This window comes from Balaenoptera ricei, chromosome 7, assembly GCF_028023285.1.
Source record: "Balaenoptera ricei isolate mBalRic1 chromosome 7, mBalRic1.hap2, whole genome shotgun sequence".
NCBI classification, from domain to species: domain Eukaryota; kingdom Metazoa; phylum Chordata; class Mammalia; order Artiodactyla; family Balaenopteridae; genus Balaenoptera; species Balaenoptera ricei.
This window is the reverse complement of record NC_082645.1, coordinates 70,404,127-70,548,305: the sequence shown is the minus strand read 5'-3', so window position 1 is coordinate 70,548,305 and position 144,179 is coordinate 70,404,127. Positions and strand designations below refer to the sequence as shown.

At 37.0% G+C, this 144,179-nt stretch overlaps 1 protein-coding gene across 3 annotated transcripts; it reads right to left on the bottom strand.

Moving 5' to 3' along the window:
• Positions 1–63,965: 63,965 nt before the first annotated feature.
• Positions 63,966–121,295, bottom strand: DNAJC10 (DnaJ heat shock protein family (Hsp40) member C10). 3 transcript variants are annotated; one of them, XM_059928277.1, is made up of 24 exons: positions 121,070–121,295; positions 120,456–120,506; positions 119,194–119,543; positions 117,422–117,584; positions 115,372–115,422; positions 109,475–109,557; positions 108,739–108,870; positions 108,071–108,164; positions 106,908–106,985; positions 91,872–91,915; positions 91,086–91,223; positions 87,919–88,008; positions 87,026–87,139; positions 85,366–85,480; positions 80,429–80,556; positions 80,012–80,128; positions 75,833–75,934; positions 74,452–74,607; positions 73,358–73,491; positions 72,657–72,710; positions 72,232–72,379; positions 69,491–69,610; positions 67,579–67,683; positions 63,966–66,441 (listed from the first exon to the last, which is right to left on the bottom strand). In XM_059928277.1, exons 3-24 carry the CDS (start codon positions 119,395–119,397, stop codon positions 66,430–66,432), a joined length of 2,382 nt encoding a protein of 793 aa, XP_059784260.1. In that variant the 5' UTR covers positions 119,398–119,543; positions 120,456–120,506; positions 121,070–121,295; the 3' UTR covers positions 63,966–66,429. The 3 variants fall into 3 exon arrangements, with proteins under 3 accessions (XP_059784260.1, XP_059784262.1, XP_059784261.1); XM_059928279.1 differs by having other exon boundaries at positions 85,366–85,420; XM_059928278.1 differs by lacking the exon at positions 120,456–120,506.
• Positions 121,296–144,179: the final 22,884 nt, after the last annotated feature.

Below are 144,179 nucleotides of genomic sequence, written 5' to 3'. Positions count from 1 at the left end.
TTATACTGGAACTACTATGAGCAACTAAAGAATTCAGTATGCTTGTGGCTACCCAAAATATCATTGTTGAATGCATTGTCCGTGAAATAACCTTATATGATACTTATCTTGTTTGCCTGCCTTTAGTTAAAAAAAAATCACTTTTTATTAAAAGAACACCCTGAATGAGTATGAGGTCTTTTATCTCATTGTTGCCAAGTATGGTGTTTGTTAAAGCTTGAAGAGTGAGAAAATGGATAACTTTCATCAGCCACTAATGGGGGGGAAAATAAGCTTAAATTTGTGACTTTCCATAAGATTAATCTAAATCTGGGAAAACTGGCTAGACTTTCCCCTGTCTGTTGTGTTCTTCAGTAAGTACAGGACATAAATACATCGCAGCCAATTTTGCCCCTCTGCTTTGCATATTAATAAAATTAGTTGTTGTGCAACTCCGTTGACCCCGCCTTCTGCAGCCCACAGCTGCTTTGGCAAGCTAATTGAATTGTCAATAATAAACACAGGAAAGGAGGCCCTTCAAGCTACCATTTCGGGGCCACAAAACCTTCACTTACAGGCTGCCTGCTGTTTCTCCCAACTGTGCATGAAAAGCAATTAAGAAAAGTCTTGTGTAACTGTAGTCTGCTAAATCAAGGATAAACTGTATGTCGGAACTAACAAAAGACACACAAAACGCTTGCAAATCTTCTCACAACCAAACTGTGTGCAATGGTGCTTGTAAGAATGTGTGGCCCAATTAATGGAAAAACACTTAACTAAAAGTTAAATTGTCCCTTTGCCTTCTGCCCTATAAACTGGTGCCTAGCCTCAAGCATGAGAACCCTAGCTCAACGCATATTTTACCAAGGGAGAAACACAGTGAACCAGATATGAAACAGTCTAATAACTTTACCAGTCCTGGGCCAGCTGCTAATGCTCAGAATTTATACTGAATGAATACTTACCTCTTTGTTATTTCTAATTGCGGTGGTGAAAAGGTTACTAAATTCCCACACGTGATGGTACAAAAGACACTGTACGAACACAACAGCTCCATTTGACACCCATGGAAGCAGGGACTGCAGGTTTATAGGCTGAGTTAAAAAATAAATTAATAAAATACAGTTTGCATTTGCTGGCAAGTAGATGTGCCATGGTAACATAAATTTAAGTTACCGGTTTTTAAAATTGTGTGAAGTCATTCTCTTGTTACTAATAGGTTACATTTTGGCATATATTTTATTACTTAAAGTTATTTATAAACTGTTCTAAACTCCTAAGACATCTCGGTTTGAAGTGTTATTGAAATAATCCCTGGAATAAAATTCCTATGAGACTTATTTTACCCCTAAAGCTGTTCCCGGGTGGTGTAGTGTGTGTAACAGCGAGGGGTACCTATTAACCTGGATAACCCAGGAGAGACCATGAAAAATGGCCTATAGGATCTGGAGGCATATTTAAAGTTGCCAGTCAAGATTTTCTTAAATGTAAGATTTTGAAAATACTGAAAGTAAAACCTTGAAAGTTGCTAAAAATAGAACAGTTTAAAAATTTTTCCTCATTAAAAGACATTTTAACCACTACATTTAAAATTGAAAGTAAGTAATTTACAATCAATCATTCTTTTTTTTTTAACATCTTTATTGGAGTATAATTGTTTTACAATGGTGTGTTAGTTTCTGCTTTATAACAAAGTGAATCAGTTATACATATACATTTATCCCCATATCCCCTCCCTCTTGCGTCTCCCTCCCACCCTCCCTATCCCACCCCTCTAGGTGGTCACAAAGCACCGAGCTGATCTCCCTGTGCTATGCGGCTGCTTCCCACTAGCTATCTATTTTAAGTTTGGTGGTGTATATATGTCCATGCCACTCTCTCACTTTGTCACAGCTTACCCTTCCCCCTCCCCATATCCTCAAGTCCATTCTCTAGTAGGTCTGTGACTTTATTCGCGTCTTGCCCCTAGGTTTTTCATGACTTTTTTTTTTTCTTTCTTAAATTCCATATATATGTGTTAGCATATGGTATTTGTTTTTCTCTTTCTGACTTACTTCACTCTGTATGACAGACTCTAGGTCCATCCACCTCACTACAAATAACTCAATTTCGTTTCTTTTGATGGCTGAGTAATACTCCATTGTATATATGTGCCACATCTTCTTTATCCATTCATCTGTTGATGGACACTTAGGTTGCTTCCATGTCCTGGCTACTGTAAATAGAGCTGCAATGAACATTGTGGTACATGACTCTTTTTGAATTATGGTTTTCTCAGGGTATATGTCCAGTAGTGGGATTCCTGGGTCGTATGGTAGTTCTATTTTTAGTTTTTTAAGGAACCTCCATACTGTTCTCCATAGTGGCTGTATCAATTTACATTCCCATCAACAGTGCAAGAGGGTTCCCTTTTCTCCACACCCTCTCCAGCATTTATTGTTTGTAGATTTTTTGATGATGGCCATTCTGACCGGTGTGAGATGATATCTCATTGTAGTTTTGATTTGCATTTCTCTAATGATTAATGATGTTGAGCATTCTTTCATGTGTTTGTTGGCAATCTGTAGGTCTTCTTTGGAGAAATGTCTATTTAGGTCTTCTGCCCATTTTTGGATTGGGTTGTTTGTTTTTTTGATATGGAGCTACATGAGCTGCTTGTAAATTTTGGAGATTAATCCTTTGTCAGTTGCTTCATTGGCAAATATTTTCTCCCATTCTGAGGGTTGTCTTTTGGTCTTGTTTATGGTTTCCTTTGCTGTGCAAAAGCTTTGAAGTTTCATTAGGTCCCATTTGTTTATTTTTGTTTTTATTTCCATTTCTCTAGGAGCTGGGTCAAAAAGGATCTTGCTGTGATTTATGTCATAGAGTGTTCTGCCTATGTTTTCCTCTAAGAGTTTGATAGTGTCTGGCCTTACATTTAGGTCTTTAATCCATTTTGAGTTTATTTTTGTGTATAGCGTTAGGGAGTGTTCTAATTTCGTACTTTTACATGTACCTGTCCAGTTTTCCCAGCACCACTTATTGAAGAGGCTGTCTTTTCTCCACTGTATATTCTTGCCTCCTTTATCAAAGATAAGGTGACCATATGTGCATGGGTTTATCTCTGGGCTTTCTATCCTGTTCTATTGATCTGTATTTCTGTTTTTGTGCCAGTACCATACTGTCTTGATTACTGTAGCTTTGTAGTAGAGTCTGAAGTAAGGGAGCCTGATTCCTCCAGCTCCGTTTTTCTTTCTCAAGATTGTTTTGGCTATTCGGGGTCTTTTGTGTTTCCAGAGAAATTGTGAAATTTTTTGTTCTAGTTCTGTGAAAAATGCCATTGGTAGTTTGAAAGGGATTGCATTGAATCTGTAGAAGATTGCTTTGGGTAGTAGAGTCATTTTCGCAATGTTGATTCTTCCAATCCAAGAACATGGTATATCTCTCCATCTATTTGTATCATCTTTAATTTCTTTCATCAGTGTCTTATAATTTTCTGCATACAGGTCTTTTGTCTCCTTAGGTAGGTTTATTCCTAGATATTTTATTCTTTTTGTTGCAATGGTAAATGGGAATGTTTTCTTAATTTCACTTTCAGATTTTTCATCATTAGTGTATAGGAATGCTAGAGATTTCTGTGCATTAATTTTGTATCCTGCTACGTTACCAAATTCATTGATTAGCTCTAGTAGTTTTCTGGTAGCCTCTTTAGGATTCTCTGTGTATAGTATCATGTCATCTGCAAACAGTGACAGCTTTACTTCTTCTTTTCCGATTTGGATTCTTTTTATTTCTTTTTCTTCTCTGATTGCTGTGGCTAAAACTTGCAAAACTATGTTGAATAATAGTGGTGAGAGTGGGCAACCTTGTCTTGTTCCTGATCTTAGTGGAAATGGTTTCAGTTTTTCACCATTGAGGACGATGTTGGCTGTGGGTTTGTCATATATGGCCTTTATTATGTTGAGGTAAGCTCTCTCTATGCCTACTTTCTGCAGGGTTTTTATCATAAATGGGTGTTGAATTTTGTCAAAAGCTTTCTCTGCATCGATTGAGATGATCATATGATTTTTCTCCTTCAATTTGTTAATATGGTGTATCACACTGATTGATTTGCATATACTGAAGAATCCTTGCATTCCTGGGATAAACCCCACTTGATCATGGTGTATGATCCTTTTAATGTGCTGTTGGATTCTGTTTGCTAGTATTTTGTTGAGGATTTTTGCATCTATGTTCATCAGTGATATTGGCCTGTAGTTTTCTTTCTTTGTGACATCTTTGTCTGGTTTTGGTATCAGGGTGATGGTGGCCTCGTAGAATGAGTTTGGGAGTATTCCTCCCTCTGCTATATTTGGGAACAGTTTGAGAAGGATAGGTGTTAGCTCTTCTCTAAATGTTTGATAGAATTCGCTTGTGAAGCCATCTGGTCCTGGGCTTTTGTTTGTTGGCAGATTTTTAATCACAGTTTCAATTTCAGTGCTTGTGATTGGTCTGTTCATATTTTCTCTTTCTTCCTGGTTCAGTCTCGGAAGTTTGTGCATTTCTAAGAATTTGTCCATTTCTTCCAGGTTGCCCATTTTATTGGCATATAGTTGCTTGTAGTAATCTCTCATGATCCTTTGTATTTTTGCAGTGTCAGTTGTTACGTCTCCTTTTCATTTCTAATTAATTCTATTGATTTGAGTCTTCTCCCTTTTTTTCTTGATGAGTCTGGCTAACAGTTTATCAATTTTGTTTATCTTCTCAAAGAACCAGCTTTTAGTTTTATTGATCTTTCCTATCGTTTCCTTCATTTCTTTTTCATTTATTTCTGATTTTATCTTTATGTTTTCTTTCCTTCTGCTAACTTTGGGTTTTTTTTTATTCTTCTTTCTCTAATTGATTTAAGTGTAAGATTATGTTGTTTATTTGAGATGTTTCTTGTTTCTTAAGGTAGGATTGTATTGCTATAACCTTCCCTCTTAGAAATGCTTTTGCTGCATCCCATAGGTTTTGGGTCGTTGTGTTTTCATTGTCATTTGTTTCTAGGTATTTTTTGATTTCCTATTTGATTTCTTCAGTGATCTCTTGGTTATTTTATTTATTTATTTTTTATAAATTTATTTTATTTTTTTATTTTTGGCTGCGTTGGGTCTTCGTTGCTGCTTGCAGGCTTTCTCCAGTTGCTTTGAGCGGGGGACTACTCTTCATTGCGGTGCGGTGGCTTCTCTTATTGTGGAGCACAGGCTCTAGGCGCGCAGGTTTCAGTAGTTGTGGCACATGGGTTCTAGAGCGTAGGCTCAGTAGTCGTGGCGCACAGGCTTAGTTGCTCTGTGGCATGTGGGATCTTCCCAGACCAGGGCTCAAACCTGTGCCCCCCGCACTGGCAGGTGGATTCCTAACCACTGCCCTACCAGGGAAGCCCCTCTTGGTTATTCAGTAGTGTATTGTTTAGCCTCCATGTGCTTGTATTTTTTACAGATTTTTTCCTGTAATTGATATCTAGTCTCATAGCGTTGTTCTCGGAAAAGATACTTGATACGATTTCAATTTTCTTAAATTTACCAAGGTTTGATTTGTGACCCAAGATATGATCTATCCTGGAGAATGTTCCATGAGTACTTGAGAAGAATGTGTATTCTGTTGTTCTTGGATGGAATGTCCTATAAATATCAATTCAGTCCATCTTGTTTCATGTATCATTTAAAGCTTGTGTTTCCTTATTTATTTTCATTTTGGATGATCTGTCCATTGGTGAAAGTGGGGTGTTAAAGTCCCCTACTATGATTGTGTTACTGTCGATTTCCCCTTTTATGGCTGTTAGTATTTGCCTTATGTATTGAGGTGCTCCTATGTTGGGTGCAAAAATAGGTACAATTGTTATATCTTCTTCTTGGGCTGATCCCTTGATCATTATGTAGTGTCCTTCTTCGTCTCTTGTAATACTCTATTTTAAAGTCTATTTTGTCTGATATGAGAATTGCTACTCCAGCTTTCTTTTGATTTCCATTTGCATGGAATATATTTTTCCATCCCCTCACTTTCAATCTGTATGTGTCCCTAGGTCTGAAGTGGGTCTCTTGTAGACAGCATATATATGGGTCTTGTTTTTGTATCCATTCAGCCAGTCTGTGTCTTTTGGTTGGAGCATTTAATCCACTTACATTTAAGGTAATTATCGATATGTATGTTCCTATTACCATTTTCTTAATTGTTTTGGGTTTGTTATTTAGGTGTTTTCCTTCTCTTGTGTTTCCTGCCTAGAGAAGTTCCTTTAGCATTTGTTGTAAATCTGGTTTGGTGGTGCTGAATTCTCTTAGCTTTTGCTTGTCTGTAAAGGTTTTAATTTCTCCATCAAATCTGAATGAGATCCTTGCTGGGTAGAGTAATCTTGGTTGTAGGTTTTTCTCCTTCATCACTTTAAATATGTCCTGCCACTCCCTTCTGGCTTGCAGAGTTTCTGCTGAAAGATCAGCTGTTTACCTTATGGGGATTCCCTTGTGTTTTATTTGTTGTTTTTCCTTTGCTGCTTTTAATATTTTTTCTTTGTATTTAATTTTTGATAGTTTGATTAATATGTGTCTTGGTGTGTTTCTCCTTAGATTTATCCTGTATGGGACTCTCTGTGCTTCCTGGACTTGATTAACTATTTCCTTTCCCATATTAAGGAAGTTTTCAACTATGAACTCTTCAAATATTTTCTCAGTCCTTTCTTTTCCTCTTTTTCTTCTGGGACCCCTATAATTCAAATGTTGGTGCATTTAATGTTGTCCCAGAGGTCTCTGAGACTGTCCTCAGTTCTTTTCATTCTTTTTTCTTTATTCTGCTCTGCAGTGGTTATTTCCACTATTTTATCTTCTAGGTCACTTATCCGTTCTTCTGCCTCAGTTATTCTGCTATTGATTCCTTCTAGAGAATTTTAAATTTCATTTATTGTGTTGTTCATCTCTGTTTGTTTGCTCTTTAGTTCTTCTAGGTCCTTGTTAAACATTTCTTGTATTTTCTCCATTCTATTTCCAAGATTTTGGATCATCTTTACTATCATTATTTTGAATTCTTTTCAGGTAGACTGCCTATTTCCTCTTCATTTGTTAGGTCTGGTGGGTTTTTGCCTTGCTCCTTCATCTGCTGTGTGTTTCTCTGTCTTCTCATTTTGCTTAACTTACTGTGTTTGGGGTCTCCTTTTCGCAGGCTGCAGGTTCGTAGTTCCTGTTGTTTTTGGTATCTGTCCCCAGTGGCTAAGGTTGGTTCAGTGTGTTGTGTAGGCTTCCTAGTGGAGGGGACTAGTGCCTGTGTTCTGGTGGATGAGGCTGGATCTTGTCTTTCTGGTGGGCAGGTCCACGTCTGGTGGTGTGTTTTGGGGTGTCTGTGACCTTATTATGATTTTAGGCAGCCTCTCTGCTAATGGATTAGGTTGTGTTCCTGTCTTGCTAGTTGTTTGTCATGGGGTGTCCAGCACTGTAGTTTGCTGGTCGTTGAGTGAAGCTGGGTCTTGGCGTTGAGATGGAGATCTCTGGGAGATTTTAGCCATTTGATATTACATGGAGCTGGGAGGTCTCTTGTGGACCAGTGTACTGAAGTTGGCTCTCCCACCTCAGAGGCACAGCCTTGATGCCTGGCTGGAGCACCAAGAGCCTTTCATCCACACGGCTCAGAATAAAAGGGAGAAAAAATAAAGAAATAAAGAAAGGAAGGAAGAAAGCAAGAAAGAAGATAAAATAAAATAAGAAGTTATTAAAATAAAAAATAATTATTAAGAAAAAAAATTTTTAAGTAAAAACAAAAAAACGGACAGACAGAACCCTAGGACAAATGGTAAAAGCAAAGCTATACAGACAAAATCACACACAGAAGCATACACATACACACTCACAAAAAGAGAAAAAGGGAAAAAATATGTATATCTTTCCTCCCAAAGTCCACCTCCTGAATTTGGGATGATTTGTTTTCTATTCAGGTATTCCACAGATGCAGGGTACATCGAGTTGATTGTGGAGATTAAATCCACTGCTCCTGAGACTGCTTGGAGAAATTTCCCTTTCTCTTCTTTGTTCATACAGCTCCTGGGGTTCAGCTTTGGATTTGGCCCCACCTCTGTGTGTAGGTCGCCTGAGGGTGTCTGTTCCCCGCCCAGACAGAACGGGGTTAAAGGAGCAGCTGCTTCGGGGGCTCTGGCTCACTCAGGCCGGGGGAGGGAGGGGTACAGAGGAGGCGGGGCGAGCCTGCGGCGTCAGAGGCGTCGTGACGTTGCAGCAGCCTGAGGCAGGCCGTGTGTTCTCCCGGGGAAGTTGTCCCCAGATCACGGGACCCTGGCCGTGGCGGGCTGCACAGGCTCCCGGGAGGGGCGGTGTGGAGAGTGACCTGTGCTCGCACACAGGCTTCTTGGTGGCGGCAGCAGCAGCCTTAGCGTCTCCTGCCCGTCTCTGGGGTCCGCACTGATAGCTGCGGCTCGCGCCCGTCTCTGGAGCTCCTTTAAGTGGCACTCTGAATCCCCTCTCCTCGCGCCCCAGGAAACAAAGAGGCAAGAAAAAGCCTCTTGACTCTTCAGCAGCTGCAGACTTTTTCCCGGACTCCGTCCCAGCTAGCTGTGGTGCGCTAACCCCTTCAGGCTGTGTTCACGCCGCCAACCCCAGTCCTCTCCCTGGGATCCGACCGAAGCCTAAGCCTCAGCTCCCAGCCCCCGCCCGCCCCAGCGGGTGAGCAGACAAGCCTCTCGGGCTGGTGAGTGCTGCTCGGCACTGATCCTCTGTGCGGGAGTCTCTCCGCTTTGCCCTCCGCACCCCTGTGGCTGCGCTCTCCTCCGTGACTCCGAAGCTTCCCCACTCCGCCACCCGCAGTCTCCGCCCACGAAGGGGCTTCCTAGTGTATGGAAACCTTTCCTCCTTCACGGCTCCCTCCCACTGGTGCAGGTCCCGTCCCTGTTCTTTGCTCTGTTTTATCTTTTTTCTTTTGCCCTACCCAGGTACGTGGGGAGTTTCTTGCCTTTTGGGAGGTCTGAGGTCTTCTGCCAGAGTTCAGTAGGTGTTCTGTAGGAGCTGTTCCACATGTAGATGTATTTCTGATGTATTTGTGGGGAGGAAGGTGATCTCCGCATCTTACTCTTCTGCCATCTTGAAGCTCCTCTCGATAAGGTACATGTTTAAATTCAAAGTCCACATATACGTATTGGGTTATTCTTCCATCAGGTGAAAATTTTAAAATATGAATCTTTTGTGGTCATACAAAAAGAGCATAAAATTTAGACTTCCAAGATATGGCTTTGAGTTCCAACTTTGCCATGTATTAATGAGTTACTCAACTTCTCTGAGTCTTAATTTTCTCCTCTATAAAATGGGGATGAAGATGTCAGTTGCAAAGGTTTTGCCTGTCTGGAATATTCTTCCATAGATTTCCTCGTGGTTGGCCTCCTCACTTCATTGAGATCTTTGTTCAAGTGACTCCTCTTCAAAGAGGCCTTCCTGACAACCTTCAGCTTCTTTCCAGAGAGTGACAGTGTTTCCCCTACAATCATTCTTATGTTGACATGCATATAGTGAAAATATATACAAGCGTTAAAATGCTGACATCAAAGTTTTTAAATTAACATAGAAGGCTAGACTTGTGAGAAGTGTATATATATGTGTGTGTGTAAATGTGTATGTATATGGCTATTTATTAGAATAAAAATATTTTCATCAGCTGATTCCAATTGATCCTCAATTATGTTTTAAAGATTCAAGTATGACATATTGTAGTAACTTAATTTTTTAAAGACTATTTTTGTTTTTTCAAGTGCCTTTACTGTAGACAGCAGCCTTCTTTGTTGTGTGAAGTAAAAAGCAGCTGTAGTAAGATTGGGTTCTTTGCATCTGTCTCTATCTTTAGTAAATCAAGGATATGTCCTAGAGAATGTTTCCTATGATCTTTTTTTTTTCGTTTTCTTACAGTGCCCAATGAAAACGAATCAACTTTAGGAAAATTACAGTCTAAATTATACAACATGTTGATTCAAATTTTGTGGATTATGTGGGTAGAATGGATTTGATATTTCTTTCTAATAACAAAACAACTGCAACTACATGTTAATATTTCTGCTGAATGAATAAACATGATATTGATAAATCTGCATCTCACTCACACATAAACCTTTCTTTGTTTAATCAATTGATTCAGGTAAAACATGGTGCATGTCAGGAAGAGTTTATAAACCAAAGTGGTAGGAAAAGTTTTTATTTCTCTTTTCCTCTTCTCATTTTTATTTCATTCTTGCTTATAAAACTCCTGCAGCAAGAATTACTGGCATTCAAAATATGTTCTCTGAAGTTACTGTCCTTACTTATTGATTTGAAACAGCTGTAAAACTTGAGGGGCTCAAATGAGTTTCTAAACACGCTGTTAAGAAGTACCTATGACGTATCCTGGATGGTCAGAGGGTTGTTTTGCATTCTTGGGGTAAAGCTTGTTGGGCTCCTGGGTTCTCCTTGGGCCTTGGTGAAGGGTATGTAACTCCTGTGTGTACTTCTGAAAATATTCAGACACCAAGTAGAAGGTTAGCAAAGAAAGAAATTCAGCCAGCACAAGATATTGCCCCTAAATGTTTGCATCAATTAAAGCCCTCTTCAAGGCTAGCCTGGCGTTCCTCCAGCTGCAGTGTTCCATGTAAAATAAAATATTGCCAGCTGTAGTCAATGATTTGCTTTCCCAGTGAAACACGAGAAACGTGTAATCACTGTTAATATGGTAAAAATTGATCAAGTGTGACAGGCTATATAATTTACTGATTGCAATAGCCTTTTAGGTACCAACTCTGACAGCAGTACCCACTGATTAGTTTCTAGATCTCTAGAGCTAAGGTAAATTTTATACTTCAAATTTAGCTTTATGTCTCTCACGTGACAGAGGATTGGTTAAAAGGCCTATGATTTAGTTAATTGAGAGAATACTATCAACTATTCAAATGTTTTTGTAAGAGTGTTTAATAATGCAACAAATTCTTATGTTATAATTTAAATGAATAAAGCAGGACTCAAAGTTACCGTATAATGATTACAGTTGCTCAAAAAAAAAAAAAAATCTGAGGTTAAAAAAATGCTTGAACATCAAAACATCTTTTTTTCTGGTTCCCATTTCTGTTAAGCCAAATGTACTGATTCAAAAAGTATAGTTGGCAGTCTGCAAATGATTTGAGAAAGATGCAGAGGAAAAAATAATGCATTAAAAGCATCAAAAATTGTAAAGTACCAGAAAAAAGTGGTGAAAAATAGAGGGATCTGAAAGCCCAAGCATTCACTTTTACAACTTGTGCCAAGAAATTAATTCTCATACTACATGTGCTTTGGTGATAAACATCTTTGGGGATCTCAATACACTGGTTATCCTTGGAGGAGTTTATAACGATGAGGCCATATAATCATGTCATGGTCAGGAGGGTGAGCTCTGTCAGATTTCAGCTTTTTCATCTCTAAAGGGGGAGTAATACCATTACCTACCCTACAGGACTACTAAACATTCAAGTGAGCTGATGCCCAGAAAACAGTGAATGTGCTGCCTGGCTACTGGTGAAGTTTGTAAGTGTTGCCTATTTTTGTGAGTTTTTAATTGTCTATATTTGTATTTTTCACTACAAATTATCAGATTATCAACTACAATCTGTAGGTTTTATTTTTATGATACGATATATAATCAGCATCTTAAGGTCTTTTTGTGGCCACAAAATATTTTTACTTTTCTCTGCTGAAGTTTCAGGGTTTTACCTTTTGCTGCCTCTCTGGGTCCAGCAATCCTGCCCTTTGATAATGTGACTAGTTTACGCACGTCTTCCAAGATTCACTTCAGCATTGCCTCCTCTGTATCCTGCTTTTGGCCCTTAAATTCTACCAAGATTTAGATAATCATCTTTGCTGTATTCAAAAATCATGTAATTTTAAGCAGAGAAAGTCCAGTTTTAACTTTGGCTCAATATAGCTGTCGAATCAGCAGACTCCTTGGAAAACAGCTAAGCGTTAAGGAAGAAGTCATGTTTCGCCTTCCGGGGCTGACGGTGTTATCTGCCTTCAGCAGAGGTTCTTTAAAAGCCCGTCATATTTTAAATTCCAATATTTACTCTTTTGTAGTTCCTTAGAATTAGAATTTTATTAGTAATAACGACTCAAAGGGGAGGAGGAGTCACTCGATCTTGGAGTTTTCTGTGTACATTTGGTCTAGTCTAAGAAACAAAAAAAAACATTATCTTAGGGTTTGCAGGCCCTTTGGCCGAACCTCAGAAACGTGGCTGGAGCGGACTTTGCTGCTTTAACTTTACAGGTCTAATGGCGATCCCTGCCTTGGGGCCGCCTCAGCCAAGAGGGCGCCTCGCCTGGGCGGGTTGAGGACTGGCATCTGCCACCACCATGGCCTAGAAGCTCTCTCTCCCTCTGGTGATCCACTAGTTGCAGCGGCCGTGCTCCCTGGCTGGTCTCTTTACTACCACAGTGTGTTTTTATTTCCTGCCGCTGGGCCTTTCTTTGGTTAAGTCCTTCTGGGTTCTCTGACAGTTGTCAATCACTTGGAAGCTCAGAAGGGGGCTGGTATCACCTCATGCAAATTTGCCCATGTCTTGCCCAGCTACTTGCATGCTCTGCACATCAATAGTTTGCAGGGGGGAGAGTTCAAGTTCCATCTCTCTACGGTGTTTCTCCCAACTTCTGTTTTCCCTGAGTTTTGCAAATAACTTCAAAGACAAGGTTCAAGATTTTATGGAATTCTCAGCAGGTAGTTTTTTGCGGTGAGTATCCATTCCCGGCACTGTTTATCGTGAGCAAAAGAACAGATGTGCTTTCTCTTGGAGGACAGACACAGTGCTCCTCTTATGTATTTCCTTCATGCTCATTTAACCTACTGCAAGCACAGAATAGATATTTAAAGCGTTTTATTGTCGTTGGGCATAGAGACAAGCTGGTGCTCAAATTCCCTATAAATACCACATGCTTTTGGTGATTTTCCCTGAACTGCAGCTTGGCCATTGTTCATGGGGTAACCAGATAACACACTGGATTTTTGGCTAATTGTGTTGCAATTGATTTTCTAATCAGGGTAATTCATGCAACCAAGATAAAAATACTAAAACTTGAATACATGGGTCAACTTTTTTTTTTTTTAACATCTTTATTGGAGTGTGTGTTAGTTTCTGGTGTGTTAGTTTCTGCTTTATAACAAAGTGAATCAGTTATATATATACGTATTTTCCCATATCTCTTCCCTCTTGCATCTCCCTCCCTCCCACCCTCCCTATCCCACCCCCATGGGTCAACTTTTAAGTTTCTTGAAACAAAAAGTTTATACTATTTCTAACTACATGCCAGGTGATTACTTAAATTGAAAGAAAAAAAAAAAAATCCCAAAATCAAATCAGCTGGCAGTAATGGAGGCAGATTAAGCCAGAAAAGGTAGAGATTTGTGTGGTTCTTTGTTATCTTATCTAAACATAAACTTCACTAGTGAACTCCCAAAGCAGTGTCTCATTTCCATTTGGAATATTGCAATTGGTATTTTTTACATTGTCTATTTTGGTCCTTATGAAAAGAAAGTGGAAAAATGGCCTGATGAGGTGGCATAATGCTTAAATCCACACCCGGTCTCTAACTTTTTTCCCCACGGGGTTCAGTCTACAAAGTCTCTAACACTTGCTGCTATTAATAAAAGCTGAATAAAATGATGCCTTTGTCTGAAGACATTAGCAGAATTGTAGTTGTGTTCCAAAGGATTGGGGGCTGAGAGGAGGGTGTGAGAAGGCCAGTTGGCCAGGGCACTGACCTGAGGGGTTGCTAAGTTTGTTAAGGGAGAGGGCACCCAGCCAGCCATCAATGAACCACAAGTGCTCTGTTGCCAATCTAGGTGTCCACGATGCTCGGAATAGTTTTGCTTACTTTAAGCAGTTCTATCACATGTGCTCAGAAATTCTAATGATCGTTTATATATTTTATTGAAGCAAGATTTTAAAAATTGGACATGCAGTCTTGCTCCATACTCATGTTAATGACAACTTTAGAATTAAGGTTATAAAGATAGCTAAATATTTTGAACTTAAACCAGGAAACCAGCACCATCCCTTTTCTCCCCCACTCCTGAAACCCTCCACAATTAAAAAAAATTGTTTCCCTAGTTAGTTCTTATTTGAGGATACTGCAATGTTTCAGCACCCTGGCCAAACAGTAAAATCAGCTAGAAACTCTGGGCCCCATCATAGTCCAATTGAAACTGGTCTCTGGGGGGTTGGTCTTAAATGCTCCATGGGGGTTCTGATCTATACTCATTGTGTTGAATGAGTACCAGGTGACCATGATGACTTATTATACCCTCAAAATTTAGCTCACATCAGAAACACCTGGAGGGCTGGTGAAAAGAGCTTGCTGGGCCCTACCCCCAGCATTTCTAAGTAGGTCTCGGTTGAGACCTGAGCATTTCTGTCTCTGTCAAGTTCCAGTGCTCGTTGATGCTGCCCCAGGGACAACACTTTGAGAACCACTGCACTAATACGGATCCTGACTCATTCTGTGTATCCTAAGGTACTTTCATTCCTAGAAAACTTCTGAAATTGTTATTGTTGTTTATGGGGGAGATTCGGAGAAGGGGCACAGAGTTAGTGCCAAAAGGGCAGGAAGTGGAGGGAAGGGACTTTAAGAAAAAGAGTTAAGATAAGAATGTTATCAAAATTGAAGAGGGGGAAGGTTTGAACTTTATAAGTCCGGCTGGGCAGAGAAGTTTTACCAAAGAAGTTTGAGGAGAGAAGACCAGGGAAAGTTCTAATGGATGTAAGAGGATTTAAACAAAATTTTAAAGAAGTGTTGTCAAAGTCTCTATTTTTCTCTCAGTGTGGTGAGAAATGTAAGTAAAGGATGGTTTTTTGTTGTGTCACATCTGGTCACTGCCCCATCTCTCTGGGATGGACCACGCGTGTCAGGCTTTTATAAGCAGTACATTCCCTGCTTTTTTTCCCTTCTTCATTCTCCTCTCTAGGAGAACCACAGCAACCTAACTTCAACTCTGTAAAGAAACAAAAATTGGAAGGAACGATGGTTTCAAAGATGCAAGAGACTATTCCTGGAGCTTAAGGAAAAAGAAATTTGCTTGAGTCTAAGAGAGACTATGTTCAGGGCTATTATGGGTGTGGAGCAAAAGGTGGAAAAGTGTATCCAGTGGCTCCCATTGGTCAAAAGAGATCCTGGAGTGTGAAAGCCCCTGCACTTCAGTTATGTGTGTGTTTGGGGGGTTGGGGGTGGGATTGAAGAGGTGCCCAGGAGGCAAAATGGGAACACGGGCTCTGGTTATCAACAAACAGGATGTTACCTTCTGAATGAGTGAAAGTAGGTGCAATTGAGAGGAATAAAAAATGGAATTCAAAATTTATTTTAGAAGAACCAGATGGGATACACTATTCCTTGGAAACACAATTTTTTAGCCACATATATTTGCAAGTACTTTAAAAGAGCACCCACAGGTAGTGGGAAATGAAGGGTGCGAGGAGTCAGAACACCTGAGATAGTCCTAATTTTGTTGATAACTAGTGGCATGTGGTCAAGTCACTGACTTCCTGAGCCTCACTATCTTCTTACAAAAGGGGGAACTCTAAGGTCAGCCCTGACAAATACCCTATGAAACAGAGATGAAGAATCTGATGTTAGGTCCTAGTTAGGCACCATGTTTTTATTTTTTATTTTATCTTTTTAAAAATTTATTTATTTATTTATTTTTGGCTGCGTTGGGTCTTTGTTGCTGCATGCAGGCTTTCTCTAGCTGCCGCAAGCGGGGGCTACTCTTTGTTGCGGTGCAAGGGCTTCTCATTGCGGTGGCTTCTCTCGTTGCGGAGCACGGGCTCTATGCACGCGGGCTTCAGTAGTTGTGGCTCGCGGGCTTCAGTAGTTGTGGCTCGCGGGCTCTAGAGTGCAGGCTCAGTAGTTGTGGTGCACGGGCTTAGTTGCTCCACGGCATGTGGGATCTTCCCAGATCAGTGCTCAAACCCATGTCCCCTGCATTGCAGGTGGATTCTTAACCACTGTGCCACCAGGGAAGCACCAGGCACCAAGTTTTTCAAGCATAAAATAAATTTGTATTTCTTGCCTGTCTTTAACTAAGATTCAAATTAGGTAAAACTCAGATTTGTTTCCTTGGGTTAGGGGTGAGGCCAAAATAAGGTTTTAGAAAGCACAAAGAAATCAGTAGGGCCTTGTCCTTTAGGTAGGAACATACAGGACAAATGTTAGGACAGTTCAATTTTGGTAAACAAGAAATTTGGCTATATTAGCACAATGCTGAAGTAGAGTTTACTAACTGTTCAGTTTCTTTTCTTTCTTTCTTTTTTTTTCTGGAGGTGGGGAGAAGTTTACATTCCTCAAAAGACATGGACGAAAATAGATGAGACTTAGACTGGAATCTTTTTTGTAACAAACAACGAACCTTATTTCTCAGTTTCTTCTGTCTCCCTCTACTGGTTCTGAAACTGGCAAATCAGAACAATTTTTTTTTTAAATTTGAGATTCAACAATTTATGTGAAAATTAAGCATATTTGTTCTTTATTCTTGGTCTTATATGTTTTATGGCTAAAGTAGGAAGTTTTTCTAAAAATTAAAATTCTGATGGAACAAGTATAAATGATAATTGGGTTATTAAGAATTTCATCAGGAATTTAAAATTGGATATAAATATTTGCTATTTCTCATAATTGCATGATTAAATCAGTAGGAAACTAGTATTACGAAATAATTAAAAATCACCCTTTACTTATCAATGGCATTCTGCCGGTCTTACTGAAGCTTAATTTTCATTGTATTATCCATATAAAATTCATCCTTCCTCTGGTTTCTGAGCCCATCTCCTACCCTCTCACTGAGGCTTCTCTTTCTATTTGTCTTTCTCATTCCTGTGTCTGAAAACTCTCCCTATTGGGTTATTTTTGCCTCCACATATAAATATGCTCAATATGTTCTAATCTTGAAAACAATTAGATTCCATCTACCCACTGCTGCATCTTTCCTTGTTTGGCTTTCTCTTTCTCTCTTTTCCCTTCCTTTCTCCATTTCTCTCTCCTTTCTTCTCCTTATCCCTGCTCCTCCCCCAGCTGCTTCCTTTCATTCATTCACTGGGTAAGTGCTTTTGAGGGTAGCGGTGTATCCTATGTGCCTCACACTGTAGTGAGTTCTGGAAAACATGGCTATACTGGAAAGATTGGGCTCTACCCTCATGGGGCTTAAAGTCTGGTGAAGGAGATATTTGATAAAAGAAGCAGGTGAGTATCATCACCTACACTCTTTCTCTCTAACCTATTGCAATTCAGCTTGAAGCTCTAGCCCAGGCCATCAATGATCAATCATTTCCAAAAGCATTGAACGCTTTTTGTTTTTATTTATACTTTCAATTTCTTATAGGAGTTTATCACTTCATTCTTCTGGAAACTTCTTTCTCCTTTGCCTTGTGTACCCATTCTTCACTGGTTTTCTTATTCCTTCTTATCCCCTAGGCCCTTTTGGAACCATTTCCTATATTCATCAATGAACGGGTATCATTTCATAGTGTTCTACCACCAGTCCTTTTATAACTTTTCTAATTTCCTGAGGCAAACCTGCCTATTCTCATGCCTTCTGCTGCCCCCTCTGCACTGGTAACTACATGTTCAATCATATCTCTTTCCCATCCATTCAAATGCCTGGTGGCATTCTATCTCAAACTCAACAGGTTCTGAATTGAACTCATTTTCTCCAAAACTGTGTCCTCCTCAGGTGTTCCCTGTTTTATTTTATAGAATCACCACACACACAATCACTTAAACGAGACTTGTTGTAAATAAGCGCAGCAAGATTTTTAAGAACTGGCTTTTATAGGTGATATTCAAATTGAGATTTAAATGGCAAGAGGGAGCCAATCACACAGATATCTGGGGGACAGTATTCTAGGTAGAGGGAACAAAGTGCAAAGGCCTAAAGGTGGAGAATGATTTTGAGGAGTTTATAGAACAGAAAGAAGACCAGTGTGGCTGGAGGGTAGGGGGCAAGAGGGAGGGTAGTGCCAGATGAGCTTGAGAAATTGTCAGGGGTTACATCACCAAGATTGTTGTAGATCATGGGAAGGGTTTCATTTTATTCTAAGTGAAATAGGGTGCGATTGAGGGATTCTTCAGCCAGAGAGTGACATTTAATTTACACTTTGTAAAGATCACTTCTACTACTCAATGAATAACAAATTGTGGAAGAGCAAGAGTATAGACATGGAGTCCAGCTAGGAGGCTGTTTGGCTATCTAGGCAGGAGATGCTAAAAGTTGGAAATAGGGTAGTACCAGGGGAGCTGAAGGAGGAGAAGTCAGGATATATTTTGGAAGTAGTATCAATAAGACTTCCTGATGAATTGGATATAGAAGGGGAGGCAAACAAAGGCATTAAAGACTATTCCTAGGTTTTTGGTATAAGCAACTGTGGGGCCATTTTACTGAGATGAAAAGATATGGAAGGAACAGAAATTTTTTGTGGGGGGGGGCGGATAGACAGAAAGCTTTGTTCTGATTATGTAAAGTTTGAAATGCCTTTAATATCTCCAAAAGAAAATGTCAAATAGGCAGTTGGATAAGTGAATCTGGAGCCTAGAAAAGAAAGAGCTGGTGACCCAAATGTGGGAGTCATTGACAGATGGTATCTGAAACCATGGGAACACATAAGATTGTCCAACAAGTGAACATAGGTGGAGAAAAACAGGGGACAAGAGGGCTGAGAATGGAGTCCTGTGTTACACTAATGTTTAGAGGTCAAGTAGGAGAGAAGCAAGCAGATTAGTTAGGCAGACCAGTGAGGAAGGGGAAGACCAGGAGAATGTAGTGTCATTGAAGCTGGACAGTGTTCAGCGCTACTGAGAGGCCAAGCAAATGGAGGGCAGAAAAGGGACCTTAGGATAGAGTCTGTCGATGACCCTGACAAGAGCAGTTTCAGGATGAGGAGGGTCCTGCCTTTGTGAGTGCTTCAGATCACCCTGACATACTTTACTTCTTGTATTATCTTCATTAAGCGTCTGTATTTTTATTCTTCATTAAGTGGGCATATTAATATTTTTATAGTCCTTTATGATAGGTAATAACAGTCACTGTTGTTGAGAGCTTATTAGAATAGTGTGTGCAAAGGCATAGAGACATAACAAATGGTACGACCTTTCAATTGCATTAGTTGCATATGGTCAGAGTGTATAGTATGTGGGTGAGAATGAAGGTGGAAAGGATCAAAAAGAGTGAAAGTAAAGTTGGACAGGTAGACAGGGCAGATAGAAAAGAGTAAAGTTTTACAGTTTTGTAGTTTTTCAGAGTTTTGTCATTTTCCTCTTATAGGTCTTATACATATTTTGTTAGATTTCTACATAAGTATTTCATTTGTAAGGGTGCTAATGTAAGTGGTGTTGTGTTTTATTATTTCAAATTCCACTTGTTCTTTACTGGTACACAGGCATATGTCAGAAATATTACAGGTTCAATTGCAGACCACTGCAATAAAGTAAATATGCAATAAAGTGAGTCACATGAGTTGTTTGGTTTCCAAGTGCATATAAAGGTTATGTTTATACTGTACTGTAGTATACTTATACTCTATTAAGTGTATAATAGCATTATATCTTAAAAAATGTACATATACCTTAGCTAAAAATATTTTTTTGCTAAAAAAATTCTAACCATCAGCCGAGCTCTTCAGTGATCTGTAATCCTTTTGCTGGTGGGGTGTCTTGCCTCAGAGTTGATGGCTGCTGATTGACTAGAGTGGTGGTTGCTGAAGGTTAGAGTGGCTGTGCAAATTTCTTAAAAGAAAACAAGAGTAAAGCTTGCTGCATCGATTGACTCTTCCTTTTTCACAAATGGTTTCTCTGTAGCACGCAGTGCTGTTTGTTAGCTTTTTACCCACAGCAGAACTTTCAAAATTGGAATCAATCCTCTCAAACCCTGTTGCTGCTTTATCAACTAAGTTTTTGCAATATTCTAAAGAAATTGCCATTTCTTTAGCAATAAAGTATTTTTAATACCACAAACTTTCAATTTAAAAATATGATATCTGCAAAGTGCAATGAAACGAGGTGTACCTGTGTAGGAAAGTGATTGACTTTTGTATATTAACTTTGTATCCTGCAACCTTATGATAATTGTTTATAGGCATTTTCTTATAAGGATTTTTTATTATTGTTGATTCCTTAGAATTTTCCACACAGATGATCATATCACCTACGAACAAAAACAGTTTTATTTCTCCCTTCCCAGTCTGTGTGCCTTTTATATCCTTTTCTTACTGCATTAGCTAGGACTTCCACTACAGGGTTGAAAAGCAGTGGTGAGAGGGAACATTCTTGCCTTGCTCCTGATCTCAATAGGAAAGCTTCAAGTTTCTCATCATTAAATGTGATGTTAGCCATACGGTTTTTTGTGTATATGTATATATTTATCAAATTGAGGAAGTTAACCTCTATTCTTAGCTTACTGAGAATTTTTATCATTATGGATGTGGATATAAAAAAAATATTTTTCAGCATCTATTGACATGATCATGTGATTTTTCTTTAGCCTATTGATGTGATGGATCACATTTTTTACTTCTAACTTTTTATTTCTAGGTAGCTTTTTACTTCTAAGGAGCTTTTACTTTTTGCTTTCACTTTTTTTTTTTTTTGATTGCACCTCCTGGCATGCAGAACTTCCCTGACCAGGGATGGAACCCACGGCAGCGGAAGGGTGGAGTCTTAACCACCAGACCACCAGGGGAGTCTGCATGTACTTTTAACATTTGCTTTCAACTTTTATTTTTCACTTTTCACTTATATTTTCTCCTTTTTCTTTTTACTTTCACTTTTCACTTTAAACGTCCACTTTCACATTTTACTTTTACTCCTACTTTTCACTTTTATTTTTAACGTTTCACTTTCTTTTCACCTGGCTTCTACTTTTGCTTTTTACTTTCACCTTTTACTTTTTATTTTTACTTTTTACTTTTACTTCTAACCTTTCACTCTTACTTTTAATTTTTACTCTGTCCACTTTTACTTTTACTTTTGCTTTCACCTTTTAATTTTCACCTTACTTTACACTTTTACTTTCACCTTTTACTTCTTACTTCTACTTTGTACTTTGTACTCTTCACTCTTACTTATACTTTTTACCTTTACTTATTTGATTTTAAATGTTGAACCAACCTACCTGGGATAAATCACACTTGGTTATAATATATAATTCTTCTTATACATTGTTGAATTTGATTTTCTAATATTTTATTGAAGACTTTTATATTTATGTTCATGAGAAATGTTGGTCTGTATTTTTCTTATAATGTCTTTGTGTGGTTTTTTGTATTATGGTAATGCTGGCTTCATAGAATGAGTTAGTTAATTTTCTCTTCTTCTATTTTCTGAGAGAGATTGTAGAGAATTGGTATAATTTCTTCCTTAAATGTTTGATAGAATTCACCAGCAAACCTCTCTGGGCCTGGTGCTTTCTGTTTTATAAGGTTATTAATTATTGAATTAATTTCTTTAATAGGTATAGGCCTATTCAGGTTGTCTATTTTCTCTTTGTAAGTTTTGTCAAATTGTGTCTTTCAAGGAATGGTTCACTTCATATAGGTTATCACATTTGTGGGCATAGAGTTGTACACAGTATTCTTTTATTAACCTTTCTATGTCTGCAGGATCTGTAGTGATGTCCCCTCTTTTATTTCTGATATTATTAATTTGTGTCTTCTCTTTTTTTCTTAGTTAGCCTTGCTAGGTGCTTAGAGATTTTACTGATTGTTTTAAAGAACCAGCTTTTTTTTTTCCCCTCTATTTCCTTTTTTCAGTGATTTCTGCTCTAATTTTTATTATTTTCTTCTTACTTTGGATTTAATTTGCTCTTCTTTTTCTAGTTTTCTAAGGCAGAATCTTAGGTGATTGATTTTAGATAATCTTTTCTAACACAGTTGACCCTTGAACAATGTGGGGATTAGAGGTGCCAACGCTCCAAGCAGTTGAAAATCTGGTATAATTTTATAGTTGGCCCTCTTTTCCTTACATGCAGTTCTGCATCTATGGATTCAATCAACTGTGGATCATTTAGTACCACAGTATGTATTTAAAAATCTGCATATATTAATACTATGTATAAAATAGACAAATGATGGGAACATACTGTATAGTACAGGGAACTCTACCTAATGCACTGGGGTAACCTAAGTGGGAGGGAAGTCCAAAAGGGAGGAGATATCTGTATGTGTATGGCTGATTCATTTTGTTGTGCAGTGGAGGCTAACACAACATTGTAAAGCAACTATATTCCAATAAAAATTAATTTTAAAACTCTGCATATAAGTGCAGTTCAAACCAGTGTTGTTCAAGGGTCAACTATGTATACATTCAATGCTATAAACTTCCTTCAAAGTACTGCTTTCACTGTATCCCACAAATTTTTATGATTTGTGTTTGCATTTTCATTTAGTTCAAAATATTAAAACTTTTTTCTTAATTTCTTTTTTGACCCATGTGTTATTTAGAAGTGTGTTGTTTAATTTCCACATATTTAAGGATCTTCCAGTTATCTTTCTGTTACTGATTTCTAGTATAATTCTACTGTGGTCTGAGAGCATACATTGTGTGATTTGTATTGTTCTAAATTTGTTAAGGTGTGTGTTATGGCCCAGAATGTGTTCTATCTTGATGAATGTTCCATGTGAGCTTGAGAAGAATGTGTATTCTGCTGTTATTGGATGAAATAGTCTATAGACATTCATTATATCTAGTTGACTGATGTGTGGTATTAAGTCCAACTATGTTCTTACTGATGTTCTGTCTGCTGGATTTGTCCATTTCTGATAGGGGGAGTGTTGAAGTCTCCAACTACAATAGCTGATTTGTTTATTTCCCTTTCCAGTTTTACCATTTTTTTTGCCATATGTGTTTTGATGCTCCGTTGTTAGGTGCATATATGTGAAAGATTGTCATATTTTATTGGAGAATTGACCCCTTTAACATTATGCAATGCCCTTCTTTATCCCTGCTAACTTTCCTTGCTCTGAAGTCTGCTTGTCCAAAATTAATATAGCTACTCCTGCATTATTTTGATTGGTATTAGAATGATATATTTTTCTTCATCCCTTTACTTTCGATCTATGTAGACTTTATATTTAAAGTGGGTTTCTTATAAGTCAAGTCATTATGCTGTACACCTTAAGATTATGCAGTATGGTATGTCAACTATATCTCAATAAAACTGAAAGAAAAAAAGTCAAAAGGTAACAGATGTTGGTGGGGATGTGGAGAAAAAGGGAGCCCTGTACTCTGTTGGTGGGAATGTAAATTGGTGCAGCCACTATGGAAAAACATTATGGAGGTTCCTCCAAAAATTAAAAATAGAACTACCATATGACCCAGAAATCCCACTTCTGGGTATATTTCCAAAGGAAATAAAATCACTATCTCAAAAAGAAAAAAAAACCCTTGATTTCTTGTAGACAACATATGGTTGGGTCTTGATTTTTGATCCACTCTGACAATCTGTATCTTTTAATTGGTGAATTTAGACCATTGACATCAAAGTGACTACAGCTAACACTGCTGTATGTTATACAGAAAAGTTAAGAGAGTAAATCCTAAGAGTTCTCACCACAAGGAGAAAAATTTTTTTTAATTTTTTCTTCTTGTTTTTCCTTGTATATATATGAGAAGATCAATGTTAACTGAAACTATTGTTGTAATAATTTCACAATATATGTATATCAAATCATCATGCTGCATGCCTTAAACTTATACAGTGATATGTCAATTATTTCTTAATAAAATTGGAAAAAAATCAGAAAAAAGGCAAAAAGTTTTATTGATATAGTTGGTTAACATCTACTATGTTACTGTTTTCTATCTGTTGCCCTTGTTCTTTGTTCTTATTTTTGTCTCCTGCTCTTTTTCTGCCTTTTGTGGTTGGAGTTGGCTATTTCCCTTCCCCCAAGTCAGTTAGGTTCTGACAAAACTTCAGCAGGTTAAGCTCTGGTTATATTGTTTCTCCTGAGGGCAGGTCTTGTTAAGAACAGGATGCTCTACTATATTTCAGAATGGTTCTTTTTTTCTCCCCCTGCTGGAAGCATGAGGAGATTTTTCTCTGATAGTCACTGTGAGAATTTGGTAGAGTTTCAGCAGGTAAAACACAGGAGTGTGAGGGCCCCTAATGACTGAATCCCCTAGGAGTTTTTCTCTCTGACTTGTCCATAGTTAGCCTCTAGCAATTCATCCATTATAGTTCAGATTCAGCTACTCCTGCATGGGTTCCCATGGAGGTTTTGTTTATAGGTTTATGCTCTGGTAAGTTGTTGATTCTCTTCATTCACCTGTTGGTCTCTCCAATTTGGAGGTGGGGAAACAGTGGTTGACCCTTTGACCTCACTTCCATTATGGATCTAAGAAGAGTTGATTTTTTTTTTTGGCCACACCGCATGGCTTGCAGGATCTTAGTTCCCCAACCAGGGATTGAACCCACACCCTTGGCAGTGAAAGCACAGAGTCCTAACCACTGGACTGTAAGGGAATTCCCTGAGTTGTTGATTTTTTTTAAAGATAATTTTTAAAGAGAAGTTTTAGGTTCATAGCAAAATTGAGAGGAGGATATAGAGATTTCCTATATACTCCCTGCCCCTACATATATATAGACTCCCCCCATTGTCAACATTCCCCACCAAAGTGATATATTTGTTATAAATGGTGACCTGCGTTGACAAATCATAACTCTCCAAAAACCATAGTTTACATTAGGGTTCACTCTTGGTGTTGTACATTTATGGATTCGGACAAATGTATAATGACATGTATCCATCCCATCATTACAATATCATACAGAGTATTTTCACTGCATAAAAATCTTCTGTGCTCCACCCATTCATTCCCAACTTCTGACCCTGAATTGTTGATTTTTCAGTTTGTTCAGCTTTTTCTTTATTGTTAGGATGAAGCAGTGACTTCTGAGCTTCTTACGTGCCAGACTGGAAACCACTTAACCTCATATAATTTTTTAGAATAAAGGTTAAAAGCAAGAATTTTCTATTTAACTAAGAGCTTTGAGTGAGTCTGGGGCTTAAGATTTTATTGTATCTTAAGCCAATTGAAATGGTTCTTCTGAAATATGTATTGCAGCTAAGAATACAAGGAAAAATCCGCTGTTCATACTAGGGAAATATTATTAAAGTTTTATTAGCAATCTCATAACTATTGTTTTAGCTTTGAATTATTCACATCTGAACATTAATTTCCTGGCTTGCTCAATTTTCAAATCTCTAGTACTGTTGAGTCTAGAACACAAAAACACTAACATGCTCAAATATGGCAGTCCCACAGCACAGTTTTCCTATGATGAAATAGGAATAATAGGCCAAATGCAATTACTTGAAATTATGCATTTTTCATTACAATAGTCATTGTTATTTAAAACTGAGAGTTTAGATTGAGGACTTTAATTTTCACTGTTTAGAAAGGAATGTTTTTGGTTTCTGGTACTTGAAGCATCAAAAAAGGCTGATTGTTCCATGATACTGTTAATGCGTTTCTGGCAATAATAGGCTTAAAGGAAATTTATTTGAAAATAGAAAAAAAAATGAAACAGCCTGGGTGTGTGTACCACTTAACATGTTTCCTATTGTCTGTAGATCTAGCCATTCATATACTGATAACCTAAAAATTGGATTCAGGGTACTTTAAGAGGAGTGCCATCAAGATTGTCAATAGAAAACTTTCTTTCCTCATATTTTATTTTTTCTTTTTTTAATTTATTTTTAATTGAAGTATAGTTGATTTACGTGTTAATTTCTGCTGTACAGCACAGTGACTCAGTTATACACATACATACATTCTTTTCAATATTCTTTTCCATTATGGTTTATCCCAGGATATGGAATATAATTCCCTGTGCTATACAGTAGGACCTTGTTGTTTATCCAGTCTACATGTAATAGTTTTCATCTGCTAACCCCAAACTCCCAGTTCATCGCCCCCACTTCTTCACATTTTAAAGTACTTTACTGCCATATCTTAGGTAATTATCCTGGATAAATCATGTTGCTGGAACTCTTGTATTTTGCCGCCTTTGAAAACTATAATTGCCATTATAAGTCAGGATCTCAGTCACATTACAAATGGACATTTACTAAGCAGACATTAAACAACTAAAAAGTTTCACTAATGTGGTTTTTATATAGCAATACAAAAGGCAGAAGTATAAAAGTGAACAGTATAGTGGCTGGTTTGCTAAGGATGTGAAGAATTAAAGTATGCTTTCCTAATAATATTATATTACTATAGTGGATGGAGCCTCATGATGGCAGGGAATCTTGCCCTAAAAAATACATTAGAAAATTAAAAAAAAAAAACCTTGATGTGATGTATTTGAAATTACTATAATATTTGAGATGGGACACTAGGTAATTGTTGTTCTATCTTTGTCTCATCCAATATTAAAGCATGCAGTAGGCACTTAACAAATGTTTGACTTAATGAGTGATATTATTTAATTGTCATGATTGAATGAGTGGCATCATTGAATGTCACTAATGAATGAAAAATATCATTTTAAAATACCCATTTTTATTGCTAATATGAAGTTAAACAATGGTATTGTGGTTATGTGAATAAAAAGAAATCTTTACATGAGATACATGTCAAAATATAATTGATCCTCATTATTTATGGATTTGTGAACTTACCTACTCACTGAAATGTATCTGTAACCCCTAAATCAACACTTGTGATGTTTGTATGGTCATTTGCAGACACGTTCAGAGCAGCACAAAATTGGAGTGGCCCAATGCACACGTTCCCAGCTGAGGTTGAACAAGGTGACTCTCAGCCTTCTTGTTTCAGTCCTCGTACTGTAAACAAGTGACTTCATAATCTACTTAATGATCACATTTTTGCGCTTCTTCTGGGTTATTTTGCTGTTTAAAATGGCCTCCAAGCGTAGTGCTGAAGTGCAGCGTAGTTTTCCTAACTATAGGAAGGCTATGATGTACATTACAGAGAAAAACCATGCATTAGGTAAACCTCTTTCCGTTACGAGTTATGGTGTTGCTGACCGTGAGTTCAATGTTAATAAATCAACATTATATATCATGTGTCTTTAAACAGACACACATAAGACGAGGCTGTGTATTGACCAGTTGTCCACAAGGTGACCAGAGGCTTGCAGGAACCTAACCCTGTTTTTCTACCATGAGCAGTGGTTCAGTGTTTGCTAATTCAGTGTTTGTGATAAATTTATAGAACATAGATATCCAGAAAAATGAGAATTGACTGTATTTACCGATGAAGTGATGGAGCGATCTGGGGTTTGCTTAAAAATAATTCACGGAGGCACAGGGAATTGGGTTGGGACATAGATGAAACACATTGATGAGTTGAAAATTGGTGAAGCTGCAATTAGCTGCTCATTAAACTATTTTCTCTATTTTTGTAAATGTTTGGGGTTTCCATAATAAAAAGTTGTTTTCAAAATCCCATTCTAAGTATTTAAAGACTTTAATTCCAAATATTTTCATGAATGTTTGCTGCTCCCAATTTTAGTACTTGACTCAAAATTTTCTTAATTTTTTTCCTCCCTCTATCATCCTGTTTCCTCCAGGTTTATCCCATTCTACTGTTGTAGGTAAAAGAAAATGGAAGGAAGTTAGAATACAATCTGAGGGCTTTGAAAAGAGTTTAATTGAATTTTACAGACCCAGAAAAGGTAAATTATATCTTGCAGGGTTCTGTCCACCTCTCTAGAACAATCAACACATTAAACAAACAAGCTGCTGCCAGGGATTTTATTTACACAGCTCTCCTTCTTACCTCAAGGACTCCGTGACATCCTTTGCTCTTTTGCTTTTCTGAGAATAAATTCTCTAAGGGAGCCTTCCTAGTAAGGGTTAACCCCTATACACTGTGTCTAGCAGTGATTGGCTGAGAGAGTTTGTTTACCTTAAAGGGAAGAAACACTTTCTTTTTCAGTTTCTTGTTGACTTTGACCCTAGAGTATACAGGATGATTTCAGGACTGCCCTTGATAGATGAAGAATTTATAAACTGACCTATGACGTTGGCTCACAGAGAGGGAGGAATAGACCACCAGCTCTTTTTATTTGTTTGTTTGCCTTAATTAAAAAAAAAACACCCAGCCAGAGTTGAAAGAAGTAGGAGAAAAATACAGGGAAAACAACATAATTGTACCTTGTACTTTCCTAATGTTTCTTGCCTGTGGGGCTCAAAATATTCTCTAAACATTAACTCAAACATCAGTAGCTCCAAGGTACAGACAGGGCAAACATTATTACCCTCATCTGAAAGATGAGGTGAGGCAGGGCAGGGAGTCAACAGAGCCAAGATTAGGACTCAGAACTTGACTGCTGTTCAGCAACCAGCAAAGTAACTCCAGGACCCTTCGCTGCCTTCTCTGGGTGGTTTTCCTTTCGCATCTTAGTCATAACCCATCCCCTCACCATAAGCCTTTTGTGAGATCTCTTCTCTCATCTGTGAGGCCTTCCCGGACCACCTGGACCACTAAATAGATCCCTCCATCTGCCCCCACCCCAACCCCCATCACATAATGCCTTTCTCCAGCTTTGATTTCTTTTTGACCTTATTACCTGGCACATTGTTTATTCCTGGTCTCCCTCCATTAAGATGCTCCATGAGGGAATACTGTGTTAGTGTGCCTCCAATGCCTGTTGAGCCCAAAGTGGGTACTGAGTAAATATTTGTTGACTAACTCCCTTCCTTTATTAAAATTTGCTTTTAGTTAAAATTCAATAGTGTTATCTCAAGGTGGTTGAGAAGGCTTAACATATCTCCTAGGGGTTACTTTCATTATAATAGGAGAAACGTTACTGTGAATTAGCCAAAGGAACAAAGCTCTAATTCATTGCAGCTAATAATTTGAAGAAAGTATTTCTGCCCAGCAAGGGGTCCTTTTTGATGATCTCTGACCCTATGTCCAAGGCCAGCCCTCCCAACAGCGGTCATCAGAGACAGTGAGAAAAGAAAAGTGGATGAGAAACAGACTTTGTATTCTGTACATCAGTAGTAGGTTTAAATTGTGAAGAAATAAAACAGGATTTTATTTTAACTGAAATATATTCAATATCAGAAGTAAAACCTTTCAGTGCTTTTAGACAACATCTTTTTCTGTCCTACATCTTTCTTTATGTCAGGTATCTGACTTTCATTTTATCTAAAAAAAAATGCTTTTCACACACACATACACACACACACACACACACACACACACACATATACATGGAAAGGAGGCCTTGCCTTGTTAGGGGAGCAATCAGAGGGATGCCTCTTTAGAGACCCAGACCCTCATTGAATCAAGGATAAGGCAGAGAAATCCCTCTCCTGCAGGCTTGTCTATTGATTAAGAGCTTCGTGTAGCTTCCTAATGGCAAACTTTGAACAGTTATGTGGTATAAAGGGTGAGCCTTTTCTCACGGAAACCCACCATCATGACAAATTGTAATTAGGAGCAAATCAGAGCATGATCAGACTTCTGGTGGCTTCTGAAAGGTGCAAGTGCCAGATTAAAGTCTATCTAGATGATAATCCATATTGTGGCTATTGTGTAAGTTTATTTTTGTAAAACTTAATCAAATTTTCACATTGGTTATTTCTAATTTATTCTCAACTGCTTTATACATTTTGATATTTTTGTGTTCATTTGCTTTTTTTTTTTTTTTTTTAACACCCAGTCTTGGTCCAGGAACCATTTAAAGTGGCTTACAAATACACACACACACACACACACACACACACACACATACACACATATATATATACACACGCACATATACAATAAGAAAAAAGATTACATTAAAAATTGGTGAAGAGGAAATCAATATAATGGAAAAGTGAGAATAGGCAAGGTGAGATAAGAATAATAATGCCTAAACATATACCATTTGCTGGGGAGAGGTAGGCACTGTTCTAAGCACTTTGCATATAGGAACTCATTTTATCTTGACAACATCCCTACAAGATTAGTGCTGTTATTCTCATCATTTTACAGATGAGGTAACAGGCGTGGAGAAGTGATTGTGACCATACAAATAGTAAGGGGTAGAGCTCTGGGGCTCAAAGCTCAGCACTCTGGCTCCATCATGCTTTACTGATTCAACAATGAAGCTGGAAATAAGATTAATACACAAAGTAGAAATTGTAAGGTCCCGCCGTCCTGCTAGAGGCAGACCACAAGTTTACCTCTAAGATTTTTGGCAGACAAAATCAAGAAGGAAAAACGATCAGTTACAGGATTCACAGTGTTTAGGAGATAAAAAACAAGCTAGTTGCTCAAGAGTAGCATAATTATTTCTAGTTGGGAGACCAGGAAGAAAATTCTCTTGTAAATTCTCACAAAGAAGTCACTCTGTGATGAAGTGAACACTATTCTCTGGTTAGGCTGTCAGGTTTTCATAGGTTTGTTTTTTTACATTCTTCACTGTGTCATAATGTATAACCGACACCAAAGCCAAGTTCAGTAAAAGGCAATTCTGCAAGGGTGGTGATTTCTGAAGATGTGGTCAGGTTTGTCGATCTCTGCTGGTCTGGCTTAATTTAGGAAAACATTTTAAGCTATTTAGAGGGAAGAATGGACTGTAGATTTCATAGGCCGCTGTCCGTAATTATTATTCCTCTCAATTGAGCTTTTGTAAAACTCTTGAGTGGTAGCGAGTTTGAGGTTATTTCCTGACCAGTACCTGGAGTGCAGCTTTTCTGTGCTATTGGTTAAGTACAGAGCTTTCGCTTTAGCAGCTGACTGAGTTGGGTGAAGGACAGATTTTCTTGTAAAAGCTGAGGAAATGCAAGGAGACTCTTTGAATAGAGGGCCACCCAGTCTGTATAGGACCACATTCAATGGGATAGAGTCTGGGGCCTTGACCACCCCCAAAATATATGGAGCCAAAATGACTCTGTGGGGATCAAAAAGTTCCCCACAGACAATTTCAGTATGGACTTCTGAAAGCAGGTATAACCAAATACATACCTCAGTGATTAAAAACAAATCTCAGTAATGGACTCCTAACATTTTTAAACTTAAAAATAAAACCAAAGTAATAAAAATATAAACATAATTTAAAAAATAAAATAGTATAAAGAATCTTAACCAAAAAAGCAATCATCCTTTACAACAGCCCTCTCCCTTCCTGTTTCACTCACCAAAGGCTACCACTTAAATTTTCTGTTGTTGTTTTTACATTTTACCCAGATTTATAATTTTTAAAAATATTCTGCCACATTTGCTTTATCATCCTCTCAGTCTATATACATATATAGAGATAGATATAGATAGATAGACATATGATTAATTTTTTTGACCATTGGAGAGTAGTTTGAATACATCATGGCCCTTTACCCTTAGAAACTTCAGTATGTATTTCCTAAGTACAAGTTGTATATTCTCTAAAAAAAAACCACAGTACAACTCTCAAATTCAGGAAGCTTAACATTGGCTCAATATTTTATCTTATCTATAGTTCATATTGCAGCTTCTTCAGTTGTCTCAATAACGTCCTTTAGAGCATTTGTTCTCTGTAAGTGCAAGATTTGGTTCAGGATTAAGTATTGATTTGTCACTCCTCTTAATCTCCTTTATTCTGAAATGATTCCTCGGCCTTTCTCTGTCTTTTACAACATTAACACTTATTATTTTTACATTTTTAATTTTTAAAAACTTTGAGATAAAATTGCCACACAGTAAACTGTATATAAATTGTGCAATTTGATAGGTTTTGAAGTATGTATACAAGTTTCCACATGTCCCTTTGTAATTTCTCTCTCCAGCCACCCCATCTCCCTCATTCCCCATACAACCACTGATTTGCTTTCTATTACTAGATTAGTTTATATTTTTAGAGTCATGTAAGTGGAATGATAAAGCGTGTACTATTTTTTTCAGCATAGTTATTTTGAGATTCATCCATGTTGATGCATCCATCAATATTCCATTCTTTTTTGTTGTTGAAGTATTCCTTTGTATGGATACGCTATGGATTGTTTACTCATTCACCTGTTGATGGGCATTTGGGTCATTTACAGTTTTTGGCAATTACGTATGAAGCTATGAACATTCATGTACAAATCTTGTATGGACATATTTACCTTCTAGATAGACCTATAAGGAAATATGTGGATTATATGGTAGGCCCATGTTTGATTTCTTAAGAAACTGCCAAACTATTCAAGTGGTTTTACTATTTTATATTCCTATAGCAGTGTAGGAGAGTTTCAGATCCTCCAATATCTAGCGAACACTTCGAATGTCAGCCTTTTTAATTTTAGTGATTCTACTAAATGTGTAGGAGTGTCTCATTGTGGTTTTAAGCATTTCCTTAATGACTAATGATGTTGAGCACGTTGGGTGTGTTTGTCATACGTATATCTTCTTTGGTGAAGTGTCTTTTCAAAATTTTTCCTTGATGTTGAGACTTTGGAATGTTTCTCAATTTGGGTTTGCCTGATGTTTCCCTGTTACTAGATTTAGGCTGTGCATACCCAACTGGAATAACATGAACATAATATTTCCTTCTCAGAGCATTTTATCTGGAGACACACTTTATCTCTCTGCTCCATGTTGGTGATATAATCCCCTGGTCAATGTGTGGCCCAGCCTTCCTTCCCCGTAGTTACTTTTTCCCCTCTTTCAACTAATAAGCAATTTGTGGAGAGAGATTTTGAGACCATGGAAATGCTCCTGCTCCTCGTCAAATTTCTTCCTGGATTTAGTATCACTTGATGATGACGTCCTGAACCAATCTTTACTAATATTGTTGCAACGTATTGATTTTATAATTTAAGCACTCCTGTATTTATCAGTTCACATGCTACTGTAAGAGAGAGCCCACTTGACCTCTCTCTCCCTCCCTCCCCCACCTTTTTTTGGCCGTGCTGCTTGGCTTGCGAGATCTTAGTTCCCTGACCAGGGAAATCTACCTAGCTAGATAGCTGGCTATCTAGGAACTGTAAAAATTTAACAACTAGCTAGTACGGGCAAGGCTGGGAGAGGTGGGAAACACTGATTTTTAGCATTTGCCAGTTTCCATGGTGTAAATACCCCCACTATAGATGGTTTCAAGCGACCATTATGAAGTCACTGAATGCATCTCTGGAAAGAAATGCACAATTAGCTCTCATGAGCCAATAGGATTAGCTAGCTAATCTAACTAACCTAGCTCATCTACCCTAGCTAATCTAGCTAGCTCATCTATCTATCTGTCCATCTCTCCACCTACCTACTTACCTATTCCTCTAATTCAATCCAACCCCTCCGGCTTCTTCCTTGACGTCACTCATTTCATATTTTATCCTCCCTTCTTCTATAGTGACAATCCCAGCTCTCAACAACACTAACATGTTAACTCATTTGTTCATTCCTATAATATACAAATAATTGTTTAAGAATTACTACACCCATATCACTACTGAAAACAAAACAGTTAAAAAGAGTTCAAGATTTATTTGCATTTCCCCTAGACTGCAAGCATGTGGTCAAATCAGGTTTAAAAATTCCTTGGGTTAGTCACCCCCATTCCCTTTCAGTTTGGTTATGTCGTTCATTTGAAGTATAGTTGGGTTCATTTATATTTGTTTGCATTCAATTTTGGGTTTTTACTCTCATCTTTGTTGGCTTAATTATATTTTTTGAATATGTAGAACATCACATGGTTCCCAAAGTACAAAAAGGTTTTTTTAAAGAAGTGTTGCTCTCTCTTCTATCCCTTCTACCCCATTTACCACACCTCTTGTAGGTCTCCAATTGCATTAATTTCTTTTTTTTTAGGAAAAGTGGCTGCATGTAAATTCAATTTCTTTTTAACATCTTTATTGGAGTATACTTGCTTTACAATGATGTGTTAGTTTCTGCTTTATAACAAAGTGAATCAGCTATACATATACATATATCCCCATATCCCCTCCCTCTTGCATCTCCCTCCCACCCTCCCTATCCCACCCCTCTAGGTGGTCACAAAACACCGAGCTGATCTCCCTGTGCTATGCGGCTGCTTCCCACTAGCTACCTGTTTTACATTTGGTAGTGTATATATGTCCATGCCACTCTCTCACTTCGTCCCAGCTTACCCTTCCCCCTCCCCATGTCTTCAAATCCATTCTCTACGTCTGCATCTTTATTCCTGTCCTGCCCGTAGGTTCTTCAGAACCATTTTTTTTTTTTTTTAGATTCCATATATATGTGTCAGCATACGGGTATTTGTTTTTCTCTTTCTGACTTACTTCACTCTGTATGATAGACTCTAGGTCCATCCACCTCACTACAAATAACTCAATTTCATTTCTTTTGATGGCTGAGTAATATTCCATTGTATAAGTGTGCCACATCTTCTTTATCCATTCATCTGTCAGTGGACACTTAGGTTGCTTCCATGTCCTGGCTATTGTAAATAGAGCTGCAATGAATATTGTGGTACATGACTCTTTTTGAATTACGGTTTTCTCAGGGTATATGCCCAGTAGTGGGATTGCTGGGTCGTATGGTAGTTCTATTTTTAGTTTTTTAAGGAACCTCCATACTGTTCTCCATAGTGGCTGTATCAATTTACATTCCCACCAACAGTGCAAGAGGGTTCCCTTTTCTCCACACTCTCTCCAACATTTATTGTTTGTAGAGTTTTTGATGATGGCCATTCTGACTGGTGTGAGGTGATACCTCATTGTAGTTTTGATTTGCATTTCTCTAATGATTAGTAATGTTGAGCATCTTTTCATGTGTTTGTTGGCAATCTCTATATCTTCTTTGGAGAAATGTCTGTTTAGGTCTTCTGCCCATTTTTGGACTGGGTTGTTTGTTTTTTTGATATTGAGCTGCATGAGCTGCTTGTAAAGTTTGGAGATTAATCCTTTGTCAGTTGCTTTGTTTGCAAATATTTTCTCCTATTCTGAGGATTGTCTTTTCGTCCTGTTTATGGTTTCCTTTGCTGTGCAAAAGCTTTGAAGTTTCATTAGGTCCCATTTGCTTATTTTTGTTTTTATTTCCACTTCTCTAGGAGGTGGGTCAAAAAGGATCTTGCTGTGATTTATGTCATAGAGTGTTCTGTCTATGTTTTCCTCTAAGAGTTTTATACTGTCTGGCCTTACATTTAGGTCTTTAATCCATTTTGAGTTTATTTTTGTGTATGGTGTTAAGGAGTGTTCTAATTTCATTCTTTTACATGTAGCTGTCCAGTTTTCCCAGCACCACTTATTGAAGAGGCTGTCTTTTCTCCATTGTATATTCTTACCTCCTTTATCAAAAATAAGGTGACCATATGTGCATGGGTTTATCTCTGGGCTTTCTATCCTGTTCCATTGATCTATATTTCTGTTTTTGTGCCAGTACCATACTGTGTTGATTGCATTAATCTCTTATTTATCCTTTCTGTGTTTCTTTTTGCAAAAATAAGCAAACACATGTATTTCATATTTCCCCTTCTTTCTTAGACAAAGATACAAAGATACCATACTACAGATATTCTTTTGAACTTTGCATTGTTCACTTAACAGTATATCTAGAACTCACTCCATACCTGTTTATATGAGCTTCCTCTCAAGAAATAAACTTAAAAAAAATTTTCACCACTACCTATTACTCTATTGAGACTGCATTCTATAGTTTATAAAACCAATCTCCTACATATGAGCATTTAAGTTGTTCATAGTATTTTGAAATTACAAATAATGCTACAGTGACAAATTTTGTGCCCATGTATTTTCATACTGTTGAGGTATATCTTCAGTGTAGACTTCCTAGAAGTAGGGTTGCTGGACAAAAGATAAATGTAGAAGTAGTTCTGTTATATGTGGCAACGACCATTTTTTAAATTTACTTCTCTTTTTAAATTCTTCCTCAAGTATTTAAGTAACATGCTTATAGTGCCTTTAAAAATATATTAATTTAGACATTGGCATTTGATTTCCTATTATGATAGGTGAGGACTTGCACACTTATTTATTTATTTATTTTGTTCTTTCTCCTTCTGTAATTTCAGATTTGATTTGTACATTCATTTTTCCTCCTAGTTCTTAAATGAAAACATTAGAAAATTTCCATAGTTTTTCTGTTAACTGTTAGATTACAAGAGACTTTAGTCTATTCCAGACTATTCATCACATGTCCCCATTCCCATACAGTATCAAAACCCCTGCTCTCATCCAATGATTGCTCCTCCCCTCATTCAGCTCAGATCTGCTAGATGCGTGCAGTGGAGGAGGAGTGTCTGGTTCATTATATTTCTTAATCCAGTTATTCTCAGCAGACATTTTGGGGCCACTCCAGGTTGAGTTCAGAGAAGGTTACCTTTCTTTCATGGGTCTCCTTTGGAGATTTCTTAGAGAAAATCTAAGGGGTGCTGGGGTCAGAAGGCTTACTGTGGATCCATCCATCTGGTATTGCCTTTACTCCTGCTGGCTGTCAACAACTTCCTCTTCAACCTCTGAGCTTCCAAAAGGTCATTATTATTTATTTTATTTACTTATTTATTTTTTTGGCTGCATTGGGTCTTCGTTGCTGGGGACTTGCACACTTATACCTTATCTCTTCCTCCTTCTTCCCAATGGTTTTATCACTGTTCTCCACGTTGACACTTAGGAACGTTAGCTCCCATAATTTCTGCTAGCCCTTTTCTGAAATAAACACAAGCAGTGTGCTTGCAATGCCAAAGTAGCTTTAATATAAGTCCCCTAGCTTGACTTTAATAGATGGCCCTCCTGTTTTTTAAATTTTTTAAATTTTTTCTTTTTAATTGAAGCATAGTTGATTTACAGTGTTATATTTAGTTTCAGGTGTACAACACAGTAATTCAATATTTTTATAAATTATACTTCATTTAAAGGTATTATAAAATAATGGCTATATTTCCCTGTATTGTACAATAAATCCTTGTAGCTCATTTAATTTAGCCATAGTAGTTTGTACCTCTTAATTCCCTACCCCTATCTTGTCCCTCCTTTCTCCCCCTCCCTGCTGGTAACCACTAGTTTGTTCTCTATATCTGTGAGTCTGTTTGTATTCTGTTACATTCTTTCATTTTGTTTTTTAGATTCTGCATATAAGTAATAACATACAGTATTTGTCTTTTTCTGTCTGAATTATTTCACTAAGCATAATACCCTCTAGTTCCATCCATGTTGTTGCAAGTGGCAGAATTTTATTGTTTTTTTTATGGCTGAGAAATATTCCATTGTGTATATATATATAAAACATCTTTTTTTATCCATTCATCTGTTGGGTGGACACTTAGGTTGTTTCTATATCTTGGCTATTTTAAATAACGCTGCCAAGAAAATAAGGGAACATATATCTTTTTGGGTTAGTGTTTTGTTTTCTTCGGATATACACCCAAGAGCAGAATTGCTGGATGATATAGTAGTTCTAGTTTTAGTTTTTTGAGGAGCTTCTGTACTTTTTTTCTGCACCAATTTACATTTCTACCAACAGTTTACTAGGTTTCCATTGGTCCATATTCTTGCCAACGTTTGTTATTTGTGGTCTTTTTATGATGGCCATTCTGACAGGTGTGAGGTGATATCTCATTGTGGTTTTCACTTGCATTTCTCTGATTATTAGCGACGTAGAGCACCTTTTCATGTACTTGTTGGCCATTTGTATGTCTTCTATAGAAAATGTATATTCAAGTTTTCTGCTCATTAAAAATTTTTTTTTATATTGAGTTGTATGAACTGTTTATGTATTTTTTTTAACATCTTTATTGGAGTATAATTGTTTTACACTGTTGTGTTAGTTTCTGCTGTATAAAAAAGTGAATCAGCTATACCTATACTTATATCCCCATACCCCTTCCCTCTTGCATCTCCCTCCCAACGTCCCTCTCCCACCCCTCTAGGTGGTCACAAAGCACCAAGCTGATCTCCCTGTGCTATGCGGCTGCTTCCCACTAGCTATCTATTTTACATTTGGTAGTGTATATATGTCCATGCTATTCTCTCACTTCGCCCCAGCTTACACTTCCCCTCCCTGTGTCCTTAAGTCCACTCTCCATGTCTGCGTCTTTATTCCTGTCCTGGCCCTAGGTTCTTCAGAACCTTTTTTTTTTTTTTTTTTTAGATTCCATATATATGTGTTAGCATAGGGTATTTGTTTTTCTCTTTCTGACTTACTTCACTCTGTATGACAGAGTCTAGGTCCATTCTCCTCAGTACAAATAACTCAATTTCGTTTCTTTTTATGGCTGAGTAATATTCCATTTTATATATGTGCCACTTCTTCTATATCCATTCAGCTGTTGATGGACACTTAGGTTGCTTCCATGTCCTGGCTATTGTAAATAGAGCTGCAAAGAACATTGTGGTACATGACTCTTTTTGTTTTGTTTTGTTTTGTTTTTGAATTTTTGAATTTTATTTTATTTTATTTTTTTATACAGCAGGTTCTTATTTGTCATCATTTTTATCCCCATCAGGGTATACATGTCAATCCCAATCGCCCAGTTCATCACACCACCCACCCCCACCCCAGCCGCTTTCCCACCTTGGTGTCCATACGTTTGTTCTCTACATCTGTGTCTCAATTTCTGCTCTGCAAACCGGTTCATCTGTACCATTTTTCTAGGTTCCACATATATGCGTTAATATACGATATTTGTTTTTCTCTTTCTGACTTACTTCACTCTGTATGACGGTCTCTAGATCCATCCACATCTCAACAAATGACCCAGTTTCGTTCCTTTTTATGGCTGAGTAATATTCCATTGTATATATGCACCACATCTTCTTCTTTATCCTTTCGTCTGTTGATGGGCATTTAGGTTGCTTCCATGACCTGGCTATTGTAAATAGTACTGCAATGAACATTGGGGTACATGTGTCCTTTTGAATTATGGTTTTCTCTGGGTATATGCCCAGTAGTGGGATTGCTGGGTGTATGGTAGTTCTATTTTTAGTTTTTTAAGGAACCTCCATACTGTTCTCCATAGTGGCTGTATCAATTTACATTCCCACCAACAGTGCAAGAGGGTTCCTTTTTCTCCACATCCTCTCCAGCATATGTTGTTTGTAGATTTTCTGATGATGCCCATTCTAACTGGTGTGAGGTGATACCTCATTGTAGTTGTGATTTGCATTTCCCTAATAATTAGTGATGTTGAGGAGCTTTTCATGTGCTTCTTGGTCATCTGTATGTCTTCTTTGGAGAAATGTCTATTTAGGTCTTCTCCCCATTTTTGGACTGGGTTGTTGGTTTTTTTAATATTGAGCTGCATGAGCTGTTTACATATTTTGGAGATTAATCCTTTGTCCGTTGATTCGTTTGCAAATATTTTCTCCCATTCTGAGGGTTGTCTTTTCGTCTTGTTTATGGTTTCCTTTGTTGTGCAAAAGCTTTGAAGGTTCAATAGGTCCCATTTGTTTTTATTTCCATTACTCTAGGAGGTGGATCAAAAATGATCTTGCTGTGATTTATGTCAAAGAGTGTTCTTCCTATGTTTTCCTCTAAGAGTTTTATAGTGTCTGATCTTACATTTATGTCTCTAAACCATTTTAAGTTTATTTTTGTGTATGGTGTTAGGGAGTGTTCTAATTTCGTTCTTTTACATGTAGTTGTCCAGTTTTCCCAGCACCACTTATTGAAGAGACTGTCTTTTCTCTACTGTATATCCTTGCCTCATTTGTCATAGATTAGTTGACCATAGGTGTGTGGGTTTTTCTCTGGGCTTTCTATCTTGTTCCATTGATCTATGTTTCTGTTTTTGTGCCAGTACCATATTGTCTTGATTACTGCAGCTTTATAGTATAGTCTGAAGTCAGGGACTCTTATTCGTCCAGCTCCATTTTTTCCCCTCAAGACGGCTTTGGCTATTCGGGGTCTTTTGTGTCTCCATACAGATTTTAAGATTTTTGTTCTAGTTCCGTAAAAAATGCCATTGGTAATTTGATAGGGATTGCATTGAATCTGTAGATTGCTTTGGGTAGTATAGTCATTTTCACAATATTGATTCTTCCAATCCAAGAGCATGGTATATCTCTCCATCTGTTGGTATCATCTTTAATTTCTTTCATCAGTGTCTTATGGTTTTCTGCATACAGGTCTTTTGTCTCCCTAGGTAGGTTTATTCCTAGGTATTGTATTCTTTTTGTTGCAATGGTAAATGGGAGTGTTTCCTTAATTTCTCTTTCAGATTTTTCATCATTAGTGTGTAGGAATGCAAGAGATTTCTGTGCATTAATTTTGTATCCTGGAATTTTACCAGATTCATTGATTAGCTCTTGTAGTTTTCTGGCAGCATGTTTAGGATTCTCTATGTATAGTATCATGTCATCTGCAAACTGTGACAGTTTTACTTCTTCTTTTCCAATTTGGATTCCTTTTATTTCTTTTTCTTCTCTGATTGCTGTGGCTAGGACTTCCAAAGCTATGTTGAATAATAGTGGTGAGAGTGGACATCCTTGTCTTGTTCCTGATCTTAGAGGAAATGCTGTCAGTTTTTCACCATTGAGAATGATGTTTGCTGTGGGTTTGTTGTATATGGCCTTTATTATGTTGAGGTAGGGTCCCTCTATGCCCACTGTCTGGAGAATTGTTATCATAAATTGGTGTTGAATTTTGTCAAAAGATTTTTCTGCATCTATTGAGATGATCATATGGTTTTTATTCTTCAATTTGTTAATATGGTATATCACATTGCTTGATTTGCGTATATTGAAGAATCCTTGCATCCCTGGGATAAATCCCACTTCATCATGGTGTATGATCCTTTAAATGTGTTGTTGGATTCTGTTTGCTAGTATTTTGTTGAGGATTTTTGCATCTATATTCATCAGTGATATTGGTCTGTAATTTTCTTTTTTTGTAGTATCTTTGTCTGGTTTTGGTATCAGGGTGTTGGTGGCCTCATAGAATTAGTTTGGGAGTGTTCCTTCCTCTGCAATTTTTTGGAAGAGTTTGAGAAGGATGGGTGTTAGCTCTTCTCTAAATGTTTGATAGAATTCACCTGTGAAACCGTCTGGTCCTGGACTTTAGTTTGTTGGAAGATTTTTTTTTTGTTTATTTTTGGCTGTGTTGGGTCTTCGTTGCTTCACGCGGGCTTTCTCTAGTTGCGGTGAGCAGGGGCTGCTCTTCATTGCGGTGCGCGGGCTTCTCATTGAGGTGGCTTCTCTTGTTGTGGAGCACAAGCTCTAGGCACATGGGCTCAGTAGTTGTGGCATGCAGGCTCAGTAATTGTGGCTCGTGGGCTCTAGAGCGCAGGCTCAGTAGTTGTGGCGCACAGGCTTAGTTGCTCCGTGGCATGTGGGATCTTCCTGGACCAGGGCTTGAACCCGTGTTCCCTGCATTGGCAGGTGGATTGTTAACCACTGCACCACCAGGGAAGCCCTGTTGGAAGATTTTTAATCAGTTTCAATTTCATTACCTGTGATTGGTCTGTTCATATTTTCTGTTTCTTCCTGGTTCAGTCTTGGAAGGTTATACCTTTCTAAGAATTTGTCCATTTCTTCCAGGTTGTCCATTTTATTGGCATAGAGTTGCTTGTAGTAGTCTCTTAGGGTGCTCTTTATTTCTGCAGTATCTGTTGTAACTTCTCCTTTTTCAATTCTAGTTTTATTGATTTGAGTCCTCTCCCTCTTTTTCTTGATGAGTCTGGCTAATGGTTTATCAATTTTGTTTATCTTCTCAAAGAACCAGCTTTTATTTTTATTCATCTTTGCTATTGCTTTCTTTGTTTCTATTTCATTCATTTCTCCTCTGATATTTATGATTTCTTTCCTTCTGCTAACTTTGGGTTTTGATTGTTTTTCTTTCTCTAGTTTTTTAGGTGTAAGGTTAGATTGTTTATTTGAGATTTTTCTTGTTTCCTTAGGTAGGCTTGTATAGCTATAAACTTCCCTCTTAGAACTGCTTTTGCTGCATCCCATAGGTTTTGGATCGTCGTGTTTTCATTGTCATTTGTCTCTAGGTATTTTTTGATTTCCTCTCTGATTTCTTCAGTGATCTCTTGGTTATTTAGTATCGTATTGTGTAGCCTCCATGTGTTTGTGTTTTTTACGTTTTTTTCCCTGTAATTCATTTCTAATCTCATAGCGTTGTGGTCAGAAAAGATGCTTGATATTATTTCAATTTTCTTAAATATACTGAGTCTTGATTTGTGACCGAAGATGTGATCTATCCTGGAGAATGTTCCGTGCCCACTTGAGAAGAAAGTGTAATCTGCTGTTTTTGGATGGAATGTCCTATAAATATCAATTAAATCTATCTGAACGATTGTGTCATTTAAAGCTTCTGTTTCCTTGTTTATTTTCATTTTGGATGATCTGTCCATTGGTGTAAGTGAGGTGTTAAAGTCCCCCACTATTATTGTGTTACTGTCGATTTCCTCTTTTATAGCTGTTAGCAGTTGCCTTATGTATTGAGGTGCTCCTATGTTGGGTGCATATATATTTATAATTGTTATATCTTCTTCTTGGATTGATCCCTTGATCATTATGTAGTGTCCTTCCTTGTCTCTTGTAAGATTCTTTATTTTAAAGTCTGTTTTATCTGATATGAGCATTGCTACTACAGCTTTCTTTTTTTTTTAAATTAATTAATTAATTAATTTTGGCTGTGTTGGGTCTTTGTTTCTGTGCGAGGGCTTTCTCTAGTTGCACCGAGCGGGGGCCACTCTTCATCGCGGTGCATGGACATCTCACTGTCATGGCCTCTGTTGCTGCGGAGCACAGGCTTCAGACGCACAGGCTCAGTAGTTGTGGCTCATGGGCCCAGTTGCTCCGCGGCATGTGGGATCTTCCCAGACCAGGGCTCGAACCCGTGTCCCCTGCATTGGCAGGCAGATTCTCAACCACTGCGCCACCAGGGAAGCCCTCCAGCTTTCTTTTGATTTCCATTTGCATGGAATATCTTTTTCCATCCCCTCACTTTCAGTCTGTATGTGTCCCTAGGTTTGAAGTGGGTCTCTTGTAGACAGCATATATATGGGTCTTGTTTTTGTATCCATTCAGCAAACCTGTGACTTTTGGTTGGAGCATTTAATCCATTCACATTTAAGGTAATTATCGATATGTATGTTCCTATGACCATTTTCTTAATTGTTTTGGGTTTGTTTTTGTAGGTCCTTTTCTTCTCTTGTGTTTCTCACTTAGAGAAGTTCCTTTAGCATTTGTTGTAGAGCTGGTCCGGTGGTGCTGAATTCTCTTAGTTTTTGCTTGTCCGTAAAGCTTTTGATTTCTCCATCGAATCTGAATGAGATCCTTGCCAGGTAGAGTAATCTTGGTTGTAGGTTCTTCCCTTTCATCACTTTAAGTATATCATGCCACTGCCTTCTGGTTTGTAGAGTTTCTGCTGAGAAATCAGCTGTTAACCTTATGGGAGTTCCCTTGTATGTTATTTGTCGTTTTTCCCTTGCTGCTTTCAGTAATTATCTTTGTCTTTAACTTTTGCCAATTTGATTACTATGTGTCTCCATGTGTTTCTCCTTGGGTTTATCCTGTATGGGACTCTGCACTTCCTGGACTTGGGTGGCTCTTTCTTTTCCCATGTTAGGGAAGTTTTCAACTATAATCTCTTCAAACATTTTCTCATGTCCTTTCTGTCTCTCTTCTCCTTCTGGGACCCCTATAATGCAAATGTTGTTGCGTTTAATGTTGTCCCAGAGGTCTCTTAGTCTGTCTTCATTTCTTTTCATTCTATTTTTCTTTATTCTGTTTCGCAGCAGTGAATTCCACCATTCTGTGTTCCAGGTCACTTATCCCTTCTTCTGCCTCAGTTATTCTGCTATTGATTCCTTCTAATGTAGTTTTCATTTCAGTTATTGTATTGTTCATCTCTGTTTGTTTGTTTGTTCTTTAATTCTTCTAGGTCTTTGTTAAACATTTCTTGCATCTTCTCCATCTTTGCCTCCATTCTTTTTCCGAGGTCCTGGATCATCTTCACTATCATTATTCTGAATTCTTTTTCTGGAAGGTTGCCTATCCCAACTTCATTTGGTTGTTTTTCTGGGGTTTTATCTTGTTCCTTCATCTGGTACTTAGCCCTCTGCCTTTTCATCTTGTCAATCTTTCTGTGAATGTGGTTTTTGTTCCACAGGCTGCAGGATTGTAGTTCTTCTTGCTTTCGCTGTCTGCCCTCTGGTGGATGAGGCTATCTAAGAGGCTTGTGCAAGTTCCCTGATGGGAGGCACTGGTGGTGGGTAGAGCTGGCTGTTGCTCTGGTGGGCAGAGCTCAGTAAAACTTTAATGTGCTTTTGTGCTGATGGGTGGGGCTGGGTTCCTTCCCTGTTGGTTGTTTGGCCTAAGGCAACCCAACACTGGAGCCTACCTGGGCTCTTTGGTGGGCTAATGGCAGACTCTGGAAGGGCTCACGTCAAGGAGTACTTCCCAGAGCCTCTGCTGCCTATTTCCTTGTCCTCACGGTGAGCCACAGCCACCCCCCACCTCTGCAGGAGATGCTTCAACACTAGCAGGTAGGTCTGGTTCAGTCTCCCCTGGGGTCACTGCTCCTTCCCCTGGGTCCCCATGCACACACTACTTTGTGTGTGCCCTCCAAGAGTGGAGTCTCTGTTTCCCCCAGTCCTGTCGAAGTCCTGCAATCAAATCCCGCTAGCCTTCAAAGTCTGATTTTCTAGGAATTCCTCCTCCCGTTGCCGGACCCCCAGGTTCGGAAGCCTGACGTGCATTTCAGAACCTTCACTCCAGTGGGTGGACTTCTGTGGTTTAAGTGTTCTCCAGTCTGTGAGTCATCCACCCAGCAGTTATGGGATTTGGTTTTACTGTGATTGCACCCCTCCTACTGTTTCATTGTGGCTTCTCCTTTGTCTTTGTATGTGGGGTATCTTTTTTGGTGAGTTCCAGTGTCTTCCTGTCGATGATTGTCCAGCAGCTAGTTATGATTCTGGTGTTCTCGCAAGAGTGGGTGAGAGCATGTCCTTCTACTCCGCCATCTTGTTTCCTGGCTCCTGTTTATGTATTTTTGATATTACCTCCTTATCAGTCATATCATTTGCAAATATTTTCTCCCATTCAGTAGGCTGTCTTTTTGTTTTGTCAGTGGTTTCCTTTGCTGTGCAAAAGCTTTTAAGTTTGATTAGGTCCCATTTGTTTATTTTTGCTTTTGTTTCCTTTGCCTAAAAAAACAGATCCAAAAAAATATTGCTACAGTTTATGTCAAAGAGTGTTCTGCCTATGTCTCCTTCTATGAGTTTTATGGTTTCTAGTCTTACATTTAGGTCTTTAATTCATTTTGAGTTTACTTTTGTATATGGTGGAGAAAATGTTCTTATTTTATTCTTTTACATGTAGCTGTCAAGTTTTCCCAGTACCACTTATTGAAAAGACTGTCTATTCTCCATTGTATCTTCTTGCCTCTGTTGTCATAGATTGACCATAAGTGCATGTGTTTATTTCTGGGCTCTCTATTTTCTTGCATTGACCTATGTGTCTGTTTTTGTGCCTGTAGTATACTCTTTTGATGATTGTAGGTTTGTAGTATAGTCTAAAGTCTTGGGGGATGATACCTCCAGCTTTGTTCTTTTTTCTCAAGATTGCTTTGGCTATTCAGGGTCTTTTGCAGTTCCATATAAAGTTTAGGATTATTTGTTCTATTTCTGTGAAAAATGTCCTGTGTATTTTGATAGAGATTGCATTAAATCTGCAAATTGCTTTGAGTAGTATACCATTTTAATAGTATTAATTCTTCCAATCCAACAGCACAGAATATCTTTCCATTTCTTTGAGTCCTCTTTGCTTTCCTTTATCAATGTTATACAGTTTTCAGCATATATGTATTTTACCTCCTTGGTTAAGTTTATTCCTAGTTATTTTATTATTTTTGATATAATTGTAAATGTGATTTTTTTCTTGAATTCTCTGATAGTTAATTTTTAGTGTATAGAAAAGCAACAGATTTCTGTATATTAATCTTGTATCCTGCAACTTTACTAAATTCATTTATTAGGTCTAATAGTTTTTTGGTGGAGACTTTAGAATTTTCTATATGTAGTATCATGGCATCTGCAAATAGTGGCAGTTTTACTTCTTCCCTTCCAATCTGGAGGCTTTTAATTTCTTTTTCTTTTTGTCTGATTACTATGGCTAGGACTTCCAATAACGTGTTATATAGAAATGGCAAGAGTGACCTCCCATGTTTTAAAGCTGCTGCTACCAGCTCAGCTTCTCCATTGGTTAACTCTGTACCTTCAAACACCTTCCTTCATTTTCTTGTCCATCTGCTATAGCAATGTCATAAGCTGGAAACCCTGGGCTGGATCTGGCATTGTTTGGCCCTATTAATATTTCAAAATGTTTTAAAGTGTAGCTGTCAACATTAAAAGATTTTTCATAAAAATCTAGACTTTTCTTGGTACATTGGAATCTCTGGGTCTCTGTTTCTTCATGTCAACAATCCTTTGGAGCTAAGGAGCTGCTGCTGCCCCATTTAGATAGGGCATGTTCTAACTGCCCTCATTTACTTTGCCTACTGGGCTATGTGAGTTTGCAATCCCTGAACTACAGAGTCTATCTTCTCTCTGGGAGATAAGGACATTAGTGCTCCTACCCTTCCCTTTATTTGGATCAGTGTATATTTATTCTTCTGTTGTTAATCTGAAAATCAATGACAGTATTTGCATTTTCATGACTAATTAATTTTATTTCTATGTTTTATTAAAAACATTAGCTCACTGGACTTCCCCAGTGGTGCAGTGGTTAAGAATCCACCTGCCAATGCAGGGGACACGGGTTCGAGCCCTGGTCCGGGATGATCCCACATGCCACAGAGCAACTAAGTCTGTGCACCACGACTACTGAGCCTGCTCTCTAGAGCCTGCAAGCCACAACTACTGAGCCTGCGTGCCGCAACTACTGAAGCCCATGCGCCTAGAGCCCATGCTCTGCAACAAGAGAAGCCACCGCAATGAGAAGCCCTCACACTGCAACGAAGAGTAGCCCCTGCTCACCGCAACTAGAGAAAGCCCGTGTGCAGCAACGAAGACCCAACACAGCCAAAAATAAATAAATAAATTTATAAAAATAAAAAATAAAAAAATAGCTCACTGAAAAGCCAAGTGGTGGGCTAGACTTATATTTCTTACTCTAGTTTTTTCTTTTTTAAAAAAGAAATTAATTAATTAATTTATTTATTTATTTTTGGCCGCGTTGGGTCTTTGTTGCTGTGTGCAGGCTTTCTCTAGTTGCAGCGAGCAGCATCTACTCTTCATTGCAGTGCATGGACTTTTCATTGCAGTGCGTGGACTTCTCATTGCAGTGGCTTCTCTTGTTGCGGAGCACGGGCTCTAGGCACCCAGGCTTCAGTAGCTGTGGCATGTGGGCTCAGTAGTCATGGCTCACAGGCTCTAGAGCACAGGCTCAGTAGTTGTGGTGCACGGGCTCAGGTGCTCCACGGTATGTGGGATCTTCTCGGACCAGGGATCGAACCGGTGTCCGCTGCACTGGCAGACGGATTCTTAACCACTGCACCACCAGGGAATTCCCCTTACTCTAGTTTTAATGCTATGATTACTCAAAGGAGAGAGTCTGAGTGCATTCTTCATTTCTACACCCCACCAATTACTTCCTATATATTCTAGTTTTTCCCAGACATGAATGTGCCCTTATACTTCCCCCTCCCTCCTCAGAGCTTTCTTTCCCAGGGCCTCACTTTCTGGCTCCAATCTGACCTGGTCATCTTTAATCTTCTTGCTCAGTTGTTGTCTTGTGATTTTGCTTCACTGCTCTCTTGTTTCTTGGATCTCACGCATTTTTTTTAATGCCTTCATTTAGTGGAGGCATACCATCAGCTAACTGCCTAAGAGAAAAAAATATTTATTTATTTTTTAAGCAAACTTTTTTTTTCTTTTTGGCCATGCCACATGATTCGTGGGATCTTAGTTCCCTGACCAGGGAGCGAACTCCCTGAAGCCTGGAGTCTTAACCAAGGAATTCCCGAGAAAACATCTTTATTACCTGCCTGCTATTTGTGTCTGGGTAGGTGTGTATAGAAGCCTAGGTTAAAAATATTTTCCTCTCAGAACTTGAAAGTCTTTCCTTCACAGTTTTCCAACATATCCAGAGTTCCAATTACAGTCTGGTGCTTGTTCTTCTGTAGGTAACTTAGTGTGTGTGTTTTTGTGTATGTGTATGTGTGTTCCTTGTCTGGAAGTTTTTAGGGCCTTCTGTTTGGTTCTGGAATTTGACAGTTTCACGCTGAGTAAAAGTTAAAGTGCTTATAATGACCTGCAAGGCCCTCTATGGTCTGGCTCCCAATTCTCAGTTTCTCCTCAAACCTTACTACTCTCCAGTAGCTTACTCCTCTCCAGCCACAGTAGCCTCCCTACTGTTCCTTGAACTTGCCTAGCATGTGTTGCAGCCTGCTCTTTAGCTATTCTCACTACTGATATGCTCCACCCAGAGATAGTCTCCTTCAAAGGCAGACTCTCCCTGCCTACCTTATTTAATACTGCAACCCTCCTGCTGCTGCCCCTGTACTCTCAATCCCTCTTACCTTGTTCTACCTTTTTCTCTATTCTATAACATACTTGTAACATACTATAACATTTACTTTTGCTAAGTGTTTATTGTCTATCTCTCACTGAGAGAATCAAATCTTCATGAGATGAAGAAATTTACTTTGTTATCTTAAATGCCTAGAACAAAGCCTTGTACCTTATAAGTGCTCAATAAATTTTTGTTGAATGATATTGGTTATGTTGAACTCATACAGCTAGCTCATAAATGATTCCTATTCAGGCAGGCCAAAGGAAGGATGACAAAGAGGATCACAGTGTTCCATGAGTGGAAGAGTTGAACCTAACATGTACTCACTTTGAGATTACAGTCTTGTAATTTATCAAGAAAGAAACTGGCTTGCATTTCAGATGGACTGGTATAAGTCAATAGCTCTGTAGTTTGTGGGGTGCAAAGAGTTGTTCTTTCAAAAAATGGGATATGTTAAACACCAAGTCCATGGATGGAACTTTTTTTGGACATTAATTTGAGGGACCAAACATGAAGCTGTAAAAGAAACCAACCAATTCTACCAGGGTTGGTAACAGCTTTAATGAAACACTTTGGGGGAAAAAAAGAATATGTCTTTTACATTATTTTTGGACTTCAAAATATTATCCTGTTCCATACCTTCAAACCCCTCTCACGAAGATCACCAACTACAGTAGTGTAAACTTAGTTAATTCAATAAAACACATACTTCAGCTGATGCAGTTAATTCTAATGAAAACTGAAAGATCACAGCATAGAGTTTAAAGAACAATTGTTCATTGATGGTTTATATACATTTGTGAGAATTGCTTATAAGTGGACTTGCATACCTATTTTTTCTTTCATTCATTTATTCTCCAAAAATGTGTTGAATGCTGATACAGTCCTAGCCTTCAAGGTTCATGCAGTCTAGATCAAGAAAACAGATAAGTGGACAGGCCTAAACTTACACAGTGAGTGTTAGAATCCAATTTTCTGATTCTCTAGAATACTGTTTAGAATTTAATTTAAAATTCACATTTTCAGTACTTAGTCAAATGCAAAATATAATTTACAAACACTTTAAACATCCATTGTTGAAATGTGAGATGCACTTTTGACTTTTAAACATCTATTTTATACCCACGTTGCAATTAATTAAAACATGATTCTATAAATTCTGACTAGAAGTCTTATTGCATCTTATAATGACTATATTCCTGTTTTTGAAGTGTCTTATCCACATTATATTTGAGTGTCTCAAAACACTGTGTATAATATGTATGCCTGGATGTTGGATTTATTAAGCAGAAAAGAAGTGAGAGGCAGAATATAGTAGTCATTAAGGGAGCCAGGTTTCACATGTCAAGGAAAATTTCACAGAAGAGGCCATTTTGAAGAGTATCTTCAAGATGAGACGTGGAATTGGAGCAGTTTGGGCCAATATTCTGTTAATAGCTATATAATCATCATGGACAAATCTATTTTCCCCTGCATAGTGTCAGGACACATAATGACCTCTAGCTGGGCTGAAATTTTTTTTTTTTTTTAGTTTTTAAGTTTATTTTTTTTATACAGCAGGTTCTTATTAGTCACCCATTTTATACACATCAGTGTATACATGTCAATCCCAATCTCCCAATTCATCACACCAGTTTTTTAAAAAAATTTTATTTATTTTTGGCTGCGTCTGGTCTTAGTTGTGGCATGTGGGATCTTCATTGAGGCATGCGGGATCTTTTGTTGTGGAGCGTGGGCTTCTCTCTAGCTGTGTTGTACAGGTTTTCTCTTCTCTAGTTGTGGCACGCAGGCTCCAGGGCATGTGGGCTCTGTAGTTTGCGGCACATGGGCTCTCTAGTTGAGGTACGTGAGCTCAGTAGTTGTGGTGTGCGGGCTTAGCTGCCCTGCGGCATGTGGGATCCTAGTTCCCCCATCAGGGATGGAACCCACGTCCCCTGCATTGTAAGGTGGATTCCTTACCACTGGACCACCAGGGAAGTCCCCGGGCTGAACTTTTAAAGTTCAAGATATTTATGTGCTTTTAAAATTTCACTTGACAGCAACTCACTTGATATTCATTTGGCCAAAATGGTATTTAAAAATACTGTGTATAAATGGCCACCTGAATACATTTCTCCCTTAAATTCTAACTCTTGAGACTGTGAGGAGTTTTTATGTTAAGGCTTATTCACACCAAGAAATGCCAACGTTTGTTGCCAACTAGTTATGATTAAGGAGGACTGAAAATGAGGCTCTAGACTTTCTTTTTTTAAATTGAGAATTACTGCTTGGATTCAGTTTTTATGGCTTGATCCCATAATGGATGAATTGGCCCACTTCTGAGGGAACACATTTCATGTAGCATAGATCTGTGTGTGGGTATTTATCCACTGAATTTATGTAGTGTACATTTTATCCCAAATGAAGAATATTTACTTGAAAATAGTAATAAAATTTAAAAGTAATAAAAAATAGTCATAAAATTTAAATAGTGAACAAGAGAGAAAGACTAAGGATAGTTGGACAGAAGGGGAGAAGGGATACAGTTATTTGGAAGAAGTAAGATAGAGAATAAAGCAAAGGCAATGTAAAAAACAACTCAGCATAGCAGGCAATATAACTGATATATTAAGCAGCTAAGGTTATTACGTAATTGATATATTGAGCAACTAAAGTCATTTGATTCTTGGTGCTAGAAGGTATGATTATACTGTTGTAATTTATTTTTTAAAAAAGGGAAACCATGCTTCATTAGATAATGGCTTTTACATTTGACATTTTATTTTATTTTATTTTTTACTGAAGTATAGTTGATTTACATGTTGTGTTAGTTTCTGGTGTAGAGCAAAGTGGTTCAGATATGTATTTGTGTTTGTGTGTGTGTGTGTGTGTGTGTATTCTTTTTCATATACTTTTCCATTATGGTTTGTTACGGGATATTGAATATAGTTCCCTGTGCTATACAATAGGACCTTGTTGTTTATACATTTGACATTTTATATAGCAGATTTAAATACATCTAAGTATTGTTCAGTTCTATAAGGCTAAAATACTTACTTTACAAACTTTTCAAATTTCACATGTAGAAAGTCATGCAAACTAAATGAATACCAAGCATTTAGCCCCCTAAAGTACGTTAGTGACTCTTGAGGGTCATAAGTAAAAAACAAATTTCTTTTGCTCCTGAAGATCTAACAATCTACTTTGGAAGACAGCATATAGAATAATTGGAGAATAGTACAGTGCTGAATAAAAGCTTATGCTTTCTTATAAACAAATGCTAAATTATGTGGTAGAGAGTGAGATATTTTTAGAAATTTAGAAATCAATGTGGAGTAAAGAAGTCAGCAAAAGCTTCATAGAGGAAGACAGAGTTTGAGTTTGAAGGATGAATCCAGGTGGGAAAATACTATGAAATGAAGTATGAAAATATAAATTAGCCAACTTCCACAAAATATTTTTGTATGGAAAATGTAATAATTAAAAAACTCAAAGCGCAAATCAAAACCAAAAGGTATCACCTCACATTCATTAGGATGGCTATTATCAAAGAGAAAATAGCAAGGGTTGGTGAGGAGTTAGAGAAATTCGAACCCTTGTGAACTGTTGATGGGAATGTAAAATGGTGCAGCCACTATGGAAAACATTATGGGATTCCTCAAAAAATTAAAAATAGAATTACCATATGATCCAGAAATTCCACTTCTAGGTAAATATCCAAAAGAACTGAAAGCAGAGTGTCAGAGATATTTGTACACCCATGTTCATAGCAGCATTAAACAATCTCTAAAAGGTGGAGAACTTAGAACTACTACCCATTGCTAACATTTTTCCTTCTGAGGTAATATTTCAACTCTCCATCCTTACTTTCTAGGTAATTTTCAACTTTTAATACTTCTTATTTATCCTTTCTTATTTTTACTCTAGTTTTCTCTCATGTTCGCTAAATAGTGGCCCTTTAAAATATTTGTTACACTTACACCTGAGATTATAGTGAAGGAGTATGTCTTAGTTTTCTACTAATCATTAGTTCAACTAAGAGGCATCTAACTCCTGAGATAATCTTTGCCTATTAAATCTCAAGTGACTACCTTCATTCCTATACCCATTTAGACTAAATTAGATTTCTTTGACTTTTCAATTGGCAAGACCAAGCATGTAGGCCTTCAGTAGTGGTCTTGCATAGAAAGACATAAATCTAGAGTCTGTTGCTTTGACAAGCACATTTTTGTTCTAACTCACGGACTGTTTGGTAGTAGTTCATAGGTTTGCCTGAACTTCTTGAACAGCAGAACTTGTAAACTATTTGGAAATCAAAACACCAGGTCAACAGTAGATAAAGCAGATATTTCCTTTCCCAATTTCTAGAGCCTTAAGAAGCAGAAGCCCCCAAAACTAGTGGGTGATGTGTCCCTTGCTGGAGCTGGACTGAATACGGAAAGTGGTAACACGGTGACTATGGATCGTCCCCTCTGGTGTTCATGTGACCAGTGGGGCTGCAACTGATTTGGATATAGGACTGCGGTTGTAGGAAACACTAAGACTGTGCTTAGGTGAATCTGTTCCTTAGCTGATCCCAGCCAATATTTTTTTCAATGCATAAGAGATTTTTGGAGATAATTTTGTTTCAAATTGAACTTTACCATGTTAGTGTTACCTATTAAGCAGCACCCCCGTTTAATCTTTTGTATTGCAAGAGGAAACAGGTGATCATTATCATATTACCACTATCACTAATTCCTTCAAACAGACTTCCAAATCACTGGTCTCTGTTGCAGAGATCCTATGCATTCTGACCCCTTTATCCCCACTACTTCCACTGGAGTTTTCACCTCCTGATGTGAGCAGCACTTTCTCTTCATAGTCTTTAAAAATAATTATTCATAGACTGTTGTGATATCTGAAAATAATATTACAGCAAAAATGTAGGTGCTTGAATCCTTCCCAATTTTCTCCTCTCAAACCAAGGGAATCTCCTTTTTAAAAGCTACTAGACTCAGTAGGACTGAATTTGTGCCTCCAACTTGGGGCATGATGGCTTACCTAAGAATGTTTCTGGGCCCAATTTGTATGTGTGCATGTGTACCTCATGGCTGGGACATGCAAAGAATCTTGAGAGTTGCTCTTAGGTTCCCTCGAGAACTAAATTCATGTAACATCAGAAGGAATGATGGACGCTACTCAAGAAGACAGGGCAAGGGTAAGAAAAACTGTGACTCCGAGGACTATGGAAGCACATCCGAAGCCAAGGGGAAGCCTGTGCTCTGCCTTAGAACACAGAAGGAAGGAGCTGAGGGGACGGGTGTTGTATTGAATATATCCCAGACTAGAATCCATGTGAGTCCATTTCATACATTAATTATACAACAGTTTACTGTATACCATGTTTCTGAAATGAATAATATTATTCAAAGGTGTTCAGAATCGTCTTTTCGAATAGATGCTGCACAATGCACAAAACTCTCTTACAGTGCTGTTTATAGGGAAAAAGTCTAGTTTCTCATACACACAAGTTTTTGTATAGAAGCAGTACTGAGAGAATAACAGCAAACTGTTGGGCTGCAGAGAGAGAAAGAGATCAATTGATCCAGGGCTGGAAAGAGACATTCAGTTCAGGAAAGAGCATCCCTGAGAGTAGCAGGCACTGACGGCTGGCAATTCAAAGCTGTGGTATCCATCAAGGGCATGGGCTAGGCACTGCCAGGCAAGGAAATGGCCCTTAGGAACAGCAGAGAAGGTCACTTTAGGGAGATGATGTACCCTGCCCCTCAGGTCACCCTTGCAGAAGATGGTGAGACTTCTGTGTACCATCAGTCTTTAGTTTTATTAGTCTGGTTCGACTAGACAATCTCTAGTCAATTCTTTCTGTGTGAGAATTCAGTCTTATGACCTGAGTGAGGAAACAGCATCATAATTTTCAAGCATTCTGACAGCTCGGGCCAATTACACAGGCTCTAAACAGTGAAATGGCTCTCAGGTTCCAAGCTGGGAGGGAGGAATGAAAGGGAAATGAATTGCACATATTCTCTTCCAAAAGAGTCCTACTTAGTGCCAACCAATTCCATCTTTATCCTGTAGTAATTCTCCTACCTTTCCTAATTCAGCGAACGGATTTATACGTGGCAAAGAGATGATTACAAATTTGTCATTTGGTGTTCTGCATAAAAGTTCGGTAATATCTTCGTTATAAAGGCAATATGTTGCTTTTTAAAAATTAAACTTAGTTATTTAAAAACTTTATTCTGGAAATTTTGAAATAGAAAAAGTTGAATACTATACCAAACCCTAATTTGTCCATTTTATTCAGCTCCAATAGTTAATAAGATATCACAGTCTTATTTCATTAACAACCACTTCCAGCCCCTAGATTATTATTTTTTCCCTTTTTTGGTTATGTTTTATTTCGTTTTCCCCCACATCCTAGTCACTGAATTACTTTCAAGCAAATCCCAGACATTTCATTTTGTTGATACCATTAACATACCTGAAAAAAATTCCCCTTCATTGAATACTTGTTTAATATCAAATATACACTTAGTGTTCTAAATATCCCCAACTGTTTCATAAATTTTTTTGCAGTCTGTTTGTTCAAATCAAAATCTTAATAAAGTCCATACATTGCCTTTAGCTAATATAACTCAAAAGCCCCTCTCTCTAATATCTCTTTTAATCTATAGATTACCCTTCTGTCTGTGTTTTTTTCTTGCTATCTTTTTTTAAAGAAACTATGTCATCTGTCCTACAAAATTTCTCACTTTCTTGATTTCTGTTGCCTGCATATGTTTCTTTTTTCTTTTTTTAAACATGTTATCTCATTTTGTCTACATAACTACCTGATGAAGTAGAAAGAAGAGATAGTTTTACCAGTGAGCAAAGGAGTTGATCAGGGTACAGAGAGATAAAGTGGTTTGTCCAAACTTGGAGTTAATAAGTAGTTGGGCCAAAACTAGAATCCAGGAAACACATTTCTTAAACCAGGGCTCAGCTCTTTTTACCCAAACACTGAACCTCTTATTTCATTAATTAAAGCAGTATTAAAACACCAAAAATCCTGAGGAGCCTTTGAATAAAAAAATTAAAATATTATTAGTACAGTTTAATGTTTTATAATTTCTTAAAAGAAATCCATGTACACTGTTATCTAGGCAGCATTTGTCATGAATGGGAATCACTGAGCCTCAATATATGTATATATGTTTACTTGTCTGCAGTAGTATATATGCCTATATGACTGTCTTAAATTTATTCTTTCGTATCATTCACACGCTTGAGTATTTCTTTGTCTTAGTTGCTATACTAGATTATAAACTTTTGGATGCAAAGTACAGTGTTAGTTTCTCTGCAGTTTCTCATAGTCAAATGTATGTGACTGATATTCAGGATTTTTGGTGAAAAACAAAGGCAAACTGGGCTGTGTGAATTCTCATTCAGTACTGAAGTAGAAACAGCATTTTCTGAGTAATGAAATACCTTTTACGTCTCTGCTTATTTTTCACTGCCATCTACTGGTGCCTGATGTTATTTCTGATTAAGATCTTTCGGGGGAAGTCTGTCATAGGGACTGAATGGAGAAAAAAGAAATTATGAAGTCATAAAAATTCTCTGAGAAAGTTCCTTTCAAAGGACTAGGTGCTTTCTTGATAAGTAAAGCTACCTTAAGTGTACAATAAAAATTACTAACTTCTAAAAATTTCCATATCTATTATAATACCCTCTAAGCATTACAAAATCTGCTAATTAAACTTATAGATCATCTGCTACAAATTTTGAGGCATAAAATGAGTATAACTTCTATAGAGTAAAATTAAAATTATATTTAAATGTAAGCAAAGAGACTGAAGGATTGCTGTAAAATAGCAGGTCAGAAATGATAAAGGGCTGAAATAATATAGTAGAGATCTGTGAAGAGCACAGAATCTAGATATAAAGATGAGGTAGAATATGTAGATGAAATGACTGATTGATGGCTTAGGGACAATGAAGAGGGAATTATGATGACTCCAAAGTTTTAGTTGAACCCTTAGAATAACTCCCTTAACAAAGTGTAAATTCTAAGGAAGAACACATTTGAAAGAGAAATATAAGTTCAGTTTTGGACATGCTAAGTTTGATATTTGTTGATTCAGTGCCCTTGGTTGCACTGTCAATTAAACGTGTTCAATGGTAACTAAATTTACCGTGATCACTTCACAATGTATACAAATGTCGAATCATTACGTTGTATACCTCAAAATAATAACAATAAAAGAATATAAAAAAGAAAAAAATATGAGTATAACTTCTAGCCAACAATTCTTATCACAGTTGAATTACTGGCAAATTAATTTTAACAAATATAACAATGTAGAATGATACTGCTGGTTGTTAATTAGAGTATATATTATACATACATGCGCTGGGTTCTGAAAACAGAGCAGAATATAAGAAAGCCATGGCTTTGATCCTAAGAGAAGATAATTGTAAATATCGGAGGGAGGAGGTAGAAAAATTTCTCATTTAGGCTTTTTCTAAGTTTATGCGAAACACATCAACAAAATGAATTCTAAAAGTAATTTAATCTCTGTAGTAAAATAGGTATGTTTTTTGCATTTTGAATTTATCATTATAGTTAAAACAGATTAAATTAGCTTTCCTAACCCCTTATATAGTGATTTAGATTAAGGCCTTTTGATATGTCATATTATTGAGTCTTGTGTTCTTTGGTGACTGTTTTTTGGGAGAGAATGAATTGCTGAGGTAGTTTTAAAAATCACAATGCAGTTGATCTAGCAATAACCTCAGTTTTTATAGTAAACCATATGAAACATTGCTATTCCAAGCCTGAAAAATTTATTATATAAATACACATATCACTTTTATAAATCATTAAACATTTTTTTTTCACTTGTTTAGCAACATAGAAAGTAAAAGAAAAAACGCAGAACTAAGAAAAGAAAGGTTAGTGACTAGTTAGGGTAAGTCTAAATTTAAATTTACTCAAAAATAGAGTAATACTATTTCAATTACTGTAACTTTGAAATATAATCTTTCTCAAGATTGCTTTGGCTATTTGGGGGTCTTTTGTGGTTCTGTACAAATTTTAAGATCGTTTGTTGTAGTTTTGTGAAAAATGCCATTGGAATTTTTAGCTGTGTTGGGCCTTTGTTGCTGTGCACGGGCTTTCTCTAGTTGCAGTGAGCAGGGGCTACTCTTTGTTGCAGTGTGCGGGCTTCTCATTGCAGTGGCTTCTCTTGTTGCAGAGCACGGGCTCTAGGCGTGCGGGCTTCAGTAGTTGTGGCACATGGGCTCTAGAGCGCAGGCTCAGTAGTAGTGGTGCACGGGCTTCATTGCTCCGCGGCATATGGGATCTTCCCAGACCAGGGATCGAACCTGTGTCCCCTGCATTGGCAGGCGGATTCTTAACCACTGTGCCACCAGGGAAGTCCCCATTGGAATTTCGATAGATGTTGCATTGAACCTACAGATTGCTTTGTGTAGTATGGAGATCTTAACAATATTCTTCCAATCCATGAGTATGGAATGTCTTCCCATTTATGTGAGTCTTTTCAATTTCTTTCATCAATGTCTTATAGTTTTTAGTGTACAGGTCTTTGACCTCCTTGGTTAAATTTATTCCTAGATATCCTTTTTGATGCAATTGTAAATGGAATTGTTTTCTTAACTTCTCTGACAGTTTATTAGTTTATAGAAATGCAACTGATTTTTGTGTATTCATTTTGTATCCTGCAACTTTACTAATTTATTAGTTCTAACAGTTTTTTGGTAGAGTCTTCAGGGTTTTCTATATATAATATCATGTCATCTGCAAGTAGAAACTGTTTTACTTCTTCCCTGCAGATTTGTACGCCATTTTTCTTTTTCTTGCCTAATTGCTCTGGCTAGGGCTTCCAGTAGTACTATGCTAAATAAAAGTGGCAAGGGTGGACATCCTTATCATGTTCTTGATCTTAGAGAAAAAGCTTTCAACTTTGCACCGTTGAGTATGCTGTTAGCTTGTCACACATTGCCTTTATTATGTTGAGGTACGATTCCTTCAATACCTACTTTCCTGAGAGTTTTTATTATGAATAGATGTTGAATTTTGTCAAATGACGTTCCAGCATCTATTGAGATCATCATATGATTTTTATCTTTCATTTTTAAAATGTGATTAGTAGATGATTTGCAGATGTTGAACCATCTTGCACCTCTAGAATAAATCCCACTTAATCATGGGGTTTCATCCTTTCACTGTATTTTTGAATTAGGTTTGATGATAATTTGTTGAGGATTTTTGCATCATTGCTCATTAGGGATGTTGGCCTGTAATTTTCCTTTCTTATAGTTTCCTTGACTGGTCTTGGTATTGAGGTAATGCTTGCCTCCTAAAATGAGTTTGGAAATTTCCCTCTTCTGTTTTTTGGAAGAGTTTGAGAAAGGTTGCCATCTGGTCTTAGACTTTTGTTTGTTGGAAAGTTTCTGATTACTAATTCAACCTCCTTACTAGTAATGGGTCTGTTCAGATTTTCTATTTCTTTATAATTCAGTCTTGGTAGGTTGTATGTTCTAGGAATTATCCATTTCTTCTCATTTATCCAATTTAAAGTTTTGTCAATTTTATCTTTCCAAGAAACCAACTCTTAGTTTCATTGATCTTTTCTGTTTACTTTTTAGTCTCTGTTTCATTTATTTCTGCTCTGATATTTATTTCCTTCCTTCTACTACCGTTGGGCTTTGTTTGTTCTTGTTTTTCTAGTTCCTCTAGGAGTAAAGTTAGGCTATTTGACACTTTTCTTGTTTCTTGAGGTAGGCTTTTTATTGCTGTTTGCTTCTTAGAAATGCAGCATCCCATATCTTTTGGTATTTTGTATGTCCATTTTCATTTGTCTCAAGTTATTTTTTGATTTCCCTTTTGATTTCTTCTTTGACCCATTTGCTGTTCAGGAGCATATTGTTTAATCTCTGCATATCTGAAAATTTTCCAGTCTTCCTTTTATAACTGTGCTCTAGTTTCACACCATTGTGGTCAGAGGATATGCTTGATATGATTTCAAACTTCTTAAATTAAGACTTGTTTTGTGGCCTAACATATGATCTATCCTGAATAACGTTCCATGTACATTTGAAAAGAATGTGTATTTTTCTGCTTTTGGATGAAATGTTCTGTAAATATCTGTTAAGTCCATCTGGCCAAACGTGTTGTTTAAAAGTCCAATGATTCCTTATTGATTTTCTGTCTGGAAGATCTATCCATTGATAAAAGTGGGATATTGAAGTCCTTTACTATTATTGTATTGCTGTCAATTTTTCCCTTTAAATCTGTTAATAATTACTCTATATATTTAGGTACTCCTATGTTGGGTGCATAAATATTTACAAATGTTACATTTTCTTGTTGGACTGACACCATTATTATATAATGACCTTCTTTGTCACTATTACTTGCTTTGTGCTAAAGTCTATTTTCTCTGGTATGAGTATGGCTATCCCAGCTTTCTTTTGGTTTCCATCTGCATGAAATCTTTTCCTATCCCTTCACTTTGAGACTATCTGTGTCCTTAAAGCTGAAGTGAGTCTCTTGTCAGTAGCATATAGTTGGTTTTTTTTTTTTTTAATCCATCCAGCCATTCTATGTGTTTTGATTGGAGATTAAATTCATTTACATTTAGATTAATTATAGGTTGGTGAGGCCTTACTAATACCATCTCTTAATTTTTTTCTGGCTATTTTGTAGTTCCTTTGTTCTTCTTCTCTGTTGCCTTCATCTGTGAATTGATGATGATCTGTAATGATATGCTTGATTCTCTTCTCTTTATCTCTTGTGACTCTACTGTAGGTTTTTGCTTTGTGGTTACTATGAGACTTACATAGATAATCTTTTATATATAACAGTCTGTTTTATGCTATAACAATTTAACTTCAGTAACCTACAAAAACTCTACCCTTTTACTTCCCCCCTTATGTATTTGATGTTACAATTTACATCATTTTTTCTCGTGTATCCATTAAGAAATTATTGTAATTCATTATTTTTGTTACTTGTCTTTTAACCTTTGTAACTAGATTTGTAAGTGATTAACTCACCAGCATTAGAGTATTCTGAATCTAATTATATATTTACCTCTACCAGTGAGATTTATATTTTCATATGTTTTCCTGTTACTAACTAGTGTCATTTCAGTTCAGCTTAAAGAATCCCCTTTAACATTTGTTGTAAGCCATGTCTAGTGGTGATGAAGTCTTTCAGCTTTTGCTTTTCTGGAAAACTCTTCTTCAATTCTGAAGGACAACTTTGCCAGGTAGACTATTCTTAGTTGGCAGTTTTTTGTTTCTTTCAGCATGTTGAATACACCATGCTACTCCCTCCTGGTCTGCAAAGTTTCTGCTAAAAAATCTGCTTATAATCTTATGGGGGTTCCCTTGTATGAAACAAGTTTTTTTTTTTTTTTTCTTACTGCTTTTAGTATTCTGTCTTTTGCAATTTAGTTATAACTTGTCTTAGTGTGGGTCTCTTTAGATCATCACATTTAGAACTCTGAGCTTCCTGGATCTGGGTGTCTGTGTCTTTTCCCAGGTTTGGGAAGCTTATAGCCATTTTTTCTTCAAATTTTTCTGCCCTTTCTGGGACCCCTGTAATGCAAATAGTGGGTTGCTTGATGGTGTCCTACAAGCTATCTTTACTCTTTTTCATTCTTTCACTTTACGCTGCTCTGATTGGATGAATTCCACTGTTTTGTCTTTGACTTCACTGATACTTTTTCTACTTCATTTAGTGTACTGTTGGCCCCTCTACTGAATTTTTCAGTTCAGTTATTGTATTCTTCAGCTCTGTAATTTTTACTTGCTACATTCTTTCTTATATTTTCTGCATTGAAATTCTCACTTTGTTCATGCATCATTCTCCTGACCTCAGTGAACATCTTTATGACTATATTTTGAAACTTTATTAGATAAATCACTACCTCCATTTCATTAAGGTCTTTTTCTGAGGTTTTATCTAGTTCTTTGTTTGGAACATAGTCCTCTGTTTCTTCATTTTCCTTGACTCTGTGTTGGTTTCTATGCATTAGGTAAAACCACCTCTCCCAGTTTTGAAGGAGTGGTCTTGTGTAGATGAACCTTATCATTTAACCATGCCCTAGCTCTTGGCTCTCACATCTTTGTGATCTTCCAAGCAGACTTCTTTGTTCTTAGTGGCTCTCAGTAGTGGAGAGTGTACCAAGACCTGTCAGTGTCCCAAAGGGTATGGATCTCAGTCCCACACTTAGATGCAGGCTGATTGGAAACTGTATTCTCAGGCAGCAGCTTTTAAAGTATGCAAATACACCTCTTGAGGAAGACTGGGAGATGGCATTTCTGTCTGCTCTCTTTGCACTGAGGCTTGTGGGGAACTGCTAGTTTGCTACAGTCCTATGGGATCCACAAGCACTGCTGGCCACCAGAACCAGGTGTTCAAGGGATGTCCCCTGGGTGGTAGCCATAATAGCTGGGGTGCCAGATGTTTGCACAAACTCCTTCCCTGGAGGTGCTGGTGATCTGGTGTGAGGCAGAGGGAGCACACAAAGATGGTGCCTGCCAGCCTCCATGGTCTCTGTAGAGTAGTAATGCAGTGACTCCCTAGGAGTGTGTTAAAGTAGAAGACTGCCGTTCAGGCTAAAGCATTTAAGATAAGCAAATAGGCCTGTTCCATGTAAAGACTGGGCAGTTTCAGTATGTTCCCTCTGTGCTAGGCCTTGGGGGATTAGCCACGGCGAATCCATACAATCCTGTAAGGAACTGCTTCTCAGGTTGCACTAGCCTTGTGGGTCTCAGGGAGGCAAGCCCTGCTGGCTTTCAAAGCTACATGCTTTGGGGGCCCATCTCTTGGGTCCAAGTCTTAAAGTTGGAGCACCAGCTGTGGGGTCTGAACCTTTTGATCCTCAGGGAGGAACTGGTAGTCCTGAGTTCCCTCTTGGTCGTGTCATTGTGCCAGGTGGGGTTTATGGTGAAATAGTGTCTCAGCCTCTCCTACCCATTCCAGTGTGGGTTTTTTCTCATTCACCTGATGTGTAAGAGTTGCTCAGCTAGATTCTAGATTTCTTTCAGAGGGAATTGTTCTGTATGCAGCTGTATATTCAATTTGTCCATGGGAGGAGGTGAGTTTGGGAGTCATCTTGTACTGGAACCTATTGATTATTTAAAAAAAAATATTTTACCTCCTCAAGATGTTTGGAATAGCAGTAGTTCAATGAAGAATTGTCTATCACTTGTTAGACCAGAGGGCAGACTGATGAATAACACATTTCTGGGTTTTCCTCTTTCCTACTGTGTCTGGTCATGAGGACCAATCTCAGGTACTGTTAAGTGTATGGTTTGTCTCAGGAGCCCTTGATGGACCAAGTTTCTCCACATGCTGGGACCCTTCTGTTGGACTTTTTTCTACTGATCTATTTTACTTACCCACTTTTGAATCTTAAGCAAACCCTAATTTAGAGCAGCACAGACCTTTTCGCATATGATTACTAATTTTCAGGACATCAGGCTACTAAATAATTCACTCAAGTGACAAGATAATGCAATCAAGTGGTCAAGATACCACATTCCTGGATTTAATATTGATATGGGACAGTTTGGCATCAGCCTCTATCTGTTATTCTGGTTAGTTTCCGCTCATAAAATATATCCAGCCGCTAACAAGGGGATTGGGTGACAGTACAGTTGACCCTTGAACAATGTGTGGGTTAGGGTTGCCAACCCCCAGCACAGTCAAAAACTCATGTGTAACTTTAGAGTTGGCCCTATGTAATAATAGGCCCTATGTAATAATAATTCTGCATCCGTGGATTCAACCAACCATGGATCAGGTAGTACTGTAGAACCTATTCATTGAAAAAAAATCTTCATGTAAGTGAAACTGCACAGTTCAAACCTGTGGGTCATTTGTACAAGAACCTAAACGCAAATCTAGTGTTAAAAAAAAAAAAAAAAAAAAGACTCAAGCCAGTAAATCACTAACATCTTTATATATGATCAGTAATACATTTATACTTTGCTTGGTGGTTGACCTAAATTTTCTTATTACTCTTACTAAAAACAAGATTATTCACCAGAAGAATTTGGGTACATTTATTTTATTTTTGGCTGCGCAGCATGGCTTGTGGGGTCTTAGTTCCCCGACCAGGGATTGACCCTGGGCCATGGTAGTGAAAGCGCCTAGTCCTAACCACAGGACCACCAGGGAATTCCCGTTGGGTACATTTAAAGTGTTGGTTTATATAAAGTGGTATACTACCAGAAAGGTTATTTCCTTCTCATCTTCAGAATCAATTTTATCCTGCAAGTATCATTACAGAAAATTTTAAATGCATTTTGTTAATTTAAACTTTGTACTATTTCTTAAATAGTCATGATGGACTGAATATGAGACATTTGAGTTTGTTGTAGACCTAAGAAATTAGACTATTACACAAAAATTGTTTAAATGGATTAAAAACACTACCTCTTCATTAAAAACTTTCTTATATAAGTATCTTTGTAAAATGTGTCCCATAGGAAACAACATAGTAATGCTTTTCTAATAACTGTACACGTCAAAGAAAATTCCTGCTTTGAATACTATTAGAAAACAAGGACAAATTTAAAGAAAACCTTTAAAATATTAAAATAGTTATTTTGAAGTAGTTATTTTATTTTAAAATCTTAACCATATCCTTAAAATGAAAAAGATATGAAAGACATTAAATAAAATTTGGGAAACTAGAACAGGCAAGCATCATTAATGCCCCAAACACACATTCCCAACAGTTTCACATAACCACATTAAACCTCTAATTTTCAAGTCTAGCTGCCTGATAGAATGCACTCTGGTCTGTGAGAAATGGTGCTGTGTTACCCAAGGCTAGCTGCACACAAAAATGGTGTTGCTGAGAAAAATGCCGTGTTTTACCTGGTACTCTAGAGGTGCTCTACTGCACTAATGTGGCCGTTAGAACCTTTAATCCTGTCAGCAGTTTTTAAATACCCAATGATACTGACATGATTGTGAAAAATTCTGATGCATGTTACTTTTATGCTACATGTTACTTAACATGTCTCCCAGGTCACCCTGGCTTTTGAGCTGATTCTACAGGCACATACCTTGGCCCAGTTACAGGATACATAATTACTATTTCATTTACTGCCTAAGATATTTCTCAACCAGTAAGTTTGGCATTCTATTTATAGGCAATAGTGCAGGTATCTATAAGCTTGTTTATGGGTCCCATGTCAGAATTGTGAATTTACAGACACTAGGGAGACAGGGACTAAGCCTTGGGTTTAGTTTACTTTTGCACACTTCTCTGTGTCCAGCATAGCGGTACTCTCATAACTGGTACAAGTTCAGTAAATATTTACCAAAACTTCTTCAGGCATTCCATTTTGGAATTCTTGTAGAAACAAGCCAATTTTGAAAATCTTCTAGGCTTTGAAAATTTAATAAATGAAAGGCACTTGCCATTACTGATCATAAGTAAAAAAGGTGGTATAAAATTAAGGTTAGAAGTGGTGACTCTTCTGTGTGTGCCCACATGTGTAAAGTGGAATTCAAGATAAGAAGTTAAAAGATACACAAGAAACAATATGGGAGAGAATGTGAAGAATAGGGTTAGACTTGAAAATGAAAAAAAAATAGAGTACTTTTTGGATAAATTGCAGTTATAAATTAACCTTTATGAGGAAATTTTGGGGAATGGGGTAAAAACAAAACAAACAAAAAAACAAAATTCTCCCAACATAATAAAGCATGATTCAAATAGGTTTTTGGGAAAACTTAAGTTTTGAAAAAAATCTGTTGACCTCTTTTGATCAATTGGGATTTTTACCATTCCATACACTCTGAATTATAACTAAATAACTACATGTTACAATGTTTTGTTAACGTGCAAGGAAAAAAAATTTGGATTCTTTGAGCCTGAACAATTAAGAAACTAAAAGACCCCATCCTTAAATTTTTATACTTGATTTTCTTACAAAATTAACTTCAGTTGTTAGGCCAATATTTATCTGAAAATGGCAGCCTCCAACAGTAAATAATTGGAATAAACACAGCATCATTATGAGCTTTAGGGAAACAAATCTACAAAGTTAATTTTTCCTTCTTGAATAATAAAAGATTGGACAAAAGTGAAAAACCAAAACCATGAAGGAAAAAAGGCAAATGTAAATAAAGGATATGCATCAAAACAAAGTCCAGAAGTCAAAAACAAATATTAGAAAGATGCTTCAAAAATCAATAACCATCACAGGGAAAACATTATGAAAGCAATTCAGAAAATAAATGAACACATATCTTTAAAATATAGAAATATTTGGGATACTCTACAATGCCCAGTTAATTGCTATAAATATTTTTTCCCCCTCAGGTATATATGGATACTATAGAAATCAATAGGATTTGTTTACTTTGTTATAAAAATTTTTTCTCATATGTGAAAAATTAAAACCAATTCTTCAACCTTTAGAAAAGGAAAGAAAATGAATCTCTTCACTATAATACAGCATGAAAATAGGGTATCTGTTTACTTTCCCACATTTTGAGTATGTTTTTTAAATGAAATACATGGTCAGATAATTTCAGAGATTTTTTTAGGAGAACAGGTGACTGAAAACCAAGTTCTCTTTTCAGGCCAGCCACAAAACTTGAATTGATAAAGTACACTTTGTATAACTTAGCATGTACGTAGATCATAGGGCAGGCTCATGTTTGAGCCAGCCAGCCTAAACATCTTTCTGTGGGTCAGCAATCTGTGACCCACGGGCTGAATGTGGCTTGTGGCCTATTTGTGTATAGCCTTGAGACTAAGAATGGTTTTTACATGTTTTAAAGAGTTGTAAACAAAATAAAAACAGAATATGTGACAAAGAACCATCTATGGTCTACAAAGCCTAAAGTATTTACAATCTGGCCCTTTACAGAAAAAGTCTGCAGACCCTTCATTTATATTAATGTTGTACAGAATTCAAGCAGTGCAATTACAAGTCCAAGGTAATGTTCATTTATTCCCATCCAGAACATAGTAACATTCTGAAAAGGTGGCTTCTGACATCATCTGTCAATTTCTTTTCAATTTTTTTCTTCATTTTCAACATCATTAAAGTTCATCCTACAATAATAATGTAAAAGTGATTGAATTCCTTTCTCTTTCAACATCTAATGTTAAAAAGAAGTTAAAAATAATAAACTGACCTAAGTTTTACCTTTTCAAAAATAATTACTCAATATTCTTATTTAATAGATCAGATGAAGTATACCTCGCCTGTTATAACAATGGAAAAAGGGTATCTCACAATTCTCACCTGCCCATGGCAGATAATACCAATTATAACTTACCACACTTTCAAAGTCATACTTTGATGTGCTCTATAACTTAATTTCAGTTAGCATATTCTACTTTATGACTAATGTTTTCGATTTCAAATGTTTCACTTGAGATAAGTCACAATTTTAAAAATAAAGCATCTTGAGAAAAAGAACATAGCCAAAATATCAGAAAAACATTTCTGTTCACTGAAACAAAAAAAATAGTTTCATAACTAACTCTTTTCTATCTTTTAGATTTGGATAAAACATAATTCTTGAGGTAGGTTGTAAAGCTTCCTATACCAGGGTCTGTAGTTCTAATATGGATCTATAAAGCCAGACATCTCTAGCCCTCTTCAGAGGCTGTGCTGTTCTTTCGTCTTTTCACCTTATAGGGAAAGAATCGAAGAAACCTCATGTGTGACTGTATTAAATTCCATTCAGAAAGCACTCTAGCATTTGTAAACTCTTTGGCCTGTTTCTAAATATGTCCTAGAATGATACTGATTTAAAAAAGGAAAACATGAATAGCTCTCTGAAGAATAGCAGGAAAGAGGCTGCAATGCTTCTTGATAGATTAATAATTCAAGGGTGCGGGGCAAGATGAATACAGGTTTTAATACATCCTGACTATACCAAGAACAAAAGAAAACTTGCTCTCCAAAGTGTTATGAGGCTCAAATCAATGCGTTTACATTTGAGCAAATTTTAATAACTTATGACCATAGTCACTATTTTTCTGTTAAATGGTTTTACTTGTCCCAATTTCTAAGCATTTAAGTGTCCAGAGGCTAAATTTGTCATATTTTCCAAAGAAGAAATTTCTAACTACCTTATTAATTTTTAAAGCTTCATTTTACTGTTTATTGATACATATACTATATAGTAAGAATAAATTTAAATACTGTTTGCCAAAGTCAGCTCTAGATTTAGTCCTTACCTTATTTCTCTTTCCATGATTTTGGAGGTTTTCCAATTTTTCATATATTAAGGTAGTAATCTCTTTTGCATCTCTGGAATCTATTTGCTCTCCCCAAGTATTTCTCTAAAATTGAAAACATTCTTCTTATAACCTTTTAAGTATCTAATCAAAACATGACAATTCCATCTAAGAAACTTGATTAAATATTCCTTAAAGTTCCAAGTGTTTAAAACTTCAATTTCTTCAAGGAAATGCTGCTGCAAAAGCAGTTAACCAATAATTTACCTGAAATAAATACTAACAATACTTTTATGGAAACATGTAAATTAATACCTTGATTAAAATGCATTGCTAACTCCAAATGCCTCAAAACATCTAAATTGTTTAAGATGTCCCCAGAGGACTCAAAGCATTCTAATCTAAAGTCATTGGCATAGACAAAATCCTTGACCAACTACAACAGTGCAAAGCAATGTATATTTCCTGGTTCTCATCTGCCCACAGCAGGAAGGTGGCTAAAAAGCAGGGGAGAGGACAGGTCAATACATCCAGGCCCGCTTACTTTGGATCTGGAGCCACGTGTTTCCTTCTTCCTGGTGGGAACTCCAAACTGTATGCTAGGATTTTGTTTCTGTGTATAGCTGCTCACCTGGTTTGAATTTCTCACTTCAATCACCATTCTGCTTTGGCCTTGTCTGCTGGACTTCTGGATTCTACCCCTGCCTTTCCATTTGGACAGGGATATTTTGGGTCCTCATCTTATCCTCTGGACACATGGTAACATCATGTTTTCAAACAGCTCCCTGTATGGCCTGGTTAATTCTGTGACTGCTCATTATACTGATACTTCCCTAACATCATTCTACCTGAATAAGACGCCTATTTATGTCACCTAATTCTCAGGTGTTCTGAGAATTGGGAAGCTAGTGATTCCAAAGGAATTAAGATTCAGGCTCTGGTATAAAGCTCCCTTACTATCACTGAGTTCTGCTTAGCCCAGACTGTTCTTAAGACAGAGATAGCTTCCTCATAAATCAAAATCCTTCACTGAAAAATCTAGATGTCTGACAAATCTACATTTCTGAAATTCATCATCTAATTTCTTTAGCTCTATTTCAAAATGTATTATAATCAAAAGTAAATAACACAAGATCTTAAACTGATATTCTTAAAAAGTATATATTAAAACATCTGAAATTATTTCAATGTTTTACGAGAAAACATGAATGCATGGCAGATATTTATTTTTATCACAGTTCTACTGTCAAAAATGTCTTATTCTTTTACTTGGGAAGACAGCAAAGGTCATGAGTCCTTTCAGTTAGCAATTATACTGGCTGAAAGATATATGCTTTTGTATCAATGACCATAGAGACCCACTGGTAATAAATGCCAAGTTTTCTTGTTTAAAAAAAAAAAAAAGCATATTGTCAGTGGCCCAAAAAACAAATTATGAATGAACCATGGAACCCTAACTTTTATTTTATAGTCTAAGCCATTAATAAGTATTCCTCAAGATAAATGCTCAGGTACTAAGGCTATTTCAAAAGTATTGACAGTATTCTCTTAATTTTCTCTTTCTTTCCTAGAAAAACTAATTATAAAGATAATATATGTTAATTCTATAAAAGTAGGAAATACAAAACTTCACAGAAAATAATTACCTTGAATTCTACCACCCACAGAAAACTACTATTAGTATTTTGGTGTGTCTATTTAGTAGTTCCCTATTCAGGAGTATAAAAATTTTAAGGCAATGGAGATCTTATCAACTGTGAGGCAGAAAAATCTTTTAAAATCCCTTGGTGTGTATGTGAAAAGAAGCGTGTTTCAGTGACATGCAGTGAAATTAAAAATGACAAAGGGAAAGAAACTAGAAAAAAGCGTTACCTGCTAAAGGAAAGGCACACAGAAGAAGGCATGTACATACCTTTGCCCTTTCATAAGGATAAAATTTAACAGTTGGATAGGCTCTGATACCAGCTTTCTGGCAGGTTTGAGCATAAGCTTGACAGTCTACTTTTCCAGCTTTCACTTTTCCTTTAATCATCTGAAAAGAGAAAAATATGCTTTGCTATTCTCTTTGGCATATACTATTCTGGCAACCACAAAGCAATATGATACTAAAAATTTTAAATATATATAAATCTAAGGATTTGTTACTTTAAAAAAAAAAAAGTAGTTTTAATCATTTCCATTCAAACAAGATTGCTTCCAAATTCTTACTAGCTCTGAACTCTTATTTACCTAGCACAGCCCTGCCAATAGCAAATAAACTCTCCTTTGCCTTATCAAGAAAATTGAGAAGCTTTATCCTGAACTACTTCTTCGCCTTCCTCCTGTTACCCACAGTGTGTCTGTCACACCACAAATGTCTCAGATTCTGTCCTCCACCTCCCTCAGATCTCTGGTCTCATCTGCTGAGGCAGCACCCTTCCTCTTGTGGAAGGCTGACTATGTCTACATTCTCTGGTCCCTCTCTCTCAGAGCTCTTTCTCACTCTTCAGTAGATACACATATGACCAAAAAAGAATTCCTTCCTTAACTGCGCTGGTTCCTCTAGCTACCACCCTGCTTCTTTCTTTCTCTTTTTGAGCAGTTTATTCTTTGACCACTTCCTCATCATCTACTTATTATCAACACATTTTAGCTAACTTCTGTTCTTACTGCTCCCTCCACTGAAACCACGAGAAGTTCACCCATGACTTCTATTTGGCCAAACTGAATGGACAATTTCCAGTCTTCTTAATGGGTATCTGTCACTACGGACCACACCTTTCTTTCCTCTTTTCTTTCTTGGCTTATCACTATTCTTTTGGCTACTCTACTCCTCTGGCTATTCTTCCTCATTTCTAGCATGGGGACCTCCTCCTACACCCGCCCCTCAAATTAAAATGTCCAATCACAGTTCCATCTCTCATCAACAATTTTTTTCACTGTGAAAAATCTCCCAGGGAGATTTTATAGACCTATCTGCTGCTGAACTCTATTATTCCCCTTGATTTCAGTCAACTAGGTACTGGCCTGTTTCACTTAAATAAGCACCTTAAACATACCATTTCTAAAATGAATCCTTTCGCCTTAGCCCACTACTCCTTCTGTCCAACTATTCACTCAGTTCAGGCCAGAAACTAGGGCCATCCTAGACTCCTTTTTCTACTACACTTATCACAAACAAATACCAAATCCTAGTCATTCTTGTATCTCTCTTACACGTGTTCCATTCTTTCTATCACCACAGCCATAATCCTGGTTCAGGTTATCACCTCTCACTTCAGGACAATTAAAATATCTTTGCTACCTCTAATTTTGTCCCCAAGGCTGGGTTACTCAACAGGTGGACTAACTTGTGCTAGGGCACCAGCAAAGCTGCATGCAGAAGCATGTATTAGACTTATTGGAGAAAAAGGAAGCATAAGAGGAAAAGAAGATATAAGTAGAAAAAAATGAATAACCTCTTATTTCAAAGACCAGTCAATAACTAAAACAATGTTTTATGGCTCCATAGGGCTTTGAATCCTTTTGCTAAAAAATTCCCCCGGCTTGGGATGTTCAGCTTTTGTTTTAGATTTGTGGAACTGGTACTGACTTTCTCATTCTAATGAATACTTCAGAGCCAAAGGCAAAGTTCCTTGAGTAAAGAGGTGAGGAAGCTATCAGTCTGGATGGATGAGGCCACTGACAGGACTGTTATGACAGAAACACCAAAACAGACTGTATTCAGTTTAATTTTATAAGTGTTTACTGAGTTAAGACACAGGGGATATACAGATAGATAAGACATGTATCTTGCCCTCACAAAGCTCATAGTTTTATAGAGGAGAAAAATATCTAAATATATAGTTAACATGCATTGTATAAGCACACTGATGGAGTACATGGTATCCAGGTGACACTGCTTAAGTGGGAAGGTTAGAGAATACATAATGCCATTGGAGCTGGGTTTTGTACGATAGGGAGAAAAAAAATCCAGATGACCAAGGTAAGGAAAAGGCATTTTAGAGAGGAAACAGCATGTACATAAGGGTACTTGTTCAGAGAACCTGGAGTACTTTGTTGTGCCTGGAGTGTAAGGTGTGAGGTCAGGGAGAGAGATAAAGCTGAAGAGGTCAGAAGGGTCACATCAGAGATTTGTAGTCAAGGATGCAGGTCAAGTAAGGTGGTTAACAGGAAGCCAGAGAAGGCGGTATTTCAGAAAGATCATCAGGGTAGAACTGAAGAAGGTAGACTGGCAATATGAGACTTGTTAAGAGGCACATATGACTGAGTCTAGATGAGAGATGATGAAGGCTTGAACAAAAGGCTAGCAGAGGAGATGATAGGAGATGACAGATTTGAAAGGCATTTAGGAGCTAGAACTGATAGGATCTAGTGACTGCCTGGATGGCAGCAGAGTAATGGTGATGGGAAGAAAATAAGGAACAAGCAGAAGAAGTGAGGTTTCTGGCTATTTTGGTTAAGAAGACAATGTCAACCAAGATAAGGATGTTAGCTAAAAGCTTTAATAAAGAAGGAAGAAATCTACTGCAAAGATTATAATCACAGAAATGGAACAGAGTTTTTTAAATTCAAGGAAACTTTTAAGAAATAAAATTATATTTACTATGTCTTATCTAATTATTAAAACATGCCAGTGACCACAACTTATTTAAGTAGATAGACATGACTTACCCTAGCCAAGAGCTCAAACTCTGGAGCAAAGTTTTGGCAAGGTCCACACCAAGGAGCATAGAAATCAACCACCCAATGGTTTTTCCCTTGTAAAACTTTTTCATTGAAAGTCTGAGGTGTTAGATCTATAGATGCTTGAGGTAAAAATCTGTGACAAGGGATGAAAATTATTTTTCATTATACAAAACCAAGGCAAGCATCTAAAATAGAATATTGCAAATCTTTCTAAGTTAAATGACTTCAAACAATGACAATGTAATAATGTAATAAAGCACAACCTTATCTTGGTAAATTATAGTTCTTTACTAAGTACTTTAAAATGCTAGAACCTTAAACAACTCAGTAAATTTAGCTACAGACATGAGAGGAAGGTAAATAGCATTGAATATAATTTATACAATGATACATATTTTTTAATTACTCACCCTAGACCCCAGATTCTTAGGGAATAAGCATCCCTATTCCAACCATTGTAACTACTGAAAGAAGAAAAAATACATAAGTTGTAGACAGTTATTTTCTATTATTGGACATGTTCAGAAAACAATCTCTCTGTAGCAATTTAAAAGATAAGTTTAGTTGACTGACTTAATCTAGCATCTTTTTTCTCAGATATACCTAGCTGCAAATACTGCTTACATGGCTTTCCAAATATATTTTTCTCTAGTCTCGATGTCTTTTTGTACTCTGGACAGACCTGAATGTTTAGCTGCCTGCTGGACATCTCCTATATATCTGTGGTAATGGCAAAACTCAAAATCTCCAAGGCTTTACTTTCTGAACCTTTATTCCAGTTATTACTGTCTGTCAAATTCCTACCCACTTTTTAAGACTAGTGGAAATAATGTGAGCAAAAACCCTCTGGTAGAATACCTGAAACCAAACAGGGGCTTAATAAATGTTCTTCCTCTCCTCATTTTCTTTACTAGATTGTCAGCTTCATGATCAGTGGGACTATTCAATTCACTTTTCATCTTGTAAATTTCTCATTAGCACACTATCTTAAACATGGTGGGCTCCTAAAAATACTGGTGGTTTAACTTTTATTTAGTTAGGATAACTTTTATATTTTAACTGTATAAATAAATGATTATATAAACATCTTCAAATTTTAGAGAACACTTACTGATATTGATAAGCTTTATTTGATTTTGGGGGAAAAAATCTTATCTCAGGGTATCTCCGAACATTTTCTTGGGAACAAAAAGAATGATATTGTTGGCAGTCTATACTGCCCACATTGATCAGTCCAGTTAATGTCTATAAAAGAGAAAAAAAGAGATCAAAGTAATTAGAATAAAATTACCAAACTATTTTATATATGTTTACAATAGAGAAATAGTCACTGTGAAATGATTATTATATTATTTATCAGTGATTTTCACCAAATAAAAATGGGTAAGGGCTTAAAACATAATAGAACATTTATAGTAATGCATTGGAAATCTAATTTTGTAGTTAACTAATTTATTACAATTATTGCAGATTAAATAATTGATTTTGTTCATCTATGACATGGGGAAAATTGTGTAGTTATAAAATTCAAAGTGTTAGAAACCAAGAACTAATGAAGTTCTTTGCAATGGTATTTCAAAGAGTTACCTTTTTCAAATGCAGCCATGGGTCACAGATAGCATACTGAGTCATGCCCAAATTTAAAAATTTTATTGAAAAAAGCAGAAAATTATATTATTATGAATTTAAGATACCAGAAATAATCTTAACTCTTAGGTTTATTATTTATCTTAGAAGTAAATACAAAATAGTAATTTCATTTTCCATTCTGGTATTTAAATAATTTGTCTCCGATCCTTCATGATTTATACCGCTCTGTAGGAAATTTAAAAATCTGTTTCATTGATCAAGGCCATTTTTTTCTTACTTTAAAGTCTCACAATATTGTGAAGAAACTGTATCTTTAAGCTCTAAAAATGAAGAAGTAGAAAAAATGTTAATAGGAAATAAAGGAGATCTTTGTGTTGATGCTGGCAGAAATTTGGTCAAATATACACCAAGTGACATAGAAAAAAGGGTAATTATTCTATACTATGCATATACCAGACAGAAGCAGAGTTGAAATCTAACTGGTATATAAAAAGTGATCAGAACTTTTATTAAGTGATAATCTAGAGGTGGGTTCACTCATCTCAGTTTCAAAATAATTGTTAAATAAACATTCTTAGTAAATGTTAAGATTTACAGTAAACTATTTTACTACACCCGGGCCATTCTTTTCCATTCTGGCATTAAGACTTGACACGGATGACACCATGGAGAATAGAAATCAACCATCCAGACTTCGTCATGTTTTCTTTGTTTAACTAGTTCATTGAAAGTGGTGGGTGTCAAGGAGATCACTGAAGGATTCATAAGATCCTAAAGAGAATACAGCGTTCATTGTAACAGATATAAAAAGAAGTAGTTCATATATTCTTGGCAAATTGTTGGTATATGTCATTTAGAAAGGTTCCTGTTTCTGAATAATCAAAAGATACATTAGGATATATAAAGAGAATCTATAGTGAATTATTGTAAAAAGTAAGAAATGATCCTTTATTTTTTAAGTTTGGATTTTGCCCATCAGACTTATTAAATCAAGGTATATTTTCTTATTTCTATACATCACTAAAATCATCTTAGGTAGAGAGAAGAGGCAACTTTAATTAAGGTTAGAAGTAGATGAGGCAAGAGTTCCAAGAGCTGCCCAGATGTCTACACAGGCCATACAGTTCTTTTTGGAACCAATAATTGGTTTGGAAATGACCCTTTAATTATTTATGGAAAGCCTACTATTCTATTTTTCTGACATTCCGACTTGAGATACTGCACAACCTCCGATCACTTGCTCCAAATGCTGTTTTAACAGAGCTTCAGTCTATCATGATTGGGTAATACTAATGAAGATGTTTGCTTCCCTGGGGAAACAATCAAAAACAACACAAAACAAGAAACTACTACTTTGGAGGAGGAGGGAGAGATGAGCAGGACAGAAAGTAGAATGGTCACTGCACGGATAATAAGCTAGAATTGTTCATTTCTTTCTTAGGAGTTCCCCTGTAACTATTTTAGTCAATTAAGACTATCAGTGAGAAAAAAGGAGATGCTGTAGATGTAGAGCACTTCTGGGCTAATAACACAGCAGGCTCGGCATAAGCTGCCTGGGCTTGAAGAAGCCCTCCATTGGCGGTTGGGGTAAGACTGTCCTTAGCCACATATTTCTTGGAATTATCCAAGAATGGGGCTCACTGCTATCTCATCTATATGGGACCGAAAAGAAAGAATCTGTGGTAATTCTACCTGAGAAAACAGGGAAAGGGGGTGACAAGGCTTTATGTAAAAGTTACAATTTCATGTGTTAATAAATAATTGTGTCCGTAAGTACAAAGCACTATACTAGGTAACAAACAAAACATATACTTGCTATAAACTCTGGGAATAAGTCTATAATATTTAAAAGAGTAGAAAATTTAACAAATTAATGTTGTCAGGAAATGTTTTGGCATAAAAAGAACAAATCCTATTATTAAACATTATCAAATATTCATACAAAGTGTAAACATACATGGAAGGATTTATAGCCACAGGCTATAACTTAAAATACCTCTACGAACTCCAAGATCTGTTCAGCAGAGTGATGTCCTTCATATTCATGAATGTTGGACTGGTTGAATACCACTGTTGTTGGATAAGCCTGAATGTTATACTGTTAGGAATGAGAACACAAATTAAACAAAGATTTTATACACTTTACCCAACTGTTTCAAATTCATAACCAGCTCTCCTTTATTTAAGTAACAACAACAAGATTTTAAAAACTTATTGCTAAACTGCTGGTGACTGAAAAATTTTAGCCTGGCCAGATTTAGCAAAGGAAATAGATTTATTGTTGTACTCCTGAGTATCTGATCCTTATTTATAGTTACTCCATTAGCCATAAAATCCACAGGCACTGAAACACTGAGAAGTGAGGATGGGTAATTACTAGCTTGGTCCTCCTTCTGCTCTCCTGAACCAAGGTGGATGCGGATGTAAAGAGCAGACTAATCTCTAGCTTGAGTGTTTTTTTCTTAAATACCATAATAAACACTCCAATTTGTTTAGAAGTAGAAGAAAAATCAAGGAAATAAAAATAGCAAGAATATGGGCTTCCCTGGTGGTGCAGTGATCGAGAATCTGCCTGCTAAGGCAGGGGACACGGGTTCCAGCCCTGGTCTGGGAAGATCCCACATGCCGCGGAGCAACTAGGACCGTGAGCCACAACTACTGAGCCTGCACGTCTGGAGCCTGTGCTCCGCAACAAGAGAGGCCACGATAGTGAGAGGCCCGCGCACAGTGATGAAGAGTGGCCCCCACTTGCTGCAACTAGAGAAAGCCCTCGCACAGAAATGAAGACCCAACACAGCCAAAAAAAAAAAAAAAAAAAAAGCAAGAATAAGGAAATAAATTAATAATTCATGTGTATAGAACCATATTTTAGGCTAAAGAATTATGAATCCTGCCCTAAAAATGAGGTCACTTTTTTATTCTTTGCTCAAGTCAGCTTTTATGGTAAAAAATACTATAATTTCCTCCTCAGAATTAGTATGAACACTAATCCAGAAAGCACTTCTCTAAAGTTTTTCTTCTTATTTTTTAAAAAGTTATAAAGAGATCCCTATCTGTGGATTTGCTGTAGCTGAACTTTGCATCCTCAAAGTTGAAAAGCACTCATTAGCAAACTGGAATCTTTGACTAGGATTCAAAAATAATTTTAGAAAAAACAATGGAAACATTTATCAAACTTTCGTAAATGAGCACAAATAGCCCATTAGATGAACAAAACAATAATTTTATCTAACATTTGACAAGTCCTTATTATGTGCTGAGCACCTTTTTAGCACTGACACATGGAGTTTCTCATCTGTTCCTCACATCAATTCTATTCAGAAGCTAAAATTACTAAGTCAACTTTATAGATGAGGAAACTGAGGTACTGAGAGGCTAAGTGACTTGGTCAAGTTAACCAATTAGTGAGTAGTGAATCCTGACCTCTATTCCAGGTGAATTTGATGCAATAGTTTTAAATCTTTAAACTTTGCTTAATTATCTATAGGATATTTAAAAGTTGAGATTAAAAGTAGAAAAACTACAGGAATTCAAATTAATTAGTTTATCACAATTTTTTATCTTTGCTTAGCACCTTTTTAAAGTCTCATACAAGGCATTCAAAACCAAAGAAAGGCCTTATTTATTTCATTTTTTAAACTTATTTTAATGAAATTTCAAACATAATGAAAAGAGAGAATAATCTAACAAACACTCACGTATATCTCTGCTACATTTAAGGATGATTAACTTTTCTGCCATTCTGGCAGACTGTTGAAAGTTCTTTCTTCATCCCATTTCCTTTCCTCCCTGACACTAGGAAAGAGCATGTATCCAATCCATTGATGTTTTACACTTTGGCTACATGCATATGTATCCCTAAGCAGTATATTGTAATGTTTCAGCACTTATAAATAAACTTTCTATAATTTCATCATACTCTATACTATTCTGCAACCTGCTTTTTTCATTATATTCTTGAGATTTACCCATGCCGGTAAAGACAGATCTAGTTTTAAGTCCTCTATGGTTATTCCACTCTGTGACTGGATAATTTATTTATTCATGTACTTGCTATTGTCAGCTAAATTTTAAAAAAATTTGATGGATAGGGAGGGTGTATGACTATTGCTATAATTTGTACTTTCTTGATGACTAGCGAAGTCGAACATTTTCCATATTTATTGAATTTCCTCCTTTACAAAATGTCTGTACACTTTCTCATTTTTCTTCTACTTAAAAAAAATTGATTTGTAGTCTTTAAATATTCTGGACAGTAAGGTTTTGTCAGTTATATGTGCTGCAAATATTTCCTCAGTCTGTTGTTTGCTTTGACTTTATAATGTCTCTTTCTTTGGCAATGGTTTTAACATTTAACGTAGCCAAATTCATTCCCATTCATAATTTTTATCCTTAGTGTATGTGTGCCTACACAGGCATGCATGTCTGTGTGGAATGAAATTATTCCTCACACAGATGCATAAAGATTTCACCCTACATTTACTTCTATTATGTTTTTAAAACACATTCTTTTTTTAAAAAAATTGAGGTATAGTTGATTTACAATATTGTTTTAGTTTCAATTGTACAGCAAAATGATTCAGTTTTATATATATATATTTCAGATTATTTTCCACTAGAGCTTATTACAAGATATTGAATATAATTCCCTGTGCTATATAGTAAGTCTTTGTTGCTTATCTGTTTTATGTATAGTAAGTAGTGTGTATCTGTTAATCCCATACCCCTATCTGTCCCCCTCGCAAGCTTTGGTAACGGTAAGTTTCTGTGAGCCTGTTTCTGTTTTGTGTATATACATTCGTATTTTTTTAGATTCCACACGTAGGTGATTTCACATAATATTTGGCTTTCTCTGTCTGACTGACTTCACTATAGTACTCTCTAGGTCCATCCATGTTGCTGAAAATGGCAATATTTCATTCTTTTTAATGGCTGAGTAATATTTCATTATACACACACATCTTCTTAAGCCAACTGTCTGTTGATGGGCACTTGGGTTGTTTCCATGTCTTGGCTATTGTAAATAGTGCTGCTGTGAACACCAGGGTGCACATATCTCCTCAAATTAGTTTTTGCTTTTTCCGGATATATATCCAGGAGTGGGATTGCTGGATCATATGGCAGCTCTATTTTCACTTTTTTAAGGAAACTTCATACTGTTTTCCATAGTGGCTGCACCAATTTATATCCTCACCAACAGTGTACGAGGGTTTCCTTTTCTCCACACCCTCTCCAGCATTTATTATTGTTTGTAGACTTTTTGATGACAGCCATTTTGACTGGTATGAGGTGATACCTCATTATGGTTTTAATTTGCATTTCTCTAATAATTAGTGAGTTGAGCATCTTTTCATATGCCTGTTGGCCATCTGTATATCTTCATCATAATAATTACTGAAAATCATCAGATACCCAGTGTTCAAGTTTCCCCAATTATCTCTATTTTTTTTTTTCTGGAGTTAGTTTATTTGAACTGCATCCAAACAAGGCCTAGACACTGCATTTGAATGATATGTCTTGTAAGTCTTTTTCATCTCTTTTTTCCTTCTTTCAATGTATATATCCAATAAACTGGTGTTTGTCCTGTAAAGTTCTCTACATGCTGGGACTTGAAGATTGTATGTACCTGGTGTCACTTGACATGTTCCTCTGTCATTGGATTTCCTATACACTGATATCTGGAGGCTTGATTTGATTTAGGTTTTTTTTTTCCCCAAGGATATTTTATAATTTCTAGTTCTTCCTAAACTGAAGAGTATTTATTAACCTAAGATAATATTTTGTATGTAAACAAAAGTTAAGAAGCTCATTTAATTTCTATTAACTACACTTAAAAGACAAAGAATAAAAACTATATACCACCAAAAGGTAATATTAAGTTAAAAAAAATCTTAAATAATTGAAAATCGAATAATCATGTATTTTATCAAGTCAACTAAATATTTTTCTGAGTTTCATAAATAAGACCCTGTCTACATTGAACCACATATTATCTATTTACATTTAGTCCAATCATAATTTTATATCATTTTGTTGAAGTTATTTCTTTAAATAATTTGTTACTACTCTAAATGTTAGATGTACATTTGAAAGTTATTTTATTGCTTTAACATTAGGCTGCCAAAACATTTTACAAAAACATTAATTAGAATAAATTTTTTGTACTTTGCCTTACCATGTTACAGAGTCCCTCGTGAACTGTACAATCTAATGTACCAAACTTAAGCTGACCGTAAAGATGCTTTGATGCTTTTCGTAACTCTGGCAATAAAGCTCGACATGGTGGACACCACTATGAAAGAAAAAATATTCATAAGCACTGAGCCAAATGAAACAAAAAAACACACACCATTTTTACAAGCAAATGCTAAGTAAGACAAACCATACTTAGTTACAAATCTTATGCATTTATATTCTCAGTCCTTGGAGGGGAGGGGCAAGTATATCAGCCTTTCTTAGAAGTAATATGTGACAGAGGCCAAACTGAGTAACATGATTCTAATATTCATGGTTCAAGGCTACCCAGAAAATTTTTTTGGCTGTGACAAGAGAAAATGACAATATCGAAATCTGACAGATAAACATAACTTACAGGGGCAAAAAAATCAACTAGCCATGGTTCTTTGTCATTGGCAGGAAAATTCTGAGGTCCCAGTGTGGTAACATGAGAATTAACACTTTCTTTGGCAAAGGCAAGTATATCATAAAGAATCTTCTTTCCTTTGAAACAGAGAAAGAGAAAAATTAAAATCTACATTGTCTTTTTATCCATAGAAACATTTCAAAGCTTTTGTACTTGAAATATTAAAGAGAAGATAAACTTACTAACAAATTGATTTTGTTGAGGTTTTAGTGTTCTGTATACTATATACACATAGGTTTGCTCTGCCAGGAGAAACCTTTCCTTTACTCTGTTTCTTAGAGGATCAGATAAAATGTCAAGATCTCTTTGAAAAGTTCCTTCATCCTCAGAGGCAGAATAATTTCCTTGCAGTGTTGAGTTCTTTTTGCTTACCTGAACTACTGTTATAGCCTCTTAAATCTGTTTCTTCAACCTAGACTTCTCTTATGAATTCAAAACCTGTATTACCAACTGCCCAGTGGAAATATTTACCTGGATGTCATATAAACATTTTAAACAAAATATATCCAAATTGAAGTTGAGCTATTTTCCCCTAAACTTGCTCCTTTTCTCACCTTCCCTACCTTGGCAATGGCATAATCATCCACTAGGTGCCTAAATAAGATTTCCCAGAGTTATTCTTGCCTTCTTTCTTTGCCCTTGTATCATAGCTCCATCTCTTACCATCTCCAACCCCAATTTAGGCTACTGCCTAAATTTAGTCTGACCTACTGAAATAACCAAGCTGGTCTTTCTGTTCTGCCTTCCTTAACTAATTCATTTTCTACATTGCTACCACAGGCAAGTTAAAAAAAAACATTCATCTGATCATGTTGTCCCCTTGCTTAAAGACCACTGCCTAAAGAATATACTCCTTGGCTTGGCAAATAATAGCTTTCTTAGGACCAGCACATAGTCCATTTTCCCATGTGCCCTCTGATTTATTCACTCGATAGTCAATATGAAGTCAAGCACATATTATGTGTCAGGTCCTGTTTTAAATGCCATAGTGCATGCAAAATTAAAAAAGATACAGACCTTCTCCTTAAGGAGTTCACAGGCCAGTAGAAGAGAGAGAGAGAGATTTTCATAAATATTTAAATAGAGTGATAAATGACACCACATTCTCCTGCTTTTTTCTCACTCTTTAGCTGCTGCTGCTTGAATTGCTTCATGAATTCTATCTTTGACAGTCCCTTAAAAGTGACCCATAGAGCCCTGATTTTGTCTCTCTATGCACTTTTGACAAGCTCATACTCACCCAAGGCTTCAATTACCATTGATATGATGATCATTTGTATCTACAGTTTTAGCCCAAACTCTTCTCCTAAGGACCAGGCCTATATTCAACTGTGAACTGGGGGTGTCTACTCCGTGGCACCTCCTCCCCCAGTGTTCTCTTCCTCACAGAATGGTGCAATCAGTCACTCACAGCTGCCAATTCACCAAGTCAGAAGCTTGGGTTTCCTTTTCTTATTCCCCTACATCTAAACACAATCACTGGGGCTTCCCTGGTGGCACAGTGGTTGAGAATCCGCCTCCCAATGCAGGGGACACAGGTTCGATCCCTGGTCCAGGAAGATCCCACATGCTGCGGAGCAACTAAGCCCGTGCGCCACAACTACTGAGCCTGCGCTCTGGAGCCCGCGAGCCACAACTACTGAAGCCTGCACGCCCTAGAGCCGGTGCTCCACAACAAGAGAAGCCACTGTAATGAGAAGCCCGCGCACTGCAATGAAGAGTAGTCCCCGCTCACTGCAACTAGAGAAAGCCCGTGCATAGCAACGAAGACCCAATGCAGCCAAAAAAGACACACACACACACACACAAAAAACAAAAAATCCCCCCAAAAACCCCCACAATCATCAAGTTATACTGATTTTGTATTCTTGGTATTTAAAAACTCTGTCCACTTCTTTTCATCCACATTACCACTATTTAGATAAGGTAGCCATCTCCTCTTACATAAATGACTGCATCAGACTTCTACCTGCTCTCCCTTCATCCAATTTTTGTTTCTATCCATTCTAGGCAGCCAGTCGCCTTTCTAAAATGTAGAACTAGTTAAATCATATCTCTGCTTAAATCCACGAATCCCTCTGCTTTGCCTCCAGGATAGAGTCCAAATTACTTTACCTGACAGAGGAAACACAGAATTTGGACCCCTGGTGCCCTCTCAAGCCTCAAGTCTCATTCCTTTCCACACTCAACATTCCAGTTATCCTGAAATTCTTGCTTTCTAAGAATGAATGAGGTACCCTTTTATTTCAGAGTCCATGAATACATTTGATGGTTCCTGGGCTTGGAATGTGTTTAACACCTCTTTATTTGTATAACCACTACTTCTACTTTAGATCTCAATGAAGAGCTTGCTTTCTCTAACCTCAGAAAATTATTCCATCTATATGTTCTGCCTAAGTGCAACCCATACTTATCTCTTATGGTAGTCAGTCTCCAAGATAGCCCCCAATGATCCCTACCTCAGGTACTCATACCATTGCTGTACCAGCGTTGGTGTATGTGACCAATAGGATATGGTGGATGTGACGGTTTATATTATCTGAGATCAGATTATCACTGCTTCTGTGTGTGAGTGTGTGTGTGTCTCTCTCTCTCTCTGATAATTCATTCTGAGAGAAGTAAGTAGCTGTACAGAGAGTCCCACCTGGTAAGGAACTGAGGCCTCCTGACTATGCCATGAGTCAGCTTAGAACCAAATCTGCCAGCCTCAGTCTAACCTTCAGATGACTGTAGTCCTTACCCACCCTGACTGCAACCTCATGAGAAAACCTGAGCCAGACCACTCAGCTAAGCTGTTCTCAGATTCCTGAACACCAGAAACTGTGTGAGTTAATAAATGTTTGTTGTTTTAAGCTGCTAAGTTTTGGGGTAATTTATTACTCAGACATAGATAATACTCCTCACTTCAGACATTTTAAAAGTTGCCCATCTACTTGTCTGTTTTCTCTACTAGTTCATAATGTTCATAATAAACACCTATTTAAATCCAATACTCAATACCTATTTAAATCCAAAGAAATAATACAAGTTATGCTATAAAGTTAGTGACAACATACGAAAGGAAGTACTTGGGTATTCACGGTATATTACAGGGAGAAAATGCTTTATGCAAAGTTTTGAAGGGTGACTTGGAGTTTGCTAAATATTTTGAGGGGCAAGAAGAAATGACTACAATGCAGGAGGAAGAAAAAAATCTTGTGTAAAGGCACAGGAGTGAAAGAACATATTTTCAGTGATCCACAAGTAGCGGAGCTAAGATTATTGGGAGGGGTAGAGGTAGGAGATGAGGCAGAGGAAGATGAGGCAGAGGCAGATAGTGAATGTACCCTATTAATTTAACAATTATTTACTGAGCTACTATGCACCAGCATCCTAGGTGCTGGAAGTACAGTGGTGAGCAAGACAGACAAAGTCATTGCTCCTATGCTAAGGAATCTGAAGTTTATTCTAAAAGAGATCAGGAGATTCAAGGCAAAAAAGTGACACGTGAATGTTCTAGGTATTCCAGGGTAATAAATCTGCAAATAAAACAAGTAATTAATTGTAAAGAGAAAATGCTATGAGACAATTATATTGGAGAATATTAAAGAAGATGAAGGAGATAATGGACCTGAAATAAGGCAGCGAGGGGGAATCTATGAGAAATATTTCAGAGGTGAAAAAGAACAGAACTCCATTATTAAAACTTGGGTCATTTCCAGCACTTTCAGGAGGTGGCATAGCTTAGCGTGGCTATAAGCCTACGCTTTGGAGTCAGACACATTTGGATACAAAATCTACCTTGACCAATTACTAGTTGTCATGGGCAAGTTACTTTATCTTTCTGAGCCTCAGTTTTCTCCCTTGCTGGGTTGTTGTGAAGATAAAAATGGATATGCACAATATGCAAATTCTTTTAGAAAAACATCTGATTTATAAAAGATACTGAATAAACAGTAGTTACTGTTAAGTTTATCTTGTCAAGTCTTTGCTCACAGAATTCCTTCAGTCTACAGGGCCTCACTTGTTTTTCTCTTATTTGCTTTGGGAAATTGAGTATTCAAATGTCATTTTAATTCAAAGATCACCTCCTGACCTATACTATGCAAAAGTCTCTTTATTTTATCTTATAATTTATACATAATGACTATTACAATGTTTTTCATATTTTCTTATAACTCTCCCTCCTCTCACCCACCACTAGATGATATTTTAAGCTTCTTGAGAGCAGAGTCCATGTCTTATAATTTTGCATTCCTAACACCTAGAAGAGTGCTTGTCATGTAACAGGCATAGTTATCAATATCTGTTATTTACTGACTGTGTTACAGTCAGTAGTTTATGTCTCTCTTTTGCTACATTTGACCTTTTTCAGGACAGGGACAATGTTGTGTTCCAAACCCTAGGAACTGGAACTGTACTTTCATGATGCAGGGCTAAAGTCCCAAACAAGGTGAAATGCAGAAATATAAATTCAAGAGAGATAACAAAGCAGTTAATGGAGATATCTGGTCATCCAGTGTTTGAAAAATCCAAAACAATGTCTAGAAATTGCCCATAATGATTGAGATGCTACATTTGGCACACTGAAATGGAAACTAGATGTTTCTTATTTTTGTCAACAAGACAAACCCTGAAATTACTTACTAGCCTGACAAGTCATCAGAGCCCTTGCTGAAACAGTGATCAAAATATTGGGGAGAAAAAATGGATTTATTTTAAAGAGTAAAGAAGATAAAACAACTATATTTAATTCAAAATATCTTTCCCCACAAGAAACAAATTTACTAATAAATGAGAGCAAAGTTATTTTTCATAATCATGTCCATATAAAACAAGGTTAAAAAGTAGAATTAAGAATTACTATTTGAAAATCTAGAAATTTTTATCACTTTTTCCCTTCTTACCGTGATGAATTTCAAATTCCTTAGTTCCTTGTCCTTTAAATACTGCTAGACATGGCTGAAAAACATAGAGATTACTACAGATGTCTGGTGCAGAGGAACAGTCAAACTTGCCAACCTAAAGTATAAAGAGAAGGTTTAATCCGTTGAAAATAAAATCTTACCCATTCAGTTAAATATTCATAAGGATACTCCAAAAATTACATTGCTATAACAACACAGCTTCTAAACAGAAGTTAATGGACCATGAAAGTAAGAGACAGAAATCATTAATTTACATTTAACACTGAAACTATATTTAGTTATAAAAAAAAAATGCCTCCTAGAGATTTCAAAAACCTGAGAGGAAATTTCCAAGAAAATATTGAGTTGTTTAGAAACCCACCCTTCTAAAAATGTAGAGAATATTTATATAATCTTGGGGTGGGAGAAAGAGAGAATGTCTTAAGAGAGACCCTACAAGCAGAAATAATAAAGAAAAAGGTTCACATTTTCATACGGTATGGAAAAAAAACCCAGTGGGCAAATGATAAACCAAAAAAAATATTTGTAGCATTTAAGACAAAGGATCTATTAAGAAATAAAAAGATGAACATCCTATCAGGAAAAAGAAAATGGGCCAGAGACATACATGGAAAATAAAGTAGAAAGCAAATAAATGAAAATGAGTATTATTAACAAATCACTTTTGGACTATCAGAACAGTGCTAATTATAAAGAATGATAATACCAGGGCTGGCACTGGTATAGAGAAATGGTCACTTACATGCTGTCAGTAAGAATATAAACTGAAATAAACTTTCTGGAAGACTCTGGTAATGAGGATAAAAAACTTTGAAGAAAATATATAACCTTGGTTCAAAAAATTCCTCATACTGCATTTTTGCAGTATATCTTTTTGATATAAAAATGGAAACAAAGTCACCAGTAAAAGAGGATTTGTCTAACAATAATGATGTAACCATACAGTGAAATACTGCTTGGTCTTTAGGATGATGACCGATACATTTACATATACATACACATATACACATATATATTACACTGGTATGTGGAAAAATTTATATCACTAAATGGAAAATTTTACAAAAGAGAATTTAGTGAATCTAATTTGATTAAAAAGCATACATATAAATTTACATGTGTGTCTATTACAATGGCCATTACAATATGCATATATGTGCACACACATACATATGCCCACACTTAAAAAGCTTGAAAGGTTATTATAACAGTAAATTCTTAGTAGGTTTATTAACAGTGGAGAAAATGTGGATAATTTTTAGGCATTCTACTGTAATTCATTTTTGTGCTTATTTATATATCTTAATTTAAAATAATGAATATGAAATTACTTACATAAAGAAATAAGAATTTAAAAAAGGGAAAGATATCCTATTCTATAGTATGCATTCCAGAAAAACTATCATACGGATTTATCACACAACAACTACCCAAGAGAAATGAAGGTTAACCTTTTTCGGATATCATTTTAACTTTTAATAGAAAAAAGAAAATGCAACAGAAGAACAAAGGCATTTAGGGGTTTCTTAACCTAGAATTTCAAATACACATTTTTATGTTATTTAAAACATTAACTTTATGTACTAAATTAAGAAGAAAGCACATAAGCAGAAGGCTAGGCAGAATACACTTTTCTTACTTGAATATGTTCATTTTTAAGTAGAGTTTTTAGTTTCTTCAACTCAGGATCATTTGAATTTTCATTTTTTCCAAAATGAAAAAATAAGAGCCACCGATGATGAGCCAAACGATCCTTAAAAGTGATTAAAGAAGAAAGTGATAAAGGAAAAGAAACATCAGAGATGGGAAATCCTAAGAGTTCTATCAATAATTTCTATTTCTTTGACTTAATTTTAACTATCCTACCCATTACTTCAAAATATTGTCTAAAATTCAGACCCAGTCATATTCTTATTTTGTAGTTTATTTGGAATAATGCTATATAAATCAATTATATAATATTACACAAAGAAAAGAGTCATTAAATCATAAAATCTTAAAGACGATGACTGTGCCAGGAAAAAGTATCATTTCAACAACACAGAGCCAAAAAGCTGAAAGGTGGGGAAGTCAGATTTCTTCAGGTTTAACAAAAAGTTTGGTAGGGATATAGACTTAGAACACTCTGGGATCAAAAAGTAGAAAAAAATAACTGATTCTACTACAAACTGAATATTTCTAAAGTTGCTTCTTAATTCTCAGTGAACAATACAGATAGTTCTGTAAGTGAGAACAAAGAGTTCCAAATTAGATCCAAAGTTGCTTTGTGATCAAAATCTTGCCTTTTCTGGTGCACCTCCTGCGGCCTACCTTCAGGACTAGTTAGGTTTCCAAAACTACAGATCCACACTGAAGCTGCAACGCCAGCAACCCTGGCATTAGAGTTCAACCTAGAACCAACTGATATATATATAAGTCCTTTGAAACTGCTACTTCTTCTCCAAAATGAATAAAACAAATGCTGATTTTAAAATGTTAAGATCTGAAATGTTACCAACATTTAATACTATTTATTATTAAAAAAAATATTACCTCTAGTGTGTTTGCCGAAAGTAGTTCAAAATCTGGAAGGTTATGCATTATTTCCAAATATATTTCTTTAGCATCCAATGAATTAAGAAACTAGAATAAGAGAATCATATTGTAATCTTTTTAATCAACGTTCACTTATTTTAGTGTCTTAGTTTTTCAGTTTTCAGAGAAAGAACTTTTAAGGGAAAAAATCATAGAAGTTACACAGTTTTTAAGCTAATTATCCTAAATGTTGTCCTTTTCCAAAAAAAAAAAAGACAGTATATCATATTGTGGCAATTATTAAACTGGGTTGTTTCTTTAAAAAATAGTGATGTAAAATATATTTCATTATTAGGTGTTTCATTACCTGGAATTTTCTATTAACTGTGCGGCATATTCTATGATAATCCTCAAAATAACCTGGAGTGACCTCTGGCTCACTGGGAAAAATCTATGGTATGTTCAATTTAATTTTAATGCTAACATGTTTTACAGAATGCCAATGCTTTACGAATTCTTTAAAAATTGTTAAAACACTAGAATATTTGGTGATCTAAGATGCTTCATACCCCAATCAATAATTAATAGGAATTAAGAAAAACTTATTATTGGAAAACTGGAATGGACTTTGTTTATTATAGAGATTTTTAGAAATAATGTGCCAAAACCAAACCACTTAGGAGTTTTACAGAGTAAAATGTATATATATAAGAGATATATTTTAAATTAAATATATTTTAGATCTAGGTCTCTTACTTAAAACAAAACAACTGAAATAGACACATCTCGATTCTAACAAACCTTCTTTATTTCTGTCCATATTTTATCCTCAGCCTATTTTTCTCATAGAACTCTCTTTGCTCTTCTAATTCTCATGGAAGCAGCTGCTATTACAAAGAGTGCAGCAATAGTTACATCAAGAAAATTTATACAGGGGTTGATGAAACAGTTTATTGTATATCTTTAATTATAATAAACTATTTGTTTGAAATTCATATATTACTTGAAAGATCTAAAACTCCATTAAAAACTTGTAGGAACTACCACTGTATTCACAGTTTACTTGTGTTCGACATGAGAATAATCAATAGAAACAATGTCTATAACATAAGAACAGAAAACTCAGATTTTCAGCTTAAAAAAAATCTATAGCATATTCTCAAAAATCTATGAAATAACTTGTTACCAAAGGGCTTAAAAGGCCAAAACAGAGGACTTTCATGTCTCAGTACTATAAGCTCATTCACTTTAGTCACATTCATGAAGATTTTACTAAAAATACTCCCATAGCAGCTTATATAAATATGTAAGTTATAAATCCAGTAGAACCTCCTTATAAACCTGTTTGTTTTAGAGTAAAATTTGGCAGTTACATCTAGAAGGGTACTGTCCAGCCTCTGAATTTCACCTGCCAGACATATTTAGCTGGCATAGTGTTTTACATTTTTTAAAACTTGAATGCTTTTAGGAGGGACAGGGACTTTTAATTTGTCACTCTGTGTTGTCACATTTCTAATATCACTCATTTATATTTCCTAAGATCATATACGAGCTTGCTGTTTTATATCAAAAAGCCCAAAGACCTCACTGAAATATGAGATTGTAGTACTGAAGGCAGGAGCCTATATTAAGTGATGGCCAGGGTACAGGCAATCCTCATGAGCTAATGGCACAGTGTAAATAAACCCAACTTTTCTGGGCATTCTGGCAATATGAATTGAATTTAAAATTGCTGCAGCCATCTCATTCTGAACAGGTAACGGAAGAAGCGCACAAAGGTGAACAAGATAGTCATTACAACACTGCTTACAATCATGAAAAAGTAGTAACAAATATCTATCAAGAGAGGACTGATTAAACTCAGTATGTTACATTTAGTCAATGGATTACTATTCAGGAATTGTTGATGTATTTTTGATTGATGTGTATATTTATAGGAATTATTGTATATACTACTATTCAGGGACACACACACACACAATATAAGGCACATAAGTAGGCACTATATATAGTACTTATGTGCCAGATATTCTTCTAGGCATTTGGGATACATCAATGGAAAATCCAAACTTAAAATTTACTGCAGAAGAAAAATAATGAAAGAGTAAATAAATAAGTAAATTACAGTGTATGTTATAAGGGGATAAGTGCAATGGAGGTGGATTATGGAAAGATTTTAAAGACAGAGCCACAGATTTCCCTGATGAATACGGTATAGGTTATATGGTATGAGAAAAAGAGGGGTCAAGAATGACTCCCAAAGTGTTTGGCCTTAATGATAAAAGATGAAGTTTTCATCAACTGAGATGGGGAAAAACTGGGTACAGCAGACGTATGGGGAAATATGAGGAGTTTAGTTACAGATCTAAGTTCAAGACATCAATTAATATCCCAGGGGAAATACTGCATGGGCTGGAGAATATCCATGTCTGGGCCAAAGACAAAACTGGTGAGTTGTCTGCATGAAGTCATAATTATATGTACATATAGGTAGAGACCTGGAAGGGTATGTACCAAGATTTGATGGTGCTTGCCTATGGGTGATTTAATTTTAATGAACTTTGTATCTTTCTTTATACATTTATATACCAAATATGAATTTCTGTAATGAATATGTGTAATCTTGTCAATACCAAAAAAGGAAAAATTAAAATACAGAAAAGAAAACTAAAGGTAGTCTGTCTTATATCAGTCTTTTTTTCTTTGTGGGTTCTCTAGGGACCTATCCGATATCCCAGTATTTGTCTCAGCTCCTTGACAACTATCTTGAACCTCAGTTTCCTCATTTATAAAATTAGGAATGTGAACCACACCAGCAGTTGCCAAACTGAGTTTACACCAGAATCAAACAGGGTGCTTTAAAAAAACAGATACCAGGTTCCATCTAAACCTACCAATTATCTATATTTTAACATTAATGGAAACCAATAAATATTCATTTAACCTAAGAATGTATTCCATACCTTTGGGTTTTTAAAACTGTAATGGTTTATGCCAGTTTAAAAATAATCCTTATAGCTTAACTTTATAAACTGAAGTATTAAACAGAATCCCAGAAATATTTGTTCTAAATAATTAAGTGTCCTATAATCAGATGATATAAACTGGTTCATTGTTTTGCTCATTGTTTACAAAATGATGTATTTGAATACGTGTGTGTGTAAAGAAATTAAAGTGATTCATACCAAAATACCACTTTTCTCTTTGTTATTTAAAGTGGCTCCAGGAGGAAAATATGCAGTAGTACTTGTTGTAATGTCCAAACTTTTACAAAGGTTGTCCTGGGTGGCACAGTCCATCCATCCTACATTAACAAGACCATCCTAAAATGGAAAAAAACAAAAAATCGTGTTGTAAGTGGAAGAAAAAGTTAAAAGGATTTACATTTAGCAAAAACACAACTTTTCTACTATTAATTAAACTTTTAAAAAGAACACTAAAAAAATGATGCAGATTTGAATAACATGATTAATAAATTTAATCTAATATATATAAAAATTACACCTTACATAGGAAACATTTTCAAGCACACACAGAACATTAACAATCTTCGTAAGTGGCAAACTCCCAACCCATAAGGCAGCTTCAATAGTGTTAAAGTATCAACAACACACAGATGGCACTCCCTGACCATAACATGATGAGAGCTAAATAAGTAAAATAACAAAACGACAAAAAATAAAGTTTAGAAATGACAAAAACACTAATATATAACTTTCTGGTTAAAGAGGAACTCTAATGGAATACTTAGGAGTGAATGATAATGAAAGCACCACATGTTAAAATGTATTGAACACAGCTAATTAATTAGAAAGAAACTTATAGCTATGAATACATTTATCAGAAAACAAGCAAGATTACGAATAAGTGAGATAAATGTTTAAGAAACCACCAAAGAAAATATTTGGAATCAGTTTTTAAATGTGTTTCTTAACATGGTGATACAATTTTACAAAGTAATTGATGCTTACCAACATCCCACTTAACCTGAGACGTGTCTGTGAAGTCAAACAATCTGGTGGGGGAAAAAAAAAACTTATGAGGCAATTTCAGCTTAAGTCTGTACTTTCATTTGCTGTTCCCCCAAACCATCATGTTGATTCTTAGGCAATTAATTGGGCTGTGCTGGTAAATACTGAGACTTTTATTTACTAGGTAGACATAGAGGTCAATGTCTCATTCTTCTCCCTCCCCCTGTCCCCTTTTCTCTCCCTACCCCTCCCTTCCCTCTCCTTAGTCTTTTATTCTCTCCCCTTAGTTTCTCAGGATTTCCAGCTAAAGAAAAAAGAAGGAATTCCCTTTCAAGTACCTCTTTAGGATCTTATTCTCAAATGTCTCCTCCTATCAACAGTACCCTTTAGCCAACGGATCTCATGATTTGGGGTAATAAAATGTAATGCCTATTTGATAAATAACAATATGTGCAGAATCCTTAAAATACAATACAATCTTAGAATAGCTTCTTCACTATTTTTATGTAAGTCCTATAAATATGAATGCTATGATACAATGAGATAGATTTAGAAGAAAGGGAGATGCAGCATCACAGAGCTCACGGGGATAGGTAAAATCAATCTACCTACGGTAAAAGTAAAATAATGTCAGAAAGCTTTAAAAGTTTTCCTTATGTGTGGAATGGAGAGAAACATGTGCATTAGGCCAAAATGAGAGAAAACCCCTCAATGACAGACTAAGTTTAAGGGTGATTAGGTGATTTTTGCTGCAAGGCAATACCTTTCCAACATAGCAGCATAAAGGCTGAGAGGTGAAGTATGGGGAAAAGATCCATGTTGGGATTAAACATATGAAAATGCATTAATTAATTAGGATATTTTCTAACACTAGGACCAATTTTTAACCAATCTTATTGCTTGAATACAGTTTATGCTTGTGTAGGGTACTGAACTTCCAACTTAATTTACTAGGGGAAAGGGTCCTAGAAACGGAAAGTTATCATCTTCAAATATATACTTTTTTTTTTTTTTAAGGTCGCAGCACATGACATGTGCGATCTTAGTTCCCCAACCTGGGACTGAACCTGTGTCCCCTGCATTGGGAGTGCAGAGTCTTAACCACTGGACCACCAGGGAAGTCCCCCAAATATATACTTTTATGAGGCAAACATGTACATTTTTTAAATGAATACATATGAGGGAAAGTCAGTAACGGCAAAAAATTATTATTTTGTGAGGGTTGTATCTGTCAACAACTAATTATTTTTTCGAAGTGTCAAAAACATTTGTAGCTATCTGATGGTATAATTTACCGTATGTATAATTAAGCTGAAAAATTTGCCCGTTGAACATAAACCACATGATACTTGAAGAAATTAATAACTGTAGAGGAGAGATCAAGATGGTGGAGTAGGAAGACATAGAGCTCACCTCCCCTGACAACATACCAAAAATACATCTACATGTGGAACAATTCTCATGGAAAACTAACTGGAAAATGGCAGAAGAACTCCTATACAACCAAGGCTGCAAGAAAGATTTCCATATAACCAGGTAGGATGGAAAAGGCATAGGGTTGGGACCCCCACCTGAGAGGGATCTGAAAGGAAGAGAAGGTCCCCATGGGCAGACCCTCAATGTGGGGAGCAAGTGGGTTGAGCCACAGACTGGGCATTCCAGTCCTGGGGTCCTGCAAGGAGGAGACAAGCACCCTTGGCTGCCGGGAGAACTGCTGGGACAGACAGAAGGGCTAGAGGAGCCTAGACTCTACTCATGAGGAGTACACATGTGCTGGTTTACCAAAAATCAGGGCAGAGAGAGCTTTGCACTGGCAGCTGCCACTTCGCCACACTCCCCAATCCAAGCTGGTTGAACATCCCGGCCCCGTTCACTCCATACCACAGCCCAGTGCTAGATTTGGGCCAACCAAGCCCTGGGAGGAGACTTGGTCTAGCTATGCAGAGACAGACTGGGGGTCCTGGGATGTGACCTGGGTGGAGTGGAAGTGGCCACTGTCAGCACTTGCTCAGGTAGTGCCGCAGGAGCACCCCACAGTTTGCCTCCCAGTGGAGCCGATGCTCTGGCTCCACCCACTCCACACAGCAGCTTAGCCTCGGAGCTGGGGCAGACAGGTCCTGGGAAAAGACTGCCACGGGGTCAGCCCAGTGCTCTGGTGGTAGCACAGCCGCCTCAATTCCTGCAGCCACTACACCCCAACCCCCAGCCCCAGCCTAGTGAATGTCCCAGCCCCACCCACTCCACACCACAGCCTTGCACTAGATCTGGGATAAACAGAAGAAGGGATGAGACCTTGGGCTGGTTCTGACTGGAGCCTCGGACGACTACAGAGGAGGTGTACTGGTCCTTTGTGAGCACATGGGCCTCACTTGCTTCAGCAATCACCTCCTTTGGGGGCAGGGCACCACTCAAGGGGAATGGAACCTGATTGAGCCAGACCCTCAGGGCATTTACTCCAACAGCTGGGGAGCAGACCCTGTCCCTGGCAGGGCGGCAACAGCTAGGCAGCAAAGAGGAAGTCCCGCCTCACACCCTGCACAGTCTTTAGATCCCCCAAAACCAACCAAACCCCCTATATAGGTGATAACGACCAGCATACCCCGAAGAAAGACATGGCTGGTGGCCATCGTACACACAGAGTCTACACAGGGATGCTACCACATAAAAACACCCCTTTAAGACCATAATAGATAATCGTTTCTCCTAAATTCAGAGACAGAGACAGTTAAGTAAAATGAAAAGGCAGAGGAAATACTCCCAATTAAAAGAGCAAGAAAAATCCACTGAAACAAATAATGAAACAGAGCTCACCAGTCTACCAGACCCCAAGTTCAAAAAGGTGGTAATAAAAACGCTAAATGAATTAAGAAAGATCAATATAAATGCAGATCACTGTAACAAGGAACTAGACACTATAAAGATGAACAAATCAAAAATGGATAATTAATTCAATTTCTAAGATAAAAAGAAATCTAGAAACAATGTACAGCTAACTAAATGACACAGAAGAATGAATAAGTAAGCTGGAAGACAGAATAATAGAAATCACCAAATCAGAAGAGCAGACAAAGACAAGTGAAAAAAACAAAAATGAAAGGAACTTACAAGATCTATAAAATAATATAAAATGTGCCAACCTATGCATAATAAGGGTTTGAGAAGGAGAAGAGAGAGAGAAGGGGATCAAAAACTTATTTGAAGAAACTATGGCTGAAAATTTGCCAAACCTAAAGAAGGAAACAGATATCCAGGTACAAGAATCACAAAGGGTCCTAAACAAGATGAACCCGAACAGACCCACAAGATGTATCATAATTAAGATGGCAAAACTTAAAGACAAAAAGAGCATTCTAAAGGCAGCGAGAGAAAAACAAAGAGTTAATCACAAGGGAACCCCCATAAGGCTATCAGCTGATTTGCAGGCCAGAAGGGAGTGGCATAATATACTAAAAGTTCTGAAAGGAAAAAACCGGCAACCTAGGATACTCTATACAGCAAGATTATCATTTAGAATAGGAGAGATAAAGAATTTCTCAGACAAGCAAAAACTGAAAAGATTCAGTAATACTAAACCTACCCTAAAAGAAAGGGTCTTCTCTAAGCCACCACAGTGAGAAGCCCGCGCACCGCAACCACAAGTAGCCCCCGCTCGCCGCAACTAGAGAAAGCTTGCGCGCAGCAACACAGACCCAATGCAGCCAAAAATAAATAAACAAACAAACAAACAAATAAATAAAAGATGGGAATCAGGGTAGACAGGAATAAGGGGAGATTAAGACTGCTTACTGTAAACCTTTTAATGTTATTAAATCTTTGAACCACACCAATATATCACCTATTCAAAACGTAAAATTACATTAAAAAGTATCTTTACCCAAAAAAAAAAAAAAAAGAAAGAAAGGGTCTTCTCTAAATGGAAAAGGAGCAAGAAACTATAGGAAAGAGAAAATCAAAATAGGCAAGGCAAATATATAGTAAGAATTGAAGATCACTTAAATAAGCTAGTATGTAGACTAAACAGTCAAAAAAAATTGTAAAAGCGACTCTATAATAAAAATAAAAGGATAAGTATAAACATGTAAGATAGGATATCAAAATTGCAAAGTATCAGGGAGGGGAGTAAAAAATGTACACCTTTTAGAATGTGTTTGAATTGAATGACTATCAGTTTACATCAAGTAGATAGAGTTACAGGTCAACATACCTAAATTCCACGGTAACCAAAACTCAAAAACATAAAATAGATTCACAAAGAGCAAAAAGAAAGGAAGTCACGCATACAACAAAAGAAAATCATCAGACCAAAAGAAAAAACAAAAAGAATAAACAAAGAAGAACTACAAAAACACCTGGAAAACAAGGATTAAAATGGTAATAAGTACAAACCTATCAACTACTTTAAATGTCAACAGACGAAATGCTTTGATCAAAAGAGTGGCTGATTGGATTAAAAAAAACAAGAACCTGAAATATGCTGTCTACAAGAGACTTACTTCAGGATAAAAGACACACACAGACTGAAAGTGAGGAGAAGGAAAATGATATTTCAGGCAAATGGGAATGACAAGAAAGTGGGAGTAGCAATATTCCTATCAAACAAAATAGACTTTAAGACAAAGGCCATTAAAAAAAAGACAAAGAAGGGCATTATATAATGATAAAGAAATCAACACAAGAAGAGGATATTATACTAATTAATACATACGCAACTAGAGATAGAGGAACCAAGATGGCGGAGTAGAAGGACGTGCTCTCACTCCATCTTGCGAGAACACCAGAATCACAACTAGCTGCTGGACAATCATCGACAGGAAGACACTGGAACTCACCAAAAAAGATACCCCACATCCAAACACAAAGGAGAAGCCACAATGAGACGGTAGGAGGGGCGCAATCACAGTAAAATCAAATCCCATAACTGCTGGGTGGGTGACTCACAGACTGGAGAACACTTATACAACATAAGTCCACCCACTGGAGTGAAGGTTCTGAGCCCCACGTCAGGCTTCCCAACCTGGGGGTCCGGCAACGGGAGGAGGAATTCATAGAGAATCAAACTTTGAGGCCTAGTGGGAACTGACTGCAGGACTTCGACAGGACTCCGGGAAACAGAGACCCCACTCTTAGAGGGTGCACACAAAATAGTGTGCGCATCGGGACCCAGGGGAAGGAGCAGTGACCCTGGGGGAGACAAAACCAGACCTACCTGCTAGTGTTGGAAGGTCTCCTGCAGAGGCGGGGGGTGGCTCTGTTTCACCGTAGGGACAAGGACACTGGCAGCAGAAGTTCTGGGAAGGACTCCTTGGCCTGAGCCCGCCCAGAGTCTATCATTAGCCCCACCAAAGAGCCCAGGTAGGCTCCAGTGTTGGGTGGCCTCAGGCAAAAAAACCAACAGGGAGGGAACCCAGCCCCACCCATCAACAGTCAAGTGGATTAAAGTTTTGCTGAGCTCTGACAGCCACAGCAACAGTCAGCTCTACCCACCACCAGAGCCTCCCATCAAGCCTCTTAGATAGCCTCATCCACCAGAGGGCAGACAGCAGAAACAAGAAAAACTACAATCCTGCAGCCTGAGGACCAAAAACCACATTCACAGAAAGATAGACAAGATGAAAAGGCAGAGGGCTATATACCAGATGAAGGAACAAGAAAAACCCCCAGAAAAACAACTAAATGAAGTGGAGATAGGCAACCTTCCAGAAAAAGAATTCAGAATAATGATAGTGAAAATGATCCAGGACCTCGGAAAAAGAATGGAGGCAAAGATCAAGAAGATGCAAGAAATGTTTAACAAAGACCTAGAAGAATTAAAGAACAAACAAACAGAGATGAACAATACAATAACTGAAATGAAAACTACACTAGAAAGAATCGATAGCAGAATAACTGAGGCAGAAGAACGGATAAGTGACCTGGAAGACAGAATGGTGGAATTCACTGCTACGGAACAGAATAAAGAAAAAAGAATGAAAAGAAATGAAGACAGCCTAAGAGACCTCCGGGACAACATTGAACGCAACAACATTCGCATTATAGGGGTCCCAGAAGGAGAAGAGAGAGAGAAAGGACCAGAGAAAATATCTGAAGAGATTATAGTTGAAAACTTCCCTAACATGGGAAAGGAAATAGCCACCCAAGTCCAGGAAGTGCAGAGAGTCCCAGGCAGGAGAAACGCAATGAGAAACACGCTGAGACACATACTAATCAAACTGACAAAAATTAAAGACAAAGAAAAATGATTAAAAGCAACAAGAGAAATATGACAAATAACATACAAGGGAACTCCCACAAGGTTAAAAGCTGATTTCTCAGCAGAAACTGTACAAGCCAGAAGGGAGTGGCAATGATATACTTAAAGTGATGAAAGGGAAGAACCTACAACCAATATTACTCTACCCGGCAAGGAGCTCATTCAGATTCGACAGAGAAACCAACAGCTTTACAGACAAGCAAAAGCTAAGAGAATTCAGCACCACCAAACCAGCTCTACAACAAATGTTAAAGGAACTTCTCTAAGTGAGAAACACAAGAGAAGAAAAGGACCTACAAAAACAAACCCACAACAATTAAGAAAATGGTCATAGGATCACACATACCGATAATTACCTTAAATGTGAATGGATTAAATGCTCCAACCAAAACAGACAGACTGGCTGAATGGATACAAAAACAAGACCCATATATATGCTGTCTACAAGAGACCCACTTCAGACCTAGGGACACATACAGACTGAAAGTGAGGGGATGGAAAAAAGATATTCCATGCAAATGGAAATCAAAAGAAAGCTGGAGTAGCTATACTCATATCAGATAAAATAGACTTTAAAATAAAGAATGTTACAAGAGACAAGGAAGGACACTACATAATAATCAAGGGATCAATCCAAGAAGAAGATATAACAATTATAAATATATATGCACCCAACATAGGAGCACCTCAATACATAAGGCAACTGCTAACAGCTATAAAAGAGGAAATTGACAGTAACACAATAATAGTGGGGGACTTTAACACCTCACTTACACCAATGGACAGATCATCCAGACAGAAAATTAATAAGGAAACACAAGCTTTAAATGACACAATAGACCAGATAGATTTAATTGATATTTATAGGACATTCCATCCAAAAACAGCAGATTACACGTTCTTCTCAAGTGCTCACGGAACATTCTCCTGGATAGATCACATCTTGGGTCACAAATCAAGCCTTGGTAAATTTAAGAAAACTGAAATCATATCGAGCATCTTTTCCGACCACAACGCTATGAGATTAGAAATCAATTACAGGGAAAAAAAGTAAAAAACACAAACACATGGAGGCTAAACAATACGATACTAAATAACCAAGAGATCACTGAAGAAATCAAAGAGGAAATCAAAAAATACCTAAAGACAAATGACAACAAAAACACGATGATTCAAAACCTATGGGATGCAGCAAAAGCAGTAATGAGAGAAGTTTATAGCAATACAATCCTACCTCAAGAAATAAGAAAAATCTCACATAAACAATCTAACCTTACACCTAAAGGAACTAGAGAAAGAAGCACAATCAAAACCCATAGTAGAAGGAAAGAACTCATAAAGATAAGAGCAGAAATAAATGAAAGAGAAACAAAGAAAATAGCAAAGATCAATAAAACTAAAATTTGGTTCTTTGAGAAGATAGACAAAATTCATAAACCTTTAGCCAAACTCATCAAGAAAAAGAGGGAGAGGACTCAAATCAATAAAATTAGAAATGAAAAAGGAGAAGTTACAATGGACATTGCAGAAATACAAAGCATCGTAAGAGACTACTACAAGCAACTCCATGCCAATAAAATGGACAATCTGGCAGAAATGGACACATTCTTATAAAGGTATAACCTTCTAAGACTGAACCAGGAGGAAACAGAAAATATGAACAGACCAAATCACAAGTAATGAAAGTTACACAAGTAACTGTGACTAAAAATTTTCCAAGAAACAAAAAGTCCAGGACCAGATGGCTTTACAGGTGAATTCTATCAAACATATAGAGAAGAGCTAACACGCATCGTTCTCAAACACTTCCAAAAAATTACAGAGGAAGGAACACTCCCAAACTCATTCTATGAGGTCACCATCACTCTGATACCAAAACCAGACAAAGATACTACAAAAAAGGAAATTATAGACCAATATCACTGATGAATATAGATGCAAAAATCCTCAACAAAATACTAGCAAACAGAATCCAACAACACATTAAAAGGATCATACACCAGGATCAAGTGGGATTTATCCCAGGGATGCAAGGATTCTTCAATATATGCAAATCAATTAATGTGATACACCGTATTAACAAACTGAAAGATAAAAACCATATAATCATCTCCATAGATGCAGAAGAAGCTTTTGACAAAATTCAACACCCATTTATGATAAAAACTCTCCAGAAGGTGGGCATAGAGGGAACCTACCTCAACATAATAAAGGCCATATATGACAAACCCACAGCCAACATTGTTCTCAATGGTGAAAAACTGCAACCATTTCCTCTAAGATCAGGAACAAGACAAGGTTGCCCACTCTAACCACTATTATTCAACATAGTTTTGGAAGTTTTAGCCACACCAGTCAGAGAAGAAAAAGAAATAAAAGGAATCCAAATCAGAAAAGAAAAACTAAAACTGTCACTGTTTGCAGATGACACGATACTATATATAGAGAATCCTAAAGATGCCACCAGAAAACTTCTAGAGCTGATCAATGAATTTGGTAAAGTTGCAGGATAGAAAATTAAGTCACAGAAATCTCTTGCATTCTTATACACTAACAACGAAAGACCAGAAAGAAAAATTAAGGAAACAATTCCATTCACCATTGTAACAAAAAGAATAAAATACCTAGGAATAAACCTACTAAGGAGGTAAAAGATCTGTACTCAGAAAACTGTAAGACAGTGATGAAAGAAATCAAAGATGACAAAACAGATGAAGAGATATACCATGTTCTTGGATTGGAAGAATCAATATTGTGAAAATGACTATACTACCCAAAGCAATCTACAGATTCAATGCAACCCCTATCAAATTACCAATGGCATTTTTTTTTACAGAACTAGAACAAAAAGTCTTAAAATCTATATGGAGACACAAAAGACCCCGAATAGCCAAAGCAATCTTGAGGGAAAAAAAAGGAGCTCGAGGAATCAGACTCCCTGACTTTAGACTATATTACAAAGCTACAGTCATCAAGACACTATGGTACTGGCACAAAAACAGAAATATAGATAAATGGAACAGGATAGAAAGCCCAGAGATAAACCCACACACCTATGGTCAACTAATCTATGACAAAGGAGGCAAGGATATACAACAGAGAAAAGACAGTCTCTTCAATAAGTGGTGCTGGGAAAATTGGACAGCTACATGTAAAAGAATGAAATTAGAACACTCCCTAACACCATACACAAAAATAAACTCAAAATGGATTCGAGACCTAAATGTAAGGCCGACACTATAAAACTCTTAGAGGAAAACATAGGAAAAACACTCTTTGACATAAATCACAGCAAGACCTTTTTTGATCCACCTCCTAGAGTAATGGAAATAAAAACAAAAATAAACAAATGGGACCTAATGAAACTTCAAAACTTTGGACAGCAAAGGAAACCATAAACAAGATGAAAAGACAATCTTCAGAATGGGAGAAAATATTTGTAAACAAATCAATGGACAAAGGATTAATCTCCACAATATATAAGCAGCTCATGCAGCTCAATATTAAAAAAACAAACAACCCAATCCAAAAGTGGGCAGAAGACCTAAACAGACATTTCTCCAAAGAAAACATACAGATGGCCAAGAGACACATGAAAAGCTGCTCAACGTCACTAATTATTAGAGAAATCCAAATCAAAACTACAGTGAGGTATCACCTCATACTGGTTAGAATGGGCATCATCAGAAAATCTACAAACAGCACATGCTGGAGAGGGTGTGGAGGAAAGGGAACCCTCTTGCACTGTTGGTGGGAATGTCAATTGATACAGCCACTATGGAGAACAGTATGGAGGCTCCTTAAAAAACTAAAAATAGAACTACCATACGACCCAGCAATCCCACTACTGGGCATATTCCCAGAGAAAACCGTAATTTAAAAAGACACATGCACCCCAATGTTCACTGCAGCACTATTTACAATAGGCAGGTCATGGAAGCAACCTAAATGCCCATCGACAGATGAATGGATAAAGAAGATGTGGTACATATATACAATGGAATATGACTCAGCCATAAAAAGGAACGAAATTGGGTCATTTGTAGAGATATGGATGGACCAAGAGACTGTATACAAAATGAAGTCAGAAAGAGAAAAACAAATATCGTATATTCATGCATATGTGGAATCTAGAAAAATGGTACAGACGAACCAGTTTGCAAGGCAGAAATAGAGACACAGATGTAGAGAACAAACGTACGGACACCAAGCGGGGAAAGCAGGGGTGGGGGCTGGTGGTGGGATGAATTGGGAGATTGGCACTGACATATGTACACTAATATGTATAAAACAGATAACTAATAAGAACATGCTGTATAAAAAAAATTTTTAAAGTAACATACAGATATCGGTTGCATTTCTTCACACCAACAATGAAATATCAAAAAGAGAATGTAAAAAACCAATACCTTTTAAAATCGCAGCCCCAAAATAAACTACTTAGGAATAAACCTGACCAAGGAGGTGAAAGACTTATACGATGAGAACTATGAAACATTAAAAAAGGAAACTGTAGACGATTCAAAAAAATGGAAAGATAACCCATGCTCCTAGATTGGAAAAATTAATATTGTTAAAATGGCCATACTACCCAAAGCAATCTACAGATTTAATGCAATCCCTATCAAATTACCCATGACATTTTCACAGAATTAGAATAATCCTAAAATTCATAAGGAACCATAAAAGAGACGGAATTGCCAAAGCAATCCTGAAGAAAAAGAACAAAGCAGGAGGCATAACCCTCCCAGACTTCAGACAATACTACAACTACAAAGCTACAGTAATCAAAACAGTGTGGGGACTTCCCTGGTGGTGCAGTAGTTAAGAATCCACCTGCCAATGCAGGGGATGCGGGTTCGAGCCCTGCTCCGGGAAGATCCCACATGCCGCGGAGCAACTAAGTCCATGCGCCACAACTACTGGAGCCCGTGCACCTAGAGCCTGTGCTCCACAATAGGAAAAGCCACCGCAATGAGAAGCCCGTGCACCGCAACAAAGAGTAGCCCCCGCTCGCTGTAACTAGAGAAAACCTGCGCAGCAACGAAGACCTAACACAGCCAAAAATAATTAAAAAAAAAAAACAGTGTGGTACTGGCACAAAAGCAGACATACAGATCAATGCGACAGAACAGAGAGCCCAGAAATAAACCCACACACCTACAGTCAATTAATCTTCAACAGAGGAGGCAAGAATATACAATGGGGAAAAAACAATCTCTTCAACATGTGGTATTGGGAAAGTTGGACAGCCACAAGTAAATCAGTGAAGTTAGAACACACCCTCTCACCATACACAAAAGTAAACTCAAAATGGTTTAAAGACTTAAATATAAGACATTACACCATAAAACTCCTAGAAGAAATCATAGGCGAAACATTTTCTGACATAAATCATACCAGCGTTTTCTTAGCTCAGTCTCCCAAGGCATTAAAAATAAAAACTAAAATAAACAAATGGGACCTAATCAAACTTAAAAGCTTTTGCACAGCAAAGGAAACCATAAACAAAACCAAAAAGACAACCTACAGAATGGGAGAAAATATTTGCAAATGATGCGACCAACAGGGACTTAATTTCCAAAATACACAAACAGCTCATACAACTCAACAACAAAAAACCAAACAACGAAATCGAAAAATGGGTAGAAGACATAAACAGACATTTCTCCAAAGAAGAAATACAGATGGCCAGTAGGCACATGAAAAGATGCTCAACATCACAAATTATTAGCGAAATGCAAATCACAACTACAGTGAGGTACCACCTCCAGTCAAAATGGCCATCATTAAAAAGTCTACAAATAGCAAATGCTGGAGAGGGTGTGGAGAAAAGAGAACACTCCAACACTGTTGGTGGGAATGTAAGTTGGTGTAGCCAGTATAGAGAACAGAATAGAGGTTCCTCAAAAAACTAAAAACAGAATTACCATATGATCCAGCAATCCCAATCCTGGGCTTATATCCAGACAAAACTCCATTCCAAAAAGATACATGCACCCCTATGTTCACTGCAGCACTATTCACAATAGCCAAGACATGGAAACAACCTAAATGTCCATCGATAGATGAATGGATAAAGAAGATGTGGTACATATATACAATGGAATACTACTCAGCCATAAAAAAGAATGAAATAATGCCATTTGCAGCAACATGGATGCAACTAGAGACTATCTACTAAGTGAAGTAAGTCAAAGAGAAAGACAAATACCATGTGATATCACTTATATGTGGAATCTAAAATACAACACAAATGAACCTATGAAACAGAAACAATCACGGATATAGAGAACAGACTGGTGGTTGCCAAGGGGGAGGGGGTTGGGCGGGAATGGAATAGGAGGTTGGGGTTAGCAGATGTAAGCTTTTACATACAGAATGGATAAACAACAAGGTCCTACTGTATAGCACAGAGAACTATGTTCAGTATCCTATGATAAACCATAATGGAAAAGAATATTAAAAAAAAGAATGTAAATATATGTATAACTGAATCCCTTTGCTATACAGCAGTAATTAACACAACACTGTAAATCAACTATACCTCAATTAAAAAAAAAAAAGGTTTAAAGACCTAAGTATAAGACACAACACCACAAAATTCCTAAGAGCGAACACAGGCAAAACATTCTTGAACATAAATTGTAGAAATATTTTCTTAGATCAATCTCCCAAGGCAAAAGCAATAAAAACCAAAAATAAACAAATAGGACCTAATCAAACTTACAAGCTTTTGCACAGCAAAGAAACCTTCAACAAAATGAAAAGACAACTTAAGGAATGGGAGAAAATATTTGCAAATGATGTGACTGAAATGGGGTTAATATCCAAAATATGTAAATAGCTCATATGACCAAATTAAAAAAAACAAACAACCCAATCAAAAAATGGGCAGGAACTTCCCTGGTGGTCCAGTGGTTAAGACTCTGTGCTTCCAATGCAGGGCAAGAAGGTTCAGTCCCCGGTTGGGGAAGTAAGATACCACATGCCGTGTTGCATGGTCAAAAAGGAAAAAAAAAAAAAAAAAAAAACAGCAGAAGACCTAAATAGAGATTTCTCCAAAGAAGACATACAGATGGCCAACAGGCACATGAAAGATGCTCAACATGGCTAATTATTAAAGAAATGCAAGTCAAAACCATGAGGTATCATCTCACACCAGTAAGTATGGCTATCATCTAAAAGTCTACAAATAAATGCTGGAAAGGATGTGGAGAAAAGGGAACCCTGCTACACTGTCAGTGGGAATGTAAACTGGTATAGCCACTATGGAAAACAGTATGGTGGTTCCTCAAAAAAAACTAAAAATAGAGCTACCATATGATCCAGAAATTCCACTCCTGGGTATATATTTGGAAAACACAAAAACTGTAATTTGAAAAGATACATGCACCCCAATGTTCATAGCAGCACTATTTACAATAGCCAAGACATGGAAACAACCCAAGTGCCCATCAACAGACAACTGGCTTAAGATGTGGTATGGATACAAAGGAATATTACTCAGCCATAAACATAATGAAATATTGCCATTTGCAGCAACATGGATGGACCCAGAGAATATTATACTTTGTGAAGTAAGTCAGACAGAGAAAGACAAATACATGATATCATTTATATGTGGAATCTAAAAAATAATACAACTCAATCTATTTAATACAAAACAGAAACAGACTTACAGACACAGGAAACAAATTTATGGTTACCAAAGGGGAGAGAGGGAGGAAAGGACAAACAGTGTGGGATTAACAGAAACAAGCTACTTTACATGAAATAGATAAGCAACAAGGATTTACTGTATAGTACAGGGAATTATACCCAGTATCTTATAATAACCTATAATGGAATATATTCCATTATTGGAATATATTGGAATATATTCCACAAAAAAACCAAACTGAATCACTATGCTGTACACCTGAAACTAACACAATATTGTAAATATATACTTCAACTTCAAAAGAAAAAAAGGAACTTAATAATTTTATAACATGTATAATATAATCAAAAAGAAATATTCAATAAATAAAAAAATTATAACTGGGTACAAACTGTATTTTGAAAATAATCAATTATAGAAGCATACTTAAGACTTTCACTTAATCTAAGGGTACATACTTCCAGTTACAAGATTAATAACTTCTGGGGATCTACTGTACAGCATACAGTGATTATAGCTAACAATACTGTATAAAATAGTTGAAAGCTGGGGCTTCCCTGGTGGCACAGTGGTTGAGAATCTGCCTGCTAATGCAGGGGACACGGGTTCGCGCCCTGGTCTGGGAAGATCCCACATGCCACGGAGCAACTAGGCCCGTGAGCCACAACTACTGAGCCTGCGCGTCTGGAGCCTGTGCTCCGCAACAAAAAGAGGCCACAATAGTGAGAGGCCCGCACACCGCGATGAAGAGTAGCCCCCGCTTGCCGCAACGACAGGAAGCCCTAGCACAGAAACGAAGACCCAACATAATAATCAATCAATCAATCAATAAATCTTTAAAAAAAAAAAAAAAAAAACTTGAAAGCTGCTGAAAGAGTAGATCTTAAATGTTCTCGCCCCAAGAAAAAAATGGTAAATAGGTGACAGGATGGAGGTGTTAGCTAATGTTATGGTGGTGGTCATCATTTTGCAACATGTGTTTCAAATCAACAAATTGTACACCTTAAAGTTACAGAATGCTCTATGTCAATTATATCTCAATAAACCTAGGGGAAAAAAAAGACTGTCACCTAAAAATCAAATGTCATGGTCTCTTCATCATTAACAAAATAACAAATATTACCTCTTCCTTTGGAACAAAAAGTGATCAGCCAGCCAATACCAGCAGCAAACGCAGTTTGTATGGAGTTAACAAAATTTCCTTAAGAGAAAATAAAGAAAATTTCTGATCATTTACTACTCCATAATGGAAACCGTTTTCTAAATGGGTTTTCCCTTCTAATGTCACCCATTTCCAATCCACTCTGAGTAGTTTTCAGGATTCCTAAAAATCCTCTTGAGCATATCAAATTCCTTCAACTATTTATTTTTTTTAATCACATAAAATCTAAATTCATTATTTCATTAAGAAACAAATTGGCAAGTAAGGCCCCTTGTGATCTGAGCTTTGTCTACCCATACAGCCAGCCATATTCTTCCCCAAGCCACTCTACCCATTACCCATCTTTTTGTTAGATTCATGAAATACTACCAGTTTCCCAAATACAGTGACCTTTTAAGGCTTCCTCTTCACTTTCAAGACAGGTTATATCTGACCTCGTTCAAGAAGTTTCCTAATCCTTCCTCCTTTCCCCACCTGAGTTCTTTCATATCCTTCATGCTTCCCTAAGCTTACCTCTATCATAATGGTTACTACACTGCATTTTAATGGTTTACTAATGGGGTCCTGGAAGGCAGGGATTATATAGTTTATTACTACAGCCCTAGTATTTAACATAGTTTCAGAGACATAACTGTATTCAATGAATGATATCAGCATCCCTTTAGAAGTAAATACTATCATTTCATGGGTAGTACAGATAATTAAATAACCCACCTAAAGTCACTTGATGAATTCAAAACCTAAGATTAGAAGAGTTTTTAAACTTCAAAATTAAACTGAATACAGGCATGAATTTACTGCCTGATGTAGTATACTTATGAAAGCAATAAAACACTTGGTTTACTAAATATTTAGTTGCACTTGCAAAGTTGCCTTTTCACCTAGCCCCACTTCATACCCATGTCCTACATCAAAATTGTTTTAGTTTATGTATAAATATAGTTAATTTATTAAATGCCTACTGTTTAGTAGGGCTCAGAACAAATGACACAATTCCCTTCTAAGAAGCATGGAAAAGATATTTTAAAATTTCAGTATTATGACCAGAACATTGCCACTGAAAAGCTTAAAATACCAATTCAAAGTATCCTTGAAAATCAAGCAAATTATGAAAACAAAATTACCTGTCCACAATTCTGTCACTGTGCTTCTAACATGCTGCATGGCGAAATTCACTAAACTTTCCTTTGATCTGTCACCATGGTATTTCACTGCAGCCTATTTTTTTATTTATAAAAAGAGAAATGTCTTTTACTTTTTCTTTTTAAAACTCATACCAAATACCTTGATTCTCCATTATTCTGAATAAGTAAGATCTGTCTCTCAATAGTACAGTGTATTTCTAACTGACATGCTAAGAATCTTGATTGCACACATTCCATGTCAGACATTTGAATAATACTATTTATGTTTTTAGTTTCACTTTTATCACTTAACACTGGGGAGAGGAAGGGAAATCAGAACTTTACATTCAATGAGAGAAAACACCTGTAAAATACTTTGTAAATTATAAAGTACAACATGCATATTGGTTAACATGTTCTTTAAGATGGAAACTGAAATTGGAAAACATTTAATTTTGAAATAGAACAAAGACAAAATAATGGCATCTAAAAGTATTCACAGTATAATAAAAAATGTTTATTATGACTAGAGTATAGTTAGATGGCATCTAAAATAAGACTTAAAAATCAAAAGATTCTACAAATTCACATAGTGTTTTCTCTAGTATTCCCTTTGCTATAATGTTCTACCAATTAAAAAAAAAAAAAATGCCAATTTTATCTCTTACCATTCCAGACCTAAAAATGAAGAGGCTGGGATAACTGTTCACTCCTTTCATTCGGCAAAGCATTCTATCATCGCCACAGTTAACAGCTCCAATTCGAAGCAATCCATCTACTTCTTTAGCAAAGTCTCTCCACTATGAGGAAAAAAAGAGTTTCTTCTTATAAGATCATTTATCTTTCCCTGAACATTCTTCAAGCTGTACTTTCCTTTTTTTTTTAATTAATTAATTATTTCTTTTTGGCTGCACTGGGTCTTTGTTGGTGCACGCAGGCTTTCTCTAGCTGCGGAGAGATGGGGCTACACTTTGTTGTGGTGTGCAGGCTTCTCATTGCAGTGGCTTCTCTTGTTGCGGAGCACGGGCTCTAGGCGCGCGGGCTTCAGTAGTTGTGGCTCACGTGCTCTAGAGCACAGGCTCAGTAGTTGTGGCATACGGGTTTAGTTGTTCTGTGGCATGTGGGATCTTACTGGGCCAGGGCTTGAACCCGTGTCCCCTGCATTGGCAGGCAGATTCTTAACCACTGCACCACCAGGGAAGTCCCCAAGCTGTACTTTATTAAAGGAGATTATGCTCAGGAAGTAAAACCATATACATGTGAAAAAATATTATAGTCATTTCTGTTATAGTTACTACTAATAGAAAAAACCCTCAAATAACACTCAAATTTAAAAAAACACTCAAATAACAGATCAGTTGTAAACAGTAAGACTTTAATAATCAGGATGTAAAAAATACGTACTGTGGGAGCTAAATCATGGCAGTGTGAACACCCTGGGGAGTAGAAGTTCACAAACCACAGTTCTCCAGAATTAACAGCAGCATCTGAAAGTACATAAAACCAAAACAACTTAGAACAACCAAAACAACCAATTTACTAAAGGTTTGTACCTATTTTAGTTAAGAAGTTTCCTTGATATCAGAATGAAAAAAAGTCATATATTTCTCACACTGCCTTTATCATTTTCTGTATAATTTTTTCTATAAGAAGAAAACATACTATTTCAACTGTCAAACTAACAATATCTTTTTTTTTTGACTCTTCCAAGCCCTACTTGAATAAGAAACAACCTTGAACTGCATGATCCATGTCAGCAAGAAGCTGTAAAAAGAAAGGAAGCAACAGCCAAACCTCATGACAGTCTGTGTGGTTGAGAGAAATGAAGAGAAACAATGAGAGAGACTGAGATTTAAGCTCTTCTACTATCTGCAGCACTGGTTAAGCACACAGTCAATCAATTCTGACAGCTACTCCAGATTCTGAAAGAATGAAGAGACCTACACGACATAGTAAGGACTGTGGGGATTAAATCTAATCTTTGCTCTTAAAAAGACATTTTCCTTGGAAAACTGTGTTATTTGAAATATTAGATCAAAGTTTTTAACAATTCAAAACATGAATACATATTTGCTAATAGATCTGAACACTACATAATATCTACCCAACAATACCTTATAGGTTATAATCTAATCTATAAGAGGACCTGATATAAACAAAATTTATTCATTTAAAAATTTTATCATTGTAAGGATGCGCTCTAACATTCAAGATAAAAAAGTTAAGAAAATTTGCTTTTAGTTAGTCTCCATGTAATTCCATACGAAAATCAGTTGTCAGTAATTTTTAAAGAAAATATTTTCATAAGTTATAATAAATTATACCAAGACATCAAAACATGCACACTATTCTAAATATGTGTAACTGATTCAGATTAATTAGTAACATGCGCAATAATGTTCACCTACATTTCAGTTACAAGACACACAGATCTATGTGAAAAACAGTTAAGCCATACATTACAAGCAAAGTGTATACATTAGGATTTTATCAGCTGTTCTTTGGCAAAGGTTAGAAAGTCTGACAAATAGACCACTCTATCTAGTTTGCCAAAATAATTGCCATGCTGACTTAGATCAACTGGTATGAATTTAGGTAAAATCTTATATGTTCTCTGCCCCTTTCCTCTGGGACCTCTATGACGCAAATGTTAGTACACATGACGTTGTCCCAGAGGTCTCTTAAACTGTCCTCATTTCTTTCTATTCTTTTTTCATTTTCCTGTTCAGCTTCAGTGATTTCCACTACTCTGTCTTCCAGCTTGCTGATCCATTCCTCTGCATCATCTAATCTACTGTTGATTCCTTCTAGTGTATTTTTTCATTTCAGTTATCATATTCTTCATCTGTTTGGTTGTTCTTTATATTTTCTAACTCTTTGTTCAAAAACTTCTAACTTCTCACTCTGTTCATTCAATCTTCTCCCAAATTCTCTGAACATCTTAACAATATATTTAAAGTGATGAAAGGGAAAAACCTATAACCAAGAAGACTCTACCCAGCAAGGCTTTCATTAAGATTTGAAGGACAGATCAAAAGTTTTACAGAGAAGCAAAAGCTAAAAGAGTTCATCACCATGAAACCAGCTTTACAAGAAATGTTACAGGGACTTACCTAAGTGAAAAAGAAAAGGCCACAACTAGAAAAATGAAAATTACGGAAGGAAAAAAAATCTCAAAAAAAAAAAAAATCTTATTGTTAAAGTCAAATATACAATAAAGGTAGTAAATCAGCCATGTATAAAGCTAGTAAAAAGGTTAAAAGACAAAAGTAGTAAAATATATACTCAATAAATAAGGAATATATAAAACAAAAAGATGTAAAATATGACATCAAAGTCAGTAAATGTGGTGGTGGAGGGAGTAAAAATGCAGGGTTGTTAAAATGAGTTAATAAGCACACACACAGAGACTGCTACGTACAGTGTGTGGAGTAGTCAACGACTATGTAATATCTTTGTATGGTGACATATCATAATCAGACTTACTGTAGTGATCACTTTGAAATGTACAGAAACACCAAGTCACTATGTTGTGTAACAGGAACTAACACAGTGTTGTATGTCATTACACTTCAGAAACAAACTCACAGAAAAAGAGATCAGGTTTGTGGTTACCAGAGGCGGGGGTCGGGGGGAGAGAGAGTTGGATGAAGGTGGTCAAAAGGTACAAACTTCTAGTTACGAGACAAAAAAGTACTAGGGATGGAATGTAGAACATCATAAGTATAATCAACAATGCTGTATATCATATATAAAAGTTGTTAAGAGCAAATCCTGAGAGTTCCATTACAAGAAAACATTTTTTCCTATTTCTTTAATTTTGTATCTGTATAAGATAATGAATATTTACTAAACTTATTTTGATCATCATTTCATGATGGATGTAAGTCAAATCATGCTGTACACCTTAAACTTATACAGTGCTGTATGTCAGTTATATCTCAATAAAACTGGAAGGGAAAAAAATAATGGCATTTAATTTGACACAAAACCTTATTTAAAGTGGGAAAAAAAAATGTCTCCCATCTTGGTACTTTGTTTTCATAGACTACTTCTAACTTATTTGCCCAGTTCCCACTATTATTAAAAATATTTTTAATACTGTATTATCAAAGCTCAATGGGATGTTTTTGCATAACCTAGTGACTCAGAATAGAACAAGTATATTTCAAAATGTGATTTTCAGCTTCTAAACTATACAACTATAGCTAATGTCTGTTAATATTTATGTGATTATAGCTAATAGCTTCTGTTAGCCTAGAAAAATGTAAAAAAAGGCAGAAGTGCTTTGAGTTCCTCTTTAATTTCTTGAGCGTGTCTTCAAAAGGATGAATGTATTGTGTGGGTACTACTCAAAATGACTACTGTTAAGTGCAAGATGTTCTTTGCTTTCGCAGGTACTATCTAGAACTTGTTTTAATAACTGCATAATACTTTTCTATGACATATAAAAAGATAATATGCATCATGTTTAATGGGAAGGATAAGAACTTCAAAGTGAAGTTTATTAATCACATTTTTTCTTCTGTACTATAGTTGAACATTTCAGAGTTCCACTCCTGATAAAAGTGAACTATGTAATCTGGATTAACTCTTCCACTACAACTTCAGAACTGGAGAAAATACAAAAGACTACTGTTGAAAGCATCAGAGAGTTACCAATGCAGAGAAGAATTACAGGGCCCAGGAATGGGAGGAGGTAGAAATCAGGGGGCCAATGTTTGCCAGGAGGTAGTTGATAGGCAAGAAACTGAGCAGAGCTTTCAATAGATTCATGAGACTAGAGGGACAAAGATGGAGTTCAGGGCACATGTAGAGAAGGGTCCTGTAAATAAAGATGAACTGGAAGGAGACCAGTCCTGTACAAGTACAAAGCTCAGCTTTTGAATCATTTCAGTCTCTGTTTGGATAAAGCTGATCTGAGATTGTTAGTGACCCTAGTCAGAAGAAAATATAACTTCTCTCTGGAGCAAGAGAACATACATAACTTAAAAATAACTCCATAATTGTTTATATAATTAGTTACACAAAAGACCAGATTAAGTGACCCAAACCAATAGAAACTACTGGTAATGGAAAGAGACCCACAACCAAGTATGCTAATGTGATATTTACATAGGCACAAGTTGATACTACTATCCATCCTTATTTATCGTCCTCCCTTGGCTTCTTCAGCTAAAACTTAGGGATCAGCTTGTCTTAGCCTAGTAATACACAGGGTAGTATTAGAGTTCAGACTGAATAGTGGCAACTTTGCACCGAACCTATCAATGTCAGTTAATTATTTCTGAAAAACTGTCTCTAAGGTTTTGTGACTATTAATTCTTAACTACTATTTGGAGTTCCATATGAATTATTAGCAGTTCTTAACCTTTTCTCTATAATAACAAATCTGAAAAAGTTTGAACCCATGTGCAATACAACCATCAGGAAAGTCTTTCATTCTGGGTGGATTCATGGATTAGTCAGCTTGCAGGTTTTGTTCAGTTCCTCTAACTCTATCTCTAATTCCAAAGTTTTCTGCCCCACAGGACCACAAAATACTTATTGACTGACTAGCAGATGATAGACAATAACCACAGAAAAATCAATAGGTTCATATAACTACAGTCTAAAAAGTTATGATTCTGCAAGCTTGTGACATGGGTGTCAGTTCTGTCTACCAACAATACAAATGAATCAAATTTTCCTCCATTTCCTCTGTAGAAAAGACACCCATTTTCCTTAGAGCTTGTTCAAGTGTTCACTACAAGACTTTTAACAAAATAATGTACTGAACAGCTACCTTGTAGGCCTGAACTCGCCAACATGATATACAAGTAAGAATACGATGCAATTCTTGCTTAGAAGGAACTGTACAGAAACAAGTGACTGTAACACATTGTTTATGATGATAACATGAGAAATTATATAAATTTATTTTGCAGCTAGTATGCTATTTTAGTTTTCTAAATTAAATGAGACTGTAACACAGCAAAATAAAATTGAAATATGATTTGAGGTAAAATATATTGGTTTGAAGTAGAAAAGAATATTTTATTACAAGTGTACAAATTTGAAAATGTAAGTATCTTTAAGGTTTTCTACAATGCAATGCAAAGTACAGTAGAAATATATTTTTATATCCATTTTCACACAAATCACAGATCAAATTAAATCTGCTTCCAAAAATAACCACATACTTATTCAAAACCCTGAAATATAAAAGTTCTAAAACCAGAAGTATTTCTGCAAGTTTGCAGGAAGCTCACCTGGCATACAAACCTATCCTGAACTGATATGGGGGCTATGTGTTATTTTTACTTCTTTTATTTAGTATACACTTATGCATTTTGCTGTGTAAATATTATTTTTTAAAAAATAGTAGGGGCTTCCCTGGTGGCGCAGTGGTTGAGAATCTGCCTGCCAATGCAGGGGACACGGGTTCGAGCCCTGGTCTGGGAAGATCCCACATGCCACGGAGCAACTAGGCCCGTGAACCACAATTACTGAGCCTGCGCGTCTGGAGCCTGTGCTCCACAACAAGAGAGGCTGTGATAGTGAGAGGCCCGCGCACCGCAATGAAGAGTGGCCCCCACTTGCCGCAATTAGAGAAAGCCCTCGCACAGAAACGAAGACGCAACACAGCCATAAATAAATAAATAAACCCAAAGTTAAAAAAAAAAAAAAAAGAAATACAGGAGCTAAATATTCTTTAAAAAAAAAAAAAAAATAGTATACTGCCCCACATTCTGCTAAGAACTTTTTTATCAGTGCTGATATTTTTATTTTGTTCTCATCCAGCTTTTATCCTCTATGCATATATGTGTATACCTTTTGTATGATTTGTATTATACTGCATATACAATTTTGTATTAGCCTTTTTTTTCACATAACTACTCTTAAATATAAACACTTTTTAATAATGTGAAAAAATATAGAAAAAAAGAATATTGGTTCATTATTTCAAATGTGTCAATTATACACAAACACACATGTACAGAATGTTGAGGATGTTGCTAGCACTTCTAAGGTTTCATTTCCTCAACTGCCAAAAGAGAGGAATAATTATTGTTGCTAATACACAGAATGTCATAAAAGTTCACTGACATAATGGAAAGAAAAGTTGATGATGACAATAAAAGAAACTATGTGAAAACCTCAACTATGGTTATAGAACATTATTTAAAATACAGTATATACCATATTACCTTGCTAAAATTTTTAAAATTTCTAAATTCTAAATGCATTTGTCCTTGAGCGTTTTAGTTAAGAGACTGGTCTTGAACTAGCTTTAGAAAATCATATACCCCCAAACTTACCAAATTCTCTTCTATCCAATGTAATGATTTCAGGATCATCGTCATAAATACCTATTTAGAAAAATACATAAAATTATAGTTAAAACTTCATTATAAAAATAAATTACCACATAAAAGATGTTACTTACTTTTGTTTCAATCATCAAAAATCAGATTGCTATACTAAATCTCCAAGTGGAAGAATATGCAATACACTAAGAGAAAAGCAAAGAGTAATAATACCATTGGTGATACATTTAAAGAGTATCAAAAGACATTAGTTTCCTGATATGGACTGTCATGGGGTGTGTGTGTCTGTGTGTGGCAGGGGGTGGGGATTCCCAATATTCACACAATGTCATCTCTACAGAAAATGTCTATTATACGTTTTTTAAAAAAAGTTTTTATTTTGAAATAATTATAGACTTGCAGGAAATTGTAAAAACAGTTCAGAGTCCTACTTATCTTTCATCCAGCTTCCCCTAATGGTGACATACTATGTAATTTTAGTACAATATCCAAACCAGGAAATTGGCACTAGTACATTACTGTTAACTAGATTAGAGACCTCATTCACTTTCAGACTGCATTTTTTTTTAATGTGTTATCGCTTAAAAATATTTTGTATTGCTAAAAGTCTTATATAATTAGAATACTTGCAGAGGTAGAAGCAAACTTAAGTAAATATAAATTTTATTTATAATAATAATTAACACCAATGTGAGAAAGTTTCTCATTACTACATAAATTATCTAAATATTAGTGATGGATATATACCAGGGGTTAGTAAATATTTTAGATTTTGTGGGACATATGGTTTCCGTCACAGCTATTCAACTCTGCCGCTGAAGTGTGAAAAATATGTAGATAAATGAACAAAACTGTATTCCAATAAAACTTTATTTACAAAAGCAGGTGGCAGGCCGGACTTAGCCTGTGAAATATAGATTGCTGACACCTGTTATAGACTATTAAGCTATAGTGATTATACCTGAAAATACTATTTTGAAAAGTCAGTCTTGAGAAACAAATACTCCAGATACAAACTGAAAATATTTTATTTAGTCTAAGATAAAAGCATACTTCAGTTCTCTGCCTGCATTGGAGGCTAATTGAGATTGTAAATATTATGTGTTACCCTTATAACAATCACAAGAGAACTACTGGGTATCGGAATGCTCCCTCTTTGCTTGACACCTGTATTTACTTTCCCCCTCCCTCAATCTCTTTAACTTGTTTACTCTCTCTGCTCTTGTCTCATTTCTCATTCCTGTCAATACCTTCAACCATTATTAATCATTACTAATTAAGAAGAATGGCATTTCTACTGAAGTGACCACTATTAAAGGAAACTTTAGTCTTCCTTGGAAAATATGATGCTCTAAAAATACTGAAAGGCTTCAATATTTAACTTCTAATACACATATTTTAAAAAATTAAATAGCAATCCTTATTTTAAAAGTATTTAACAAGATTATGACCAAAACACCTTCATATTTATACAGATATCTACATACTACTTGACTTTCCTTTTGAATTCCACTCTCATGTTATATTAAAAAGAAGGTCAAGGGGGGACTTCCCTGGTGGCTCAGTGGTTAAAAATCTGCCTGCCAATGCAGGAGACACGGGTTCGAGCCCTGGTCCGGGAAGATCCCACATGCCGTGGAACAACTAAGCCCATGCGCCACAACTACTGAGCCTGTGCTCTAGAGCCCGCGAGCCACAACTACTGAGCCCGTGTGCCACAACTACTGAAGCCTGTGCACCTAGAGCCCGTGCTCCCAACAAGAGAAGCCACCACAATGAGAAGCCTGCACACCACAACGAAGAGTAGCCTCCGCTCGCCGCAACCAGAGAAAAGCCCGCGTGCAGCAACAAAGACCCAATGCAGCCACAAAGACCCAATGCAGCCAAAAATAAAATAAATTAAATAAATTAAAAAAAAAAAAGGTCAAGGGGACACATGTTAACTATGTAATAGTTTATACATTAGCTAAGTGGTGAAACAAAATTTTCTAAATTTACTCGAATAAACAATAATTTCATAAGGAATATCATATCATCTTACCAAAATCATAACGATAATAATTCCAGCTTTCATACTGGCCTCCTTGATTATCTGCAAGTCCCTTTTCTCCATATTTGTCATACTTTTTCCGCAGATCTTCATCTTTTAGTACTTCATATGCTCTGTTTATTTTCAAAAAATCACTATGTGCATCTGGGTTATTCTATTAAAAAATATTAGATATAATATTTGTTTCAGATACACGATCAATTGATTTAACTTAATCCTGAGATTTCTGTGTGAACAGATACCAAGATAAGGAGGAGTAGTACAATATGAAATGGGTGCTCATGCATTGAAATAAAAAGTCAAAAAGTATTTTTAAAGAACTACAATCTTAAAAAATACGAAAATAGAAATGAGAATTGATGCTTCAAAAGGTTGATAGAGGTGGTCATCAAATATAAGTCACTACTTCTAAGAGATGCAACAGAAAAAACTGACAAATGAACCCTTGGAAACACTTAATATTGTAAATATTATGTGTTACCCTTAAAACAATCACGAAGAAATTTGTAGGTTATTTTTCTATTTGAGGCAAAACCCAGTACTTTAAGTAAAAAAAAGTTATGTACTCCAATCTATCAGATAATGACATAAGGACTAATATCAGAGTAACAACTCAAAACTGGATTAATACGTTTCATTTGTTACTGTTTCATAGAATTGTTTTTTGAAGAATGTTTTCATCTAAATAATACTTAGTTTTAAGTGGTCTACCATCTTTCATGTAGAAACTTAAAAGAAATAACATTCTGAAATTTTAAAGAAAAATCTGAAATAATGAAAACCCTAAACACAATACAATGTAGATCTCAAGAAAATATTACCAATTAACAAGTGTTTTAGAGAAATACTGATTCTATTGCTCAGCTGTTGCTCAGCTTTATGCAATCGAAATAAAATAATCCTATTTAAAATTCTATCTAGGGACTTCCCTGGTGACCTAGTGGTTAGGATTCTGGGCTTTCACTGCAGTGGCCGGGGTTCAATCCCTGGTCAGTGATTGAATCCGTGGTGAGGCCAAAAATAAAACATAAAAAATAAAAAATAAATAAAAATAGTAAAAAAAACAAAAAAAACCCAAAAAACTGCAGTTACTGAACAGTAAAAAAAGTTCTATCTAGATATAATTAAATCTTTCTCCTTGAAGAGTATCAAATCTCAGTAAGAAAAAAATGAATGAGATAAATTATAAAAATACCTTAAGAATTAAAACTAATACAGTTTTGAAGGATTACATCATAGGATACATAATCAATATTTATGATTGGAATTAACTGGATTTGGCTGCTCCCAAGTTTTAATTTATAATACTTTCTGACTCTGTTCTTAGACTTGCACATGGGAGAAAATAGTTAAAGTTGAAGCATACTATTATTAGCTATTACTGCCATTTTTAGCAAGACATACCCTCTAAGTTCTAAGGAAATAATTTTTCTGTTACTGTTCTAAAATACTTGATTTTAAACTGCTTTACTAGGAAATCTACTGCTTTGTGATTAACATCTGTAACGTAACTGTTGGAAATTAGTTTTCAAATTAAGAGAGAACTGCATTTTTGGTACAGACATTCCTTTACACTCTTCTGAACTTAGAACATTTTGCTTCTTCTGTTTTTAGTACAGAAGTTGCATTATGATTTTTGACATGTGATTGTTCTTAACCATTTTGAGCACTTATTTAAAATAATTTTAAAAATAATTTAAATACATACCCAAACTTACTGAAACACACTAATTAGATATGTTTAAAAAGAAATTTTTACCTACCGGGTTTTTATCAGGATGTAGCTTCAATGCCAATTTCTTGAAAGCCTGTCTTATTTCTCTACTGCTTGCAGTTTTGGATACACCAAGTAAACTGTAAAAATCCTGATCTGTACCCACTAAAATGGCCATATACACTATTAGAAAACAGAGCATGACCCTTTTCAAGTCTCTGAGATAGTCATCTTTATTTAACCAGACTCCCATTGTTTTTCTTGTACAAGTTCTGACTCAAGTGAACATTAAGATAATGCCACTGGTTCCGGTTGATGTAATATGCAAATCTGAGAACTTCTGTCCACATTACTCCAAAGGTGAAACAGGTATCATGAATTTTTTCCCAAAATGTTAATCTAAAGAGAGAAAATCAGGTAGTTGAAATACATTAATAAAAAACCAAACACATCAATAACACTATTTACTAAATAACATGGCCAGCAATACAATCTCCAGTAAATGACAAATCATGGTGAGTGCCTCAGGCTCTGTTCTTTGGGGGCCCCCTTCACTGCTTCCGTTATCTAGGTAGACAGATTCGTGAGATCACTCAAGGTAGCAGATAAAGGTAAAAAGTAGCTAGTGAGGTTGCAGCTACCTAGAACTCTTTACAAACAAACAAGTGCAGCAACTTGCTCTATCAGCACCAGAACACAAGGCGGGAGGGTGGGGGGAGAGCTATTTCCTTCCATCTTCTACCCAGCTTAAGCTTGCCTCTTTTGATCTGCTTCCTTTTTGGTTATTTCTTCACCCCTTTAAGGCTATTCAGTTTTCATTTCAATCAAATTTCACTTGTAGGAAATATCCTTTGGGAGTACTAGAAAGAAGCACCAGATCCTTCCAAAGGGTCTGTATTTTTCATATAAACCGTCCAAGAGTTAGCAGTGAATTTATATCGCTGTAACAACTTACATAGTCGGACGTTTTTTCCCCTGAATTTTCTCAGAAGGTGCTTACTTATACCTAAGTAGTTACTATTTTATAAACTAGAAGACTAATAACTGCAAGTTAACTGTAATTTTATTGCAAAGTTTACATTTGGCAATAATAAAAATAGAAAAAGAAACAAAAGGAGAAAAGGAATCAGTTATTTAGACATGCTCACCTGTGTAGGGTAAAAATAAAATCAGATCACATGTAAACTTGTATACTTTATCAATAGTTCCAAACATATCATAATGCTTCGAAAAATCTAACCTTCCTAGCATCCTCAGTTCCTCCTTTCTTCATTTAATCCTAAATGCCTATTTAAAATTTTTTTTCCTTACCTGTGAATGGTTTGGGTTCATTTCTAATCCTTTTCACGCCACCAGAAAACCCTTTGTAAAATAGAGTGATGGAGATTAATAAACATCCAGACTAAAAAACAACGTTTAGAATAAAGTAGAGAATATATTCTCAAACACCACTTTGAGACGAGCGGTGTTTGTTCCCTGCCTAGTGGTGGTTCTCAGACAGCGTGGGCGTGCCTGAGGCTGTGCGCCGAGCTGCGGGGACAGGTGGAAGCTGCAGGTAAATGCAACACTAACTCCTCGGTGCCACCACTCCAGGATGCGTTGCGGGGAAAGGGGAAAGGGAGACACTAGGTGAAAGAGACTGTCAAGTGTTGCTGGTGTGTGAAATCTCAGGTCGGATTAGGGAGAAAAGAACCTGGATAACTGAGGGTAAAGTGAGAAATTGGAGCAAAAAGCGGGGAATTGCTGGGCGGAGGAATGGCGGTGTAGGTAGGACGGAGGAAGACTGGAAGCGAGAACACAATAAACCAGCCTCAAGAGCGAAAAGGAGGGGAGATTCCAGTGCACAGGCATTTAGCCCCTCCCTTCCCGGAGGGCCCAGGCCGCCGCCAGCTCCAGTAGAGCCCCGGCTCCCCACCCATGCCCACCTCGGTGCTGCGAGGTCGTCTCCTGCAGCTACTTCCCCATCCTCAATCCCCGGCGGCAGACCCCACTCGGCCAAACACAAGCTGTGCGTGCGGTAAGGAAGCACGCACTCTCTGACCGCTGGCCGGCGGCGCCCGCTATGTGGTACGAGCAGCCGCACCGGCAGCGACGAGCGCGGCCGGCTCGGCTCGGCTCCTCGCGCGGCCGTCTCCTAGGCGAGGCGGGGCGGGGCCTGGCGCGGGGCATTGTGGGAAAGGCGTGGATGACGCTGCTTGGGAGGACTCGCCTCAGGATCTGCGGGCGCAGCAGGGTGGGGAGGGCGGTGCAGGTTTAGGTTGACGTGGCCGTTTGCGCGGAATCCGGCTCCGGCTCCGGCTCCAACCCGGAGCTGAAGAACACGCAATACCCACAAAGCCCGCGCTGCCGCACCATCGCGGCTGGCGCACGCCGCGGGCAGGAAGCTGGACGACAAAGTCCGCCCCCTTTTGCTCCCGTTGCTGTGGTGACGGGACCAATTTCCCCCCCCCTCCCCCGGAGGGCGGGTTTAGGCGTGCAATTTCCCTGTGACCCTGTTCTTCTTAAAGGGAAAGGCAGAGCTATAGAGGATTTTTCTGGTCGTTGGGTGGGTGGGTGGGGCAGAAAGGGGAATTTAACTTAAGTGACATTGATAGCAGTGTCGGTCTAGAGGGCTGAAGAGGGAGTAGGAAATTTGGAAGAAATAAAAATATTTATCAGTGTGTGTGGGTGACAAACCTTTGAGCATTCTACAGTATTGCCTGACTTCCTAGTCATCCAAACTGGAAACTGGGGAGTTATCCATACTCCTCTCTCCCACATTTACATCTAAATGATGTGGTATAGAAACTGCATTTTTGATCTGCAGAAATGTAACTAGAACAATGGAAGTAGCTGCAGTTGCAACCATCAAAAGAGAAAACATCCTGATGAAGAGGATGCCTGCTTATGACATCAACCCTAATATAAGTTGTACTTGGTAACAATTTCATGTGTAGTAAATCAAATGTCAGCTTGTTAAAAAATGATGACCATGTAGGATCCATAGCTAAACTAATATATTGCCCGAAAGAAGAGAAAGTAGTCAGAGCAAAGGCAGAAATATTAGAAGCAGCCCAATGTAATAGTAGCTAATAAGTGCCAGGAACTGGTCTAAGCACACATGTAATTCAGTCCTCCAAGTAATCTTATATGACAGGGACTATTAATATATCCATTTCACAGTTGAGGAAACCAAGGTAAATATATGATAGAGCTGAGATTCACACCTGAGCAGCCTGGCTCCGGAGACTGTGATGTTAATCATTATGTCACCCTGTGAGCCACCAAAATCTTTAGAGTAAATTGAAGAGCAAAAAAGAAAACTGGAGAATCAAGCAGGGGCCAAGATTACAGTGGGTTTTATGCCATGATGAAGACATAGACTACCTTTTAGGTAATCAGGAAGCTACTTAAAGCTTTTAAGTAAGGGACTGAGATTGTATTTTAGATCATTCTGGTAGCTATTGGAGAGTGAATACAAAGGGACCATGACTGGAGAAAGGGAGAACAGTTAGGAGAATGTTAGAGAAAGAGTAAATTTGGCAAGAAAGGGTGATTAGTTGGTTGTGGGAGATAAAAGAGAGAAAAGATCTAGGGTTAACTTCTGGTTTAGGTGGCTGAGTACCACTCACGGAATGAAGATCTGTTTAGGGAGAAGATAAAGGATTCTGATTTGGATATATCTATTTCAAGTTCCCTAGATTATGTCCAAATAAAGGTACACAGCAGGGTCATACTGCTCGCTGCATGACAGGCCAATAAATCAAGAGACCAGTTTTGGGGGCAAGGAAGAGCAACTTTATTCAGAAAGCCAGCAGACCAAGAACATGGCAGACTTGTGTCCCAAAAAACCATCTTGCCTGAGTTAGAATTCAGCCTTCTTTTATACTAAAAGGGGAGGGAGTAAAGTCAAACATTTCCTGGTTCTGGTCAATCTCCAGAGGGGATGTGTTAATTTCTTCCTTGCAGTCATTCACAGGTGGGCCTGGTCAGGATGTTTCCTGTGAGCTATACAAAGGTATTTTACCTTAATGCTCGTTACCTGGGAGGCAGGGTTCCCAAAGATGGGCATTATGTGTAATTTAAGCTTATAGGCAACATCCCTTTAGTGATTAACTTGTAATAGAATACAAAGGTTCTTCCCTATTACATAACCATCAGGGAAATGCAAATCAAAACCACAATGAGATAACACCTCACACCTGTTAGAATAACTATTGTTATAAAGATAAGAGATAACAAATGCTGGAGTGGACATGGAGAAAAGGAACCCTTGTGCACTGTTCCTGGGAATCTAGATTGGTATAGCCACTATGGAAACCAGTACAGAGGTTCCTCAAAAAGCTAAAAATAGAACTACCATGTGATCCAGCAATTCTGCTTCTGGGTATTTATCAGAAGATGAAAACACTAATTAGAAATGACATATGCATCAATATGTTCACTGCAACATTATTTACAATAGCTAAGATATGGAAAGAGCCTAAATGTCCATTGAAGGATGAATAGATAAGAAAAATATGTATATATAGTGGAATATTATTCAGCCATAAAAAAGAATGAAATATTGCCATTTGAGACAACATGAATGGTCTTTGAGGGCATTATGCTAAGAGTAATAAGTTGGCAGAGAAAGACAAATACTGTATGATCTCACTTATATGTGCATTCTAAAAAAACCCCAAAACAAAAAACCAAGTTCATAGATACAGAGAACAGATTGGTGGTTGCCTGAGGCTGGGGGTAGGAGGGTTGGTGAAATGCGGGAAGGAGTCAAAAGGTGCAAACCTCCAGTTATAAAATAAATAAGTCCTGAAGATGTAATGTACAGCAGGGTGACTATAGTGAATAATAGTGTATTGGGTATTTGATTTCTAAAAGAGTAGATCTTAAAAGTTCTTATCACAAGAATAAAATTCTGTAAAATTCTTATTGTGGTGATCATTTCACAATATATAGAAATATCAAATCCTTATGTTGTACACCTGAAACTAATATAATGCTGCCCGTGAATTCTACCTTAATTTGAAAAAAAAGAAGAATGTAAGCTCCACGAAGACAGGAATTTTTGTTTGTTTTAGTTACTGTTGTATCCCCAGTTCTTCCTGGCATATGGTAGGTACTAAATACATTTTTTTTGAATAAAACAAATTAATTTGAGAAGTGATCTGAAAAAGAAGAGCTCATCAAGGAGTCAAAAATGAGATGATTAGATATATTCAAAAACAACTAAACATGAAGGAAGTTAATGAGAATGATTCAGGTAAGATACTGACTAAAACTTGTTAATTGGGTCTGGCAGTTAGGTTATAGCCATCACAGAAAGCACAATTTTAGTGGGTGGTAAGGGTGGAAGCCAGATTGCAGTGGTCTGGAGATTGGATGGGAGCTGAGGAAATGGAAATTGTAAGTCAACAGGAATCTACTGAAAGTCTGGATGAAGAGAGAGGCAGGTAAACTTATTGCAATTCAAGCAGGATGTGGATTCAAGAGAGGAAATGCTTTAGGCTTGAAAAGACTTGAACAAGTTTAAAAGCTGGTTAGGAGCCAAAAAAGAGAGGGAGGCTGCAGATATAGGAGAGAGTCAAGGGCCCAAGTGAATGGATTGATCATAAACAGTTCATTTATTCATTAACATTGTTTATTGTCCTCTGGGCTAGGTCCTTGGGGTAAAGTGGTGAGCAAAGTTATAACTCTGCCCCAAAGAAGTAGGATAATGGAGGACACATTAATCTTTTATTCAAGCAAATCTATAATTATGAAGGGAAAATATATAGTGCTGTGAGAGTAAATAACGGAGAACTGACCTTTGGGGAGCGAAGTGTTTGAAAAGGTATTACCAAAATAAATGAAATAAAATAAAAAAGAAATTTAATGTATATGGGCAAGGAATTAGAGAATGTTTTAGGCAGAGGGAAGAGCAAGTGTGTGGTCTTTGTACTTCAAAAGTCCATGGGTTGATTGAGGATCAAAAAGAACAGAATGCAGTGAGCCTAAAGGAGAGAGTCAGCAAGATGACCCTGGTAAAGTACACAGGGTCAAGATCATGCAGAGTCTTATAGTTCATTTTAGGGATTCTCGTCTTTTTTCCTAAGAGCAATAAAAAGTCACAGCCAGTTTTAGACAGTGGAATATCATCATCATCATCATTGTTATTGTTATGATTTTACTTTTAAAAATTTGGGAACAATCTCAATGTTACAAAAAAATTCAAAGTTTCTTTGTTTTCCTCAACCATATGAGAGTAAGTTGCTGACATGTTTTCCCATTATTTCCCAAAACCGTGGTGTGTATTTTTTACAAACAAAGACATTCTCCTATATACCCACAACACAATCATCAGAGAATTAACACTGATACATTATTACCATCTAATCTACTATCTAATCCTCATATCCCTTGTAGGCTTTGCAATTTGTCCCAATTATGTCCTTGTAGGATCCAGCGCAGAACGACGTGTTTCATTTAGTTGTCATAACTCCTTAGCTCCTTCAGTTAGAAACAGTTCTTCAGTTTTTCCTTGACTTTCAATATCTTGATACTTGTAAAGAGTACAGGCCAGTTATTTTATAGATGTCTCCCTTTTTTGGTTTGTCTGATGTTTCCTCATGATCAGATTTAGGTTATGCATCTTTGTCGGGAATCTAATAGAAGTGACGTTATGTTGTTTTCATTGCATGTTACGATGTGGTCCCAAATCTTGATTTGTCCCATTATTGGTAGTGTTAAATTGGATCGTTTGATTAAAGAGGTGTCTGTGAGGCCTTTCCACTGTAAAGTTACATTTTTTCTCTTTGTAATTAAGAAGTGCTTTGTGGGGAGAAACTTCAAAACCCTATGAATATCCTGTTGCTCCTCAAACTTTCAATTTATTCGTTAATTTATGTTATTATGGATTCATGGATTCCTATTTTGTTTAAAGGGTTAAAATCCATTATTATCATTTATTTAGATGCCCAAGTTGTTCTAGATTTGACTATTTGGAATTCTTCCAAGCTGACTTTCATGTTTCTTTGACAATCCCCATCATTTTTTGAATATATTTCTTTTAGAGCACAGTAAGACATTCTACACTCATCCAGCACTTTTCCTGCCTCAGCCCTGATACCAGCCATTTCTATAAGAAGTCCTGATTCTTTCAGAGAATGGTATTTAGATAGCAAGATCTTGGTGCTAACCATGCTGCTTGCTTTTGGGATGCTGTTACTCCCAGTTCTTACCAGTGGACAGAGGTTGGGAATACATATATGTATAGATACACACACACACACACACACACACACTTAAACACATACACATGTTCACATTTACATATATATAAAACTATGAGGTCCCACCAGTACCTCCAATTCCAGTATGATGCCATTTCATTTTGTTCATTCTATTTTCCTCCTTTCCCTGAAAATGAGAAACCTGATTCCCATTATCCTTGATACATATGTACTTAATGTTCAATTCCCCCTATGTAACCAATCTCCCATTGCTGATGCTAGCCCCTCACCTGTGCAGTTGCCCTCTTCATCCCACTTGGTTTCTCACACTTTATACTGGGTCGCTCTCCTGAGCAGGTGCTCCACTCACTTCATGCAGGTGCCAACCTATGCCAGGCTGCACTCCCACAGGGACACCCAGAAATGGTTCCAATATGCACTCACTTGCTCCCTCATCTCTTTTCCTTCACCCAGTATGGACACTCTCCCCAACTTGGTTGGGCTCTAACTCGTGCCAAACCCACCTAATGACTTTTGGTCTGAATTATTCAGGATGGGGAAGGGCCAGGATTATTTTTTAATAATCATTTTAGCTATAGTTTGAAGAATTTATAGTAAGAGGGCAATAGTAAATATAGGAAAACTGGCTAGGAGACTATTGCAATGGCCTAGGTGTTAGGGGATAATGTCTTGAACTAGGGTGGAGTTAGTTCAGATGTAGAAAAATGAACAGATTCAAGAAAAAAGTGGGAGGTAATATACATAGGATTTGGTGATGAATTGGTCATGGTGGGGAAGAGAAAGATATCTGAAGACAGATCTCTACTTCAGATAATTAATGTCCACTTGCTTCAGAGAAACTGAAGCCTTGCCAGCTTCAGTACAATAAATCAAAACTTGATAAAATAGCTCCATCATATATGCATGAGATATGTTATAATGAGGGGACTGTTTTGTTTCATTTTTAGTTCCATCTGGGGAATTGCTATTTATCTTTTAAGATCCAGTTCACGTTTCTTCTAAAAATTATTTTTCTGTGAGCCATTCAAGCATGTTTGATCACTCCATCCTTTATTATTCCATTTATCACACCATATTGTAATTACATTTCATTGGTTGGTCTAATGAATTCTTTGAGATCAGGAATCAGATATTATTTACTTTTTTTCTCACTGCCTAGCTAGAACAGTGCTTGGCACTTATTCAATACATGCATTACAATGGAATGAAGAATCAATATTTATTATGTGCAAAGAGGAAAGAATAGACCTTTGTCTCTAAAGTCATTAATGTCTGTCCTGGGAGGAGAGGCATGAAGAACACACATTCTCATGTAGAAAAATAGTAAATGTTGAATGAGTGATATAAACAATGTATTCCAGAGGGACTCAGTTTTGGGCTCAAGTGTACAGAGTAGAATGAGAGGACAGTATAGGTGTTTCTAAATTTAAAAAAATTCTTTAATAAATTTGGAATTTTAGAACCAGGTAGAATCTTTGAGGTTGTAAAGTTTACTTCTTAAATTCATAGGGGAGGAAATGGAGGCCCAGGAATGTTGATGAGTGACTTGCCTAAAGACTCAAATGAGTCAAAATACTCATTACTCAAACGTAAATGAATGAAATGGGACTACTACCTGTGTTTTTTGATTTCTCAGCCAGTATGAAATGATAATCATAATCATAATAACTGAAACTTAATATACATTATATGTCCCAGGCACTATATCAAGCACTTTACTTATATTAACACATTCAATTGTCATAACAACTCTATGAGATAAGTGCAATCATTATGTCAGTTTTACAGATGAGGAAACTGAGGCTAAGAGAGGTTAAGCTACTTGCCCACTGTTGCACAGTTGTTAAGTGGTAGAAGCTGGATTCCAACCTGGGCAGTCTTGATCTGGAGTCCATAATCAGTTAATTAACTGACGTATTTTTGACAGCTTTTATTTAATAAGGTGTTATTTTCATAGATTTTTTTTTTCATAATAACCTATCACAAGTGCTTGGCTTTGGGGGTAAATTGTAATACTCTGTTAGATCAGACCTTATTTGTAAAGACAAGGTTGATGTCTTAAAATCACCTACAGCACCTACTGATAGAATTGACATTCATTATGTGTGTTGAATTCAGCTGAATTTTCAGTTGCTTATATTTCTATGATAATTATAATTTTACATTTTAATCTCCAATAAACAGGTCTCCTTTTGCCTACAACTGACCTTTCCTTTATGCTTATTTTATTTCATGCTTATTTCCCTATATTCCAATTTTTTTTTCAACTGCATAGTTTAGTCCACTTATAATTACTGTTATTACTGATATATGTGGGTTTATTTCTAGAGTCTTATTTTGTGCTATTTGTTCTGCCTTTTCTGTTTCTTTATTCCTCCTTTCTTTTTTTTTTAAATTTTATTTATTTATTTATTTATTTTTGGGTGTGTTGGGTCTTCGTTTCTGTGCGAGGGCTTTCTCTAGTTGCGGCGAGCGGGGTCCACTTTTCATCGCGGTGCGCGGGCCTCTCACTGTCGCGGCCTCTCTTCTTGCGGAGCACAGGCTCCAGACGCGCAGGCTCAGTAGTTGTGGCTCACGGGCCTAGTTGCTCCACAGCATGTGGGATCTTCCCAGACCAGGGCTCGAACCCGTGTGCCCTGCATTGGCGGGCAGATTCTCAACCACTGCGCCACCAGGGAAGCCCCTATCCCAATTTTTTGACACTACAGTTTTTAGTGTTAAAAAAGTTATGTAGTAATTAAATACTTAAACAAAAAAGTCACAATAAAGCATACATAAAATGTATAACACATATAAATATACATATGTATATATATACATACCTGTATATATATTTTGTATACATTGGCTTCTCTTGGCACTAATTCCTAAATAAATAATTGCTAAGTTGAATTGAAAGCAAACAAAAAGCAAATATAGGTTGACAGTCCTAATGAAATATTTTTTCTTTCTATTTTACTTGATTTAAAAATGGGGGTAGAATTCCCTGGCAGTCCAGTGGTTAGGACTCAGCACTTTCACTGGAGTGGCTGGGGTTTTCAATCCCTGGTCAAGGAACTAAGATCCCGCAAGCCACGCGGCATGGCCAAAAAACAAAAAAAATGAAAAGAAAAAGGGGGACCAGGAGATTGGAATATAAACTGATAAAATGTGCTTGACAGTCTACCACATCCCAAATCTTTAGAGATGATAGAGATGTTTATTTTTAAAAAATCCAAATCATTGTTGCAGAACAAGTGCCCTTGATGGACCAGAAATTTTGAGGGATCCCTGAAATGTGGAAGACAGGAGATGTTGAGTTAACAGAAGAAATCACTGAGCAAAGACCAAAGGAGAAGAATGCTGCAAAATGTGAGAATGGCTCTGGATGTTATTAAGAAGAGAATGACATGGGAATGAAAGAACATGGAGATGTTGGTTGGTTGAAGCACTGAATTTAGGGTAGCTATGCAGGTGAGCCCCTGTATTGGGCATACTCAAGGCCATCCCCAAGTTTGATGATTCACTAGAATGACCCATCTGACTAAGAATGTAATTGCACTCATGGCTAAGATTTACTATACGGAAAGAATACAAAGCAGAAACAGTAAAGGGGAAAAATGCATGAGCAGAGTCTGGAGGAAACCAGGTAACTTCCAAGAGTCCTCTCCCAGTAGGGTTCACAGGATGCACACCTCTAGCAACGAATTGTGACAACACATGCAAAGGGTTGTGTACAAGGGAAGCTCATTAGAGACTAAGTGGCTAAGGTTTTTATTGGCAACTGGGTAGGTAGGCATCCTCTGCTTAGTAGGCACCAAAATTGTAGACCAACCACCAGAAGGAAAGTAAATGTTCAGCACAAACCACATTGTTTTAGAGTTTAGGTACAGTGAGTCATTTTTATCATTTAAGGAAAGTTTTGTACCAGGAAACTGTTTACCAGCCAAGTTCCCAGACCCCAGACAAAGAGCAGCTTCCCAGCAAGACTTTCCAAGGAGAGCAGTCTCAGGTTTGCTATGTTAACTCTTTTTTGCACAGCCTCCTCTAATCACTCTCTTCCAACCAATCAAGCAGTACACTAAGGAGGCATCTGCTGCCAGACAGGTACAGTGAGGGCATGAGATTTTTTTCAAGGTGTCAAGGAAAGGTCCTGGTTTGCTAGGAGGGAGGAGAAGATGACATACTCAGAAAATTAATGAACGTCACATTCCTCTCAGCAGCACATTTTCCCTTCCTTCATGAACACAAAGGAGATCCTATCGTACATGGGAATAGCATATACATAGAGGCTATCAAGAGGAGGTGTAAAAACAAAGATAGCATAACTAAGAATCACCAAAATTTCAAGATCAACTCAACAAAGAAGGCACAAAACCCAAAACAAATAAAAATACAACTAACAAAAGAGGGGGGACTTCCCTGGTGGTACAATGGTTAAGAATCCACCTGCCAATGCAGGGGACACAGGTTCAAGCCCTGGTCCAGGAAGATCCCACATGCTGCAGAGCAACTAAGCCCGTGCACCACAACTACTGAGCCTGAGCTCTAGAGCCTGCAAGCCACAACAACTGACCCCGTGTGCCACAACTACTGAAGACCTTGCACCTAGAGCCCATGGTCCACAACAAGAGAAGCCACCGCAGTGAGAAGCCCATGCACCACAACCAAGAGTAGCCCCCGCTTGCTGCAACTAGAGAAAGCCCATGTGCAGCAACAAAGACCCAACACAGCCATAAATAAATAAATAAATAAATTTTTTTTTTTTAAAAAGTGGAGTTAATAGTGCACACAAAGTTGGCTATGTGCATCCCAGGAGGGACACAGGTGATCTTTTGGCGGTAGGGGCAGGGAGGAAATTTTTCAACTATTTTTACCAAAAAATAATTATAAAAAAATTCAACTTTACTTATGTTACTAGAATGTCAGCTACATGGAGTCAAGAAATATTGTCTGCTTTGCCTATGATATTCCAGACGTATCTGTTAAAGAGTAGATTTTAGTATTTGTTGAAGGAATAGATGAATAAATTTAATATGTGAATTAAGAACAGCAATGTTGGGACTTCCCTGGTGGCACAGTGCTTAAGAATCCGCCTGCCAATGCAGGGGACACGGGTTTGAGCCCTGGTCCGGGATGATCCCACATGCCGCGGAGCAACTAAGCCCGTGTGCCAAACTACTGAGCCTGTGGTCTAGAGCCCGTGAGCCACAACTACTGAAGCCCACGTGCCACAACTACTGAAGCCTGTGCACCTAGAGCCTGTGCTCCGCAACAAGAGAAGCCACTGCAATGAGAAACCCACACACTGCAACGAAAAGTAGCCCCTGCTTGCCGTAACTACAGAAAGCCCGCACGCAGCAACAAAGACCCAACGCAGCCAAAAATAAATAAATTAAAAACAAAAAAAAAAGAACAGCAATGCTATAGAATTTGTAAAGAAATATACTGATAAAAGTACAACCCTCATCCTCTTGTCTGCCCTGTCCCCCTCAAAAATAAAAAAATTGGAGACCAGGACAGGTTGTTATAACAAAGAAGCAAATTCAATGCAAATGAAAAGTATAATCATTAAAATAAAAATCTCAAAGACGGACCGAGTAGAGGGATGTTCACAGCAAGCTAGAAGACCAAATGAGGAATTCTCTAGGAATGTAGGGCACAAAGATGGATCCATTGATTGGAGAAGTTGGGAACTCTAATAGAGATTCCAAGAAGAGATGAGAGAGCAAATGCAATGTAAGAAGTTTCAGACGTATTTCCTACAGTGGGAGACTCAACTTTTCAGATTAATAGGACACACTGTGCTGAACAGGATGAATGAAAAACATATTTTGTGATAAAACCAGAACCTCAAAGGAAGGAAAACAATGATAAATGCTTCCAAAGAAAAAAGCATACATGATATTCAGATTAAAGGCAAACTAAATACAAGAAGGCATCTTTCCTCAAAGTTCTGAGAGAGATGATTCTGAACTTTATTTTATGATGCTATTATAAATTTTATAATTTATATTTTTCAGTATTTTTTCTTCATTGTAAGTAGACAGTAACACAATTATTTTTACTTATATCCTGCAACATCATTAAATTGACTAACTATGCTAGGTTTTTTTGTAGGTTACACTGGATTTTCTTTGAAAAATATGTTGTCTATGAATTAAGACAATTTTATTTCTTCTTTCCAACCAATGCTTTTTATGCCTTTTTCCTGCTTTATTGTAGTGACTAGAACCTCAGTACAATGCTGAGTAGAAGTGCTGAACAGATTGTTTTTAATCTTAGGGGGAAAGCATTCAGTGTTTCACCATTAGGTAAGGTGTTAGCTATAGTTTTTTTGGTAGACGACTTTTACCAAGCTGAGAAAATTCTGTTCTCAGCTTGCTGAGAGGCTTTATTAGGAATGGATGTTGAATTTTCTCAAGCGAATTGTTTATATTTATTGAGATGATCACGTTTGGGGTTTTTTCTCCCCAGTTTGTTAATATAGTGAATTAAGTTGATTGATTTTTTTTTTTTAAATATTTATTTATTCATTCATTCATTCATTCATTTATTTTTGGTTGTGTTTGGTCTTCGTTTCTGTGTGAGGGCTTTCTCTAGTTGCGGCGAGCGGGGGCCACTCTTCATCGCGGTGCGCGGGCCTCTCACTGTCGCGGCCTCTCTTGTTGCGGAGCACAGGCTCCAGACGCGCAGGCTCAGCAGTTGTGGCTCACGGGCCTAGTCGCTCCGCAGCATGTGGGATCTTCCCAGACCAGGGCTCGAACCCGTGTCCCCTGCATTGGCAGGCAGATTCTCAACCACTGCGCCACCAGGGAAGCCCAAGTTGATTGATTTTTGAATGCTAAACTGTCCTTGCATTCCTTGGATAAATTCACTTGGTCATTATACAGTCCCTCTTAATATATTGTTGGATTTGATTTTCTGAAATTTGTTTAGGATTTTCTCTTCTCTTTCCATGAGGGATATTGGTTTGCAGTTTTCTGTTCTTATAATGTCTTAGTTTGGTTTTGGCATCAGTGTAATGCTGGGCTCACAGAATGAGCTGGGATGTATTCACTCCTTTTCAATTTTCTGGAAGAGTTTGTGTAAAATTGGTATTACTTCTTTCTTGAGTATTTGGTACAATTCACCAAAGAAGCTATCTGAGTCTAGGATTTTATTTGCGGGATGGTTTTTAACTTTGAATTCAATTTAAAAAAAGATACAGAGCTATTAAGTTTATTTATTTCTTTTTGTTTAGCTTTTTATTTTAAAATTGTGGTACATTCACAGGAAGTTAAAAAAGAAAATACATAGATGCCCTGTGAAGGCTTCATTCAATTTTCCCCAATGGTTATATTTTATGTAATTATAGTACAATATCAAGACAAGTAAATTGACATTGATACAATGTTTGCATAGTTTGGTGCCATTGGTGTCACTCAAGATATAGAACTATTCCATCACCACACAGAGGTCTCCTTTATGCTACCCGTTTAGTCACAAGATTACCCCCCCCCCACGTCCTATCACCTCTAACCCCTAACAACCATATTTCCATCTTTATAATTTTGCCATTTTGAGATTTGATTTTCACTCAGCCTAAAGCCCTTGAGATTCATTCAAGTTGTTGCAGGTGTTAATAGTTTGTTCCATTGGTTTTATTTCTGAACAGTATTCCATGGTACGTTTAACCGTTCATCTATTGTAGAACGTTTTGGTTGTTTCCAGTTTTGGACCTTTGCAAATGAGGTGTCATGAATATTTGTGTGTAGTTTTTGTGTGTGTATGTAAATGTAAATTTTAATTTCTCTGGAATAAATCCCCAGAAGTGTGATTGCTGGGTTGTGTGGTAAGTATATATTGATACTTATTTTTTAAAGAAACTGGCAAACAGTTTTTCAAAGTTGCTGTACCATTATGCATTTCTACCAGCAATTACTGAGGGTTTCTGTTGGTAAAACTTCTCTCATCACAAAACCAAAAGATGGGACTGCATTGCCTGCTCAGGAACAAATGGATTTGCATTCCTTCCTGGGATTTACAGTGATAAATGAGCTTACTAATTTCTGATGGCAATGTCAGTAGAGCTAACTGCATAAGATTGAGAAGGGGAATATGCCACATTTCTGGAGTATGGCTCAGAATTGTACCATGCATATAGGGCAGAAGCCCTGGGAGGTGCTAACCTACCAATGTAGAGCAGGTTCTGGAGCACATACAAATACAAAATAGTACTAGAGGAAGGGACAAAAGTGGAAGAAAACTTCCAAGAAAGATGAGCTCTCATCAAGAATTTTAAGTCTGGTGCTTGTATAGTTAAGACATCAGCTATAAGACATATATGAGAAACGATTTATTTCTTCTTCTAAAACCCTAAATTTAAAATAAGAGGTGGAGAAGGAGTAAATGAAAGGAAACAACAGTATTCTACATCATGATATAATATACTTATTCTGTTGTGAGAGAGATAACCTTATACATTTTGTTGCAGTCAGAAAATTTTTTTTCCTATGAAAGAGCAAATTAGATCCAAAAAAGGGGAAGATTTTACACTAGAGGAAATGGGAAATCTAAGCATTACAAAAAGGACTTTAAATGCATATGTTGAAAATACACAAAGGAATAAAGCAGAGTGAAAGTTTAGAATAAACTTGTCTGAGACTTATTCCTTGCAGGCTCTCGTCTCAGAAAGGGATTTGACCTTTCGCTTTTCCATGATTTCCCATGGAAAGAAGTCATAGCTGAGTGTTTAAGGACCTCAATGCTGGTAGAATTCTCAGGTGATAGATCAAGCCACTGATCCAACAACAGCAACCACAAGGTTTAGATCCAGAATGCTGATCATGACAGAGAGGGGCTAGTGTTTTCCTAGTCAAAATCCCCACAGCACTAGGGCCTGGATGCTCCTTCTGAGTCTAATGTCTGGCCTTCCAGATGCCTGGGGGTCCTAGCCAGGTTGTGATAGGCAATGGAGGACCTGTACACCTACTACTTCTTTCTTAGGAATTTTATACAGGCCTGGAGTGTTTGATGTTGTTCGCTTAACCACTGGCCCAAAAAGTAGGGCATCTGTCCCAGCATACCAAGGCACCACAGATCAAAGACCTACTGTGGAAGTAGGAAAAGCCCAAACAGGGCATCATGACTACCTTCAAGGACCGGGATGGATAATTACCAACTGGTTGCAGGAACTAGTCCTTTGAAGTCCCATGTTTCTTAAGCAATAAATTTGCTAAGAATGTTAAGCCCTGGTGAGATACAGATTGTCAATATTCCATAGTTGTTATTAAGGCCTGAGAGGGAGTTACACGGAGGTGAAGCAGAAGAGGAAGTGTGAACTGGAACTGGAGGTGAAACTACTAGTTGAATATTCTGATGAGTGGAATGGGCAAAGAATTTTAGATAAAGTAAGACCAAATAAATGAACCATTTCCCTAATCCACTTCCTATAATCAGAGCAATGTAGGTTGTCATGTAACCATGTCAAGATTAGGTGTCATGTGTTCTGTCAAGATTAGGTAGTATGAGACAGAGAATGTTGTTAGGGCACTATGTAGAGCAAGAAAAGTGGGGGAAGTATAAAGTATGTGACCCTTATGATCATCCACACACACACCCCCGCCCCGATCCCATGACAGTGATAACCTTAAATCAGACCAAGTGAACTGACAGAACTGCTGGGTGGACCTCCACCACGAGGCTGCCTCTTGGAAGACTATGAAGTTATGGCATCTAAATAAAGAGGCCAAACAGAATAACTTTGAAGGTGTCCCCAACTATTTTCTATGAAAATAATTAGGGTGTAGGGGGCCCTTCCTGTAAAAACCAGACTGAATGCTTAGTGTGTGAGATAAAGGGAATATTAAGGGAGGGCCCAGACCATCTGGAAGATGAGAACAAGGAGGAACCAAAAATTATATCCCCTCCTATGACATTTAAATAATAAAATGGTTTGTCTGGTAAGGTATGTGTCCTCTAGGTAGTTGCTAACCAGTCCCAGCCCATCATGACCCCAGAGTCGTCTGATGATTCATATATTAAAGCAGAGGCATTGGCTGTCCAGTTGCAGATGCTCATACACATGGTTGCAACATTGGAAGTATGATGCTGTTGACTCTTGGGCTGTCCAGAGACCCTCCAATCAGACACTGGATTATACTTCATGGTCCAGAAAATATTAAGCTGGGCCTCCTAGCATAGGTTATTCCATGCACATATCACCTGCAGAGTGTGTGGCAGTAAAATGCTGGGACAGGTCTCTGAAAAGGACAAACTTCATCAGTCTGCTGTTCATCATCCCATTGGTAGACTGGGCCACACGCCTAATGCTATATCTGTTTTAGGTACATCTCCTCAGGGGTCTATCTGTTCTTAGCTATCTTCTAGCGATCCAGAAGGGGGCATGGAATCATCTGGAGTGGAGCAAATACAGTGCAAGACCCAAGCCTAGATATGACTTCCCACAATCACTCCTTTTCCCTCTACCCTGACTTGATCAATCAGTTAGGAAGCCTAGATTGCATCCTGTGCCAGTGGGTGGATGGACACCAACCTGGAGGCACTGCTATATCCTGATCCACTGTTGTGGCCACACAACCAGGGTCATGCCCATCCTCTACCTTGTCCCTTGTAATGTTGCACTTCTGGGCACAGACACTCTGTTGTGTGGACACTACACTTATCATTCTTATTACACATGCATTCATTCTTAGCTCTATAAAAGGTGGGAGAGTGTGGTGGCAACAGGGGAAGTCCTACATCCCAGAGAAATTGATTTATGTTTGGTGGATCAGATAACACTCAGTTTGTGATTCAGTTTACTTGGTAGCCCAGGGTCAGGCATTCAGTATTTACCAGGGTCTAGGAGAAAACTGAGAGCTAATTTCACGTTGATAATATTTGTTACAAGAGGACATCATTGCCATATAACAAAACTCTAAAAGCCTAGGCTGTGCATCTTCTATTGGGGTGTATCAGAAGCACCTTATAGTATCTCTGTCTGCCAAAGGCACTTTCAATATCATTGGGTCTGCTGGTCATAAGTTCCAAGTAACAGGACCATTTGCATCACAGTGTAGATCTACTTATTTCAGACCCTTTCTTAAGTCAGGTCCATCTAAAAATGTCCAGTCTCATGAATTAATTGGTAAATGAGTTGGAGTAACACACCCGAATATTGTAAATATTTCCTCCAAAATTCAAGAAGCCACCAAATGTTTAACTTCTTCCTTCATGATAGGTGCAGCAACTAATATAATTTTACCATTTATACTATTTATACCATTATAACTTATATTAACTCATACCATTATACTACTTTAAAAGAAATATTTCAACCTGTCCTAGATCACTGGGCCACTAGTAATTTTACCAGAGTAGCAGATCCTGAAATTTATCTCCTATTATCTGGCATATGTATGCCTTAGTAAGGCTTGGTACATCCTACTTATCTGTTCCACATTAATATAGTGGATCAGTATGATAGTCTTTAGGATATCAGGATGATCAAGGACCCTCTAAAGCATATTATGACAATAAGAGGTTTGACATAGTCTTGGAATAAGGTAATAAAAATATATTGTTGTTGGTGCCAGGTACATGGAAATTGCTTCTCTTTTCTCTTATCCAACTGAAACAAAAATAGCATTTAACAGGTTAACAGCTGCACACCATGTGCCAAAGACTGTGCTAGATTTTTTCAGCTAAGAAAACTTAGCTGAAAATGTAACTTCTTTTGGCATCACATTTTATTCTCCGAGAGTCAGTGACTTTTGACCCAGCCAAAAAGGCAAGTTAAATGAGGATATATTAGGAATCACTAACCCTGCATGTCTCAGGCCTTTAATGGTGGTATTAATGTTTGAAATTCACCCAGAGATGTGATCTTGCTTTTGGCTTGCTTTCTTTGTGTCTGTGTGCAACAGTTTCAGATGCTTCCATTTGGCCCTTTCTATCATAAAAGCCCTACCTCCCCTCAAGGAACCAATTCTTGGGATTCTGCCAGTTACTAAGCATATCTATTTATACTATACAATCTAGGACTGGGGAAATAACCACAGGATGGGTTCACATCCTCTTGGGCCTACTATTAGACTCAGGCCAAAACTGCATGAGTCCTACCTTGCTTAGTGGATCATGGTGACATGTTGAGTTTCCAGAGACCAGCAAAAACTCAGAACTAGTATCTGAAAAATTCCCAGAAGATCTGGCTATTTCCCTTTCACAAGGCCAGTGTCAGTCTGGCAAAAGGGCACTGGCTCCCCTGGGGAAGGCCCAAGGCGAAAAACCACAGTATGTTCCTGTTGTCATGTTGCCGGCATCTCTCTCAATTGAGGGACTCTACATTTGGGAACTGGTTAGGTCTGGGATCCAGGTAACAGTCTGTGAATTCCAGCTATGGTGACTTGAGTTACTTTTCTGCCCTATAGACCCAGAAGTTTTCCTTCTATAAATGTCAAACAGCACCTTAGTAGGTGCCTATCTTTTTAATTAATTGGGACCCTATAGTCAATTAGCCATTGCTACAGATCAATGCGGTCAAAATACTTTGATTTTCATTTCATCTCTTTAATAATTGCACCCTTCGATTGCTGCCAGTTGAACCGTACCACCTGGCTTCTACAATTCTGGGATCTCATTCTCGATGAGATCAAGCAACTCATTTCTGCTGCAACATTCCCCACAACCATTTCTGACCTATAGAATGTGGCTACCACAGAGCTCTTTGAGGATGCTGCTGCCTCCTCCCAATGCATTTATTAATACTTTGGTGAAGGTAATGTTCTTTTGGTCCTCCTGAAGGGATGGTTTGGGAGTGGCAGAGCATAATAGATCCATTCCAACTTACCCTTTTCCCTGAGCCTTTAGACTTCTTCCTCTACAGTATGCCAAGAAAGTTCTGACATTTTGACCTCATCAACTGGAAGCCATCATTTAATCTAGGCTTTATTTCGTTCACCTAACAGATTACTAAGACAAGTTCAGGTGTTAAAGGCAAAATACTAAATGTGAAATTCTACGTGAGTGCACTTATGTTAATGAATTTGGCCCTATTGAGTCATATACTCTGGACCTCTTGGTTTAAATATCCTTAGAATTCATTTTCCACATGCTCCCCGGGCTCCTATCAGTATAAATTGGAAGTTCCTTTTTTTTTTTTTTTTTGGAAGTTTTTCTATTTTTAAATTTTTTCTTGAAATTAAAAAAAAAATGGATTGATTTTAGATTTATGGAAAAGGTACAAAGGTAGTAGAGAGTTCCTTCACCTAGCTTTCCCAGATGTTAACATCTTACAGTCATGGGACATTTGTGAAACTGAGGTTTCAACATTTGTACAATACCATTAGCTCTACTACTTTCTTTGGATTTCACCAGTTTTTTCACTAATAATTGGCAGTTCTTTTAACTCTTTTTGTGTGTGTGCTATTACTTGCTGCAGCAGGTCTTCTGCTCCATCTGGACTATGTTGGGATCCAACTTTTGTTATGGGCCTAGAATGAATAAGAAGTGGTAGGGGTGAGTCCCAGGAACATCATTATTAGGAACCCAAAACATCCAGTATACCAAGTTGGAGAAAGAACACAATAGCTCCAATAAAAATTCATATTTAAAAAATGTATGGGGGGCTTCCCTGGTGGCGCAGTGGTTGAGAATCTGCTTGCCAATGCAGGGGACACAGGTTCGAGCCCTGGTCTGGGAAGATCCCACATGCCGCGGAGCAACTGGGCCCGTGAGCCACAATAACTGAGCCTGCGCGTCTGGAGCCTGTGCTCTGCAACAAGAGAGGCCGCGATAGTGAGAGGCCCGCGCACCGCGATGAAGAGTGGCCCCCGCTTGCCGCAACTGGAGAAAGCCCTCACACAGAAACGAAGACCCAACACAGCCGTAAATAAATACATAAATAAAATTTTAAAAAATGTATGAAGGGAAACACATAAGCACAAACACATATATCAAAATCCTGAGCACATATCATAGCTTGCTGGATGGGAAACGCAAAGCAGGAAAAGTAAGTTCTACAGTTAACCAATATGACAGCTCTCTGAGATGATGTCCTCTTTTACCTTATTCTCCATGGTTTCTCTTTCTACTTTCTGAGAAAATTCTCCTTTCCTGTTATCCTCTACAGCCACATCTGAGGGTTCACTTCAAAAGAAAAGTGAAAAGAATAAACTTATCAAGGATAAAGAAGGAAAGAAAGAAATTGAAAACCACGAAATAGCTCACATGTATGAGGTATGAGCTATAAGCTGGGCACTGTTCTAAGTATTTTTCACATAATATTTCACTTAATTCTTACAGAATCCTCTGAGGTAGATATTATTGTGCCAATTTTACAGAGGTGGGAAGTAAGGCACAAAGAATTCAATACCTTGACAAAGGTTGTACAGGTAGTAAGGACAGAACTGGAATTTGAATCTGGGCAGCCTGGTTCTAGAGACTGCATTTTTGAGATGGGCATAATGCTGGCCTCACAAAATGAGTTGGGAAGTATATTCTTTTCCTCTATTTTTAGAGAGAGATTGATTTTTATTTTCTCCTTAAATATTTGATAGCAGTCACAGTGCATTTACCTGGACCTGGAGTTTTCTTTGTGAGAAAGTTTTTATGTAATTTTTAAATTGTATGTATTTCTTTACTAGGATATTCAGATTTTCTATTTCTTCTTGAGTCAATCAATGTTGGTAATTTTTGTCTTTCAAGTAATTTGTCCATTTTACTAAGTTGTAAAATTTATTGGTATAAAATTATTCATACTATTCCCTTATTATCCTTGGTGTCTGGGTAATATGTAGTGATATTCATGTTTCATCCCTGACATTGGTTACTTGTCTCTTCTTTTGTCATTTTTCTTGATCAAACTACTGACTGATCAATTTTTTGGATCTTTTTGAAGAATCAGGTTTTGGTTTAATTAATTTTCATTATTCTGTTTTACGGTTTATTGATTTTTCTCTTATCTTTATTGTCTTTTTTTTTTGCTTATGTTGGGTTTAACTGATCTTTAAAATTTTTACTTCTTAAGATGGAAGTTTAAGTTGATTTGAGACATTTCTTCTTTTTCTAGAATAAATATTTAAAGTTATAATGTCCTTTTTTCAGCTTTATTGAAGTATAATCGACAAAATTGTAAGATGTTTATTGGTATATGTATATATTGTGAAATAATTCCCATCATTGAATTAACACATCTGTTACCTAGTTACCTTTTTTGTTGTTGTTAAGAACATGTAAATTTTACGTTCTTAACAAATTTCAGTGACACAATACAGAATTATCACTAAAGTTTGTACCCTTTTACCAGTCTCTCTCTAGTCTCCCGACCCCCCCAGCCCTGGCAACCACCATTCTACTCTCTGTTTCTATGAGTCTGACTTTTTTTTTTTTAGATTCTACATAGAAGTGATACAATACAGTATTTGTCTTTTTGTGTCTGGCTTATTTCACTTAGCTTAGTGTTCCCCAGATTTATCCGTGTTGCTTCAAATGGCAGAATTTTCTTCTTTTTTAAAGCTGAATAATATTCGTGTGTGTGTGTGTGTGTGTGTGTGTGTGTGTATACATCTATCTATTCTCTAGCTATCTAGCTAGCTAGCTAGCTATCATCTACCTATCTTCTATCTATTGTGTTTTCCTTATCCATTCATCTGTTGCCACTTAGGTTGTTTCCAGAATAATACTGAAATGAACAGGAGAGTTGGATGGTCAAGCCACTCAAGATGGCTGTTCTCTTGCTCTTTGTACATTCCCCCACCTGATGAGTGCCTGCTTTACCTACATCTTACCCACAGACTGACCTTCCTACGTACTTGCCCCAGGCCCCAGTTAATGATTGTTCTTATCAAAGGGGGGATAAGGGGCGTGCCCCTCTGCTGGTTTCCCTGCTAACTAATGAGCCCACCTGACGCCAATTCTCCTATACTGGTAATCTCTCCTTCCCCCCGGGAGTGAAGACTACCATCATGTCCTGCCGCGCACAGTGGGGTGTCGCTCCAGGACCTTGCTTCAGACGTGTAAGCTATCCCATCCATTAAACTGTTGACGTCTCTGTTGCTGACTCTGGGCTCTTTCTTCGGTCTTGAAGCTGTGCAAATACAGGACTTGTAGGCCTGCGGGGTGCAGCACAAGAGTACAAATATCTTTTTGAGTAATGATTTCATTTCCTTTGGACATATATTCAGAAGTGGGATTGCTGGATCATATGGTAATTCTATTTTTGGCTTTTTGAGTAACCTCTGTACTGTTTTCCATAGTGGCTGTATCAATTTACATTCTCACCAGCAGAATACAATGATTCCCTTTTTTCCATATCCTTGCCAAAATTTATTTCTCGTTTTTTTGATAATAGACACTAACAAGAGTGAGATGATACCTCATTGGTTTTGATTTGCATTTCCCTGATGATTAGTGATGTTGAGCACCTTTTCATGTACCTGTTGGCCATCTGTGTGTCTTCTTTGGAAAAATGTCTATTTAGGTCTTTGCCCATTTTATAATTGTGTTATTATTATTATTATTATTGATTTTGATAATGAATTGTATGAGTTCTTTGTATATTTTAGATATTAACTCTTTATCAGAGCTGTGGTTTGCAAATATTTTCTCACATTCAGTAAGCTGCCTTTTCATTTTGTTGATGGTTTCCTTTGCTGTGCAGAGCTTTTTAATTTGATATAGTCTCACTTGTTCGTTCTTGCATTTGTTGTCTGTTTCTGGTGTCAAATCTAAAAAATTATTGCCAAGACCAATGTCAGGGAGCTTACTGCCTATGTTTTCTTCTAGGAGTCTTATGGCTTCAGGTCTCATGTTCAACTTTTTAATCCATTTTGAGTTTATTTTTGTGTATGGTGAAAGGTACAGGGTACAGATCTTTCACCTCATTGGTTAAATTTATTCCTAGGTATTTTATTCCTCTTAATGCATTTGTAAATGAGATTGTTTTCTTAATTTTTCTTTCTGATACACGTTGTTATATGTTGTTAGAGTATAAAACAATGGATTTTTGTATCTTGATTTTGTATTCTGCAAACTTACTGAATTTATTAGTTCTAATAGCTTTTGGGCGGAGTCTTTAGGATTTTCTATATAAGCTATCATGTCATCTGCAAATAGAGACAATTTTACTTTTTCTTTTTGAATTTGGATGCTTTTATTTCTTTTTCTTGCCTATTTGCTCTGACTAGGATTTCTAGTATGTTGAATAAAAGTGGTGAGAGTGTCTTCTTCCTGATTTGAGAGAAAAAGCTTTTAGATTTTCACCACTGAGTATAATATTAGCTGTGTGTTTGTCATATACAACCTTTATTATTTTGAGGTATGTTCCTTCTACATCTAATTTGTTGTATTTATCAAGATAGAATGTGGAATTTTGTCAAATCTATTGGGGTGATGATACGATTTTTATCTTTTATTTTGTTAATGTGGTATATCACATTTATTGATTTTCATATGTTGAACCATCCATGCACCCAAGGGAAAAAAATCTCACTTAATCATGCTGTATGATCCTTTTAATGTATTGCTGAATTTGATGTGGTAATATTTTGCTGAAATCCTTGCATCTATATTCATCAGTGATATTGATATTGGCCTGTAATTTTCTTTTCTGGTAGTGTCCATATCTGGCTTTGTAGGAGGTTAAAATGTCTTGTAAAATGATTTTGGAAATGTTTCTTTCTCTTTAACTTTTTGGAAGAGTCTGAGAAGGATTGGTGTTAATTCTTCTTAGAACACTTAGTAGAATTCACCTGTGGAGCTATCTGGTCCTGGGCTTTTCTTCGTTGGGAGGTTTTTGGTTACTGATTCAACCTCCTTACTAGCAATGGGTTTGTTCAGATTTTCTATTTCTTCATGATTTGTC

Excerpts from the sequence above, each read along its gene's own strand:
- DNAJC10 (XM_059928277.1), bottom strand. The coding sequence starts at position 119,397 with ATGGGAGTCTGGTTAAATAAAGATGACTATCTCAGAGACTTGAAAAGG. Across the intron at positions 91,224-91,871 it reads TCAGGTTAAGTGGGATGTTG|GATGGTCTTGTTAATGTAGG; the intron begins GTAAGCATCAAT and ends TTTCCATTTTAG. Across the intron at positions 87,140-87,918 it reads TTTCGGCAAACACACTAGAG|GATCGTTTGGCTCATCATCG; the intron begins GTAATATTTTTT and ends ATCACTTTTAAG.